The sequence below is a fragment of the Trematomus bernacchii genome, unplaced genomic scaffold (genome assembly GCF_902827165.1).
Source record: "Trematomus bernacchii unplaced genomic scaffold, fTreBer1.1, whole genome shotgun sequence".
Lineage (NCBI taxonomy): Eukaryota > Metazoa > Chordata > Actinopteri > Perciformes > Nototheniidae > Trematomus > Trematomus bernacchii.
This window is the reverse complement of record NW_022987705.1, coordinates 6,200,538-6,320,220: the sequence shown is the minus strand read 5'-3', so window position 1 is coordinate 6,320,220 and position 119,683 is coordinate 6,200,538. Positions and strand designations below refer to the sequence as shown.

The following is a 119,683-nucleotide window of genomic DNA, read 5'->3' as shown; positions in this document are numbered from 1 at the left end:
TTGTATGACCTGCCCATGTGATTGTTTTACTTGCTTGACTCTTTCATGTCGTTGTGTATTATTGCCTAATTATGCTAAAAATATCAATTTAGGCTTTTTAAAAATACATTGCCTACTTTGGCAATATGATACATTTTCTGCAGATTGAAAACCAACACAGAGGGGCATTGAATCTATGTTTTTCTGACTAAGTTCATCCTGGTTTCATCTTAACTGTTGATCAGTAAAAGTGTGCTCATTGTTTGTTTAGGTAAACATTTTTAGGTAAACGTTTTTATTAAATTAAACAATTGTTCAGTTCTCTTTCAGTAACTTGTGGCACGCTGAGTGGCGTGCACCATTCACCCCAAAAAAGAAATGAACCCAAAATCTCCCTTTCCTCCTTTTCACAACTTTCTACGATTGGTCGTCAAATTTAAATGTATGTGTTCATGATTTTGAACACATGCCATTGCCTTAGGTGCTTGCTGAGTGGTGCTTGGTTTATCGCATTTTCCAGCAACCGGCATGGCCTCTGATACTAACTGCACACACACTCACCTGCGCTCCAACAGCTTCATTTCCTGAACATCAGAGGCAGAGTTTGGGTGGGTTAGACAACAAAGACTGGAAAGAGTTTGAAAAACTGACGGCTTTGATATTATGAGCTTATTGTGCTACTCTAAGCACTCTTTCTGTGTGTGTATGAGTGTGTGTGAAGGGAAATATGGGCGCCATGTGGGGTTTAAGGTGTGAGAGGAAGCCCAACAGGCGGTCTCATTTGTGATCCAATGCCACACGGCACACACTGAAAACACTTTGATGATTGTTCGCGCACCTCGCAACAGGCTCCAGGTGTTCAGTGTGACCATAAAAGTAATTCTTGACACTGAACACAAGCGTTCTTGTTTATACAAAAAAGAAAATGGAATCATATTTTCCTTTGCATTATGTTCATGGGTTTTAATAATATAAAACACTTGCCTGAAAGCAACAGATTCCCTGTAAAGATTTGCCAGGAATCATGCTTATTTTATTCAGTTGATGTGATGATTGCGGCCCAATAAAGATGGCAGGGGGCTATGATTTTAACGAGACCCTTCGGATGGCTTGTGGCTACTCTTGTTCTTTCTTTCATTTTGTCCATCTGTCACACTGCTGAACATGCCAGCGTTGCTCTGCTGTGGCTAATGCTAAAGGTCTGTCGCACTCTGATGTGGTGGTTTCTCTGAGGGGCATTGGAACTGTGGTGCAGTGGTAGATTGAAGGGATTTGATAGTACTTGACAGTATAGTCAAGTGAAGAGTGAGTCCAAAAGACCTCAAGGGATATGATCAGAAATGTGCTTTCTGTGTTGTTGTGTTCTGTGTGTGTGCGTGTGAATGTTAATATATGGCAGTTTTATTTGGATGCAGTCTCTTATTTCTGTTTGTGTGAGAGAGTCTCATTTGGAGCTAATTCAGCAGAGCAAATATAACCTCCCCAAGGACACTGTGATCAGTCCCAGCCGACAGGGAAGATTTGGGTTTCTTTAGTGATTTTATAAAACAGGTGGTTTTCATTTCAGTGACAGTATCATCTTCAGATATTTGTCCTCTTCAACTGTCTGGCTTCTGCACCCCGACCCACCCTCTTTTTCTATGTTACCGAACTCCTGCGTCCCCACTTGCCCCCTCCAAACCTTTTTTCTCAACTTCTTAGCTTTTTCTCTGTCTCTTCCTAAGTCTCTCCATTTAAATATGAAGGCACTGTTTAGCAGGCAGCCATGAATCATTTAAAATATGAAACATTTAAGAGCTTTGTCACCCAGTTGATGCCAAATGCAGTATATTACCATCAGGAAGTCATTATGCGGTTATATTTACAATATTTCAGCCGGTTAGGCTCAGAGAAAATTGCTTATGTTTGCTTAAATTAAATGGGAATAACTTTTCATTTCACCACCTTTAATATAGAAAGTCCAACCGGTGAGACATTTGCAGTCAAAACTCTCCAGAAGTCTTTGAAATGTTGTGCCTTCAGCTCTATATTCACTGAAAACGTTCTGAATCGTTCTGAAAGAAAACGGCTCCGCTCTCAAATAGAGCAATAGTTTCTTACCCTGGCAGAAGGCAGAATTTTTAAGACCCTCAGCAAATTCTCTATGTTTATCTTATTCACTAAAGCAAATATGAAAGCTCTTAACCAGAAGAAATAAAGATGTTCTTTGCAAAAGGAAGCAGTTCATGGAAAATGTGGTCCTAATTTTAAGAAACACTTACAGTAAACGGCCACTTGTGTTGGTTAGAAGCTGCTAATCATCTTTACTCTGGCCCCATTTTGTTGAGAATAATTACACAAAAATGAAGACAAACTATTATAATGACAATGACATATTGGTGTTAAAACGTTTGGCATGAGTCACCTGCAAGGCAGCATTTTTCAGAGCGATTATGTCTGTCATCTCTGACATCCTAGACCCAAAACTGTCAGAATACACACGACAAATCCTCCCGTCTTCTCATCCGCAGACATTGATAAAGTTTAGCTTGCTAAGCCTCTGCATATTGTTGGTAGATGGCAAAGTGCAGGTCTGCTAAAAATGAACTCAAGAAAGTTGGAACACTTAAAGGTGGGGTAGGTAAGTTTGAGAAACCGGCTCAAGATACACTTTTTGTTATATTCCATGGAATGCTCTTAACATGCCGATAGCAATGAATATCTTAAGTGCTTTGACAAAAAATCCATAACAAAATTTCATCTGTGGAAGACGTAGCGCTGTAAAAAGCACGACCAATTATTTTAGCCGGCCCGGCTAAAGTAACTGGATGGCCTACCTGCCTGTCAGCCTTCCATCTGTGCACAAACTTATCTTGTGCCCTCATTGGTCATGTGCGTGTTCGTGTGTGTTGGAGGAGGGGCTCTGTAAGGAAGTGGCAGATTTATTCCGGTTGTGTATTTTCAAATTCTAGCGCACTCGAGCTGGTTTCTCCAAAATTACCTACCCCACCTTTAAAAGCATTGTTCTTAATGTGCCTATAATAACAGCGTTTCGGTATACTGATATAAAGAGTAGTTAGAGTTGCATGTTGAACTAACCCTCTTTTTTCTTCCTCCACCTTAAAGGTAGGGTAGGTAAGTTTGAGAAACCGGCTCGAGATCGCTAGAATTTGAAAATACACGACCGGAGAAAATCTGCCACTTCCTTACAGAGCCCCTCCTCCAACACACACGAATGAACCAATGAGGGCACGAGATAAGTTTGTGCACAGATGGAAGGCTGACAGGCAGGTAGGCCATCCAGTTATTTTAGCCGGGCCGGCTAAAATGATTGGTCGTGCTTTTTACAGTATTACGGCTTCCACAGATGACATTTTTTTATGGATTTTTTGTCAAAGCACTTAAGATATTCATTGCTATCGGGATGTTAAGAGCATTCCATGGAATATAACAAAAAGTGTATCTCGAGCCGGTTTCTCAAACTTACCTACCCCACCTTTAATGTAGCATTTCCTTTTTTTATGGAGAACCAGAAAGGCCTGGAAGGACTCATATTGTGAATTCCTTGTCCGCATGCAATCCCCATATGAAGATAGCAGGATTGTTCACAATATAAATGATTCCAAAACACATCCTCTGACATATTATCATCACAATTAAAAACATATGATCATAAAAGCACACATTGTGTTATTGTCTGATATATCAGACTAAGCAAGAACATTATTTGAGTAATTGAGGTGCTTTTGAAGCCAGACAGTTAATGTTTCTTGGTCAGTGGTTCAAGGACTTCTTATCTCAAGTTTGATTATGATTTTTCTTTTTTGGCAACGATACTGATTATAGACACATCTTATCTTGACTTGTCTTTTATTAATACAGCATTCAGGGTTTGCAATAAACTGTAATATGTAAGGCAGCACACTGAAGAGACATTTGTGAGCGCTAACTTTAGGGTTGCCAGGGGTTTCCAGCAAACACATCAGGATCAAAATGGCACTCTCAGCGAATCCAGCTGTTTCTCCCCATCCTCATCCTTTGGGTGACACCAACAGGATATCCTCTACGAACACATGCTCACCTTGGAAGAACTCCCACATACGCACTACTAGAGTATGCGTTCTGCCATGTGGCCTGCTTTCCATATTTGATATTATCACAATATTCAATGATTGCCTTTAACTCAGAGATTACAATGAGTTTAATACGCAATAGTTTTTTTATATAAAGTACCAAAGTAACGACTTATCAACCAAGTTTAAATTAATATGAGCTGCTTTGCTTACAGATGACTAAATTACAAAGGAAACATGTTTATAGTATTGTCTCTACAAGAAAATATGTTGTGTTTTTCCATCTAGATAACTGCAAGAAAGTGTTGAATTAGAAAGCCTCTATTCGTTCCACATTGAGGAATTGATTTTAGTGCAGTGCAGATAAAATGCAAACAAATGCAGGCTATCATATTAAATAAACAGACAAGCACCAATTATTACATTCAAATGAGTACACATGGTGAAAATACAAAGTAGCAGCATCATAAAAGTAAATTGACATAGAAAGTAAAAGAAGAAGGCAATATAACAATATAAATTATAAAAATGTGTTTTAAAGAGCTCTTAACACAGTCTGTAAATTGCTTAATTTTGTTACCGGCTGCCTTTTTCCCCCCCTAAAACACAGTAGCAGACCTCATCAAATCTCGACTTCTGTTTAAAGCTCTTGCTGCATATTAAATGTACTCTCTTGAGTATTTCAAAGGTCATGTCCACTCAGAAAACCTTCTCTTTAAACACACACATACATATGTTCCATGCACACACAGTATGAATGAATCCACAGGATCGTTCGTAAATGGAAATGTGGGTTGTTTCTTTAAAACATCCATTTGCTTATTATAGTATTAGAGGTTTAGTATTGATTAGTTTATGCCTGTTGAGCCCTGTGAGAGGTCACCCAGGCAGTCACTACTGTATGTTAAGGAAATATTTCAGCATGGCTGTCGATGACATATTGTCCATAAATCTCAGGGAACAATAGCGTCGTGGTCCCTTCCTAAAATGTGTCTTGGAGACGTATTTTCCTACAAAGATTTCACAGGTCTTTTTTTTTAAAGATTGGAAATGTTGACTTTAGGAAACTATAACCATTGTGAAGCAGAGGGAATGGAAAAACCAATGGTATAAATGTTTCTATCCCGCATTAACTGACCTTCCCTTATAAAGAGTTTGGCACGATAAAAAGATCTAATGATTTAAAGTGCTGGTCAGGAATTCACATCGTTTCCCCTCTTCAATGTGCTGCGTGTCTTGCTGAGATGTCACCATTTGACAGCGCATCTCTGTTTCATGTTTTACTACAAAGCAACAGTAAGCTGATAAAGGGATAATCAATAAGGTCAAATGAGGGTTAACCACCCCTCTCTGCATGACTGTTAAACATCAGAGTCAGCAGCATGCAAGCTGTATCACAAAACCTACATCTGGTAAGAGTCCCAAGCCAGATCATTTGGGTCACATAAGTTCACTTTTTAAATGGCAACACATGTAAAATCCTAAATTGACAAGAAGCTAGATCTTTTTAGGCAAAACATTTCATTGTAATTAAAGGAAACACCAAACGATTTTTCAAAATAAAGACATTTACTCAAATAGGTTACATGCCATGCATTAATTGGGATTTCTTTTGTTAAGTTTATATTATTTTTAAGGTTTATTGGCTTTATTTATGGACGTAATTTACATTGTCTCAGTTGGAACAGTGGAACAAACGGTTCAAATTGTCCTGCTTAAAGCATCTGGTTTCACCCCCTGGTGTGGCAGTTAGCATGTAACAGATGAAATCCAGGAAACATCTTGGCAGAGTTTGTTCGTTTCCAGGTGCGGGGAAGTTTAAAGCACCCTCATCCATCTTTTTTTCTCTTATAGGTAAAGAAAAGGCTAAGAAACAGTTCACGTTGGAAGATAGACCTTTGAACAACACTTTTATTATTCCAAAAGGACTGAGAAATCAAGGACAAAGATGGTTTTCATTGCATTTTGTTTACTTGCCTTTGTAAATTATGTTTACAATTTACAAAGGCAGTAGTCTTCTTAGTAATGATATTTATTTTCAAGTTCACCATGTCAGTCAGTTTGTTTGTTTAGGCGATTTTCTATCTAAGAAAAGCCTGACATCACATCGTGTGGATCAGATTACCAACATTATTTATCATAACAGTAGTGTGTGAAAGGCTGTGAAGGGTTAGCTTATAATTACGTTACAGCAAGTCAAATAACTTTGAGGCAGATTTTGATTAAGTAATTTGAACACATTTATTCAAGGTTTGGGTAAGGTTACAACTTTATTAAAGGATAAAAAATCGTTTAGAATAATACAAAATGTCAGAGTCTTGGCTTTTCTTTTGGATCGAAGAAAAAAAAGCTAACAAAAAACACTTTGTCTGTCTCATAGTCTTTTTTACGCAATTTTAATGCACATACAGAAGTATTTTATTCACATTCTAGTGAATCTGGCATTTCATTTTGGAAATATGCCAACAATAGGGCTTAAACAGCAGAGGTGACAGCTCATAAAGCTATCATGTACACAAATCTGGTTGTCATTCTGCAGATGCATACTGTATGTTCATGTTCATAGGTTCATGTCAGTGATATTGCTGAATTCACTGACACGGCTGACATCAATCACTTGCAGACATGGGACATATGTTAGCAGTGTTCCAGTAGACACAAATAAGTCTCAACAGCTGGAAGAAGAAACCTCTGGAAGGAAGATAAGGTCAAAACAACCCTCCGGATATTATTTGTGTCCTTAGACTTTCCCTGCCGGTCGGAAGAGTATCTGCCTCTGAAAATGTCGCGGCTTCCAGGCTTTACAAACAACAGGAGGATCCTGTCTAAGTAATTCCCTGACAGTCAGAATAAAGACCCAAGGACAATGCAGTAGTCTAAATCTGGCTGCAAGTTCTTAAGAAATCTCTTGTTTTTGTAGGGAGGAAAGGAGAGAGGGAGGAATCCTTTGGGGCAGCATTGATTGGACAATAGATTCCCCATGATAATCTGCCCCACACTCAGCTGTACCCCATCATCTACTACTGTACCTAATGTGAAGGAGTCTTCCTCTCTCATGTGTGGGTTCATGACATCTGGCTTGATAGACAAAATACAATCCATCTGCCTTCATCAAAACGTGGTCCAGATGTATCATTTGACTCCAATGTTGAACATCGAGGGATTTGCTAATTCAGACCAATTAAAGCAAAACAATCATATTTAAAAGGGTCAGTGACAGGGTGGTTTCCAGAGAGAGATTGTTGGTTGTGGAATATTTGCCATAAAAGTTAGCTAACAAGTGGATAGAAATGCTGTCACCATGAATAACAGGGGGGGCTTTAATGAAGTTGTTCATCTTCAATGGTTACGATTGCTTACAGTCAACCAAAATCTAAATTGAACCACAACAATTGTATTGTATTGTCTGTTTAGCCAAATTCTGATGTAGTTTATTCATCTGCGACGTGAAGCTCAAATATGTACACAAACACTGATAAGCCTCAAGGTGCAGTGGGTAAAACAGTCCCTATATACATAGCCATTTCAGTTTATTTTGAGTCAATAATACTAACTTAACAAGCCTTAAAAAGGAAAAAAAGGAAACGTATTATATGTTACTGCTTTTTGTGACTGAGAGCCACACACAGCGTAGGGAAGTCTGGAAGTATCGAGAAACAGACTCTGTTGCTTTTGGTATTTTTATGTGATTTTCTAACAATTACAAATATATAAACCAAGACTGATGCATGTGTATTATGTCATTACAGAGGGTATTGGGCAATCGACTTTCTGGATAGCTGTAAGATAATAATTTTACATTTTAAACTTTTTTTGCAGACAATTTCCACTCCAAGGCCATAATTAGAAACCTGATGCTTGTGAGCGCTGCGGAAACTGTGCTAATGCAAACTGAATGAAAATGCCTATTAATAGGCCAGTGAAAACCACACATAGCCAAGTGCAGGCCGTAAAAATGAGCTCATTGGAGAGAACAGAGGCATGGGTTGGGTCAGAGAAAATCTGATAAATACAGATGTGACTGTGTGCTCACACATCAGTCCACAGCATGCTGGCTCACTGTTTGCCGGTGTGGCTAAACAGGGGGTTTACTAGCCCTGTGGTTCCCTTAAAGTAAGAGCTTCTGATTTGACCAGAGATACCTCTCTTTGTCAGTTTGTGTGTTTGGGTCTGTTTGTGTTTAGGTACACGCCCCGACCAAATGCAATTAGTGTGAACCCACTTAAGACACACGTTGCTGTATACCCAGAGGGAAAACAAAACATTCAAGGATAATTGAGACCAGAGAGAAGAGACCAAAAGAAAGACAAATCTGGATTGTGACGATGATTGCATATAAATCATGACAAGTATAATGACAATACGAGTCAGTTTAGGGATTAGTAATGCTCACTGTAATCCCTTAGAGGTACAGACATTGAATGTGGCCCAAATATCATTGTCTCCTTATTCCTCTCTGATTATAAGGTCCTGACGTTCCCTTCGTCCAGGCAACAGGCTGATTAGTCTGACGCACTGAAGCAGAACCGGGAAAATGGAGGGAATTGATTGTCACAATGACCTTTCATTTGCCACTGTTCCAATGTGGGGGGTAGCTATTATTTAAGACTCCGGCACACCATCAGCCGAGAGTGGCTAAAAACAGGAGCACGTCTTTGCATAAATGACATTCATTGCTTTCACACACTAAATTGTAATCATTGTGTTCTCTGGGGGGTGGCATCATCCTACAACAACCTTCAGCTGGGCCCTCCTAATAATGGTGGGGGACAATCAATGTAATTTGCCATGTTCAGAGAAATGACACAATACCAATGCTATGATTTTGGCCATTCAAATAATAATGTATACCTACCCCTTAAAAATGAATATCTGCGCTATACTTCAATTGTATTTATCCCTGGCAATACAGTGACCTTATCAATCAATAGTGTTTGTGTGTTTTGGTTTGATTGCATCTTTCTGAGACCTAGTCTCGTATAGAAACCACTTATCAAATCTGAATCTTTGAAGGTCTCCTAGGTGTAGTTTAGAATTGTAAAGACCTTATACAAAATAGCTTTTTTTTGTTCAGCCAAGTCACAATTGTGTTATTTAAATCAAGGATACCTATTATACCCATTCGTTTTCGCCATTGTTCCATGCTAATATAAATTAGAGCAATAGTACTCATTAATCCCAGTATATGATAATAAATGTATTACTGACATCTCAATGAATCCTGATATTTTGACAATTTGGAAAGAGATGTAAAATGAAGGCCCTGTGTGTATGACGTGTATGTGTATGTGTGTGTGTGTGTGTGTGTGTGTGTGTGTGTGTGTGTGTGCGCCCACCCTGGAAAGTGGTTCTGTGTTGCTGTGAAATGTGGTAGTACTTCTAAAAGCAATCAAGGAACTGAATGAAAATACTGGCACTTGGATGTGGCTGTAAGTGTGTCTGTGGATAGGCAGGAGACACATTACAGTAGATATGCAGGGGGGGGGGGGGGGGATGAAGAAGTGACTATAAAACCTCTTCTGGTTGGTATGATGGTTGGAGATTACACAGGAGAGAAGAGGGGTCTGTGGTCGGGGCGTGTGCCAATAACAGCAGTCAAAGATCTATATTTGAAACAGAACATAAAAAGCGAGGCAGTTCCCTTAAGTAAAGTAATTGAGAGAAAAGGAGGATGTGGAGGAGGGAGGTAGGACCGACAGGGGAATCAACATTATTGGCGGTTAGGACAGAGAAAAGACATCTGTGGAGGGAGTGGGTAACCACAAGAAGCCATGGGATCCAGATGGGACCGAAACAGGTAGAGAAATGTGCTCATAATGAAAAACAGATAAATAAATAAAAAAAGATCAAAGGACAACCGAGCAAAAGGGTTTATGGGAGAGTTGAAAATCCAATACGTAAAGATGACAAGTGATTTCAACCTTTCATAGTGAAAAGCATAGGAGGGAATGGCAGTAATTACAGGTCAGGGACAGAGCTCCTGGACCTCTGACACACTTCCAGCTAAGCACACACATAACTTATAACGCACACAAAGATAGCACGTGGGGAGCGTGAAATCATCATAACATCACTTTACCGACACATATTATCCGTTGCACTGCAAGGCAAGCCTGCCAGCAGGGGGAAACCAACACTGTGGCGTGACCTTTGTCCAGGGTAGAAGAGGTGTAGATAAATTAAAAGATCAATGAGCTCAAACCAATTGACAAGAATAGACTGTCTTTGCTTATTTTCTATTGCCAGTCCTGTAACTGTACAAGTACAAATAGATTAAAAAACATCAGGGCAAGGACTAGTACAATTGTGACTGTTGACTCTTTTAAAAGTCATTTACAGACATTCCTGTTTGAGCAGGCGTTCGGGTAACCTGTGTGCTTTTATTTGTATCCTATGTTTGTATTGTGTTTTTAGCACTTCTTAACACGTGGCTTGTGTGGTCATTTATTCTTTTATGATTCCTATGATGTTTTAATGTTTTGTCAAGCACTTTTTGACTATGTCTTTGAAAAGCGCTTTATAAATAAATGATGCTTACTTACTTAAAATTGTGATATGGTTTATTCAAACTATAGCCTTATTAAAGCGCATAGAAGCAGACATGAAACCCTAAAGCTCCTGAACTGCCTGGGAAAATACGCTGAATGTGTCAATAATATCTGCACAACTTCAACTGTCAAGCTGTATCTGAGGAAAGCATTCAGGCTGCATCTGCTCCTTGGAAGCTGTTCACTTACAAACTATTCAACACTTTTGTATTGAGCATTTTCTGTGTGTAGAAAATGGGTCAGAAGCAGCTTTTGTGGTCAGCAAAATCAACAAACATTCATATTAACTGTCAGTCTTATACTAAAGTTAATTATAGCTGAGCCTATCTGTATACAAAATGAGAATGAAAAGCAGTGAACGGTGGAATCAAATCTTCCTCCAATGATCAAATCGCTCCAGCCTGGGAAGCCCCTCTACTGCACCCTTGTAGCTTCAGTCACGCAAACCACCTCAAATGGTTTTTTATATTATAGTGAATTATCTCCTCCCAGGGAGCAGAAGGTTGAGATAAAGAGAGGGTCTGTTAGCAACTTACTGGATCAACATCAGAGATTCAGCTATTGGCGATGTGATGTGGTGTAGTGCAGATGATCGTATACTGCTGAGTCAGCTCGTTTGGAAACCAGAACCCAAAGAGACCCCCGATCCCCCTGCCTTCAAGATTTCCTTTAATCCTCAACGACCCCATGCATGCCAGACACATTCAAGGCTTTTTACCCCCCTGGGAAAACGGTCTCCTCGCCTGCAAACTATCATCACTCCTTACCACACCTTCATCTCGAATTTAACCAGAAACCTCATGTGTGGTGCCAAGCGAGTCCCGCATCAGATGATCCCTTATTTAACCTCCATGAATTCAAACTCAGTGTCAAAATTACCTTACAATCACGGTTCTGGAGACTTGAGGATGGAAATCAAATAAGTGCACATTAAAGGGCCCATGTCATGGCCATTTCCACTGATCATAATTACATTGTTGAGGTATACTAAAATAGATTTATACTGTGCAATTTTCCAAACTCACATTGGTTTCGCATACAGCATCTCTGTCAAGCATGTGTATTCAGCAGTATTCACTTTCTCCACTAAACGACTCGTTGGAGCTCTTGCCCCCCCCTCCCTGTGAGCCTAGTGTGCTCCGATTGGTCAGCTCGGCCACTCGTTCTGATTAGTCAACCACCAGAGAGGCTGCGCCCATGTCAGTGCTTTTCCCGGCTGCTCTCAGCGTAACATCAGTCTTATCATGGCGTCGGTACAGCGGTATATTTTATATACATATATATTTTTAACTGTTGTTATAGAAGAGTGTGACGGCCCCAGGGCCTTTGTCTTACGATGGGGTGGAGCTGAAGAGGCTAATCAGCACGATCACGGACACCTCCGGACACTACGGCCCCAGTCTCTCTCCAAAGCGGCTGCAGGAAGACTAACTCTGCGATCCTCTCAACCACCTATCTCTGCATTTATCACAATAAATGTGCCGTGGTTTTGTAAACTCGTGTATGTCTCCTTGTCTTTGTGGCCTACGAGCCGCTCATAACAAAGAGTAAGTTATTTTTACCCGTTATAAACTACTACTGTTTGATGAGAAATCAAATCATGGTTTGCTATATATGAATTCAGGGAAGAAAGGATAGGCCTACTAAGTATTTCCATTAAACTTTATTTTTAGAAATGTACAAAATGAACATAAATATACATATATACACGGTATATCATCCATTCCTCCTCCTCTTGCCTGCGCACAGCCGGTGCGGTGCGGTGCCTTTTAGCACCCTCAGTAGAATCCCTTCCCCGTCATGGATTGTCCGCCAGGATCTGGCTGGACGAAATCAAATGCAAATCACAAAATATTAGAGAAACTTAGTTGTTTTAGATTCGTTAGTAGTAGTTGTGTAATGAACAGCTTGCCTGCTAATATGCTAACCTAGCTTTGTTTACCTTGGTAGCTAACACGATATGAACGTTAGCTTGGAGGAAAGGCAACTATAATGCAGTGTAATAAAACTACTATGAACAAAAGCTAGTGGTTCATATTAGGCTAGCAATAACGTGTTTATAATTGCAATCGTATACGGGTATTCTGCTACCATACAATGTAACTTGCATGAATACATTGTTTTGCGCTAGCATACAGCTAGCCTCGTTAGCTACATGCAGTATATGTACGGTCACAATGTACGGTAAACCGGAGTATACTGTATGAGTATTCCGTGTGTGTGACTGCAGACATTCTCCTGCCATGACAAACATGTAAGGCCATCTGCTGACATTGTAGTTGATATATTTAAACGCTAGCAACGTAGCATCACAAAAATGTTTTTCTGACCAAAACTAGCTCAAGCTCCGTGTGTTAGATCGCTACGCCAGCTATAATGTAATTACGTTTCGCGACTGACCGGCAAATCACCCGCAGTATACTGTCAATAGGTATTTTGTGTGTGAATGCAGACATTCTCCTGCTATGAGATACATGTATGCAAGGCCATCTGCTGATATTAGAGTTGATATATGGAAACTCTAGCAACTTAGTTAGCACAGTTAGCACTGTGTCAATGGCTTAGCAGTCCAACACAGTTTACACATTTAAACAGTCTTGTTTGATAAATACACAAATAACAATGCAAACTTACAGGTTGTATACCCAGATCTTCCCCTGCTCCAAACGGTCCAAACAAGCTGTGCATATCCGGCCTCAAACTGGGCAATGTTTTGGAAGCTTTCGTCTGTGAAATGCCGGTTCTTCGAACCTCTGGAGGAGGAACACGCCGCTGCTGGTGTGGCCATAGCTCTTCGGGATTGGTCCATTTCGTTCCGGGTACCGCATGACATCAGGCGGTACCCGGAACTAAATGGAAGACTCAAATGGGCAGTGACGTATCTCCAACGAGGCGTTTTGGGGAGGTATTTTCTGTGTTAGAGTTTTACTCGCTACAGGGTGTACTTTGAGGGTTTTGACTCTGCACACCGTTTACATGCATAAAAACCTTCATAACACACAAGGGGACGGGTAATAACCGGAAAAGCATGACATGGGAGCTTTAACATCCAACATCAGACGTAATTTGGGTTTCCGTGAATGAAACCAATTCAAACTGACACACCAATTATCAATTTATAAAAAGGAAGCACACTTTCACTGGCATGTTTCTACTTCAACTATGTTCACTGAGTTTCCCCTTGGATATTAATAAAGTATAAGTCTTCTTCTTCTTGTTCTTCAGCAATAAGATTTCTCAGAGGGCAAAGAGGGCTGCTCCATGTTCTCCCACTGAACCAGCTTGGTGGTTATCCAATTGTGTTTGTCTTGCATTTTTTTACCTTTTTCACAGGAAGTATTTGTCCTTTCCATTCTCACGGGGGTTTCCCATCATCCCGTGCAAATCACATCTCTCAACTGAGTTTAACTGATAGAATCGTAATGTGCAGACAAAAACCCTTCAACAACCCAATTTAACACCCATGATGCACGTGTATACCTCTAATGTGATCTTGCGGTTTCAGTGCAGATGTATATAAGGGTATTGTATTACATTGCCATCATCTCTTTCATCGTTTGTGGGTGCAGACATTATTTACATGCCTGTTTCCACACTAACCCAATGGTCCAGTAACTAAGCATACAATCTGATAGGATCCGTGCCAGGATTGCTAATGCCCATTCATCATCCATAAAACACACACCGTTTGCATGCGACATGCTTTCTATTTAATTTCACATATCTCCAAGAGAAGGGGCAAATCTAAGAAAAATAAGGTTTACACACATGCACATACACACAATGACAACCTGTCTCAGTAAAAGACAAAGACAGGAGGTGGGAACTTTTGAAACTTCAGCACAGGAAAGTCAAATACAATTACCTTTTGGGGTGAGAGGAACAGTATCGAGCTGGACGTTTTTGGAGCATGCACTGGTGGAAAAAATGTCTGACCATTTCCTATAATCAAAAGGAATTGGTCACCAAGATAACGTATGGTATATTGTTGCTAAGAAAAGACAGTTTTCTTGTATTGGGGACCATGACATTTTGTGGAGACAGCTCTTAACTCCTCGTCAGACCATTACATTACGCCGTACGGCTGCACTGCCAACATAATCAAGTTTGTTGTGGTTAAACCTAGTCTTCAATAGTACCTTTGTAACACTAAATACGTGTAAAAAGGATTGGATAAATATAGTAGGTTTACTGCTACATTAATAAGATTTCAACAAATGTCATCATTCATTCCTTGTTAGACAACATTGAGGTTATGATTATTATTTCTCTTTATGTCCATGTCTACAACAGCTGGTATTTTATGTAGGGGTTTACATTTATATAGTGTTGGCTGATTATATTATAGGTGTAGCATGTCAGTGAGCCTGTAAGACTGGATCAAGAGTGACACCTAGTGGTCAATATGCAGAGGACAGAGTCACACATCAGTTGTTAACCTGCAAGGGATTATTAATGAGATACAGTATATTCAAAGTGCTAGTTGGAATGTGAAATACATCCTCCAAAATGAGCTCCCAGAAAGCTTTGCTTGAAGAGCCGGATGAAGAGTGAATGCATGGTTATGACTCTTTTAACTATACTAGATTTCATTTTAAATGTTGACGGTCTATGAGGCTGCGTCTGTTGTTTTGCACAAAGTCATTTCAGTTTCTTTTTTGGGAAGAAATCTAAAGATAAAATACAAATTCTGTATATATGATATGATCTGTTGTTCCTTTAAAAACAGAAAAGTTCCTTTAAAAACAGAAAAGTAAAAGTTACAGAAATGTATGGGTGTATGGCTCAAGAGTATGGCCTGCTATCAAAAGAATGCAAACCTGATAGGAGAACAAATAGTGTATTAAAACAAAAATCACAACATCCAAATAAATCAGACAGATTTCACATTTGATAATATTGCTTTACATCAAACAAAATGACAGAGAAAATCCTATTGACAGTCAATTCGAATTTACAATGTGTACTTTAATATGAATGAATGAGTTGTGAGGTTGTATTTAGGCAAAATGTTAACAGAGCAACTGGTCTTGTGTACATTTGTACAGTAAGCTGCTGGAAAGGAAAGACTGCATGGTTGGAGCAGCAGTCACACGTTTTCTATTGTTTACATTTTTGTTGAAACAATGTGGACAAAATAATTCAGGAGGCAATTTTTAACATACTGTTCATAGTGACTGTGAAGAGTTTAACGCACTTCAACAGAGAAAGGGTTAGACTGAACACAAGTCAAAATCCTTAAAAAAGAAAAAAGCAATGTTTCTGGCTTTGTGAGTATTATCCAAATTGTAATGATAATATACAATGTTACAAACACACTTGCGAGAGAACAAGTCAAATCATGTTGAACAACCAACCATCACTGTTTAGGTGCAGGAGGGGGGTCGGGGGCACATTTGGGTGAAGGTGCTGTCGTGACTACAACTGTGGAAACAGATTTCGGGGAGCCTGTTGCCATGCGCTGCTGGAGCTGCTGCGCTTGGACCGTCTGGATGCGAACCTAAAACAAAGAAAGAAAAACGATCAGGCTCTAGGCTTACTTTAGTGGACCATAAAGCAGCCTCAATGTGGTTTGATCAAGTCTTTTAAAAAGGTCCCCTGAATATATTATAGGTCTCAGATATATACAAAACATGTCTCTGAAGTGTTTGGCCTCGAAATACCAAACAGATCATTGTAGCATCCAGGCTTGGATTTTCGTCATTTTAGGGGCAAGGCCATTTGGCCTTTGGTGTCACACATCTTCTCAGGGCGGAAAGGCCACATGCCAGGGCACAAAGACCATTGAGGGAAAAATTAGGATTTGGAGCATACAAATAAATAACTTCACTTTCTGATAAGAAAAACACACGAATGACATGGAAAACAAATCACTTTTTGAATATCAAACATTATATCATCATATGCCTCCTTAGTATTACCGTATATAAAATGAAATACTTTACTTTGAATAATTAGTGTTTGGTATGTTTTCCATCTACTACTTCTCCCATTCACAAATCCAAAATCAAATTCTATTCATATGTAACAAATATATTCCATTTCAGAGCAGAAGAAACAGCCTTCAAGGGTCAAACTCTGCACATACATCATTCAGCAGTGCACAGTGAAGCTCCAACATTCAACTGTATGAACAAGCAATACTTTGAAATGCAAAAGTGTGTGTGTGTGTGTGTGTGTGTGTGTGTGTGTGTGTGTGTGTGTGTGTACAAGTCTCTTTAATCAACTCCTCACAGCTCCTCATATCTGTTCAGAAACTGGACAAAAGTTAAACAAGTACAAACCACAGACTGTCTGTGTCATGGCGAATACAGTCGCTGCTTTATTTATGTCTTTAGGACGTTGTTGTGAGTTTGGACGGAGCAGCTACAACGTTAGTTTAGCCTGGTCGACCCGAGGCCTGTACTACGAAGCTGGATTTTCGCTTAGCCGGCTAACTTCAGGGAAATCTCGGGCTTTCCGGTCCTACGACGCTGGTTCTCTTTTTAGCAGGCTAGATTTCCATGGTAACTTATGCTGAGCGGCAAACCTGCTCCGGAGCAGGTTAGGTGGCAGGCTAAGAGATCAACTCAGTGAAAGCACCGCCTGCTGACCAATCAGAGCTCCGTGTGCGGAGTTTAAAGCGATCAATTCATATTACAGGATAGAGGAAATACAGAAAAACTGCCGTTGCAGGAAAGACGGCCGGCAAAAATCAACTGACTATGTGAATGTGAAAATTAATAGAATGTCCCCTCCCATCTTCAGAGCAATCTGACTATTATAATATTAGCCTTAAGAAAGCTTACTTAAATATCTGCCACGACATAAGTAACCGGATCAGAGTAACATTAAGTACAGTCCGCGGCACTGTGAGTGCAGACGTCGATGTGTCCCATTATCATTCATATCATATCACATCATAATGTATCATATATTTCCTTATCTGAGTCAGCTTCTTGAGCCGTATCTGGCCGTGCAACACTCACAGTGTCACATACTGTATGCAGAAGTATTATTTTAAGCAACACATTAAGTTGACGAAACACTCGAGTCAAATTCTCCTAATTAAAGTCAGATCGTGTCTTGGACGGGGCAGTGATATCATAAACCTGTTAATGTACGCATTCAAACACTTTTTCTTTTACCAGCTGTATTCACCTTGCAGGTGCAGCTATGTGGCTTTTATCCTGGATAAAGTGTTTAAGTCATGGATGTTTAAAGTTTAACTTCTTCATATTTGACTAATATTAAAGTTCACTTTTCATTCAGGAAGTATGACGCTGCGCTGTCAGTACGCTTGTCCGTGTTTGAGATTGGTCGAATGCTCCAAATACCACCCCTTTCATGTGAACGCGCACCTAACTAGATAGGACACGGCTGGCTTAAGCGATCCACTTGATAACCAGCGTCGTAGTACAGTTTAGCCAGAGCGCGTATGTTTTGGATTGGGCCAACCGGCTAACTCCAACATATCCAGGTTAGGTTGAACCAGCTTCGTAGTACAGGCCTCAGATCTCCATTCAGAAAACACGTTTTTCGCCTGCCGTCTTGTCTGCACACTTGTCAAAGCATTAAAGAATGGTTTTTACTAACCGGTATCAGTATGTTGTTACTTCGGCATCATTTTGAAACGTGTATTACAATTATATCACGGTCAAATAGGTTAATTTTGTCGTAGTTGGTTTCCACCACAATATTTACATGGATATAAGCCCCGCCCCCTCTCCAGCGCATTCTGTTTGAATGACAGGAGTAAACACAGCTGACAGCCGCAGTGAAACTCCAGCGGTTAGAGCAATGCGAATATTCGCATCGCGTCCGTTGTGAACGCAGCATAATGCAGTTCAGAAACCACTGTTCTGACGCTTTTAAACTAACTTCGAGATTTTAACAATTATTTGTGGGGCATAACGGCCAGACCGAGGGGCTACCTTGGTTGGTTATTGGCTAATGGTTACACAAGCCAACATTTTTTTATGACATCATAAAAAAGTGAGCGAATCTTTTTTCCTGAAACTTTCAGAATGTCTTTACACAGAGGGGACACATGTTTATGTATAAAAGACATGAAAAAGTGGATTTTGCATAATAGGTGACCTTTAAATAATTTGACAACTGTGCGCTGTAATGTCACCTGTGTGGCCTGTCCCTGCTGCTGAAGCTGCTGGAACTGCTGCGCTGTGACGAAGCTGACCGGTTTGTTCCCTGCGATCAGCTTGGTGCCTGCAGGCATGGTGGTGAGGATGATGTTCCTGCCCAGACTGCTGAGACTGCAAAAAGAGGAGGGGTGATGGACAAAAACATTTCAATCCACCTGCCAAACTTACAGATGAAAAGGAGGATCAAGAGAGACAAAATGATTGTTTTATTGATAAATACATATAATAAAGAGGCTTCACAACTACAATACAAAATATACATACATTAGAAAGAACGCTGACAATTCCAAATTAAGGTTAAACGTCAAAGGATTGGATTTAACAGTACATGAAAATAAAAAGATATAGTGGAAATTCTCCAAATAATACCTTACTTACCAATAATTTTACTTTTTAGATTTAATTTAAGCAATTTTAGCAATTTATTAAAATAGATAATTACCAATCATTTTGTCTTGAAAAGGTTAAAACAAAATAAATTAATTAATGACAGTGCAGATAATGAGACTTACCTTGCGTTTAGACTTCCTTTCACCATCGGTGTGGTCACAACACTCTTGCTCTTCAGTGGTTGGCTCAGCACAGAGATGGGTACAGTTATCCGTGTTGGTAACTTCCCCTAAAGGGTTGTAAAAAAAAAAAAAGATTATTCCCCAGTCATGTGACTTAAAAATTATTAACTAGACTTTGTGGATTCCACATGAATGAATTCCCATTGTCTCTGAGAAAACTATTCAAATCAATAAATCACAACCTCAAACTCTAATTAAACAAAGCATTGTCTATGTTTTTAGGATTTCACTATAACATAGCTATCCAAAAAAAAGGATTTTCATTCCTTGTTTTGTCCTGAGAGAGCCTCGATCTTTTTCTTTGAAATCAAGAAATCAACTATTCAGAGCTGCATTTGTGTTCATCCAGAAGCATCTCAAATGCTGAACACATTACCTTTCTGTTTCTTGTTGGGAAACTGGGATGCATGTGAGGAGGAAGAAGGAATAGCAGATTTGTGCTTAGCCGTGTCCATCGGTTATCTCATATTTCACTCAGACATATCCGCGTTGTTTGGCATGGGCAAACGTGAGATGTTTGTCCGAGGTTGGCTTTATAAATCATTGCTGATTGTGGTTACATGCATACCCTTGCTGTAGAGCAGGGGTGTCAAACTCATTTTATGTGGCCCGCAAGAGCTTGAAAATAAAATAATATACAATACAATTGGTGTAATTGTTGAATATTTGCTTTCAATTATTTGCCCTCTGCTTTCAGACGTAGTTATTTCTGAAGTTATTACCAGAACTGATAATAATCCAATGCAGAGCCAATAATGTAATATAATACATTATTAAATAAATATTATTTATTTATATATGTATATTTATATAGTCTTAAAGTTACAGCCGGCCCTTTGAGTGCTACCATAATGCTAATGTGGCCTGCAATGACATTGAGTTTGACACCCCTGCTGTAGGGGCTTTGGACCGGAACAATTCAAGTGAAACAGTGACACCTAGGGGCCATCTGCTGTTATTCAATTACATGAAATACCTGGTGCGATCATGATGGCGCAAAATACACAAAAAAAAACTAGCATTTTCCTTAAAACATGAGCAGAATGAGACAAACTCTCTTACTGTTTGTGTGGTAACCACTGTAGCGGGGACCTGCCTCACGGTGGCAGTGGCTGTTCCTAGCGTCAGAGTGGAGCACGAGACCCCCGGAGTCACAGTCAGCCCCTTGGCCCCGGCCACAACACTGGCAGCCATGGTCACTACGTTAGCACATGTAGACGCTGTGAGGGTCTTACTGCCAGTGGTGGTTGTCATGGTGATGGTGTGACCCTGTTTCTGTGGGATCACACCGAGGCCTGGCATTATCCGAATGGTGGCCCCGCTCTTGTCGGCGGAGGAAACAGTGGAGAAGGTTCTTGTTTTTTGGTCCGCCATAGTGACAGCCAGAGTGGGCATCAGACGGATGTCGCCGGTGGCCTTCAACAAGGTGGAGGTAACAGAGCCTGCTTTAGAGGTCTGAAGATCCGAAGTGGAACCGGAGGCAGAGGAAGGTGAGGAGTGGGGGGTCATGTGCAGAGTAGCTGATATGCTTTTACTGCCTGAGGCTGAGCCCAGGAAGTCAGGGGTGAGTTTGACTGTCGCAACTGGGGATTTGGCGAGAGTGGCCATCATGTCTGGGGTGATCCGCAGCACCGTCTGGCCCTTAGAGTCTGTAGTGATGGAGGAGGGGGGGAGGCGGAGGACATCTTTACCCTGGATGCGCAGGTTGGTAGCTGTTATTGGGATTCCTGCTCCTCCTGCATGCTTCATTCCCAACTGGCCTGTGATAGACACCTTCAAAGGGAACATTCAAAGATATGTTTCAGGTTCATACTTGTATTTTCAGTTTCCATGTATACATGCTCTAATGGTTGAAAATCACATTATTTTTCTCATACTGCCTGAATATACCTGTATTGTATACCTTGAATGAAACACTCTTATTTAGTGGCCATATTTTGCTTTAACACTAGAATCGCCAATGGGTCAATTTTACCCGCAACTGTTTTTGATTGTATGTAACTCTTTTTCAATAAAATATTCAAGTCTCCCAGTCCGTGACTTTTCCTGAAAGTGTGTTATGTAGTACCCTCTGTTGTTAAAAATGGTCAATATGAAGTCAGATTGAAAAATTCGCCAAAAGAAATGCCATTTATACCTATGTCCGCCAGCGGGTAATATTTACCTCATAGAAAATGCAGCGTAAACATGACGTGTTGCTATAGCAACGCCTTTTGTCTACTGCGGTTCCTTATAGATAGAGAGAGAGATAGATTGAGAGATAGAGAGATAGAGAGATAGAGAGATAGAGAGATAGATAGATAGATAGATAGATAGATAGATAGATAGATAGATAGATAGATAGATAGATAGATAGATAGATAGATAGATAGATAGATAGATAGATAGATAGAGAGAGAGATTTGTACCTAAACAAAACACAAGTCTAACACCAAGCGTTTAAATCAGCACTGGTAGCGATATTTTATACTTCATGCTATCTGCACAAACTATATCACATGAAAAGCTGAGAGTCCACAGATTCTATTGGTATAAGTGTCATCCCTGTGCGATCAAAACTCACTGTTTTACATGATAAATAAAAGAACATTGTACCTTGAAAATCAATAGCGGGTAAATTTGACCCGTTGGCGGTTTTAGGTATACAGCGACCTCTGGCGGTTCTAGTGTTAACAGTATTTAAATAGCACCTGGACCTGGTTACTCATTAAAACATAAGTGAAATCTCACTTCTTACAATATGGAAGCTCTGAAGAAAAAGTCAGACAAAAAGTGTTACTTATTTAAGAATAGGGTATTTGTTTCAGTCTCAGCCAGCACCAAAAAGTGTAACTATATAACGTTATAATCAGAAGGGGAAGAAAAAAATTCTCCATGCCCGAAAAGAATGAACCAAAACTAAACTGAAAGACTGATTTCTACAATTAGGAATAAGAGTTTAAAACATTTTAATGAGTTTATCTACTTGTAAATACCTTATTGCAGTTTGAGGGATTAGCCCATTTACACATGTTAAACCTTTGCTTTAACGAAACATTATTGCAGCTAAAGACTGTTCAGGTTAATTTACTGGATAAACATCATAGTTTAAACAAACCTGTTTTATATTCTGGCTGGTGACTCCATGCAGCAGAGCAGGGGAAGAGGGGTGGTTGTGTGCCGGGCTTCCAGGGGACCGGGCTTGAGGTTTGGCCAAAGCTACAGCAGACACTGAGAGGGTGGTGGGCACGTGGACCGGACTACTGACAGACTGAGTCCTCAGAGGAAGAGAAACCACTGTCTGTTGACAAGCATAACAGACACAGCCATAAGTAATTATGTATTTTCAAGCTACAAAACAATAAACTCTGTTCTTTATCTGTCTACCTGGGAGATGCCCTTGGCTGTCATTGACATTGGCATCCTTATCTGGTGGGGGGTATGATGCAACATGGTAGCCTGTTGACCTCCTGCCGAGGGACCCAGACCCGAATGAGCGGACACCACCCGCACCTGAGGGAGGGAGCCTGCCGCCAGGTGGCTCACTATCCGAGCCGCGTGTTGGGACGTGACCGTATGTGAAACCTGCGGACAGGCCTGACTGCTGGGTAAGATCGTTCCCAGCTGGGGCAGCGAGGGGGGGGGACACGAGGAGAACTCTGGGATAGGGAGAAGAGGCAAGGAAACGATGAGTTAGTACACTTTTTTTTGTATTATTTACTTTTATGTATGCACCACGACATCAAGTCAAATTCCTACGTACGTGTCAACCTACCTGGTAATATACCTGTTTCTGATTCTAATTATGCAGAAGAAAATAGGTTGTATGTATTGTATTGTATAATAAGATAAGATCAATATGATAAGAAGTAATTTATTGATCCCAATTTGGGAAATCAGGGTTCATACACTTTTTTCACCAATGATTTTCAATGACTTTTCCATGACCTTTAGCTAATTTTCCATGACCTTTAGCTAATTTTCCATGACCAAAAAAAGTACTCTTTCTCAGCGGTACCACTGAAAATTGTTTATTTTAACATGGAACAGGAAAATAAGGTCTGCATATGAAACATGTTGTGCCTATCTAAATCAAATAGTAGGTTTACTAGCTTCTACACGCTAAAGCAACTAAAATCTCTCACCAGCAAAATACCTCGACAGTTAAATGCCATTTTATGTTTCATTACTATATGATACAGTATTTATTATCATTATAGTATTACTATTTCGGCGATTAGATAAAATATAAATTATATTTGATGCAACTTTAGTTACATTTCCATGACTTTTCCAAAACTTTGGGAAAAATATTGTTTTCCATAACTTTTCCAGGGCCTGGAATTTGCATTTTGAATTTCCATGACTTTTCCAGGTTTTTAATGACCGTAAGAACCCTGGGAAATGTTTGCGCTGCAGCAGCATAAAAAGACATGGCATTGTACAATACAAAATAAAATAAATAAACATTCCAAAATGTAAACATCTCAATAGAAATAAAATAGCATTAAAACAAGTTGAAAATATACATGTTGAATTACAAATGTACAGCAACAAAATATAAAGCAGGATATTATATATACATAAGTATGTGAGGAATGGAATATTAAATATTATAATATTAATAAGGACATAAAGACGTTGTGTATAAATGTGTCTTTTGATTGTGTGTGTATGTATGTATGTATATATATATATATATATATTTATATATATATGTAGTTTTTGTATTCGGGATTGTGGGAAACGGTATTTCGATCTCTCCGTCTGTACACACAAACTGAAAGATTGACAATAAAGTTGACTTTGACTTTTGCACACTGACCCTGTGCTGGTCTTGATTGTGTCCGGGCCCCCGGTCTTTGTTGGCATGCTGGCAGCGCAGGGTAAGGGGGATTTAGGGGTTCCTGGTGTGTTTAGAGTGGGTGTTGTAGGGGTTGGGGACATAGGAATGGAGCCCATATCCTGTCCTGCCTCCAGACACCCCGGGGTTTTACCGCCTCCTTCTTTACCAGACTTCTAAAAGATAACCAGGAGATTCATAACCAACACTTGACAACTTTTACACACTGATAAGCAACTTCAAACGTCCACAGTGTTTTCCATACAGCTAATAGTTTATGTGTGCAGGTAGATGTCCTTTTTTTTGTTGCAGTTAAATGAAGACGATGGACTCACAGGCTTTGACGGAGGTTTAGGTTTCTGCTGTAGGGCTTTTCTTGCTTTTGCAGCAGCAGCTTGAGCCTGGTGGATCCTCTCTGGAGAAAAGATAGAAAGATATGAAAAAACATTTAAATAACTGAAAGCATTTACTACAAGAAAACATGTTTCTTCCTCTCAATTCAATCAGAGTATGGTGAACACAGGACCAGGGCAATAGAAAGTTAAAGGAATGAAAGCTATCAAAGTTCAACATCTTCTACAAATCCACGATACAAAAAAACCTTTTTGAATTCTGTGTCAGGCAGATCTAATGGGGTTATGGGAAATAAAATGAATCTTATTGTCAAAATAAGACAAATGAAAAAGAACACAGACTTAAGAGATCTTTACACTTTAAAAGGTGGATAGCTGAGAGCTAAAAATCGAGCACATGCTATCTTACCAAACTCCTCTTGGCTGCGACTGCGGTGCAGGTAAATCCAGAGCTTACGACCAATGTCATACTTCACACAGGGGTCTTTCTCATAGTGAAGTCTATCCAGAGCCCCACTGACCACCGTGTTCACCTAGATAGCAAAGAAGAAAATTACTTAAAAGGCTTCATGCCACTCTAAAGTTGAATGACTAAAAGAAAAATAATATCTTACCTGTGCACTGGTTACATCTGGAGCAAGAAATTGTGAGTCTTTCAACAGTTCACAGATCTCTGCCCTTGTTCCTTCTCCGTTGGGTAACCTGGCCGCTGCATCTCGCACTACGGAAGAAATAAGGTCAAAATTGTGGCACACAAAAGGTCCCCTATTATACTGTTTTGCATCAATATATTATAGGTCTCAGATATATACAAAACATGTCTCTGAAGTGTTTGGATCTTAATACCAAACAGATCATTGTAGCATCCCATAATCCCCTCTGTTTCAGCCCTGTTTCAAAAAGTGCTGATTCTCTGTCTGTTACTTTAGATGAAAATAAGGAGCCACGCCCCACGCCCCTCTGAGAGAGATTTGGTTAAAAAGAACACAATGGTGCTCTAGGAGGAGATTCAGGTGATAAGGTGGGGGGGGGGTTACCTTGGTTGGTGATTGGCTAATGGTTACACAAGCCAACAAATCGTTATGACATCATAAAGTGTCCAAAATCTGATCAGCTCATTTTCAGACAGGTTTTTATATAAATGGGTCAGGACAAAAAGAGAGGGGGTCTTTGTTACTGAGACTTTCAGAATCTCTTTACACAGAGGGGACACATGTTTATGTATAAAAGACATGAAAAAGTGGATTTTGCCTTACAATGGTTTTAGAGTAAAAGAGAGGGCCTACCCAGAGAAAGAATGGTGACATATGGTGGTCGGTCTGAGCGCAGCAGCGTGTGCTCCCTGGCTTTGTTGAGGGACATCTCCTTATCGAACACGCCTTTAACCGGCCCCACCACAGATTCAAAGCCGTGCATCCTAAAGGTGAAGGCCTTATGCGGCTGGTTGTATCGCTGCTGCTCCTAAAAAAAAAAAAGAGAAGATGTTGGGTTAGAAAGATTGTGCAGGAAAAAGTGGAAACATGCTTTAATAAGACATAAGATTCCACAAACCTGGATTTGAAATACTTGTCTCTCATCCCCAGTGCTGGGCCGTACCACATAGTCAGTTGAGCTGTTTGGGAAGAGACATTACACCGTTAACTTCAAAGAACATATTGTAACTTTAACTACTTTGGTATGTTAATGTCCTGCTAAAGATACCTCTAATATTTATTTAAAATAGAGCTATGGTTACTTTTTGATTGGGCAACAAACTATTAAATACACATACTTAAATGAATTGTAAAAAGCTAAGTACTACCAGGAACCCATAAAAAAAGTGTTTCAATTTAGCTATGGTTAATCAATTAATTCATAATTTCTTCAGCAAGTATATTGTGTTTGCAATGCTTCTAAGTCGCTGAATCTTACACTCTTGCAGTAGGAGAAGTCATCTCTAGCATTTCTTCATTTTCGGTCTGTTTAAAACACAAAGAAAATAGTGGTGAACATTAACATCGTAGTATAGCACAGTACAAACAGTCATTGCTGAACAGATTTGATATAACAATGGTACTACCTTGATGACTAAATCTTTGGAGTCCAGCCACAGCTGACAGAGTGCGCTGAGATCCTTCTCTGTATCGTGCGTGGGGCCTGAAACAAATGATCCACTTTAACCCTCAAGTATAAAATAAGGAATTCATCGATATGGGATTTCAAAAGCTGACCCTCCTTACCGATCCACCTCCACTGCTGAGATTCATCAGCAAATTCCACAAATGGAGAAAAGCCACTGGGGAGTGCCATCATGCCATCTGATAACAAACATAGCAAATGTAAGTAACATGGAGTTGAGAAAAGGCATCACTATGTCAGTGTGAGTGATCACTACTTAGGCAAGGCAAGTTTATCTATATATCACCTTTCAACACAAGGCAATTCAAAGTGCTTTACAAAAATGAAAAACATTAAGAGCATTAAGAAATAGTGCAGTGGAAACACATTATAAACATTAAAAAGCAAAGATAATCAAACATGAATAAGACAGGTACATGAATAAAAGTTACAGTGCAGTGTAAGATGTGAATAGTTAAATTAAAAGCAGCAGCAAAAACAAAAGTCTTCAGCCTGGATTTAAAAGTAGTAAGAGTTGCAGCGGACCTGCATGTTTCTTGTAGTTTGTTCCAGATATTTGGCAGTATCCCTAATTGAGTTCAATTAAAAGCAGCGGCAAAAACAAAAGTCTTCCTTACCTTTAGTCTCTCCTGCAAGAAACTGCAGGGCTTGAAGCACCAAGTCAGACCAGCACGGGACAGATGAGAACCAGACGTTGAGGGAGCTGGCTGGAGAGGACTGCCACATTTGAACTTTTTCCTCCAACTGAGAGATCACAATGTATGTGTTATAAAGTGAAGTCAATTGTATAATATGTATGTGAGACTCTGTGGTGCTGAGTGCATACCAATGAAGTGCTGGTAAGGCTTTCTGTCGCTAAAATGCTCTCCAACAAGCTGAAGAAACTGATAGCTATTTCCTCAACTGGAGCCGGACTGCTCTGACACTCCTCCACAATTCTGTAAAGAAGTTTTTTATATTAGTCTTTGATGACAGGTGAATATAGACGTATACAATTCATAATATTCTTAATGCCAGCAGAGGACTAGACTTACTCCTCTTTGATGTTGGCCAGGGGAGTGGACGGCGTGTCCGGCAAGGAGTTGATGATGCTCGCTGGTGGAGCTGATGCGTTTTCTGAAGGTGAGAGAATTTCACAGGGATCCTCAGATTCCACTTTTATTGTCCTCATTTTCTTCTTTCTTCTCTCATCTTTAATCTTCTTCTTAGGCAGTGACAGATCAAAAAGTGCTGCAAGGAAAAAAACAGAAAATAATAAATAGTTTGTCATGACAGCAGATAAAGCTATTTTTTTTTTTTTTTTTTTTTTTTTTAAATAGTTTTACTCACGCAGTGTCCCCTTCCGACCGATATTTGTTCTTGAAAGTATGTCCCCAAGGTGGAGATCAGAGGTCATCAAGTCTGGATGATCCTGAGTAAACAACCAAATGATCAAGTACAAAATAGGACAAATTGTATCTCTGGTTTTTTTCTACTGACACCACTTACTGGCTGTCGCTTCCTCTTATCCCGATGGTTTTGCAGCATGGCCTTTAGATCTCTCTCCCCTAGTTCTATTTTTTCTGTGGAAACATTTAAATATTTGTCATAATTTTATTTGCTGTAGTGTTGTTAGGAACATCATCTTGATATTGCAGAAACCACTGACCAGTAATCTTCATGTCTTGGGTGGAGAGGCTGGGGAGAACTCTGAGTGAGACAGTGGGCGTCGGAGAGGAAGGCGAATGGGGTGCTGGGGTCCATAATGATATATCTACAAGCATATGCAATAATACTCTTATTAGTGTTCATCACATTTTTATCAGAAAAGGCTTTAGGAGTATAACGCTATTGTTATTTGCAGTGATACAAATGAAAGAACAGACTGACCGTCATCATCAGAGGAAGCGTTGCTGTCTCCGCACTCAGTTTTGACCTCCTTTAATATGCGGCTCAATCTTCTTCTCACCCTTGGTTCTCGCATTTCAGCATGAGTCTTGGTCTGCAACTTTCTTTTTGGTGGAAAGTCCTGACCATTTTGAACTGCAAACTCTAGCAACTCCTAAAACAAAAAAACACAATTAGACTGATTGCGAGACGCCATGTGCCTTGTATTTCAAACTTTTATAAAAATACCTTTCTGGAGACGAGGATGTGCTTCAACAATTTGTGGTAATACTGCTGAAGGGCGTGTAACTGTCGCTTCTTCTGGGACTTGGCACACAATTGTCTGTACTTGACCACTTCAGGATTGAAGTAACCATCTGGGATAAGATCATGAGAATCATGTTCAGAAAAAGTGCATCACAAATGTATTCAGCATGATATTGTTGTTTGTTGGTGGGTGAATTAGTATCTAGGTAAGCACCTCTGAACTGTTTTTGTGCAAGATGGAGGGGATTTCCAAAATGAAAGTTTGTGTTGTTGAATAGGTCACCGATGGTTTCATCCTGTTCTGCAACATTGTTGTCTGGAAACTTTGGCAAAAACTGACGAAGGTGCTGTCTCTGGGAATCTGACAGTACTTCACTCCAGGTGCTTTCACTCAGCACAGAGAAGAAAATGTCAGACTAATAAAAACAAAAAGGTAAACAACAATATTGAATGCATGTCTTACACTTGTGAACAGTTGTTTAAAGCAGGAAAGAGCAACATTTAATCACTGAGCGACAGATAACTCACGTCCTCGAGTAGGTCCTCTGGTAGGTTTAATCTACAGTTCCCCAGCATGCACTCCTCTGTGATTTGGCCATTGTCTTCTTCTTTTGGATCAAGGGGGTCTGTAAGCATGTGAGTGAGGGCATCCATTCTCCCTCTGCACCAAGCTTAAAGCCTTTCACACAGAAAAAAACATATGACTTTTAAATATCTCAACATCTGTGGACGGACTCTGAACGATCCGTTTGATACAATTCATTCAACTTTCCAAATGTTGTTGTGAATACATTCAAGGTAGAATCTGATAGTTCAGTGCGACAAACGGTTTGAACATTAGAAAGCATTCACCAATGTCAAAACATTAGCAACTCTAACGCAGCGCTACTTAGCAAGCTAGGCTACCAGCTGGACTAGCAGTAGAGACAGGTATAACATGTTGATTCCTGTTCCAAAGCAAACATACTATTAATGTGTGAATTGGCAAATGTGCATATTTTGACTAAGTTGATACCGATAGTTAAAAAATGCTGCTAGCTTTTACCTGAAACTGCTCTGTGTTTTGGAAATAAAGGGGGAACTGTTTTACCGACGTACCGTTTTCTTCTTCTACTGAGAATGTTTGACAACCGGCCGTCCGTCGCTCTGCTGCCCTCTACAGGAATAACGTTACTAGGTCATTCAAGTTATAAACTGTAAACATATATACAAAGACATATTAATTATATATTTTTCTATAACAGCGTGCTTTGTATTATTCATACATTTGTGTTCCGCAGAAAAGCACCATAATAATGTCAAATGTTCAATCTCATATTTTAGCTAAATGCGACAAAACAGTCACCTGGCTAACGTTAGGCTACATTTAACCGTAGCATTTTCAATTAAGATGTATATTCTGTTGTTTTTGTCGCTATACGTCTCTGAATTGTTTTATCTTATTTTCCTGTTATCTATATTCTCAACAGAAAGTGCAGGATATAGCAGTTTCGGCAGCTGACCCTACAGGTGAGATGTAATTCCCAGGGATGTAACGTAAACATGAATGTAACGTTAATAAGAGCTAGCGTTAAGCTAACTACTCTTAGCTAATTAGCATAGCCTTAACATGTTATATTTTTAAATAGCATTATACACATTCATTTTATGATGAAAAGGCTTGTAGGGGCTTAATTTGTAGGGCAGTACATATAAACTATACGCTAACATAATATTATTCTTTTAATTTATTTGTCAATGCAATGTATTATATATTGTATGCATATTGCATAAACAACTGCAACACTTAGTAATAATGGATACAGCATGAGAAACTAAGGTTAAATGTTCACACTGTCTTTTTAACAAACACAAAAAACACATATTTACTTCAATTGTTGTTGTTATCATAATGAAAGTTCTAACTTCAGGTTAATAACTTTTTTTAATGCAATAATTTAGATGACACAACATAGTGCAAAAACAATGGTCATGACAGAAACATTTGAAATGCTGATTCAGCTTTGTCAGCAGCAGCTTGCTCCACCTCTTTATGATGCTGTGATGAACAGGAATGAACAGTCAATCCCCCTGCCCCATGCCACAACCACAGAGAGAAACAAGACCCACACTGCACTTCAGAAACCTTCAGAAACATTGTCTTGCTTTAAGTAGTGGGCAATCAGGCACCAGGAGTTAAAAGCTGAGACAACATTTTTCATCAAGGTTTTGCTTTTAATGCCTTGGGAGAATGGCAGAAGGTGCAGATGGAGAGGAAGAGATTCAGTTCCTGCGTACAGTAAGTGATGCTATACGCTTTGTGTCAAAAAGTATTACTAAACCTATTCACAATGTAAAATAATGAGTCTTTTGTGTAGTGAATTGTCACTTCACTATAGAGCAAAGGCATTTACTGTGTTGGTTGACTTTCCTTACATAGACTGATGGCACAGATTGCCATGGACAGGTGGCTGGTTTTGTCAGCATTGTCATCTATTTTTATCCCATTGGGTTCTTGATATATTACTGTTTTGTCTCAAAGAAGAAGACTTCTGGTGACAGGTGACAGTTGATACAAAGACACTGTGTAAAAAAATGTATAAGCATTTCGATGCAGTCAAATTAAAGTATTATGACAGTTAGACACAGACAACACCACATTTTCTTTAAAAGACAATAATGATTTCTTTTTTTAAAAGAAACTGGTTGAGTGGTTAAAAGGAAAGACAGAGTTCAGTTCAAATGTATTTGAGCAGGTTGTGTAACGAAGAGGCAGTTAGGACTAGATAGGTGAATTTGAACAAATCCTAAAGAAAAATTGTAGGATTCCAAACTCATCTGATGACAAGTGCTGAAACCAATAACTCTTAATAGTTGAACTGCTGGGCTCAGATGTACCATGCCAAATGTGTTATGGGATTGTGGATGTGTCAACTTGGCTTGTAGTTTCAAGATCTACATCCACATAATATATAACTATATCTAAATCTCTATATATATAGATATACTTATAGTTTTTTTTAAAGTTTCGGCAAATGGATAGATGTTATTCTAAATGACAAACATGTTCCTTTCCCCCCCGCTGTTAGAGAGAATACAAATAGGATACATTGAAGTATTCTGGACCATTTCTTTTTATTTGTATCAATACTCATTGTTATCTGGACAAGTCGTTATAAGTTATAGTAGGCCTACATTTCCATCACTTTTTTAAAGACAAAATGCCATACGATGGATTTGCTGTATCAAACCTAAGTTGTTTAATTTATGGTTTTGTAAGGATTAATTTGCCCAAACATCGTGTTTCGAGTTCGATTTGACTTTGTTGTTCTAAAATAATGTGCGGCACAGATGGTTGCAGTCTCCTCATCTCTGCTGTTTGAAAGACAGTTCTGTAAAACTATACAAATAGCTAGCTCTTTTTCTAAGGCAGTTAACATATATGTTATGATAGTAATATCTTGCTTAGGGATTTATTCATTTAGAAATGTTACCTCAAAGTTTTACATGTTTCGCTTAATTGATTTTGCACTACAGTAGCCTACATGTAGGTTAAATGTGTTTATTTTTGCTGCATTACTCACCGCTCAGCTATCAGATTTCCATTTTAGATCTCTGCGCCAAAGTCTACAGAAGGGCATTGTGGCCTTGCAAGCAGTCTTCCAAATGTAACACGCTCTATTTGTAAAGTCAGCGTTGATACTCCGCTATTGTGGATGTAGTGTCACTTGAGTTTCTCTACAGCCTGGTAACTCTAGCCCGTCGGTTAGTGTAAGCCAGGAACTCATTATCTATCTGCATTATAACCATCACTTAAAACTCAGATCCTTGTAGCCACTTGATCATAAGTTGTGTATCTTGAAGTGTGACGACAGTCTGTATTTGCATTGACTTTATATAATATTTTTAATTGGTCACTTTTAAATAAATGACTATTACATATTCATACAGAAGTAACGTAACTGAAAAAAAATCATGTTTGCAGTTGGCATTGCCTCATGGCTTGTAACACAGCACTAAAGTAAAATATGTTAACAATGTGTCATTAGGTTACTGTCAGTCTGTAGCTGTTCACCCTCAACCCAGAGTTCTATATTTACCGTGTGAGGATTAACAGGTTCGAAGCCCGGCCCACTGCAGCACCTGCTAACGTCAGTCCATGCAGGAACTTTACTACTATAGTAGAGCTAGAAAGGGTTGTTATCAGATGCTGTGCTGACATTTTGGTATTTCTCTGGTCGTTTTTTAAATGACAAACAACAACTTCTGGCAAACCAAAACGTTTAGAAAAAACACGTTAGAATTGTATGTGAACACACAGCTGCCAGCCCCATGCTGTCATGTTACATCTGTTTCTCAGTCCATCTGTCAGTCAGTCTGTCTGCCTGGGAGTATGTCAGTCTTTCTGCCTGTACACACATTCATGTCCGCACAGTAACTTAGGAACCGAACGTGTCAGAAACATGATATTTACTTCGGTAATATATGGTAGAAGTGTCAATTTGTCTATGGGTTTCTAATATTTTGCAGAATTAGTCCTCCACGTAGCAACATTTTCAGATGCATTTATTAAATCAGTATAATGCCTGTTGTAAATTATTAACAAACTATTGACTTCACAATAATGTGTGCGATAGACAGTTAATTGTCAGATATTTGAGCAGTCCATAGCAACTCTGCAAACTAGGCAAGGTTAATTTTGGCACAATACAAATTCTCTTATATGTGTTTCAAAAAACTACAATATGGCACAAAGTACATTAAATGACATAACAGTGTAACCCAAATACACAATGACAACTATTTTTAATGAAACCTTCATTAAGCGCGCAAATAACCAGAAGCATTTGGCAAAAAAGGTTTAACCTTTTGAAAAGGTTTGACCTGAGGTGAATTTTAAATATTCCTTTCCTGAGCTAGCTGGCTAATTGAAGCATCCAAACGTTCCAATGTGGGCCTTTTTTTCCCCCTGGCCGTCAAATCCTAAATATCTGTTGCTTTCCAGAAGGGGTTGTGTGGACAGCAGGTGCAGCGGCCTGAAATAGAGATCAAAGGGGGAGTGGCTGGTGTTTTGGAGCAAGAGAGGCGGGGTGATTAGAGCTGGGTGACAGGAACAGAGGACACCATTAGTAAGACAAAACATGTCAACAGTGGGGAAATATGTGTCAGGAAAAACAGCTGTTTCTGCAGTTTATTTTACTTTGTGTATTTTCCCAAGTTTGTTTTTTTATGTTGTCGTCAGTAAGGTTTTGGTGACCAAATCAAAAAACTTGTAAGATACAGTCAGACATATACACTGTCTGTGTTCCTTTGTTAACTGCTTCCTTGGTACGTTGACACCTCTAAATAAGTTTCACTTGTAATGTCAGCCCTCACAAATATAGTACAATTTGCGTCACAACAATTCGACCAATCACAGTCATGAATGGCAAGTTTAATATGAGAACCCATGAAATGTAAGAGCTATAATGTATTATAAGATTGGCAGAATGCATTAAAGGGGAACTTTATAGATTTTACAACTCCAAGTCCGTTAAAAAGTTCTGGAGTCTTTAACGCAGATTATGTGAAAAATAAGTTGTTGAGCATTTAGTCAGTGGCTCCAGAGGGAGCCGCACAAAGCCTGATAAATGTGTAATGGCACTTGCATTGTGGGTAATGTTAACGACTGAAAAAGCCATATAACATAACATCTCCCATGTTTCATATATGTTAACTCTCTTTGTCTCTGTTAAAAAACAACAAAACAAAACTAATATAACTAATATATATCTATATTTGTCTTGCTCTTGTGTCAAATTCTTGATAATGTGATAAATTGGTGAGTAATTCTTTAAAACTAAAGTAGTGTTGCATTAGAAGATATGCCGTTCTCCTTTTTAAAATCATAATATGCACAATCAGAGTTAGTATAGCAAATATTCTTATAATAAGTTTCACAGTTAGTAATTCAACGTTTTTATTAAATGTTTAGTTGGCATGAAATTGATCTAAAATCCAAAATAATAGGTTTACCTGAGACAGCTCTGACTTGGGACCTTTGTTGGGTCCCATTTCATATCTCTTGCTCAATCCCAATGTATTCCTGAAAAAAATCCCCTTGTAAAAAACTGTTCCTTAACTGTGGACTTGCTCTGTTGTTGTAGGATGATCAGGTGGTGCTTCAGTGCACTGCGTCTATTCTGAAGGAACAGATCAAGCTGTGTCTGTCTTGTGAAGGCTTCAGTAATCGTCTGTGTTTCCTGGAGACCACCTCAAACGCTCAGGTAGTGAAACACTGTTCATTATGTCTGTAATGTTATTTCTTAATGTCTGAACTTCTTAATCTAATCTGCTTTCCTCTGTTTCAGAATGTGCCTCCAGACCTTGCTATCTGCTGCTTCATATTGGAGCAGTCCCTGTCTGTGCGAGCGTTACAGGAGATGCTGTCCAACTCTTCAGTGGATGAGGCAAGATCATTATGTATACAGTCTATTGGCAACTTGGGCTGAATTATAACTGTTTGGTTACAACGATAAGGTTCAATGGATTGATTTAATGATCAACGATATAATCTAATTAATATGTATTTATCATTGATCCACTCACCTTTTCCCCAAACCTTCGAACTGTGCTCAAACATGAGGGATGTGGCACTTGATGTTAAAATAAAGAACATAGTTTTTTTTCATTTTATTAAGAATATTGATTTGTTTTTTTATGTCTGGCAGAGCACAAGTAAAACATTTGTAAAAATCATTTTTTCTTTTTTGCAGTATTTACCTGCAATGAATACACAGCTATAGCTTTGCTCGATTAGGATTGGTCCATTACGGCACTCAAAAATGTCCCTTTCCGTTGGATGTACCCATGATATAATAAACAAATGAAATGTATTGTTCATTCAAAATTGGAAACTTACCTTCTTTCTTTTTTGATTTGTCAACACATGCTCCTTCACTCTCCCACCTGCCAACGTTAGGCTGTGGATTTGGACAAATGGGTAAGTTCTCCTTTGCTGTCTGTCACTGAACGTTCATGTCATACATGTGTTACAGCTGCCTTTCACAACCACATTAGTGTTAAAGTTATATATACAGTGTTAGCATGCAATGTAGCTGTTGTTTCACCCGTTTGCCTCAGCTGTTCTGAGATGATTTAGTATATTTCCAGTAAGTTGTACTTTTGCTTGGTTTTTACAATTGTAAGATATGGCTGTATTTTTGTATTCCTTGTTACTGACTCTGTAAACCCTATGGTCATTTTGATATTAACAAGGCAAAGTTGTGTCAACGGGCTAACTGTTAATACAATAACCTCTTTCTGTCTCTGAATTTATTTCCTTCTTTTCCCAGTCTTCACAAGGTGGGGGTCACCGCACCCTGCTGTACGGACATGCCATCCTCCTGAAGCACACTCACTCCAGCATGGTAAGCACATTTACAATCGAGTCTGTAACTACTGCTGCTCGTTTTGAGGCCTCCTCTTAAGTTGTCTTCCCTCTGTTTATCTTGCAGTACCTGTGCTGTTTGACTACTTCCCGCTCACTGACAGACAAGTTGGCTTTTGATGTTGGCCTGCAGGAAGACTCCACAGGTTTCTATAGTTACCGTCCGTTGCCCCCCACAAACACAGTGTTTTTATATTTCTGTGTTCTAAATCTTTTTGTCTGTCACAGGGGAGGCCTGCTGGTGGACCATCCATCCAGCCTCCAAGCAGAGGTCTGAAGGAGAGAAGGTCAGGGTGGGAGATGACCTCATTCTTGTCAGTGTTTCTTCAGAGCGATACCTGGTAACCATGATTTTATTTACCTGCACTGTAACTAACAGCATGCTCTCAATAAATCCTACCAATATGAACTCCTGCCCTTTTTTTCAGCATCTGTCCTACGCCAGTGGTGACTTGATGGTAGATGCCTCTTTCATGCAAACGCTGTGGACCATGACTCCTGTGATGTCTGGATGTGAGCTAGCTGAAGGTCTGTACTTTTGTTGCTAAAAGAAAATGATAATTTGTCCATAAAACTGTCCACTCTTTCTAACCTGTATGACTCCTTTCCTCTAGGTTTTCTGACTGGAGGGTATGTGCTCAGGCTGTTCCATGGGCACATGGACGAGTGTTTGGCAATCCCAGGGGCCGACCAAGGGGACGACCAGCGCAGGTGACCATTACTCCAAAATGTGATAATTTGCTGCCCCAAATTTTTTAGTTTTTCGTTTGTTCTTAATGTTGTTCTCAGCCATTTTCAGAAGCATACCATACGTTTTTCAGCACTTTCTCTACATTATGAAAAAGTGCTTCTGGTGTTGTGTATTTGGTGTTAAAAGTCCTACGAACTGTCTTGACTGTCTCTGCGACCCTAGTTTGGATGTCGAACAGCCATATGGCAATGATTTCCATTATTAAGAAAGCCAGATTTGTTTTGGCAACATTTATTTAGAATGTTTCTCAACAGCAAGGAGTTCCCATATTGGTTTGTGCTTGCAAACTGCATTATCTGTTGTGTTTATTTTAATGTGCTACCACTCTGAAGACAATTTCAGGTGTCTGGAGGTGTTTTTAAACCTTAAATTAACTAATACCGGTTGTATGTCATCAATTTCAGAGTTGCTTATTATGAAGGAGGGGCTGTATGCAGCCATGCTCGTTCCTTATGGAGACTTGAGCCACTTCGTATCGCGTGAGTATCTTAATACAGTGCATTTTTATATGTGTATTACAATCATTCACTTGTATTGACATTAAATTGATTTATTTCTGTTGGTAGTTGGAGCGGAGGTCACATTAAATGGGGCCAGTTCTTCCGGATACGTCACATAACAACAGGAAGATATCTTTGTCTGGATGAAGAGAAAGGACTGCTGTTGGTGGACCCGGAAAAAGCAAATTCTAAGATGTCAGGCTTCTGCTTCAGAATTTCAAAGGTGATTGTCATGCAAAGTCACCGGCATCAGAAATCTCAAAACTGTCTTTCCTGCCTTGATGAATCAAACATATTTTTTATTTTAACTACAGGAAAAAATTGAAGTGATCAAGAAGCGAGATGTGGAAGGCATGGGCACGCCTGAGATAAAGTATGGAGAGTCCATGTGCTTCGTGCAGCATGCCTCAACTGGCCTCTGGCTCACATATGCTGCTGTCGATGCCAAATCTGCCCGCCTGGGTCCTCTAAAGAGAAAGGTAAAGCAGAATTATACGACAAGATAATTCTCTCACCAACAGAAATGACACAAAAGGCAACCAGCCATGCACTCAGCTAATTGAGGATATATTCCTCCCGTCAAACTTGTGTTTTAATAGCAACTGTGTTCAATTCTCAGGGCATACTCCATAAAGAAGGTCACATGGATGATGCTCTCACAGTGGCTCGATCTCAGATAGAAGAGTACCAAGCTGCCAGAATGATTTTCAGCACTACAGGCCTCTTCAACCAGTTCATCAAGTAACACTCAGTTTATTTAAATCTTGCTTTAAAGCCGTTTTTTCGAGTTACAGCATATTCATTGTTGTATTCCAATGTTCTCTTTCCGTATCTCCAGAGGTCTAGATGCTCTGAGTGGGAAAAACAAGTCTTCCAGCTCCGGATCTCTGCCTATGGACACGGTGGTGCTCTCCCTGCAGGACCTCATTTTCTACTTTCGCCCCCCCCGAGGAGGAGCTGGAGCATGAGGACAAACAGTTCAAGCTGCGTTCCCTCAAGAACAGACAGAACCTCTTCCAGGAGGAGGTTAGTCCATATACTGAGGAATACATATGAATTAAAATGTATAAAAGTGGCAAGTTTGGGTGTAAATTAAGTTTGGTTGATTTATTTATATTTAATATTTGTATTTGAGTTGTGTATAAAAGTGGCAAGTTTGGGTGTACTGTAAATTAAGTTTGGTTAATTTATTTATATTTAGTCAAAGTCAACTTTAATGTCAATTTTTCTGTGTGTTTGTACAGACAGAGAGATAGAAATAACGTTTCCCGAATACAAAATACAATAATACAAATATACAAATATGTATACAAATATGTATAAATATGTATATCCTCTATATATACAATCAAAAGACACATTTGCACATATCAGGGTTCTTACGGTCATTAAAAACCTGGAAAAGTCATGGAAATTCAAAATGCTAATTCCAGGCCCTGGAAAAGTTATGGAAAACAATATGTTTCCCAAAGTTTTGGAAAAGTCATGGAAATGTAACTAAAGTTGCATCAAATATAATTTATATTTGATCTAATCGCCGAAATAGTAATACTATAATGATAATAAATACTGTATGGTATAGTAATGCAACGTAAAATGGCATTTAACTGACGAGGTATTTTGCTGGTGAGAGATTTTAGTTGCTTTAGCGTGTAGAAGCTAGTAAGCCTACTATTTGATTTGTTTTAAATAGGCACAACATGTTTCATATGCAGACCTTATGTTCCTGTTCCATGTTAAAATAAACCATTTTCAGTGGTACGCTGAGAAAGAGTAATGTTTTTGGTCATGGAAAATTAGGTAAAGGTCATGGAGAAGTCATGGAAAAGTCATTGAAAATCATTGGTGAAAAAGTGTATGAACCCTGACATATGCACACATTAAGATAAAACACAACAATCATATATACAAAATAACAAAATAACAGTCACTTCAATATCTTAGGGAATGCACATAGTGTAAGATCGTTTAATATTTGTATTAGAGTTCTCTTCATGTTTTTCTTTATTTTTTAAACAGGGAATGATTACTCTGGTCCTGGAGTGTGTTGATCGTCTCAACGTCTACAACACAGCAGCCCACTTCTCAGAGTACGCTGGGGAAGAAGCCGCAGAGTCATGGAAGGAGATTGTGAATTTACTGTATGAATTACTAGGTAAGGTGATTTGTTCCATGCTCTCATTGCGATTCCAGATTTATTCCAGAGTATTATCTTTCCCAATATCTGACCAGCTTCCTTAGCTGTTAATGACATGTATTAACAATCTTTTTTTGCTTCTCTTCTTTTGTCTAGCTTCTTTGATCAGAGGAAATCGTGCCAACTGTGCCCTGTTCTGTGATAACCTCGACTGGCTGGTCAGTAAACTGGATCGTTTGGAGGCATCTTCAGGTATTAAGAAACATTTAACGTGAACGTTTTTGTTCTCTAATTTGTACATTCCTTAACCGTATTTGAATGATTAGATAAAGAATAGAATAAGTGAAAACCATGTGTATTGCCCTGTCATTTGAATTTACAACCAACATACAGATGGTGTCAATATAATAGGAACACCTTGAAATGTAATCAGAAGTTAACATATTATTCCTGCAACAAAAACGACCTTTTTGAAACTTGCAATTCTTTATGAATACAGTTGCCATTTCTTTGTTCTAAGCTTGATGTGTCCTGTTTGAAGACGTACATAATTGTATATAGCTTTTTTACTATATCAAATAAACATGTCTACGAGGGTTTGTTTACATATTTGTCCCATTTTATGACAGGAATCCTCGAGGTGTTGTATTGCGTTCTGATTGAGAGTCCAGAGGTGCTGAATATTATCCAGGAAAATCACATCAAATCAATCATCTCTCTGCTGGATAAGCATGGACGCAATCACAAGGTCAGGAACATTAAACACTGTTTGCTGAGAAAACCTGATCAATTGCAGTTCAGATAAGACACTGTAATACATCAAGTATGAAGCTACGAAGCAGCACCAGAATGATTTTCGTTTATTGAAAACAATCTCCCTTTTCTGCCAGGTCTTGGATGTGCTCTGCTCTCTGTGTGTGTGTAACGGGGTCGCTGTGAGGTCGAATCAGAACCTCATCACAGAGAATCTGCTTCCTGGTCGTGACTTCCTGCTACAAACCAACATTATCAACTATGTGACGAGGTGGGTTCATTAGCTTAAGCACACTTCAGATCATGCTCTTCATTCCACGCTACAGCCAATCTTCAAAACCTTTACACTGATTGTTTTGTTCCCCCTCCTTCAGCATGAGACCCAACATTTTCCTTGGGACTTGTGAAGGATCCACTCAGTACAAGAAGTGGTATTTTGAGGTGATGGTGGACCATGTGGAGCCGTTCCTTACAGCTCAGCCATACCACCTGCGGGTGGGCTGGGCTCTAACGGAGGGCTACAGTCCTTACCCTGGTGGGGGCGAAGGCTGGGGGGGGCAACGGTGTCGGAGATGACCTGTACTCCTACGGTTTCGACGGGATAAACCTCTGGTCAGGTAAAGTAAACATGGCATTAATTAAAAGTAGTGTTTTGCAGAAAGTGAATAGTTTATTTCCAAGAACAAAAACATGTTGTTAATAAATATGTGCTAATTACCCTCTGTGTCCACAGGACGTGTTCCGCGTCACGTTGCCACGCCCAATGAGCACCTCCTGGCCGCAGAAGACGTGGTCAGCTGCTGTTTGGATCTGAGCGTGCCCAGTATCTCCTTCCGCATCAATGGGCATCCTGTACAGGGCATGTTTGAGAACTTCAACCTGGACGGCCTGTTCTTCCCCGTTGTGAGCTTCTCTGCAGGCGTTAAGTAGGGCATTGTATTACGATTATTTTTCCTTTAATAAGTGCATTATAGATTTTACTTTATGAGACTAATTTCAATTTTTCCGCTCTAATTTCAAGGTTGCGATTTCTTCTCGGAGGGCGTCATGGGGATTTCAAGTTCCTCCCACCTCCAGGCTACGCTCCGTGCTACGAAGCAGTCCTGCCGAGGGACCGTCTGCGCATTGAGCCCATCAAGGAGTACAAGCACGATTTTGATGGCGTCCGTAACCTGTTGGGTCCGACTCAGTCTCTCTCACATACAGCCTTTACTCCTGGCCCTGTGGACACTATACAGGTACAATGCATACTAGGGCTGTGCAATTAATCGTATTTTAATCGCAATTACGATTTTGGCCTGCCACAATTACGAAAACAACATCATCGAAAAAAACGATTATTTTGCTTTGCTAGGTTGTGACAGTGCACTACAACATATTTGATCTAATTTATTTTAGTCTCATTTATTTGTATTCATCATATTTACATATGTTTAGTAGCTTGTTGAAGTGCGCTCCAAAATATTTGTTGATCTTGTTTATTGGTATTTATTATTTTTGATATTATTTATTTAAATGTTAATATAAATGTATCATTTATTTTATTTATTTTTGTATTGGTTTTTCAGTTGAATTATACGTTCAGGGTAATCAACAGTTAAAAAGATACTGTTCAAATTATTATTTGTATTTGTTTTAAAGTTCAATAAATGGATGTTTTCAAAGTCAATGAATAATCGTATTTAATAATCGTGATATCAATTACTGACCAAAATAATCGTGATTATGACTTTTGCCATAATCGCACAGCCCTAATTTATACCATACTATTTAGTTCTCATCATCATTTGCACTGTTTAGTTTAGTTTAGTTTATTTATTTATAGTGTCGTGGACAGTGGGGGCAGCTTTAGCCAACATTGCTAATTTCCAGCTGTTGTCCCCGGCCAGATGGACACCCTTAAAATCACGATACATCAACACTATTAGTTATAGTTAATATCATTTGCACTGTACTGATTGTATTATTCTTTCAGATTGTACTTCCTCCCCATTTGGAGCGCATTCGAGAGAAGCTTGCAGAAAACAGCCACGAGTTATGGGCTGTTACTCGCATTGAACAGGGGTGGACCTATGGACCAGTGAGTTCCTTCTCTTTTCTTTCCCAGTATACTAAAAGTTCCCCATAAAAACATTGTTTAACTCTCCTTTTTTAAAACCAATGTCAAGTTTCGCGATGACAACAAGAAGCTGCACCCCTGCCTGGTAGATTTCCAGAGTCTACCTGAACCAGAGAAGAACTACAATTTAGCAATGTCAGGAGAGACACTCAAGTAAGTCACTGACATTGGCTTATTTAACAGCATCTGCTTTGGTTTCTTCGTATGTCTAACTCTCAGTGTGATTCATTTCATAGGACTCTGCTGGCACTGGGCTGTCATGTAGGAATGGGAGATGAGAAAGCCGAAGAGAATCTGAAAAGGAACAAGCTCCCCAAAACGTGAGCTGCAAGGCATTTGTTTATTGGGATGCACTTCTAGCATTGGTTCTCTTCTATTATGTACTGTTAATGGCCCTGTAAAGGCTCTCTAGGACACATTCTGATCGCAAAGCATTGTTTGTTAGTTACATGCAGAGCAGTGGATACAAGCCAGCGCCTCTGGACCTCACCTATGTCAAGCTAACGCCTAATCAGAACACTCTGGTGGAGAGACTGGCAGAAAATGGACACAATGTGTGGGCAAGAGACCGGGTTCGCCAGGGTTGGACATACAGTATTGTTCAGGTACAGCCATTCTTTTTATAGAGACGTCCCTATAAGTATTTGTAGATAATATGCTGGTTACATATTGTAGAAAGTTAATTTGCACTTACTTGCCCTTGTTACATGTTTGATCTTGTTTTTTTGTACAGGATATAATGAACAAGCGTAATCCCCGCCTGGTTCCTTACAACCTATTGGATGAAAAGACTAAAAAGACCAACAGAGACACAGTTTCTGCAGCTGTTCGCACTCTCATCGGATATGGCTACAACATAGAGCCACCTGATCAGGAGAGCAGTAAGTTTGCCCTGCTGTCTAAAATGTATCTGTCCTATTTTTGCAGTCCTACAAGTATCATTATCATTACTACAAGCTCTCTCTAAGTGTTTGTTCCTTTGTTTGTGTTAATGCAGGCGGGCATGGACCAGACACTGGTGATAAGGTCAGAGTGTTCAGAGCCGAGAAGTCTTATGTTGTCACTCAGGGGAAGTGGTACTTTGAGTTTGAGGCGGTGACAGTCGGGGAGATGCGAGTGGGCTGGGCCAGGCCTAATGTTCGCGCAGACACTGAACTCGGTGCAGATGAGTTTGCGTATGTCTTCAATGGCTTCAAGGTGGGAACAAGACCTAGTTACATAATTGTAAAACATCCAAAAGCCCCTGTTATACTAAACTTACATATTTCAAATTCAGGCCCAACGTTGGCATGTGGGAAACGAGCCATTTGGTCGTCAGTGGCTATCTGGTGATGTGGTGGGCTGTATGATCGACCTCACAGAGATGAACATCATGTTCACACTCAACGGAGAAATGTTGATCAGTGACTCAGGCTCCGAGATGGCCTTCAAGGATATAGAGATAGGAGAAGGTAAGTAACACAGAACAGATCATCTCAGGTAGCGACGATGGATATTAGCACCTGTGTATTTCTGATGCTAATGATAATTTATGTTTCAATCATCCCTAGGCTTCATACCTGTGTGCAGTCTGGGCCTGTCCCAGGTCGGCCGGATCAACTTGGGTCAGAACGTCAGCAGTCTTCGTTTTTTTACGATCTGTGGGCTGCAGGAGGGATTCGAACCGTTTGCTATCAACATGAAAAGAGACATTACTATGTGGTTCAGCAAAAGCCTTCCCCAGTACATCAATGCACCTACTGATCATCCTCACATAGAGGTATTGTGCCTTATTTCTTGTAATGTTTTAATACATTAATTGTTTGTTATCATTATGAACAAGTTACTAGATCACAGCCTACCTCCCTTTCATTTATGCTCTAGGTGTCGCGTGTTGATGGGACTGTGGAATCTGCCCCTTGTATCAAAGTGACCCACAAGACACACGGGTCTCAGAACGCAAACACAGATCTGCTTTTCTTCAGACTCAGCATGCCAGTTGAGTTTCATGAGACTTTTAAAGTCCCAGCGGGAACCACACTTCTTACACGTGCACTTACCATACCCGAGGACGATGTGTTAGAGGTGGACCCAGACTCTGACTTTGAAATACTCAAGAAGTCAGCTTCTCGCAAAGAGCAGGAAGAGGAGAAGAAAGAATCGTCCGTGCCGAAAGAGACCCCTGCCATCAAAAATGGAGAGAATGAGAAGGATTCCTCAACGGAGAAAAGCAAGAAGAAAGGGTGTGTACAAATCAATGTAGAGTGACTTGAGAAGGGCACATGCATGGGGGAGAAGGCTGGTATACTTAGTTTACATTTATTTTGTACATATAGTGAGTGATTGCTGCTGTTATCTACAGATTCCTATTCAAGGCTAAGAAGGCTGCATTGATCAATCCTCCACCTATTGTTCCTGCAATGCCTCGCTTAATGGAAGATGTGGTGCCAGATGACAGGGATGACGTCGACATCATCCTCAACACCACTACAGTATGTCAAGAGCTTACATTTAAATGATTATCATATTCACAAATATAAAATCCATTCACGTTCTGCTCGTTCTGCTTGTACTGTTATCTATAGGTAGAATAATAAACAAAATAAATAAACAATGTTGCCTTCATTGCAGTATTTTGTCTAATAAACTTCTGGCTGTACTGTTATTACGCCATCTTGACCTGAAACTCTACTTGTGTGTATTTCCCACCCACCTCTTTCTTCCCTTTACTAGTACTATTATTCTGTGCGAGTGTTTGCGGGGCAGGAGCCCAGTGGAGTGTGGGTGGGCTGGATCACGCCAGACTATCACCAGTACGACCAACATTTTGACATCAGCCATGTGAGAAATGTGACGGTCACTGTGGGCGACGATAAAGGAAACATTCATGACAGGTATGAAACCTTTTTCTAGGCAGTGTTTTTATTTGTATTTAAAGGTCCCATGTCATGCTTTTCCGGTTATTACCCGTCCCCTTGTGTGTTATGTAGCTTTGTAAACGGTCTGCAAAGTCACAAACCCTCAAAGTACACCCTGTAGTGATTAAAACTCTAACACAGAAAATACCTGTCTATGCTGCCCCAGAACACCTCGTTGGAGATTTTTTTCGTCCTGGGTATGGTGACGTAACCATACCCAAATGGACCAATTGGTCCAAATGGACCAATCCGCGGAGCCGTTACATTACGTCCGCGGAGCCGTTACGTCAAGTCCGCGGATTGGTCCATCTTTTCTCAGCTGCAGCTCCTCGGATTTCTCAGCCTGAGACGGCGGGACACGGCGAGGCTGTGAGTCTGTGTGTGTGAGCACACACACAGAATCACAGCCAGGCTGCGGGTGTGTGTGTGTGCTCGGGCTGGTTTCGGGCTGGGTTTCGCTGTGTCTCGCTGTCTCGCCGACCCCACGCAGCAACTAGGAAACCACACCAGTAAGCCAGCTCACACTGTCCGCTCCTCACAGCAGCGAGCCTCACAACGTCCCGCCAACACGGCACCCAGACCCCACGCAGCATTCTCATCTGTTTGTCATTACTGGCGTCATTTTCTGGTTGCTAACAAACGCCATTGTAACACATAATCACTGATGTTCCGCTGTAACGGTGGTGGACTCATCAGAGCACAGTGGGCTCACAGGGAGGGGGGGGGGCAGGAGCTCCAACAAGCCGTTTAGGACAGAGAGTGAATAAACATACTATACAGAGATGCTGTATGAGAAACCAATGTGAGTTTGGAAAATTGCGCAATGTAAATCTATTTTAGTATACCTCAACAATGGAATTATGATCAGTAGAAATGGCCATGTCATGGGACCTTTAAAGGTGGCGAGAATTTCAGTTTAAAACAGAAAAAACTGAACTAACTTTACCAACAAAAATGTTTTTTAACAGATGGCTAACGCACTGCGTGTAGATTATAAGAAAGCATGGTCTCAGAATTTCTGCAGTTTGCTCGAATATTGCACCCTCCCTTCAGTCTTGATAACTTTAATATCATTTGTTTGAACCAAGAAGTAGAGGGGAAATGATGCGCCTTTGGAGTGCGTGAGCAGGGAATATACTATGCACCTTTTAAAATGACAAAATGCATGATTTTATGTTGTGTCTTCCTCAGTATAAAACGCAGTAACTGCTACATGGTGTGGGGAGGGGAGTTCAGCAGCTCCCAGCAAACCCGAGTCAGTCAAGAGGATTTTATGATTGGCTGTCTGATTGATTTGGACACAGGACTCATGACTTTCACTGCCAATGGAAAAGAGATCAACACTTTTTACCAGGTCAGAAAAGCTTCAACAAAGTATTAAAACAGAGCCTTTATAAAGTCTTAACTTAATAACGTAATGCAACCATGTTATGTTCCTTTCTTGCAGGTGGAGCCACACACAAAACTGTTCCCGGCTGTCTTTGTTCTTCCTTCCAGTCAGAATATGATTCAGTTCGAACTAGGCAAGCTCAAGGTCAGTCACAAGGAATCACTCCACTCAAGTCAGCGCCAATCTGCAAAATCAAGGCTACAGTTACATCTATTATGTATCTGTCTTCTTCTCTAATACATCATGTGTCTCCCTTTTCTTATCTTGCTAGAACATCATGCCGATCTCAGCCGCCATGTTCCGTAGTGAACGCAAGAACCCCGTCCCCCAGTGCCCTCCTCGACTGGACGTCCAGATGTTGACCCCCGTCATCTGGAGCCGCATGCCCAACAACTTCCTGGCTCCAGAGACAGGGCGTGTTAGTGAGAGACTGGGCTGGGTGGTGCAGTGTCAGGAGCCCCTCACCATGATGGCCCTACACATCCCAGAGGAGAACAGGTCAGAATTGTGTCCCTCTTTAAAAAAAAATGTTTGACTAATTGACCCAGCTAAAATATATATTTTTTCAAAGGGAGCCCTTGCCAAGACAGCAGCAATAGAGCGTACAATTTAAAATGTTAAACACATTTATCAAACTTACAGTATTACAGATAACATACACAAAACAGAATACATAACATTTAAAACACATCAAACAAACACACAGTAACCACTCACACACATGTTAAACTATGACTATGCATTTATTGTAAGGAGTGGTAAAAGAAAATGTCAGCAAAATGAACCTCTTAAATTCCTCTAGGTGTATCGATATCCTGGAGCTTTCTGAACGTATGGACCTGCTGAAGTTCCACTATCACACTCTGAAGCTGTACGGCTTGGTGTGTGCTTTGGGAAACAACCGTGTGGCTCACGCTCTGTGCAGCCATGTGGACGAGTCCCAGCTCTTCTACGCCATCGAGAACACCTACCTGCCCGGACCGATGAGGAGCGGCTTCTACGACCTGCTCATCAGCATGCACCTGGAGTCTGCCAAGAGGAACCGGCTGGGAACCAACAAGGAGTTCATCGTTCCCATGACAGACCAAACACGCAGTATCACACTGTACTCGGACAAATCTGACGCTTTACCTGGGGTCGGACTCACGACATGTCTGCGCCCAAAACTGCATTTTTCTTCTGTCGGGTTTATTGGAACAGATCAAAGCATCTACACACTGAGCCCAAGCATCCCCTTACAGGTGAGTTTGAACAGATTCAGCACTTAAAGGGGCCCTTTTGGGGGTTTTCCCTTTCCTGTAGTGTGTAATATGACAATGTAAATGGTCTACAAAGGCTAAAATCTTAAAGTTCGGTCCAGAGGGAGTTTCTCTCCCACACAGCCTGAAAAGCCTCCATTGGATTCCTTTGTTTATTTCCATAACATAGTGACATATAACACTTGTGCTTCTACTGTATTGACTATCGCTCCAACACATTGTACGTGATTGGCTAAGGGGCGGGACATCACAGCAGAGCCAAACGTGTCACAGTAGTGGCCCAAAATACAAATATGACCTGAAAATGAGCATAATAGGGCCCCTAAAGAAACTTGCATTTTTATCCACAGTACTGCATTTTTTTCATAACGTAATCTTTTTGTAGCCTCTTTCTCCTGCAATGTTGTCCGACTGAAAAAATGGCCTCACTTACTGGTTACCTTGATAATTGCTTAACGATTGTGGATGATAACAAGCATTCTTTGATGTAAACCTGGCCAGCAGTATTGACAAGTTTGCTTATATTTCCAGATGCTAAAGACCAAAGCCTTACAAATGCTGACTGAGGCCGTGCAAGATGGAGTTCAAGCCATGAGAGACCCTGTGGGCGGTAGTGTTGAGTTTCATTTTGTTCCAATCCTGAAGCTCATCAGTACCCTCCTCATCATGGGTGTGTTTGACGATGAAGATGTCACACACATCCTGAAGATGCTTGAGCCCGTAGTGTTCAGTGGTAAGAAAGCAGAGGAGCCGGCTGAGGAGATTGCCAATTTGAAGGAAGAAAAGGAACAAAAAGCACCCCCAAAAGTAGGAGCGATAAAGCAAGTGGAGCATGAAGAGGAAGAAGAAGAGGAATATGAAGATGATGGCTTGGGTGAAGAGGAGGAGGAGGAAGACATGGAGGAAGAATTAGAGAAAGCTGTCGTGCCACATGGAGAAATGCAAGTGGAGACTGCGCCAGTAAATGGTGAGAAAGGCGCTGAGGAAACAGAGAAAGAAATCAAAGAGGAGAACAAAGAAGAACAGCTGGAGCAGGGACTCTTTCAGATGAAGCTACCAGAGTCTGTCAAGTTGCAGGTATGACTTTTTGAAAGATACAAAAAATCGGTTCCTCCCAGTGATACTGTGTAACTGATTCACCCTTTTTCATTTATTTCCTTCAGATGTGTACTCTGCTGCAGTATTTCTGTGACTGCGAGCTACGTCACAGAGTGGAGGCCATCACTGCTTTTTCAGACCAGTTTGTCAGCCAGATACAGTCCAACCAAAGACACCGCTACAACGAGCTGATGCTGGCCTTCACCATGAGCGCAGCCGAGACCGCCCGCAAGACCCGGGAGTTCCGCTCCCCGCCACAGGAGCAGGTACACACACACACACACACACACACACACACACACACACACACACACACACACACACACACACACACACACACACACCTACACACACACCTACACACACACACACACACACACGCACGCACGCATGCACGCACGCACGCACGCACGCACGCACGCACACACGCACACCTACACACACACCTACACACACACCTACACACACACACACACACACACACACACACACACACACACACACACACACACACACACACACACACACACACACAAAGGCATACCAAGAAAGCATAGTACATTTGTTAAATTTCATTTTATTACGATTTGTTCAGTTAAGGAAAATCTCCATCCTTATAACACAGTTAGTAAATTAACTTGGAATCTACCTTTGCTTTCTGACTTACATTCTCTGGTCATTGATGTATTTTAGATAGATAGATAGATAGATAGATAGATAGATAGATAGACAGACAGACAGACAGACAGATAGATAGATAGATAGATAGATAGATAGATAGATAGACAGACAGACAGACAGATAGATAGATAGATAGATAGATAGACAGACAGACAGACAGACAGACAGACAGATAGATAGATAGATAGATAGATAGATAGATAGATAGTACTTTATTGATCCCAAATTGGGAAATTGTTGTTGTTACAGCAGCATAAAAGGCATTTTACAATAAAACAAAACTACAAAATATACAAGAATAGAAATAAAAATAAAATAAAATATAAAATATACATGTCGAAATAGAAAATATACATGCAGATATCATATATATATATACAAATATATATATATATATTCAAAATATATGGAATATGGAGTATAAATATTGAACAGATTATAGAGTAAAATGTACAACGTGGTTTTATTTCAAGAGAAACTATGGAGCAGAGAGTTCTCTTCCAGCCAGAGGTGATTTAAGAGAACTCTCTGCTCCATAGTTTCTCTTGAAATAAAACCACGTTGTACATTTTACAACGTGGTTTTATTTAATTATGTTAGAAAACCTGGCAAATGCGGATGAAATGATGTCAAACTGATCACTTTTCAGTGCAGCTGGTTTAAAAATGTCCTCGCTGGAAGAGAACTTACCCGAGAAATTCTCCAAAGAGCCAATCTTTTGAGAAAAGTACCATAACAATGGAATTGTTTTTTTGCTGTGGTCTAGGTCAATATGCTCATGAACTTTAAGAACTGTTCTGAGGACGATCAGTGCCCCGTTCCTGATGAAGTCCGCGATGCTCTGCTGATTTTCCACAATTTCCTGCTGGCTCACTGTGGTCAGTGTTTATCTATACAGTATAATCAAGTCTACCAACATCTGCATCTTAGGTAAACACTGCAGATGGAGCGTTTGAATAGAAGTTACACTATCTGATTTAAAACTTCCCTCGCAGGTGTTCATATTGAAGAACAAGAAGAGGAGGAAGAGGTGGATAATTCCCTCCGTGGCCGACTGGTCCGTTTGTTGGCAAAGGTGAAAAAAGTCCGTGAGAAGAAAGTGGAGGTGGAGCCTGAGCCGCAGGACGATAAAAAACCAAGTGAGTCTCTCTTCTTCTACATGTCACATACATCTGGAATAAGACTGCATTGTTTCACTGTTTGTCTGGAGATAATAGAAATATTCCTTTTTTCTTTCTAAAGCACTTTGAATTGCCTTGTGTTGAAAGGTGCTATATAAATAAACATGCCTTGCCTTGCCTTACTTAAAGTGGACCTATCATGCTATATTTGAATAATATAGTGTAGGACCATACCTATATAAGGCATATTTATACTTTTTTTTTTTCAAAATACCAAACATCATGCATTTTAGCCATGCCTCATTTCGCTCAATTTGAAAAATGTTAGCTCTGTTTTTGCAAGGGTTGATTCTGTGAGCAACAGCACCATCTAGAGGCCTGGCATATGTACTACAGCGTCTCCAGCGCTTTCGAACGGCAATGGCCGTGGCTGTCTCCTCCTGATTGGTGGAGTTGGCCCAATAGCCGTAGCGCCACCGTCCTGACGTCAGGACAGTGTTCAAATCTGGATCAGTTTTTATCAGATCCGTTGCAGCCCCTTTTTTAGAGATTTGGGTATGGAGGGAAATAGAGAGGGTTGTGTTTTCTGACACTTGGTGAGTTCCCTGGAACACCGGGGACACATATTCATGTATAAAAGACGCACAAAAGTGCATTTTGCATGATAGGTCCCCTTTAATGGAGCAGCTAATTGAGTTTTTTTTACCACCCCGTAAAAACGTTTCCACAGTCACTTCAATATAGTGTCTTCAGTATGATTGCTTAACTCTATGTTCTTTTGTATCCCAGGCACATTGCAGGAGCTGATTTCTCATACAATGATCCATTGGGCCCAGGAGTCTTTCATCCAGAACCCAGAGCTCGTGCGCATGATGTTTAGCCTGCTTCACAGACAGTATGATGGGCTGGGTGAGCTCATGCGTGCCCTTCCCAAGGCCTACACCATCAACGGCGTGTCAATTCACGACACCATGGACCTGCTAGAGTGCTTGGGTCAGATCCGCTCACTGCTTATTGTCCAGATGGGTCCCGAAGAGGAGAGGCTAATGATTCAAAGCATCGGGTCATTATAACATTTTAATCAATTCTGAATATCTTGCCTTGAAGAGAATTCCTAGATAACTACATGTGACAGAAACTGAACTTCATTTTTGTCTTCCTTAGGAACATCATGAGTAATAAAGTTTTCTATCAACACCCCAATTTGATGCGAGCTCTGGGCATGCATGAAACTGTCATGGAGGTCATGGTTAATGTCCTTGGCGGCGGGGACTCCAAGGTATGTTTTTTCATCTGCTTAACTTGGTTTTAAATATCCTCAATACACAGACAGACTTTGCTTAGTATTCCCACAAAGTGAAAGACGGAGTAATACAATGAGATAGATAGATGTTACGCTACTTAACCTTACATGTATAACATTCTTCCTCCAACAGGAGATCAGATTCCCTCGAGTGGTGACAAACTGCTGCCGCTTTCTCTGCTACTTCTGTCGCATCAGTCGTCAAAATCAGCGCTCTATGTTCGACCACCTCAGCTACCTTCTACAGAACAGTGGCATCGGCCTTGGTGATTGTCTTTGTAAACATTATTATTGAAGCCCTTAAAGTGTGAGCTGTTATTAAGCTGGACATTTTCTGCTGTTCTTTAGGAATGCGAGGCTCCACCCCCTTAGACGTAGCTGCAGCCTCTTGTATCGACAACAACGAGCTAGCATTGGCTCTCCAAGAGCAAGACCTAGAAATGGTAAAAACCGTCAACATGTACAAAACAAGCATTGTTCAAACTTCTTCAATGCTTAAATACACTGTTATATTTCCAGGTGGTGAAATATTTAGCAGGATGTGGACTTCAGAGCTGTCCAATGCTGCTGTCTAAAGGTTACCCTGACATTGGCTGGAACCCTTGTGGTGGAGAGAAATACCTCGACTTTCTCCGTTTTGCTGTGTTTGTCAATGGTCAGATTTTTTTTTAAATGGCTAAATGATGCAATATTCCAATTTCTATTACCCTGATTTCAAATAAATACATATTTTCTTCGCCCTTTATAACAGTTAATACGTTGTTCTTCCCTCTATAGGAGAGAGCGTAGAAGAGAATGCCAACGTGGTGGTACGTCTCCTCATTCGCAGGCCTGAGTGCTTCGGTCCAGCTCTGAGAGGCGAGGGTGGTAATGGTCTGCTGGCTGCGATAGAGGAGGCCATCAAAATATCTGAGGACCCTGCAAGGGATGGCCCTAGTGTTAAGAAGGACAGACGCTTTCCCATGTAAGAGTTATTAGCTTTGGCTTAACGGCCTTCTGATCGTATTTAATGAGGTGCCAAAGTGTGCATTACCTCCCCCCGGTGTTTGATAAAGAGCCAACATCTTTTTTCTTTCTGGTAGGTTTGGAGGAGAGGAGCAGCATGAGGAGAACAAGGTGCACCTAGGAAATGCCATCATGTCCTTCTACTCTGCCCTTATTGATCTGCTAGGACGCTGTGCTCCAGAGATGCATGTAAGAGAACACTTGGATTTTCAAAAAGGTTGAAGAAAGATGCAGGAATAGGGCAACTAGATTAAAATGTTTATTTGTGTCTCTGCAGTTGATCCAGGCTGGTAAGGGTGAGGCTCTGAGGATCAGGGCCATTCTGAGGTCTCTGGTCCCTATTGAGGATCTGGTGGGAGTCATCAGCCTTCCTGTTCAGATTCCTTCGTTTGGAAAAGGTAAACACTTGGGAAAACATTTTACATTTATACATTTCAATTGTTACATTTTAACATTTGATCACTTCTATCCGACTTTTCACATTCACAATGATTTATCTTAAATGTTTTTTTGTATCGTGCTTAGACAACAGCATCATTGAACCAAAGATGTCAGCCAGCTTCGTGCCGGATCACAAGGCTCCCATGGTTCTGTTCCTGGACAGAGTGTACGGTATTGAAAACCAGGATTTCCTGCTCCATGTGCTGGAGGTGGGCTTTCTGCCTGACATGAGGGCTGCTGCCTCTCTGGACACGGTGAGCATCACAACATTTACAAACATACGTATATGGGCTTTCGGAAGAAGAATATTCATATTACTGTCGGACTTAACTCACCAATTTCTGTCCATCAGGCTGCTTTCTGCACCAGAGAGATGGCCCTGGCTTTGAACCGCTACCTGTGTTCTGCTGTGTTGCCACTCATCACTAAGTGTGCACCGCTCTTTGCTGGCAGTGACCACAGAGCCATAATGATTGACTCCATGTTGCACACGATCTACCGGCTGTCTCGTGGTCGAGCCTTCACAAAGGCGCAAAGAGACATCATTGAAGAGTGCCTCATGGCTCTGTGCAAGTGAGTTTAACCTCCTGGCAAATGTTGTTATGTAATCAAACATATCCAAGGTTATATTGAATGTTTTCTGTGTTTTTTTTTTCGTCAGACATCTACGTCCATCCATGCTTCAGCACCTGCTGAGACGGCTAGTGTTTGATGTGCCCATTCTCAATGAGTACGCCAAAATGCCACTGAAGGTATGAGCACTTTAAAACATGTTAAAACGATAAAAACACGACACTTCTTGTATTAATGTTTACTTTCCATTTTTTTTACATCATGCAGCTTTTGACCAATCACTATGAGCGTTGTTGGAAGTATTATTGCCTCCCTAATGGTTGGGCCAACTTTGGACTGGCATCAGAAGAGGAGCTGCATCTGACCCGCAAACTGTTCTGGGGCATCTTTGAATCGCTAGCACACAAGGTGAAGCAATAGCTATATGAGTGTCTCTTTTTCAGTTTATCAGAATCAGAATCAGAATCAGAATCAGAATACCTTTTTTAGTCCCACAGAGGGGAAATGTGCGTAGTTACAGCAGGAAAAAGAGCCACAGACAGCTTAATGTTACATATGTTAAATATGTGACATGCATTTAAAAAAAAGTACTAAGTTATGATAATAAAAAGTTACATAATTTAAAAAAATGCACATCCTGTAACAGTTCTTAGGATTTAGCAGCCAGGTATATATTACACAGTTATTAACGGCATCTATAAATATTGCACATCTAGCACATATTGCACATAGGTGGTTGGTATTTAACAGCAGCAAGTTACACAATTTACAAAATACAAAATACACACCTTGTAACAGTTCTAAGGATTTGGCAGCCAGGTATATATTACAGTTATTAACGGCATTTATATATTGCACATAGTTTGTTGGTATTTAGCAGCAAGGGGTGATATAGTCTGTGTTTTGGTGTGTGTGGGGGGGTCAACTTATTATGGTATGAGCATATTTTAATTCATTCATTTACATTTTGATTTCAGAAATTTGATGCTGAGATTTTCAAGATTTCAATGCCGTGCATTTGCGCCATTGCTGGAGCCATTCCTCCCGACTATGTGGACGCCAGCTTCTCCTCCAAAACGGAGAAAAAGGCATCAGTCGATGCAGAGGGAAACTTTGATCCTAAACCAGTAGAGACCACAAAGTGAGAGGATCCTAAGACATCAACATCTCAAATAATAATAATATGTCTCATAATTATGAAAGCTAAATTCACTGATTCTCTCTCCAATCACAGCACCATCATCCCTGAAAGGCTGGATCCCTTTATCAACAAATATGCTGAATATACACATGATAGATGGGCCTTTGAGAAGGTAGAACAGGATTTTTTAATAACTTCCTATTATTCTTCAGCTATTTCAGGATCAACATTTGTGTTTAGTTTCAACAGCTAAGAATGCATTATATTTGTAAGCATAAATGACAGCTGTAACACCATTTTAAACTTGTTTCTATGATTTAGATCCAGAATAACTGGTCATACGGTGAGGTGCTGGATGAAAATGCAAAAACTCATCCCATGCTCAGACCCTACAAAACCTTCTCAGAAAAGGTAGGTTTACAGTTCGGCGTTAACGCATATAAAGCGTCCCTGGTCATGATCTCACTGACTTTTTCTTCTGGCAGGACAAAGAGATCTACCGTTGGCCGATCAAAGAGTCGGTCAAAGCCATGCTTGCGTGGGAGTGGAACCTAGATAAAGCTAGAGAGGACGAAGAGTCGGATAAGAAGAAGACAGTGTCTCGAAAAATCTCACAGACAGCTCAGGTATGAAGCAGTTGTATAAATGTACTTATATACTTAATATCTCAGCCATTGTTGTTTATTGTACAGTATGTAATGATAGGTATTTTTGTTGTAGGCAACCTATGACCCAAGCCAGGGCTACAGTCCACAGCCCATTGATGTCACACACATGGCTCTTTCAAGAGACCTACAGGTAAATATTGAACCTTCTGTGCTGTTATCTTAGTTTCTGATCCTTATTCATAGTTTATATTTGTTCACAGTCTATGGCAGAGCAACTGGCAGAAAACTACCACAACACCTGGGGGCGTAAGAAAAAGTTGGAAATACAGTCCAAAGGTAAGATATATTTGTCTGGAGAAGGGGACCTAGACGTATAGAAACTGAGAGATTTGGCTTTCTGGATGAGTTTAGATTGTGCCTCTGTTTGTTGTAGGCGGTGGGACACATCCTCTGCTGGTGCCCTATGACACTCTCACGGCCAAAGAAAAGGCACGAGACAGAGAGAAGGCGTATGAGCTGCTCAAGTTCCTGCAGCTCAATGGTTATGCTTGCACAAGGTAATAATGCAGAAGAACAATTATCAGGGAACTGTATTTTTGTGTCTATTCTAATTGATTAACTCTGATTACATGTTTTCCATTTAATATGTTAATTGTGTGGCCACAGCGGATAATACCCCCAGAGTACCTGGCCCTTTAAATGACACACATTTAATTAGAGTATTAATACAGATGAAAAAGTGAAAGCAGTCAAAAGTGGATGATACAAAACGGAAAGACTGGATGCATGAAGCCGTGAACATTTGAAGCCGTTTCAAGGCATACAATTGCCAAAGTATATTTTCTATAAAGTGCTTTATTTACTATATTTTAAAAACACTTACAGAACAACAAATCATTAAAAGATATTCTAAGTTTTCGGTATATCCTTCTGTTTATGATCCTACATTTTTGACTGTATGTGGGACATCTTTCATTAAATTCAAGCACAAAGCGTTAAACTGTGTTTCACTTCAGGGGCCTGAAAGATATGGAGTCTGACATCTCATCCATCGAGAAGAGATTCGCTTACGGTTTCCTGCAGAAGCTGCTGAAATGGATGGAAATTGCCCAGGAGTTCATCGCTCATCTTGGTACTGTGGAGCATGAATGAAGAGCATATCCTGTCACATAATGATAGTATCCCAATAGTTACACTAATAATATTATATCGTATTTTGCAAATGTGTTTTACACAGAGGCTGTGGTAAGCAGTGGACGAGTGGAAAAGTCTCCTCATGAGCAGGAAATCAAATTCTTTGCCAAGGTGAGTGTATTTAACAAAGCTCGTGTTGCCACAGTTTTTAAGGACCAACTTGTCCTCATCTCTGTACTAAGTGTGAAAACTCCCTATTTTCAGATCTTGATGCCTCTTATCAACCAATATTTCAAAAACCACTGCCTCTACTTCTTGTCGACACCTGCAAAAGTTCTGGGTAGTGGTGGACATTCTTCCAACAAGGAGAAGGAGATGATTGCGAGGTGATATCTCTTTTTTATATTAATTTACTGCAGATGTCACCTAAACCCTAAACATGATATGTCATGTTTTCATTTCATTTATTACTTTCCCTATTTCATCAAAATCTCTTTTTTCTTGTATTTCCCTTTCCTTCCTTTTCTTCCCTTCCCTTTATAGTATCTTCTGTAAAATGTCCGCTCTGGTGAGGCACAGAGTTTCTCTCTTTGGTAAGATGTTTGTCTCTCAACATCAATCTTTCTGAATCTTTTCAATCTTTTCTGTGTTTCTCATGTGTGGCTGTAATGTATTTTTCCACCACTCAGATGAAAGCAAGTGGCGTGACAGTATGTGATGATCTGAATGTTTTGTTAACAGCATAAGTGTATTTGCATGTGCAGGAACGGACGCTTCGGCTATTGTTAACTGTCTTCACATTCTGGCTCGGTCATTGGATGCAAGGTTTAGTATTTTTGTATTTCCTCACAAGATACATAAAGCCATTTGGATAAAAGTGTTTTTGTTTTTCATTATATTCTTTGTTATTTGCCTTATTAGGACAGTAATGAAGTCAGGGCCTGAGATTGTGAAAGCGGGGCTGCGGTCATTCTTTGAGAGTGCTGCTGATGACATAGAGAAGATGGTAGAGAATCTCAAACTGGGCAAAGTATCCAAAGGCAATCAGGTAATAGAAGAGCAAAATGTTTGAAATGGTCTTGCACATATTCCTACCCCCAACTTCTGCAAATTATGTTCTAATCATTATACCTTAAAGGTAGGGTAGGTAAGTTTGAGAAACCGGCTCGAGATCGCTAGAATTTGAAAATACACAACCGGAGAAAATCTGCCACTTCCTTATAGAGCCCCTCCTCCAACACACACGAACGCGCACATGACCAATGAGGGCACGAGATAAGTTTGTGCACAGACGGAAGGCTGACAGGCAGGTAGGCCATCCAGTTATTTTAGCCGGGCCGGCTAAAATGATTGGTCGTGCTTTTTACAGTATTACAGCTTCCACAGATGACATTTTTTTATGGATTTTTTGTCAAAGCACTTAAGATATTCATTGCTATCGGGATGTTAAGAGCATTCCATGGAATATAACAAAAAGTGTATCTCGAGCCGGTTTCTCAAACTTACCTACCCCACCTTTAACTATCCTAAGACCATGTTCATATATTCTCTTTTATAGCAAGTGAAAGGTGTGTCCCAGAACATCAACTACACAACCATTGCCCTGCTGCCGGTGCTCACCTCCCTGTTCGATCACGTCGCTCAGCACCAGTTTGGAGATGATGTCATGCGTGAGTGCTTTCACATAAGCACATTTCTGCTCTGTTTATTTGTATGTATCCTGACTGCTTTACATATCTCTGTTTCTATCATACAGTGGATGATCTTCAGATGTCATGCTATCGAATCATGTGTAGCATCTACTCTCTTGGGACTGTCAAGAATCCACATGTTGAGAGGTAATTCCATATCTTCATACATTGAAATCTGTAACGTTATTTAAAAGGAATCCTCAGGAGCATTTTGTTGAACACTCGTGTTTGCATTTACAGGCAGAGGCCAGCTCTAGGGGAGTGTTTGGCTCACCTTGCAGCAGCGATGCCAGTGGCCTACCTAGAGCCCAAGCTAAATGAATTCAATGCTTTCTCTGTTTACACCACAAAGACACCGAGGGAGAGAGCCAGTGAGTGCTTTGCCCTTCCCTCAGCATCATTTACTGACAACGTCTTGTATCTGAATTGAATTAATGTATCTTCCTGTTTGTGAATACCAAAGTCTTGGGCCTTCCCAATGAGGTCCATGAGCTATGTCCAGACATTCCTGAGCTGGACGCTCTACTCAAGGAGATCGGGGACCTGGCAGAGTCAGGGGCCCGGTACACGGAGATGCCTCATGTGATTGAAATCACTCTGCCCATGCTGTGTAACTACCTGCCTCGCTGGTGGGAGAAAGGACTGGAAAACTTCCCTGAGATGGAGTGCCAGATCTGCACAGATGTCACATCCGAACATCTCAATCAGCTGCTTGGCAGCATCATGAAAATTGTTGTCAACAACTTGGGTATCGATGAAGCCTCTTGGATGAAGAGGTTGGCTGGTGAGTTTCTTGTTATCCTCTATTAAGTAAAAACACTGTATACATCACAGTGTACGCCTGAGTGAGTTTTGGGGCAAGTTAGATAACGCCATTTTCTTTCTCTTTTAGTGTTTTCACAGCCCATTGTCAGCAGAGCAAAGCCAGAAATGCTTAAGTCCCACTTCATCCCTACAATGGAGAAGCTGAAAAAACGCACTTCAAAGGTGGTGGCTGAGGAAGACCATTTGCGGATGGAGGGGAAATCAGAGGGAGATGAGGAAGACGGCACTATACGTGATGAGTTTGCTGTCCTCTGCCGAGACTTGTATGCGCTCTACCCTCTGCTTATTCGCTACGTGGACAACAACAGGTACATTACAATCAGCAACATATCACACATTTTGAACTGTGAATCCTGCCTGCTAGTGACAGAAATAAAACACAATGCACATATCCTTTCAATCAAGCCACACTTGTTGCGACTCTGGGGAGCCTTAAAGTTATTTGTTCTGCAGGGCAAGATGGCTGACATGCCCAGACCCAGATGCAGAGGAGCTCTTCCGAATGGTTGGAGAGGTCTTTATTTTCTGGTCCAAATCTCATGTGAGTATGTCCCCTTGCCTTTAAATTCAGCCATATGCTGCAACTTGCACCCTTTACTGTGTTATTTCCATTTCTCTCTCCATTGTAGAACTTCAAACGAGAGGAACAGAACTTCGTGGTGATGAATGAGATCAATAACATGTCATTCCTCACCGCTGACAGCAAGAGTAAAATGAGCATGGTGAGTTAAAGAAAGGCAGAACCAGCGCTGCTGTGAAGCTGCTATAGTGTCAGATCTTAAATCAGGTATATTGCCTTACAACTAGTTTTTATGTGTTTTTTTACTCTTGTTTTTTTATCATCATTTCAAGATTTTGTTACAACCATTTTCAGCCAGGTGTAATGGCCATTAATTAAACTATTATAACCCATAGTATGGCTGTAATAATATTGTATCACAGACTATAATCAAATAAATACATCTTAAAAAGAAAGGCACAGAAATCTTAACCAGGTACAGGATTTCCATACCTAGGTGTCTGTTTTTTTGTTGTTATATTCTTTAATATCCTTTTTATTGAACTTGGTTAACAAAGCAAAGCCTCCTACAACTTATGGAGGTTGATTGTAAGTCGCATTTTTTAGAACAATAGCAGTTGTGTTAACAATATTCTCTCTTTGGCTGTCCTTTGTCCTCTTCTTTTGGGTTGCGGCTGGGTTTCCAGGGCGGGGACTCAGAGGTTAGACTTTGTTCCTGCACGACCGCTGTGCTGACCGCATGGCACCTCACTTTGGGGGAGCTTTTCATCAACCTCTCCAGCACACTGGCACATCTGATCCACATATAGCGCATCCACAAACACAAAAAGTACACTGTCACTCAGACACACACAAAGATATCCACATTCCCTACAGGGAAACATGATCTGAGACAACTAATTCAAATGCTTTTTCTGTACACGCAGCGGTATCTGCTTAGTCATGAATACCTTGCAGTCTATTCAGAGTGTAACAGTTGAGAATTTGTCATTGCTATAAATACAAAGGTATACATATTAATAGAATATGAAAATCCTTGCTAGAAGTCTCTTCAAAGGAGCAACAGATGGAGTTTGGATCCACTTACACTGTCATTAGTTTTGTTATACCCCAGTGTACCAACACACAGTCCTAGAATGGATCACTCCATGTCATACACAAAACTGATGTATGTCTGCTTGATATATCATATACAAGATTTATTTTATAGAAAAATGTATGATTGTGCAAAAAGGACGAATCACACATTATTCTGATAAAGGATCACTGGACAAATGGGCAGGCCCCATCTGTGGGCCATCCCCAGTCCTGCCAGTGTGTGAGGGGGGGAGTCTAGAGGCGCTTGATGAAAGTACTCAGCTGTAGATTTGGGCTCATGGCACTGGGCTTTACACCGAGCCCGAGGCGGCAGTGAAAGCTCAGTGCCATCATCCTGTCACTGAGTTTGCTCTTTTCTGATCGTAGTTGAGGTGGAATCTTCTAGTATGTCTTTTGTTTCTTTTTCGTTGAAGGATAGTTGACCTGTAGCGTCTGTAATGCAGCTTTTTGCCACTAGGGGATGATGTTAGTCTTCTCTGTGCTCTTTCTTCTCTCCTCCCTGGAAATGCCATGGCACATCATGGCTTAGTTTCCTTTTACACTCCCTAGTATCCACACTAACACATGACTTGATGCTTAATTTCACTGAAGCAGATTTTTCATGAAACTATTTGTTGGGTTCCCTCTTTAGAATGTGCTCAAAATCACCATGAACCTAACCAATACATTAATTCACTCTTATTTTCTATATTATTCCCCAAAATGCTTTGCACCCTGTTTCCTCTAAACTAGTCTTCCATAACACACTTGTGTCTGGCACTGAATAAAAGCAGGAGCAGTGGATGATGCACATCTGGCACTGATAGTGTTTGTTTTAACTTGGATAGGGGGGCATAGGGCCTCAGGGATTGACTCGATAAGACATGTCTTACAACGAGAACCCAACAAACACCTCCAATGAAGATATTGCCAATAGAAAGCCTGTAACCGGGCTCTTCTGTACACTTTTACATTTTCGCCTTAATGTACAGTATGAGTCTGAATTTTGATTTCAATTCATCAAAGGACTATATTCTAGCCATTATTCATACACGGCTAGCTAAGGGAATACATACTCGAGTCGCTATAAACAACACCATAATAGCCAACATGGGATTTTGTGGATAATTAGCTGCTTTTAGTTCTTTCTAGCAGCAATATATGAGTATCAATATCTCATTAATACAGTTGCTAAGTCCCCAAGTCAGTTTGACTTCTTAATTTCTCCTGTAACTTTACAATCTATACTTTTCTGTGTGGTTGCTGATGAGAAATACCAAGTAATAATACATTTGAACTGGTCTGATATAAACACGGTTCATAGTGTATTTAAAATATTGCCTTTTTGAGAATTGGGGGAAATGAATTCCTAATACCTGAATTTTGACCCCTACAATTCTATGGCTCGAATAGAAATACCATGTGACTTATTCACGGAACATGCATTTAATAGATTAAACATTCATATTTTACGAAATGCATTTATACATTGCATGCTCTCACATACATTTGCACATCTTGGAGGACTCCAGAAAGAGCAGATAACAGAAGGACTGAACTGTCACAGAAACAGAGTAGGAGCACAGGATGCAAGCAGGTGTGTGTTATTAACAGCCTGAACACTAATAGGTCTAACTCTAATTTCAAGAATTGTGTACTGTAACTTCATCTAATATTTTAATCTTTGAACAAGGGCTGCTGTTTAATTTCACAACTAAAGAAAAACCCAGGAGTTTGTTGTCGATATTTATCATGTTCATGGAATGCTGAATGGATTGTCACTTGAATGAAATCTGTTTTCTGTTGCATGTTGTTTCAATGTAATTTCACTGTTTCTTATAAGACCCATTCCCTTTCCCAAAGCCAGCTATTTTCCCACGTTGCCCACACATTTTCACAAAACCCTCTACTTACCAGTCTGAGCTCAGAGAAACAACTACTTAAATATTTGGGGAATTAAAAATGCAACTTTTCTGTTGACAGTAACATGTTTTAAAAGCCAAGTGAATTTAGCTGGGTATTTCTACGCGGGGAGATCTACTGTTTGCATACTTTCCTATTGAAGAGCTTGCAGAACTGTATAGTCATCACTAAAAGGTAGGAGGATGTTCATTGTGTTAAAACAGTCACCTAGCTTTGTCAATAATAATGTCATTGTCATACATCATACTGTATGTGATGTACAGTAGCATATACTGTACAAGGAATCAGCTGCATATTTTCTCTTGTGGTGTTGCAGTCGTTTCTAGGTTAAACTGGCGAGGGCTTATATCCATTTAATGACTGCCTGGCATTGAATCAATGGTGTAATGTCTTTCGATTCAAAGCAGTGGTAACTGTCGTTTCATACCTCTGGCATTTTATCAGATGCTGTGAATGCTTTCTGGTTATCGTCCCTTTTCTCAGGGTGGAGGCTCAGATACGGAGCGTACCAAGAAGAAGAGACGTGGAGACCGTTACTCAGTGCAGACTTCACTTATTGTGGCTGCCTTGAAAAAGATGCTCCCCATAGGCCTCAACATGTGCTCTCCCGCCGATCAGGAGCTTATCAACTTGGCCAAGATCCGATACTCCTTGGTAGTTTTATATTACTTTAAATGAACTTGATTAGTGTAAGCTTCTGTTGTCTGACTTTTAACCCTGTTGTAGCCTTAGCAAAGTAACCATTCCACTTTTAACAGTTTTACCTCCCAAACCATTTTTTAGGAGGACAATGGTTGATAAACGTTTTACTTTTCAGAGAGACACTGATGAAGAAGTTAGAGAGTTCCTGCAGAACAACCTTCATCTTCAGGGCAAGGTATAGCTCCTGTACTGTAAGCTCTTTAGTGTTGGAATCTCATTTGTGATACATAAGCAGAATACATATCAGGAAGCTCTGTATCCCTTTGTTTGGGAAAGGTGGACAACCCGTCGATGCGCTGGCAGATGGCTCTCTACAAGGTGATGGCAGGGAAGGCTGAAGATGCTGACGCTCCGATGAAAGTTGTCAAAAGAGTGCAGGAGGTTTCTGCTGTCCTCTATCACCTTGAAGTGGTGAGTTATTCTCAACCATACCTGTCTTTACTTAAAATGCATACAGTCTCTCCATCATTTGGAGTACACAGTCAATTTCTCTGAGTAAAATTGACTCAAATTGAAGAAAATTTTACTCTAAAGATATTACATTCGGTCCCAACCTATATATAATATATATAACCTATAAATGTACTCTTTGTTCAGAGTTGTATTTTTAGAGTTCATTTTACTCTATTATGTGCTTAGATTTGACTCTGCTTAATGGTTATTTACTCTATGTAGTGTATATTAAAAACAACTCTACTGCCATTTTACTCATAATAGAAGTTCATTTTACTCCCAATCGAACGTCATTTCACTCCCAATAGAATAAATGAACCATAATGATCTTTACAATAAATAAATGGGCGTGTGTGAAGCTGACCATTGAGCGGCCCGACCAAGCAAGGAGGCAGAGGCAGAGAGTTCAAATACAACCCGGTGTTGGCATTTATTCCTCTTTGTGGTACAGGATACACAGCCTCAATATGACTGTCTCACGTGAACACAGTCACCAGCAACAGACAAGACGGGAGGGGGAACACTTTTCAAACTACAACAGGAAACAGAGACAGACAAACTAAAACATAGACAGATCGTGACAAATATATGCATAAATTACATATAATCACATGCTTCCTGTGCAATGTTTTAGCATGGAACAAATGAATATACTTCACCAATAATGAAGCTATATAATCCGTAACGGAGACCGAGATCTATGGCCCCAGAGATCACCTCCGTTACAGCGTGGTCATGGTTTAACTCCAATAGAATTGAGTCTGCATTTTTGATCCCACTCTAGAAGCTATGAGTAATAAATACACTCCAAAATGATTAAATATCACTATTTCAGAGCAAAATAGTAATTACTCTGGAAAAAATACTCACCAATATTTCCTGTGATAGATAAGAGCATTCCCAAAATGCTACTTGTTGTTTTTCCATAAATTGATGGCAATCCGGATGTTCAATCATCCCTTGGGAGGGTCAGGCATGGCAAAGGGATGTTGTCAATATGATTGACTTCTTATATATTTCATTCTTTTATTGCACATTTTTCTTTATTTATTGTGTTTATATATGTTATTTGATCTTTTATTTATTCTTTTTATCTTTTTTATTTATATATATTTATTTATTTTCTTATATTTTATTTCATTTTAAAATGGAACAACTGTCATGAAAACCTATTTCCCTATGGGATTATTTAAGTATTTCTGATTATGATAACTTTTCACTGGAATCATATCTTAAAGTGGACCTATCATGCTATATTATAATAATATAGTGTAGGACCATACCTATATAAGGCATATTTATACTTTTTTTTTTTCTAAATACCAAACAGGTCATGCATTTTAGCCATGCCTCATTTCGCTCAATTTGAAAAATGTTAGCTCTGTTTTTGCAAGGGTTGATTCTGTGAGAACAGCACCATCTAGAGGCCTGGCATATGTACTACAGCGTCTCCAGCGCTTTCGAACGGCAATGCCGTGGTTGTCTCCTCCTGATTGGTGGAGTTGGCCCAATAGCCGTAGCGCCACCGTCCTGACGTCAGGACAGTGTTCAAATCTGGATCAGTTTTTATCAGATCCGTTGCAGCCCCTTTTTTAGAGATTTGGGTATGGAGGAAAATAGAGAGGGTTGTGTTTTCTGACACTTGGTGAGTTCCCTGGAACTCCGGGGACACATATTCATGTATAAAAGACGTACAAAAGTGCATTTTGCATGATAGGTCCCCTTTAAGTATTTCTGATTATGATAACTTTTCACTGGAATCATATCTTAAATGATAACATGTGAAAACTATAATAATTAGTGTTGAGGGGGAAATCTGTCAAAAATGACTTCACACTTTTCCTGCAGTACATTAAAAGTATCCATAGGAATTGTTTGGCCACTCTGCCAATGACTCCCTCCTCTGTGACAGACGGAGCACCCGTTTAAATCCAAGAAGATGGTGTGGCACAAACTGTTGTCTAAGCAGAGGCGCAGGGCGGTGGTCGCTTGCTTTAGGATGACACCTCTATACAACATTCCCAGGTTAGTGAAGCATATCAAGGTCACAAATGGGGTGTTAAAAAAAACTGTTTCAGATGTTTAAAAGTGCAAATACAAGTTGTTTATGGTTTTGTTTTTTTGCATTGCAGGCACAGAGCTTCAAACATGTTCCTCGAGGGATACAAACGCAACTGGCTTCACTCGGAGGGTTACTCGTTTGAAGACAGGATGATAGATGACTTATCTGTGAGTGTTATCTAACATCTGTTTGATCTTGAATAGTGTTTTTTTTCCTCTGACATTACTTGCTCTTCCTCTCCTTTTGCATCCCAGAAAGCGATGAAGCAAGAAGAAGGAGATGAAGAGGAAGAAAGAGAAATGAAGCCAGATCCCCTCCACCAGCTTATTCTGCATTTCAGTCGTACTGCTCTTACAGAAAAGAGGTTGGATAGATCATCGCTTTTACTAAACTGAAATGCTGGAATGTGGTTTAAACACAGGGTGGTAGGTTGTTGACCATTTGTCTTCTCTTGTCTTCATTTCAGCAAACTTGATACAGATCATCTGTATATGGCATATGCAGATATTATGGCAAAGGTGAGTGACAAAGGGTTTTGACCATAGAACTAAAACGATTAGTTGACTTATCACTTAGTTGTTCAAGAGTGAATCAATGTCAGACTATTTTGGATAATCGATTAACCATAAGAGTAATTATTCATGAACAAATAGCAAAAAATGCTGTTTTCAGCCTCTCAAGAGATTTCCTTTTTCTTTGTTCTCTCACAAAACAAGACATTAACTTCATTTACAAATACTTCCCTTGATCTTTGAGAAACTAGAATGACATTTTTTTATTTCTGACATTTTACGAACCAAATTCTAAATAATAATTGACAGATTAATCAATAAGGAAAGTCATTGTTGGTTGCAGCTCTATTTGACTATGCTCTAAGATAGTTGTTCTTGTCTCCATCTATGTAGAGTTGCCATATTGGTGAGGAAGAAGAAGGAGGAGAGGAAGTGGTGGAAAATGCGGAGGATGAGCTGCCATTTGAGGTGCGACAAACAGAACTGGTAATGGGCGGCGAGGGGGGCAAGGGACCAGGAACACAGAGGAGCGGTAGCTCTCAACGCATTGAGTGACCTCATCATCAGAACATTACTCCACAAGCACATCTCTCTCTCTGTCTGTCTCTCTTTTATTTATGTTGTCTGTTCTGTCTGCTCGTCATCTCTTCTGTTAGTTCTGCTTCATTCATTGTGATTTTATTCAGCTCCAAACTTGAAGCTCCAATCCAGATTTTTTATTACTGCATCAAATACCATTTGTACCCTAATCTCTTTAAATCACACTACTTTCGGGACAAAATCATAACACTCACTAGAAATGTGTACATTTAAGATTAAAAGTTTCAGAAGACCCATTGGTCCTGTTTGCCTCAAATCTGGATTGGGTCTAATAAGATTAAATTAAATTAATGTTCTAACATCAACAAAATTAACTATTAACTAATGATAATCACACTAATAATCATCACACTAATAATAATTCACTTCGAAATCAGTTATCAACTTGATGGACATGTAAACCACTTTGGAAAACGTTATGAAAAATGAAGCAATGTGTAAGAAAAAGAAGCTCAAATGTTTCTGTCACACCATGGCCTAACACACTGTCCCTTCCTCGAGTTTTATACTTTACAGCTCATAGAATTTCAGTGGACTGGCAGGGCTTTTTAACTTTGAAGGAAACGCCAGCTGCTACATTCCTTGTGACAAGTTTATGAGTCGCAGACACCTTCTCAGACACCCAGTGCTGACTTCACTCTCTAATGCAGCTGAAATATTAAAACAGATTTCTGTTTGTTTGACCATAAGCTATTTTCATGCTTTGTCAACGCATATTGTTTCTTTAAAACACTAAAACAATATTTGTATATTTAAAAAACCCTTAAAAAAAAGTGTGTGGGCTGATATCAAACTGGGGAGTTAGACATGCTAAAATAAAAAGGCTTGAGATGATATTAGATGTTTTTAGAGGCCTTTCAAATTCAAATCTTTACTGAGAGTGATTTTGAATGTGATCTAACGCAAACTCACTGACTAGTGATGTCATTCCTCCCAGTTTATATAGCTGTCTTGTCTTTGTCTTTCTCTCTGTCTCTTTCCCCATTGCTCCATGTAACCCCTCTCACCTTCATAACACTTGTCTTCACTAACTGAATGCTACTGATCAATGTTCCCTTCCCCCACTCACATAGCATACTGACAGACTACAGTGAAAGCCAGTGTAGAACACGCAACGTTGAAAGGTAAATATTCACATACATCATACAGTGCATAGTTTATCACCAGATGTCATCAGATACTCAATAGGTATTATATTTCGAGGTCCAACTGCACTACACATTGTGGGTAGAGCACGGACAGGCATACGTGGGTGGTTGGGTGGGGGGTGGACTTGGGAGGGGGGTGGTTTAGGTTCATAATGTGGGATGTTACAAGTTGATTGTGATGTTGCTGAAAAGAGGAATATTCATTTGTCCTCTGAATTCAGAGATATTTGTTTGATTGCCATTTTCTTTTTAAAATGGCCTTTCATACACAGTCTGCTCAATACAATAAATAAAGAGTAATGCATAAACAGATGTAAAGATTGAAGGCCATTCAGAGCCAGGGCTGTCATGGTCTTGGGGTTTATTTTTGTAAGTCCTTCTCCTCACGTATCATTTCTTGTTTTAGTTCCTGCCTTTTTCTTTTCCACATCTGTGTGATGGTTTGCCCCGCCCCAATGAATTTCACTTGATTCTTCTCTGCCCTGCTGTCATCTGTCTCACGTTATCACCCTTATTCCTTCATTCATGCTGCGTCTCAATTTGCGTTCCACTGTACCACCATTTGCTGTTTTAAATGTACTAGTATGTCAAAATACAGTGCGCTATGTGTATCCAGATGGGACCAGCCTTGTTGCAGTTTGTCCGGTGAACACAGTACTTTTTTAATAAACACGCCTTAATACTGGCGCTGAAAGAAGCCACCATTCAATTTTTGGATACATTAAGCGGTCTGTAATGATTTGCTACTACGAATGAAGCTATACTAACAGCTGCAATCGTAACTCATGGTTGGAGGAAGGACTTCGGCCTTGTGTGATTTGAGACAGCACTACAAGGTCACATTTCACAAAAGTGTTCACAGTGTAGGCCTGGCAGGGTACTAAGAGAGAAATCAAAATTGAGACACAGCATAATTTTCTGTGCTCGCCTTGTCTTATCTCTGGTGAAATGGTAGACCACCCAGTATTACAGGTAGCAATAAACACGAACTGACAAAAGACAATGGGAGTACAGAAACACAATGTAAGGGGGATGAAATTGAAGGACAGGCGACTGCTGACTGATGAGAATCGAGTAAAACACTTTAGAGCGGGGCATATCTGGGGGAAAAGACAAAGGCAGTTCACACAAGAAAAACAAGAGGAAATTCAAAGGAAACAAACTTCAAATAAAAAAACTGAGGAACTAGACACAAAACACGTTTTTTGTGTTTTACGTTAATATTTTAAACAATTTGCTTAAGAAAGACCCTCTGCTATGAAATGCCAAAGAAATATCTCTGATACAGAGGGATTACAGCTCTTGCTCAAAGTGTCTTTTGTGCAGAGCTTCTGCAGTTAATACACTTTGGTAAACTATATGGCTGAAATGCTAAGCCAATCAGGTTGTTTCCTGTAGTCTAACGCTTGCTCTAGCTAGCAAACGTGAAGAAGTAGAGTAACAACTCCATGACTAATAAAGTGAGGTGATAGAATGTATGCAAGAGACAGATTTTGTATAGTAAAACAGTACTGACAGTAAAACAAAAATATAAAAAGACAATAGTGTTGCACATAGAAGAGAAAAGAAACTGCAATAATTGTCCAAATATTTTTGATAAACCAAAAATAAAAGCATGAGATGTACATTTATTTATTAATAGTTAATCGACAGAACTTACGAATGAATAGATGCCTTTTCTTTTAAAATCACTTTATGTATAGCCGGTATCTGAAGTGGAAAGACGGTAAGTTGATAACACAATGATAAGATGAAAAGTTAGGTACTTGAGAGAGAGGAGAATGAATGTGAATTGAAATCGGGAATATGAATTGATAGAATGGACACTTTTCTTAATAAATATTTAAACACCTTGAGCCTCTCCCACCAGCTCTTAGTATGTTCAGACTTAGACTTATAAGTGTTAGGTTGAGTAAAAAGGGGTGCTACCCGATTGACTAAATCCCCCGTTTGATTCTAGTACTTGGAACTTAGGACGGACTTCATGTCCAAACCTGGACATGGGTTTAAGAAAAGCTGGTGCAACCCAAACCTAGTGTATTTATAACTACTATTAAATATTTAATCAAATATCTGACCTTGAAGAGTCTATTCTATCCATTCAAATTCTCTGTGTGAAGTGAAACCGTACCAAATGCTCATAGTGTTTGCATCCACCTCAGGAAAAAGAAATGGAGAAACAAAGGCTTCTGTACCAGCAGTCACGACTTCACAATCGTGGCGCTGCAGAAATGGTTCTGCAAATGATCAGTGCTTGCAAAGGTAGGCTTGTTTACACTGTTTGTCTGGAAGTTTCCTGCACTGTGAATACGTTTATGCTAAGTTTACGTTTTGTACATGTAGGTGAGACCGGCCCTATGGTGACTACCACCCTTAAGTTAGGCAACTCCATCCTTAATGGTGGAAACTGTGAGGTGCAACGGGTATGTATTCTGAAAACAGTTAAGTCTTTCTTTAAATTAGAATTTTTCTTTAATAATCTTTTTCTTTTTCAGAAAATGCTGGAGTACTTGAGGGACAAGAAGGATGTTGGATTCTTTTTGAGTATCCAGGCATTGATGCAGACATGCAGGTCAGTTTTCTTTTTAAATGACACCATTTTCAACTAGGAATAGTTATGTGCATTAATTCGAAGAGTTGGGAGTGCAGATCTAATTTTATGTTTATGAATTTTGCAGCGTCCTGGATCTCAACGCCTTTGAGAGGCAGAACAAAGCAGAGGGGCTGGGCATGGTCTCAGAGGAGGGCTCTAGTACGTTGTTAACACTCATCCATCACTTAGATCCAGCAGACATTACACCACAGATACTGTTTGAATATACAGTGGGTAAAAAGCTTCATTTTTTATCATTTGGGCTGCTCTAAACTATTATAAATGATAATATAAAGAGGATTTTCAGTCCTGTGAGAGCCACAGATACCAGATGGTTTGCTTTTTATTGTAAGAGCTTATGATTTATTGATTGCTGTTGGGTTGTAAAATCAATTTGAACAAATAAAATGTTTCTAAAATACTTTACCCACTCTAGTTTTAATACTATCATGTAATAAATTGGAACATTTTGTATAAATTACATCTCAAATGTGTACACTGTAGACCACATCAACAGGGTAAACACAATCAAAGTATCTGAAAAGTCTATAAAAACTATTTTACAACCTAAAAATATGTAAGAACTAAATTATACCGTTATTATATTTATCACAACTTTTCAAATACGGAAGGCAAACCCTGTTCATATACGCAGAATTGACTATTAATTCATTTATACATTATACGGTAATTTGCAAATTTCTGAAGAGAAAACAAGAACCAAAAGCAAGTGATGTTATCGTTATGTGCCTCATTAACAAAAGAATACATGAATCAACATAAGACATGAATTAATAAATCAACATTCTGAGAAAGTATTAATTCATCTTCCTCTAACATGAAATATTAACACTTAAATAACGGTTAGAGGGATTTAAGGATTGAACTTGTTCTATGTCTAGTTGTATAACTTGTTGATTGTTTTTCCGACCTTTTGTGCTCTAATTCTGGAGGTTTTGAAATCTCCCCTGAATGAACATGCCATGGAACATTGTTAATCTCCCCCTCCTCATCTCTTAGTCCTCAACTGTCAACACACTGATCCTCTCTCCCTTCCCCTCGATCACTGCCACCTCTCCCTTGCCCCTCCTTTCATGGCCCTCAGACATGAACCCAAATCGGGGTAAATCATCATTTCTGTCCATCTCTTATTTAGCTTTCTCTCCCTCCTCTGTCCCTCCTGCTCCCTTTTTCTAACGCTGAGAGTCCAACAAGAGAGGATTGGATGTGTCTGTCCATCTTTCCTTTTCAAAGCTCATGCCCCTTACTTGCATCCATTTTGAAAGGCAAAGAATGGAATCTGGTTTTATCCGCTAATAGAAAAAGACTAATAGTCATTATCTGAACTCTCAGACTCACACTGTACAAACTGACTGAGGTTCAGCAGTCCCATTCCTGGACATAATGGGCTGGATTCCATTCAACATTTTGATGGACAATGCCCTAACCTCTCTGACAATTAACCCTGCTGTATTGGAGCTAAGCTGGTGTGTGTTGCATGGTTGTGTGTCTGTGTGTGTGTTCATTAGTGGTGGACTGGGATTTATTATTATTTTTGAGTTACACAGAATGTTGGAACTCTCATATGATCACATTATATGGGATATTTTGGGAAGAAATGCTAAAAAAAATAAAAAATTGGAAGCTATTGACAAAAGATAAGGCTTTTCAACTCCAATAAAAACAGCTGTGTCCTATTGGTCATATCGCCCACCTTCAAGGCCATGATATATTCAGTATGCAGCCCTTTTTCACGATATATTTCTAAATGGTACAGTGATTTTATATAAACGATGATACTGATTTAGATTAGATTTGTCATTATCAACCCAATTTAAAAAATGTTTACATGCAGTATAACAATAAATGTACAGGTTGATGTTGCTGCCTACAAGTAAAACTAGACCAGTTTACCCCTGACCACTGCAATGTTTTATGAAAAAACTAACTGTCTGTCTCTCTGTACAGCAACCAATATTACTGTCTGTATGTTTATACATGTTGTTCAAGGGATAGTTTAGATGTTTGGACGTGAGATTGTATGATTTACTATAAATAAATGTCAACCTAAGTGTACGCTATATTTAGACATTTTTCACTTTCAACTTACCTTGAGACAATCCTTCTGACGGAGAACTGAAGGTGTCATATCCATTTATGCTTCTTTCAAAACCACCACACTGCCTTCAAATAAACCTTCACTAAACTCAAATAACTTTATACAACATCACATAAAGACTTCCAATCTTTAATATCCCTTTAAATGCATTGTGTGTGTCATTCGTTGTTGTCTTAATTATTTTGACTGCACTTTGTTTCTACAGTATGTATGCTGATGTCTCCTGTATGTTATTATTACAACATCTCATTACAACTCATTCTTTGATTTATTGGGGGTGGGGATTAAAATGTGGTATAAGGTGGTCACTGCTGTGTCCTATACTAAACTCCATTGAGAGTTGATGGTAAGTTGAGTAATCACTTCAGTTTACTAACCCTTACACTGCTTTTACTCAGGCAAACTGTTTAAGTAACCAACAGTAAGACCTGTTACCCTTGTATGTTGTCTTATCTTAATGTGATCTTAGGATGTCATTTAACCATTTATTCTTTTCATTTTCTTTTAGATGAGAAAGTGATGTCGGACGATGAGTTCACCTGTGACCTTTTCCGGTTCCTGCAGTTGCTTTGTGAGGGCCACAACAACGGTGAGGATGAGTCATGTTTCAAATGAGAGGAATATGAAACTCAAACCAAGTTGAACATTTCATTACAGCCAACATTGTCAAGCCTTACTGCCTTTCAAAATAATGTGTCCTTTGCTGCAGATTTCCAGAACTACCTGCGAACACAGACAGGAAGCACAACCACCATCAACATCATCATCTGTACCGTAGATTACCTCCTCCGACTCCAGGTGCAACTTTTCATTTAGCTTCAAGTTAGTGCAATAAGTAAAGAGTAAAATCCAAAGTTTTAAAGGTTGTCACTAAAACTAGTATGTGTTGATTAATGTGTGGCTGATCTAGACATTGTAAGTACTTTGTAAATATTGAAATAGATACAAAAAATTGATAGACCTTTGTCCCTATAAGAAATAATGTTTCAAAGTATTTGTATGACTTACCTCTCATTTTGTTATAATCCAGGAGTCTATCAGTGATTTCTACTGGTATTACTCTGGCAAGGACATCATTGATGATCCCGGCAAAAAGAATTTCTCCAAAGCTATTATGGTGGCGAAACAGATTTTCAACAGCCTGACTGAATATATTCAGGTAAAATCTGAAAGAAATCTGACATTTGCTCTGTGCTTTTATGCATGTAACACATGGTTTCTCTCTCCAGGGCCCGTGCACCGGCAACCAGCAGTCGCTCAACCACAGCAGGCTGTGGGACGCTATTGTCGGGTTCCTTCATGTCTTTGCCCACATGATGATGAAGCTGGCACAGGTACACATATATTCAATATATTATACTTTACAAGTGAGAATTAGTTGCTAAACTTCCTTCCCCGGCCCCAATTTACATGGATTTGATCAAAATTGACAGAATACAACTTTGATCTCATGACACTTAGTTTTCTGTAAAAATGACAGAAATCACTGAAAAAGATTATGCTCCTTAGGACTAGCTCCAAGTGTTGCAGTGATGCCCATTTTTAAATCTAGCTCTGTGATGTTATCATGAGTCTTAAAAGACAGGGTCAACTTATTGTGCATCATGCTAGTGAAGTTTACTAAAATACTCCATCATTACTTCAGCAATGTCTCTCTGGAGGCATATAGTAGTTTAAACCATATGACTCTTTATATATGCATGAAAAACACTAAGTGGTTACAGGACCTACTGTATAGTAAAATGTTTGTAAACCTTTGTTCAATAGGTTCCTGGGTACCACTTTACAATAAGACTACCCTTATAAAGGGTTTACGAATAGTTTGTAATTCATTTATTAATTAGGTTGTGAACACTTTATAAATCATTAATAAGCTTTTATAAGACATGAGATAAACAGGGCGACTGTGACCGGTTGCTTGCCAAATAGTGAGCCCACATGTATCTGTACTGCTAAGTCTTATATTGGCTACCTAGCTTACTTCGTCTCCTTCATCAGCCAGCATCCTTGGTATCTGTTGCTCACTGAGTTGATTCTCGCTAAGTAGCCAATATAAGGCTTAGTCATCTCGCAAAATAGTGAGCCTGTGTTGATGTATGAACACTATGTTAGAACTGGTTTATAAATGGCTCTTAATGATTAATAAAGTGTTTACAACCTAATTCATAACCTAATTATGAACCCTTTATGAATCCTTTATAAGGGTAGTCTTATTGTAAAGTGGTACCGGTTCCTGTATACACTGCATACAAAATTACAATGAGAGAGCAAAGCCACTTTAGATTTCTTGAAGTATTTCAACCATTTTGTTGTGCCTGTATAGGCTGGTTTCAAAGGATTTTTTTTATTTTTTTTATCCCTATATATATTGAAATAAATTTTAATGGATGACTTTTTTTTAACAAAAGACATTTTGATCTGTCACAGCAGGAACATCACAAGTGTACATCTTAAAATGACGGATGGCTGTTTTGGTTTCAGGGTCCTGGTGTTTGCATGCTGGCTCTCGGTCAAACTGTCATGGCTTACCGGGACCCTTGTATAGTCCATAGTCATTTTTAATGTGCTTTTCCGTCCATGACAAGTCAAAATGTCTGTAGTGAAAAAAGAAGAGAAATATATGCATTGAATGTATTAGACATTATATATATATTTTCAGACCACTCTTTTACTTTTAGATTATACAATGCACTCAATCTTTAAAATATTAGACAAACCAACATGACCAAAAGTGAGGAATCAAACTGATTTCATATTAATGTTACTCAATTTCTACAAATAAAAGGTCCAAATACTTGAAGGGAAATCCCAGGGCTTTTCCACTTTATACAGTGCCGTCATCGAATGAGGCTAAGGCCTTTAATATTAGCACAATATCCTGCATGTATAACCCTTTAATCGTACATTCAAGCCGTTGTTCATCAGTTTTCAGATCAGCATTCTCCTAACACACGACTCACACAGAATTACTTTCCCATGCGCTGTCCTCCTTGACCTGATAGTATCAGCTGTTCTACCTTGCAGTCATCATATTTAAATACTATGATAAACAAGTAAATATGCAACATTTTAAATGTGTAAAAAAGTTAAATAATCATAGTAAAGGTTGTAAAAGATAAATGTGTATGATGATATAAATGCATTTTTTAGTGTGTAGATCTATTAGAGTCCAAATGTTGTTTGATTGTCAAACTAAAGCAAATGTGTCGTGCACAACAGCATTTGAAATGTTTTAATTGTGTAACAACTGAATATTTATCTATTATTTAAACTGTCTTCCACATGGTCAATGCAGGGTAAAGTATGTATCTATTTTATTTATCTATTGATGTGATATTGTCTATAATCTTTTCAATGTTGGTTTCCCTTATCAGGTTGTTTTGTACCCACCTGCTTTTAAATATCAAATACAGACCATTTTTAATACTTTAACTTGTGCATTGTATTATGACATTGATCAATGTCATCAATGCAACAATGTTTTTGTATTCAACTGTATTTATTTGTTGTTGATTTAATTTAATTTAATGTGTTTTTTAGTTACACTTATTTATTTTTGATTGCTTTGTTTTAATGTTATTAGCATTTTATTGCACGGCTTAATTTAATACACAATTCTTATTAGTCAATTTGGACATTTCAGAGGTTGTAAGGGATCATGTTCAGCAAGGTGTTCATGGAGCCCTGTCGGTACTATTTGTAGGTACTTAAATACAATATTTAACACCTACTCATCGATACTGTACCACATTAGGCAACATGGAGAGCATACTAAATATAAATTCTCCGCCCAGTAATATTTTCCTTACTACACATTGTTTTGCCTTGTTAAGCATTCATTAAATGTACAGCAGAGAGAAGTGTAAAACCATCATTATTGTAAGTAACAACACACATTACTTTTGCTGAATCAAATATCTTTAGAAAAAAGCAGGTGATTACAAACTTCCTGTGAGAGGGGCTGACTTTTAACCTCCACTGTTGGAGTATACACTTTAATATGGGATTATTTGGTGTTGAAATATACATTTTGATGTGAAATCCACTTTGTGTGCACACATTTAACACGGTTTACTGTAATGCTGCCGTTTCCTTTTACTAATGATTAACCTGAAGCGATATGCTTTTTATTTGGCTTGTGTTGATTTGTGGCTTCTTGTGGCTTGACACTATTTTAACCATAACATAACATTAGTATATACAGTATATTATACTGCATATACATATTTAAACATATATATATATATTTATATATATGTATATATACATGGATGTCATGGATTTAAACTGAAATTGTGTTTTGGTTCATAGCAATCCATGGCATATTTAGGTTGAGAATACTATTGGACATTATATCCTGAGACTATATCCAATGAGTTTGCATTTCTCTGGATAAAGAAACAATGAATTAACAGGTGGTATAATGTTTGTTTACAATACAAACCTGCAGACCTTTTTAGACAACATGTTTGCAGATGTAACCTTTTCTTAGTAGCCAGCAGGTGCAAATGCACGACAATGGCCTTGAACACTTCCATTCGGAGAAAACGCGCTGCACTTCCAAAAATGACATAGAAATATACAAAAACAGTCAACAAGTGCTCCGGTCCCAGCTGTTTGTTTCACTTTGTAGTGTCCCCGCTTCATTAGCATGTGATTTCGCACATTTGTGTTCTTATATTTGCATCGTTGCTTCAGCTGCAGTGCGTTGCTCATATATTGGAATTGTTTTGGGCCATTGTAGCGCGTTTGCACCTGGTGGTGCTTTCCTGAAAGGTTCTTACATGCCATGATGTTCTGTCTGTGTCACAAAAGATTTAGCTAATAAATCTACCGTCGTGAATATTTCATTCTGACATTTAAGTTTTCCTAAACCACATTGACACTTTTATCCCAGCGTGAGGGTTTGGTGGATGAACTACCTTTTCCAGCACCTTATTTGTTGTGAATGGGACTTTAAGCAAAACACAGTATCATGAATGTACATCTCACATCATCACATGAATTTTAGTTACTACAGTATATGATAAAAACATTCTGTGTGACTGCTGCTGAACCTTTTGAATGTTTTCTCCCTACCAATGACTATTACATTTCTATAAGTCCATGTACATTGAAATTATATAATGTTTGCTGTCATTACTGTAAGACCTTTTGCATTTCTTTATGGTCACAGGACTCAAGCCAGATTGGTCTGCTGAAGGAGCTTCTTGACCTCCAGAAAGACATGGTGGTTATGTTGCTTTCACTGTTGGAGGGTAAAATAGTTTTTTAACTCATGTTTAGCAGTTTTCATCTCTCCTTGTCTTTTCCTTTGCAAATCAATATTTGAACTATCACTCTGTGTTATTCAGGAAACGTGGTGAATGGTACAATTGCCCGCCAGATGGTAGACATGTTGGTAGAGTCCTCAAGCAACGTGGAGATGATCCTGAAGTTCTTTGACATGTTCCTCAAACTGAAAGACATAGTGGCTTCGGATGCTTTCAAGGATTATGTCACAGACCCTCGAGGGCTGATTTCCAAGAAGGACTTCCACAAGGCCATGGACAGTCAGAAACAGTACTCTTCTTCTGAGATCCAGTTTCTTTTGTCCTGCTCCGAAGCAGATGAAAATGACATGATCCACTATGAGGAGTTTGCTAATCGCTTTCAGGAGCCTGCCAAGGACATCGGATTCAACATCGCGGTGCTCCTCACAAACCTGTCTGAGCACGTCCCCCATGACGTCAGGCTGCAGAACTTCCTAGCACAAGCGGAAAGTGTGCTGAACTACTTCCGCCCCTTCTTGGGCCGCATTGAAATAATGGGCGCCAGCAGAAAGATTGAGCGCATATACTTTGAAATTACTGAAGTTAACCGCAAACAGTGGGAGATGCCCCAGGTCCGAGAGTCCAAGCAACAGTTCATATTTAATGTCGTCAATGAGGGCGGTGAATCAGAGAAGATGGAAATGTTTGTCAACTTCTGCGAGGACACCATCTTTGAGATGAATATAGCTTCACAGATTTCAGAGCAGGAAGAGGAGGGAAAGGGGGAAGAAGATGACGAAATGGACGAAGTCGCGGTTGAGGGAGGACCAGGAGGGGGAGACAATGGAGGAGGGGATGAGGAGAGTAACGGCGATGAAGGGCAGCCTGAGTCGAGCTCTGCCTTTGCAGATTTCATAAACAGCCTGCTAAGCTTCTTCAGCATCTTCACCTTCCGTAACCTTCGCAGACAATATCGCAGAGTGAGAAAGATGTCCTTCAAGGAGATTGTGGTTGCTCTGTCCACGTTTTTCTGGACCATCCTCATGAGTATACTACACTTCATTTACAGTGTGTGCAAAGGCTTCTTTATGATCATCTGGCAAACACTGTTTGGAGGTGGCTTAGTCGAGGGGGCTAAAAATATCACTGTGACGGAGATTCTGGCGAGCATGCCAGATCCCACGCAGGACGATGTGCATGGAGACGGACCAGGAGAGATGAGGACAGGGGAGGAACAAGACACTGGGGGGGTTACGGACACTGGGGACGCGGGGAGTGGAGAGGAGGAAGAGGAGGATACCCAGGACAAAGAGGGTGGGAGGATACCAGGTATGGATGCTCCAGGTGGACTTGGAGACATGGGGGTAGAATCACCTGTTGAACCTCCAACCCCTGAAGGAACTCCCATAACAAAGAGAAAAGTGGTAAGATTTAGAAGATAACTAAGTTGAATACAAATATGTAAATATTAACTAATTCACTGGGTAGTCATCAATCCAGCTTCAAGTGTATTCTTTTTTTTTTTATCAATATGTTTATTGATTTTTAGCATACAAAAAAATCCCATACATAGGACGAAGACATAGAGCCCAAAGCAATACCTACATATACACAGGACAACTACATTACTTTACATTAAAGTTGATATCATGCTATATTTGAATAATATAGTGTAGGACCATACCTATATAAGGCATATTTATACTTTTTTTTTTTCAAAATACCAAACAGATCATGCATTTTAGCCATGCGTCATTTCGCTCAATTTGCACTTTTTTAGCTCTGTTTTAGCAAGGGCAGATTCAGTGAGAACAGCACCACCTACAGGTCTGGCATATGTACTACAGCGTCTCCAGCGCTTTCGAACGGCAATGGCCGTGGCTGTCTCCTCCTGATTGGTGGAGTTGGCCCAATAGCCGTAGCGCCACCGTCCTGACGTCAGAAAAGTGTTCAAATCTGGATCAGTCTGTATCAGATCCGTTGCAGCCCCTTTTTTAGAGATTTGGGTATGGAGGAAAATAGAGAGGGTTGTGTTTTCTGACACTTGGTGAGTTCCCTGGAACACCGGGGACACATATTCATGTATAAAAGACGTACAAAAGTGCATTTTGCATGATAGGTCCCCTTTAAAGAAAAATAACAACACTAAATTAAATTGGTACATACATACAAGGGCACTTTAATACATCGGCAACCATCTAGTTTTCCAGCAATAGGACCGTATTTCTGCAGAGGCTATCACAGTAATACAAATATGTAAATATTAACTAATTCACTGGGTAGTCATCAATCCAGCTTCAAGTGTATTCTACTCTTTTTATTGACACACATCTTCCTAACATTAAGACACAAGGTTCAAGGTTTTTATTTGTCATACGTACATAGCTACAGTGTAGTTATGTCGATGAAAATCTTAGGTCACAGGCTCCACCAACAGTGCAACACAATAACACTGAAAAAAACAGAAAAAGTAGTGCAAGTAATACTTGATTGGAATATGATATATTAGATAAATAATGTGTAAATTGCAGCCAGATTAATGTTATGGATGTTCACAAAAAAAGGATCAAGTCAAGTTTAAAAGATAACTCTATTTGTAAAATAGAAAGGCTAAATTGTTAGTGGCTATGTAATGTTTTGTTTTTTACAGGCACCACAAGAGGCTGAAGCCAGCCAGAAACCCCCTGAACCGGTTCCTGTAGCAGAACCCGAAAAGGCTGAGTAAGAGTTTTGAGTTGTTTTTCTCATTTACGTTAGTTTGCTCTGAATATATAATCTCACTTCAATAGTTCGAGATAACAGGCTAGACCTTTTGCTAGGATATAAAATGTATTTGGCATGTAAAGTTTATTTTCATTACACTTGTTAAATTACAGAAAATAGGGGCTTCTTTGTGGGGGTTGTTGAGACTCATGGCAAATTCAGAGTCGCACATCTGCCACAGTGACAGCCTTGATTTGTATGTTGACGAAAACCAGAAATAAAACAATAACTCCACTGTGTTTTGGTTGTCAGTGCTGAAGCAGCAGAGAAAGCAGAGAGAGAATCCCAGAGCAAGGAGGAAGCACGGCCAGAAGCCCCAAAGAAATCTGCCAAGAAAAAAGAAAAGAGGCCGAAGAGGGAAGGAGGCTTTCAAATCTGGACTGAGCTGGAAAACCAAAGAATTAAATTTATGGTGACACATTTGCTAGTTTTTTCCCAGAATTATTTGCTAGCATAATTTCAAAATCTCTGAAATTACCTTCTCACTAATCAGTTGAAATAATTTGAATCTCTCTCTCTTGTAGAACTACCTCTCCAGAAACTTCTACAACCTGCGGTTTTTGGCTCTGTTCCTCGCATTTGCCCTGAACTTCATTCTGCTGTTCTACAAGGTAAAAAGATAATATTGTCTTTATATGATTATGTTGGAATTGATAACTAAATAATACTTTCTTCAGGTGTCTGACAGCCCGCGTGACGGTGAGGAGACGGAGGGATCTGGAGCGTCGGAGGGAAGCGGGTTCTTCGAGGGCTCTGGGTTCTTTGAAGGTTCAGGGGAAGAGGCTGAGGGATCGGGAATGAATGAGGGAGAAGAGGATGAGGAAGATGTACCAATATATTTCTATTTAGAGGAGAGTACTGGCTATATGCAGCCTACTTTGACCTTTATTGCTGCCCTACACACAGTCATCTCATTCATCTGTATCATTGGCTACAATTGCCTCAAGGTATGATTGGCGCACAGTAAACAAAAACAGTTAATTCGATGTGTAAAATGTGACTTTTGACCACAAATTTGACTCCAAAAACGTGCATTCTGTGATTGTTCTGCCAGATTCCACTGGTGATATTTAAAAGGGAGAAAGAACTTGCTAGAAAACTGGAGTTTGACGGCCTCTTCATCACCGAGCAGCCTGAGGACGATGACATTAAAGGCCAATGGGACAGACTGGTCTTGAACACACCGTATGTAGATAAATATAAATAATTTGTCTCTAAAAACTGTCAAGATTTAGTACACACACAATTCATCTTTTCAAAATAACAACCAAAATGAATGTCCCTTTTTTCACAGCTCTTTCCCAAACAACTACTGGGATAAATTTGTCAAAAGAAAGGTGAGTTGTGTTTGATTTCCGTGGTTTTGAAATGGCTGTGTTGAACAACTGTTACATGATGTGTAATCTAATGTCTGTGTCCAGGTTCTGGATAAGTACGGAGACATTTATGGCAGAGAAAGAATAGCTGAGCTCTTGGGTGTCGATTTAGCCTCCCTGGATGTGAGTCAACAACATGAGAAGAAACAGGAGGAACCCGACATCTCTGTGTTTGCATGGTAAATAGTTTCAATAATTCAGGACCTCTTTTAATAACACTTCGTCTGCCATATTCATCACATCACATACATATTGTTCTCTATGTGTGGAACATGTTGTTTGAATTCATCTTCAACTGCACCAGAAGCCTTTCGATATACTGCCCAAATATTCCACAGGTTTGACTTAAAACTAAATCGACTTTAGGTTAAGTTTACTGCAGATCAAACAGAGTACAATACACCGAGATGCGGAACAACTTACTTACAACATCAAAATAATTGAACTGCTATTTATAACTCCTCCTAATATAATGCCTGCTGGCCCTTACTTTATTTATTTACCATGCTGTTTACTTTCTTCTTCTCAACGACTCATATGTCAATACAGACGAGTGTGGTTTTTCTCAAACCATAGGCTGCATAATTACCTGCTTTTTCATTTCCTCATTTAGTCTTACCCAAAATATATTTGACTATATTGTTTTGTATAGTTAAAACATTTATAACAGAAATAAATTGGGATTTTAGCCTTTGAGAAAAACACATGACAAAGAGAAAACCCTCAAAAGCAAAAGAATATCAAGCAGAGGTGATCAGAAAGTAAGTATACAAATGAAGGTAGAACGATCAGCATGAAATGTGCTATGAATCTTGAAGGAAGACGTCCCGTTAGTGAAGGAACTTCCCAAAGGGTGCTCAGAGAAAATAACAATGATCGTTTTCTGGGAAAATAAAATGCAGGAGAGGCCCATTGTGAAAAAAAGTGTAGCATAACAAAGAGATATCTGTGTAGAATATAATTGGTAGGTGCAGCTGGCAGGCGAAGGTTAAGAGAAGGTAAAAAAATGACCTTGGGTGAAAGCGTGGGAGCGCTGTCTTCAACTACCGTGCATTTTTCTCAAAGTTTCCTTGTGTAATGACAAACACGCCTTCATGTTGCACAAACAAGCAGCACGCCTGCACAGGCCAGAGACTGATGATGTGTTTTAATTCAAGGTTATTGTGAAATTGTGTGTGTGTGTGTGTGTTCGGGAAGAAGTAAACATACAACTGGATTAATGAAACTTGGATTATTCAGCACCAGTTGTGTGAAAGTTTTTAAAGGGGCACTATTATGTTTTTAGGGTTAATTTAGAGTCCCTTTAACTAACTTGACTTTTTTTCTTACATTTCAAACAAATCATTTAAAATAAAAACCAACCAATAATGTATCTCTGTAGGACGACCACCGTTGACATCAAGTACCAGATCTGGAAATTTGGCGTTATTTTCACAGACGGTGTAAGTAAATCTTTACTCACATGTATATTGCACTATATACTGTGGTATACTTACAATTTAAATGCGAGCTGACCTTTGACAACTGAAAAAACCTTCCCCGTTATCTCTTTGCAGACCTTCCTGTATCTCTGTTGGTACACCATCATGTCTCTGCTTGGGCATTACAACAACTTCTTCTACGCCTGCCACTTGCTGGATATTGCAATGGGCGTGAAGACTCTGCGCACCATCCTGTCCTCCGTCACACACAACGGCAAACAGGCAAGTGCAGACAAAAGCTTAAAATTACTCATATTCAGTATTATTGTACTTACTCTGTTCCCTTCTTGTCTGCACTAGCTCATGATGACAGTGGGCTTGCTGGCCGTGGTGGTGTACCTTTACACTGTGATCGCCTTCAATTTCTTCCGCAAGTTCTACAACAAGAGCGAAGATGAAGGCGAACCAGATATGAAATGCGATGATATGATGACCGTAAGCCGCTTATGATGCAAACAAATGCACTTTGGTACATTTGTGACAACTCCACTTCTTAAGCGATGTGTATTTACTCAACTTTGCAGTGTTACCTGTTCCACATGTACGTGGGCGTGCGTGCTGGCGGAGGCATCGGAGACGAGATAGAAGATCCTGCTGGAGATGAATACGAGCTTTATCGCGTGGTCTTTGATATCACTTTCTTCTTCTTCGTCATTGTCATTCTACTGGCCATTATTCAGGGTAAAGACACTCTTAAATGTCATGTGATTGGTTAAGAGGAAAGCACGGAAAGAGGCACATGTAAAGAGCCTTTTCAGACTTGCTTGTAACTGGATATAGGAAAAGGATTCAAAGTTATGTTGGGAACCTGACATATCTTGCAATGACTCCCCGTATGATTACTTTAGGTTTGATCATTGATGCCTTCGGAGAACTCAGAGACCAACAAGAGCAGGTCAAGGAAGACATGGAGGTATGACCCTTTCATTCATTGTTCATTCATTCAACATTAAGCTGTCTTTGGCTCTTTGTCTGCTGTAACAACGTAAATGTCCCCTCTGTGGGACTAATAAAGGTATTCTGAATCTGATTCATTTGACCCTTGTATACTATGTATTCACCAAGTGGCTCTAACCCTCATGACGGATTTTTGTGCAGACGAAGTGTTTCATATGCGGCATTGGAAGCGACTACTTTGATACAACACCGCATGGCTTTGAGACCCACACTTTGGATGAACACAACCTGGCCAATTACATGTGAGTGTACCTCCTCTGCGTTCAGTGATATGATGTATCAATGAGGAAAATATTAACATGTGGGTTCTTTTCAGGTTCTTCTTAATGTACCTTATCAACAAAGATGAGACGGAGCACACTGGTCAGGTTAGTCTGAACAGTTTTATTGCCTTTTTCTTATTGGTGTTTTGATGTATTAGTCAGATTAAAACTGACTGATAACCAGGGGCAGCGGGTATTGGAGACTAGAGAAGACTTCCCTCAATTATTGGTCCCTTTACTGTTGTGCACACACCATTGTTGCCTAAAAGTAGCATCATATACAGGATACTGCTAGGGTATATCACAGAGGTGTGGACTCGAGTCACATGACTTGGACTCGAGTCAGACTCGAGTTACCAATTTGATGACTTTGGACTCGACTTGACAAAATCACAAAACACTTGCAACTCGACTTGGACTTGAACACCAATGACTCAGGACTTGACTTGGACTTGAGCCTTCTGACTTGAGGTGACTTGATAATTTAATTCAGGGGTCTCCAACACGCCGATCGCGAGATGCCGCTTGAAGAGCAGACTCCCGTCGGGGACACACTAGGATCATACCATTATGTGAAAGAAGGGTGGGGGACAGACGCTCCAAAGACAGCAGGTGTAGTGGTACAGGCCAGATACACAGAGCGACGGGGAGACGGATTTAAATGCAAGCGCGTCGGAAGAAGTCAAGAAATTTGCGAAAACCGAAAAAAGGAGCAGCTTCTGGCTGCATTTCAATGATATTGGAGAAAGCAAAGCTGAGTGCAGGATTTGTAAAATGAAAATAACCTTCAGAGCAGGGTTTTTTTTTTTGGTAACCACTCAGGATTTATTGCCAGAGGTGGGAGAAGTTCAGATCTTGTACTTGAGTAAAAGTACCAGAGTGTAGGAATACTCGGTTACAATAAAAGATCCTGCATTCAAAATGTTACAAGTAAAAGTACAAAAGTATTAGCATCAAAATACAGTTAAAGTACCACCTGCAGAGGGATCTAGATTCAGGTGTTCTTTTCCCCATAGAGACGCCTCGCTGCACATTATCCCTTGCATAAAGATAGGTTGTGGGTCCCTTATAACATGTTGTACACAGTGGAAATAAACATTCTGGTTACCTTAACATCAGGGATCTTATACATTAAACTCCTTCTGAATCAAACCGTCACGGTAGCCTTACCTTACTGATCCCTCTTACAATAGAAGAAAAACATGTTACTTTACCAGCAGAGAGAAAATGGATTATTAAATTATTAATGTGACTAATAAAGAGCAGTTTGATTATTAAGTATTATTCTGTTGATCGATGTCATTACATTTGTTGAAAAGCACATAAGGACTTGTTTAAGACTCGTTTTGTCAAAGTTTAGGACTTGGACTTGACTTGAACTTTCCCATCCTGACTTGAGACTTGACTCGGACTTGAGCGCAAAGACTTGAGACTTGAATCGGACTTGCAAAACAATGACTTGGTCCCACCTCTGGTATATCATGTTCATCATCTACAAATATCAGCCTGTAGTACAAGGCTACATTTTATATAGACATAGACAAACACATTTAATTATCAAATAACTATTAAGAACTAACAGTGTTGGAGGAAGGACTTAGATCCTGTACTTAGAGGTAAAAGTATGAATACTACAGTCTTAAAATATTCCTGATTTCAGTAAAAGTCCTGATTTCAAAATGTTTGTAAAAGTACAAAAGTATTAGAATCAAAATGTATTTAAAGTACAAAAAGTAAAAGTATTCGTTCTGCACAATGGCCCATTTCAGAATAATATAGAGTACAGAAATCTTATATCACCTAAATGTACTTCAAATACTTACAGTAAAAGTACTCGTTATGCAGAATGGACCTTTTCACAGTATTTTATTATTATGGTTATAATATTATCCTGTTTTTATAGAGGTAAGAGCCTTTAAGTATTCTAGATATGTGAAATACTCTGGAGAGTAGTAGCACAGTACTGTATTATACCATATTTGTAATATATGTGTTTTTATATGTACCAAATACCTAGTAACTGTGAGTGTTAACACGAATGAAGTGGAGTAAAAGGTACTGTATTTGCTTCTGAAATTTAGCGGAGTGGAATTATAAAGAAGCAATATATGGAAACACTCAAGTAAAGTAGAAATATGTTTAAAAGTATTTAAGTACAATACTTGAGTATGTGTTCTGCAAACTCAACGTATACTTCTAGCAGGATGTATGTGTGTACATAGACTGTTTACATGTTTGGTGTCTGCATTACCGTCGTTTGAGCTTACAGCAACAGTATTTTGATTAGCACCTGCTAAAAGCCTCATGCCTCCTGTTCTCTGTATTATTGTTGTTCAGTAGGTGCATATCATTCCTGTTATAAACATAATAACGTGTTCTGTGTTGCTTAAAACATGTCTGATAGTTGGTCAAATATTAGCCTTCCTTATCCTGAGCCTGTGCTGATAACACAGTTTGCTTTCTTTTTGTTTATTGTCTCACGCTCTTTTAGGAGTCGTACGTGTGGAAGATGTACCAGGAGCGTTGCTGGGACTTCTATCCTGCTGGAGACTGTTTCAGAAAGCAATATGAGGATCAACTTTCCTAGCCTACAAGTACTTGACACAAATGCAGGGAGAATAACAACTGCTAAATACATGTGTTTTTTGTCACTGGCAAAGTGGATGTTTAAAATGTTACCAGCCAATCAATAGAGTACTTTTCTTTTGGCTGGTGACAGATGCAAATCTACTAGCTATTTGCATATGTTTTGCATATTTCACTAGTAAATGGGGGGTTCATTTTGTGTCTTATGTACTGTTGTACATCATTCCTGACAAAACTCACATCAAATGGATTTTGTCATGAAAATGCTAAATAAGTTTCATCAACATACTGTAACTCCAAACGTTGGTGACTTCAGCGTCCTTGAGATGGCTAAGATACTTTTTATATGTGAAACGCATTCACACCAAGTTTTTTTAAGATTCATCATGTTATTTCATCATTTATCAAAATGCGTGAAAATGTTTTACTAGTTTTAGTTGAATGTGTTGGCTGTTGAGGAGGAAAAGTGCCTAAACTACCACATTTATAAAAGCATGTAGTTGCTAGCAGCTTAACACTTTGCCTTTCTGTCTTTATATGTAGTTAATTGTTTTTTCTTTGATTACTGTTACTTTCACTTAAACATATTCATTTTTTTTTCTCTCTGTTGAGATTTCTTTAGATACTGTAGCTTTTATTTGATTTTAAATTATTTTATTTATTGTTTCTCAAGACAACTATAAGTCTACAATGATTAATACATTCTGTATACAGTAAGAATAAGCTTCATTGTAATCTGACACTTATTTGACCTTTTACTCCTCAGCATAATAATGTGCGTATTATGTATGTAGATAGTACTTTCCAGTATCAGAATCCTTAAAATGTGGCTCCTAATTTGCAACATTTACAGAATGGATTCAGTTATTTTTCCGTGAAAAGAGGTAAACTAAATGACATGATATGTGGTGATCAGAAGGAAATATATTTTATGTCGATTGTCAAATGAAAATCCACAGAAGGTTATCTAAAGTAAGGCTACATTGGCAACCATAACAACAGTTTGAACAAATCAAATTATTTTAAACTTAATTTATTTTCCCCTCAAATCAAGTATGTACCAAAACCTGTTTGTGGTAAAAGTGAGAGATTCTGGAGTTAGACTGTTGACATTTCAACAACCATAATAAAAAAAAGAATGTCTGACTACATTTGTTTTTCTTTGTACCAGAGATGGAGTACTCGAGTCCTGGACTCGGACTCGAGTCGGACTCCAGTGTCGATTTTCGGGACTCGTGACTTGACTCGGACTCGCGCACTGATTGACGCGACTCGGACTCGGACTCGTGAATTCTCGCGCACGATGACTTGGACTCGGACTCGGACTCGTGAATTCTGGCGTACGATGACTTGGACTCGGACTCGTGAATTTTTCCCCCCACGATGACTCGGACTCGACTTGTACATTGACGCTCCGACTTGGACTCGGACTCGAGCAAGTTTTCTCTGGAGTCTGATGTCCTCTATCCTGGCGTGTGCACCTGCGAGGCGAGTTCACGTACTGGGCCCCGCTATTCCAGTCTAAAGATGTCTAGAGACACACCCCGCATCGTGCTGTATGCTTTCACACATTCTGCTTCCACATTGGAAAAGAGCAGCGCAAAATGCTCGTTATGTGGAAAAAATATTGAAGAGAAGGCTCCGTAACACATTACTCTAAGGATCGAGTTCAGACATATAGGCTGTCTTGAACACTATCATCAGAGTAACGTGATCTAATCAATAAATAAAGATTCAGCCGATAACACGAAAGCACATGGCTACTTAACATGCAGAATGACGTCATTTTGCATGCTAAGTAGCCAGGTGCTTTCTGGGGCTTAATCTTCATCAGTAAACCGATTTAACCGGTAAATGTTCTTTCAAAATAAGAGTCCCGATCTTATTACTATCAAAATAAAAGTGCAAAACGAAAACTTTACCATAGGAAAATATTGGCATACAAATATAATCACTTCTCTAAAAGGTAACTAATTTTAAATATAGTTAGACATATTATAGGTCATTTACAATAATAATAATAATATTAGTAATAAGCTTTATATTTGTATAGCACCTATTACAAGAATTGTAGGCAAACTGGCTTCACAGCAGTTCAATAGACTGATTAGTATAACATGACAGGATAAAAGCAATGTAGAGGAGCAGCTACATTACAACACATATATCCACGAAGATTAATACATGAAGACTTGTGACTCGGACTTAACTTGGACTCTTCTTAGGGGACTCGGACTTGGACTCGGACTCGAACACAGGTAATGATGACTCGGACTCGACTCGGACACTCCTGGGTGACTCGGACTTGGACTCGAACTCGAACACAGGTAATGATGACTCGGACTCGGACTCGACTCGGACACTCCTTGGGTGACTCGGACTTGGACTCGGACTCGACTACGACTCTCCCTTGGTGACTCGGACTTGGACTCGGACTCGAAGAGTGGTGACTCGAGAGTGACTTGGACTCGTGAATTGGTGACTTGACTACAACACTGCTTTGTACATCCATGGCCTGTTTCCTGTCCCGTACAGGAGCATGTATGCCCCTGTGGCTGATTGGCTGGAATAGTGCCCCTTTAATTAACATTGTGCTTATATTAGCCTAACGTTCACAGTGATTTATACTGTATTGATACTGATTCAAAATGACTAAATAAGAGACAATATCAAAAGAAAATGTAATGCTGTTGAGTCATTTAACACGGTAACTCTGAACACACTGGTGCAGTTTTTTTGTAACATCTCATCATCACAGCCCATTTTCATCCCGAGCTGTTGAACTGTGTCCCTGTGGAACATCCTTTATAAACTGGGATTAAGGCTGAGCATAAAAACTCACATTGAGCCCATTCTGTCCTCCAACATTTCTCTCTGAGCCTGAGATACAGCGACTGTCAACATGAATGCCTTGGGGATGAACGGTGAGTCAATCTCTTCACTGAGCAATCATCATTACAGCTGTGTGACATTTTATATGCAAAACCACCAATAGGGTGATTTATAGACTGCACCAACAGCAGTACAAAGATGCCCTCAACAGTGCACGCTCCTTCCACTACTCCTCTGTAATACAATCTGGCAGCAATAACCCAAAGACCCTTTTTTCTACTATTAACAAGCTCCTCAACCCCATGGATAATATCTCCAACTCCTTCACCACCTCAAAGTGTGAATCCTTACTCTCATTCCTCCAAAGCTAAGTCTAAATAATACACAGCAACATAGCCAACTCCTCCGTCTCGGCCACCACCCATCTTTTCCGGAACCTGCCTACCCTCATCCTTCCAGGCACCCTTTTACAGCCTTCAGACAAATTAGTCACCGGCATGAATACCTCAACTTCCATCCTGGACCCCATGCCCTCCACCCTTGTCAAGGCCTGCCTCCCCCAACTCACTCATCTGATCACCACACTCATTAACTTCTCTCTGTCCACTGGACTTGTCCCCCCTGCTCTGAAACTCGCTGCTGTCCCTCCCATACTCAAAAAACCTGGTCTCAACCCTGATTCCCTCAATAACTACCGGCCCATTTCTAACCTCCCATTCCTGTCAAAAATTCTGGAGCGAACTGTTGCCTCCCAACTCAAATCCCATCTGGACTGCAATGACCTTCATGAACCTTTTCAATCTGGTTTCCGTACTCGCCACAGCACAGAATCTGCCTTACTCAAGGTCACCAACAACCTTCTCCTCTCTGCTGACTCTGGTTCCCTCTCAATTCTCATTCTCCTTGACCTAACAGCCGCATTTGACACGATCAACCATTCCATCCTCATCAATCGCCTCCAGTCTTCCATTGGCATAACCGGTACTGCCCTCTCCTGGTTTAAATCCTATCTCTCTGACAGACATCAATTCATCTCCATTAACAACTCCAAATCCCCCACAGCCCCCGTCAATCATGGCGTCCCTCAGGGTTCTGTACTTGGTCCCCTTCTGTTCATCATCTACATCCTCCTAATTGGACAAATCCTCCGTCAACACCAACTCCAGTTCCACTGTTATGCTGATGACACACAGCTCTACCTCTCAACAAAATATATTTCTCCAACCACACACTCCCAGCTCAGCACCTGCCTCACTGACATTACAATTTGGATGCAAAACAATTTTCTAAAACTTAACTGTGACCAATCGGAAACTTACTGTATAATCATCGGCCCAAACTCACTTGCCCGCTCAACCCAAGATTTTTCACTTACCATCGACGGCTCCATTGTCAACCCCGCTGCTCACATTCGTAACCTTGGCATCGTCCTCGACCCCACCCTCACTTTCCTCCCTCAAGTCAACCAGGTCACAAAAAAACGCTTTCTTCCATTTAAAGAACATCGCCCGCATCAGACCCTCCCTCTCATCGACCGCTGCTGAAACTCTGATCCATGCCTTTATAACATCCCGACTGGATTACTGCAACAGCATACTTTTTGGATCACCTGCAGTCATACAAAAAAAACTTCAATATGTCCAAAACTCAGCTGCCCGCTTGCTCACCTCCACCCGACTCTCCGACCACATCACCCCTATCCTCCATGACCTCCACTGGCTCCCCATCAAACACCGCGTTGACTTTAAAATCTTACTTTTCACTTTCAAAGCCCTCAACAACCTTGCCCCGCCCCTACCTCTGTGACCTCATCCAACGACACACCCCCACCCGTCGCCTCAGGTGTGCTGAAGCTAACCTACTGCAGCCCATCAGGACAAAGCTCCGGACCTGGGGTGACAGGGCCTTCGCTGCAGCCTCCCCCTCACTCTGGAACTCCCTCCCCAGCCACGTCAGATCTGCCAACACTCTCACATCATTCAAACAATCCCTCAAAACTCACCTTTTCACTCTTGCCTTCAACTCCTAATCCACTAACCCCTCGCCCTTAAAAGTTTAGCACTTTTTACTTTTATTGTTATTTTGTTTGTAAGCGCTTTGAGCACCAGGAAAAGCGCTTTATAAATGTAATGTATTATTATTATTATAACCATCAAGCATGAATGAATGGAAGTCTTGTTAGAGGAAGAATGTTGTAGAAGTTTAACTGGAATCTGCATAAATAAGGTGTGATGAATAGTTGTTAAGGATGATGTGCTCAGTTTCTGTATACATTATTAGAGCTTTTTGTTAATGACACATTTCAACATGTTATATTGTTAAAAGTGTACAATGCCTTTCAATACAGGTTTTGATTTTTGAGAAGTAAATCTTAATCATTTTCCTCTCTCCTTTTAAAAAATGTAATAAGAGAAAAAGTAATGCATTTCCTATTTGTTTGTGATAAACATATAAAAACAATCTCAGGATAAAGCTGGAAATACTAAACAATATTACAACTTTTGTGAAATAGCTCTTCATATTATTTTAATCGCTTTAATAAAATGTGCCCATGTGTTATTTACTGTATGTTTATAGATTAGATCCAGATGTATGTGTGATGATGATAGCTGATATTTTGATTGGTCGTGTCCCACATGCAGACCCCTTGATCCACCAACCATCTGACCGCCTCTTATCTGTGGACATGATTTAATAATTGGGCGATCATGCTCCCACTGCACCAAGATCACTGACCATGTGTTATACTATCAATACACTCTGGGTGTTAAGTGGTTATAGTTAGAATTGTTCAGCCGGTTAGCTTTGCTTCGTTTAGTTTAAAGACCTGAAACTAGGAACCAGCTATCGTGGCTACACTGAAGAGTAAAAACAACAAGACGACAGTCCAGGAAGTACATTTTCCCAGTTGAAAAGTATTTCTAAGTAGGACATATCACACAGTTAACAACAATACCAGGAAGTAGCAGGAAGTTTGCTAGACTGACAGGTGCCAATGCTCATTCCTGCAACCAACCAGTTAATTGTTTTATTGGTAGCCTGTGCTCTTGAATTGATGATGATGAATTTGTCTTACTTTTTAGTCAATGGCTGAATATGCTGAAAAAGGTGAGTTAATAAGACATAAATGTAATTGTCTTGAAAAATGTGCTAACTTAAAAAGGGTATACTTTATTTACACTTGGAGACTCGGTAAAGTTACACTTAGCGCCCATATTTTTCCTTAACAGTATTATTATTATTTTACCTCTTATACCTCTTTCGTCAACTATTAGTCCTTGTACAGTAAGCGACATACTGTACGGTGCCACCACCACCACACATTTCTCTCCAAGATCTTGTGTGTGAGCATATCAATGACAAAGATCCACCAACTCCACCTGTCGCCCCAAGGCCTGTGACCTGTGTGTCCCAGAGGAGAAAGGTGAGTTCAGTGTGTCGGCTTGTTCTCTTTTAACAGTTGCTGATAAATTAAACTGAACTGTTTACTCAAACAAATGTGTTATTTTAAACCACTTAATCCCAACAGGAAGGAATTCTCCCCTTTCAATAAACTACAAAGGAGGTGCAAATTCAGCAGGGTGTCTGCGCCATGGCAGTTTCAGTAACGACGAGCAGTAAGGGAGATTTATCTGCTGATGGGAGGTGCTGCTGCTTCCTCTGCTATGGGTTAGCTAGGCGCATGCTCGCCCCCCAATCTTGACGCCAAAGCTACTGACCTGCCATCCAACACAAATGTCTCTGGCATGGGACAAGTACTGTAGGAGCATACACCAACAGCGATAAAGATAGTTTAAAAGGAGCAATGTGTAATACCTAGCCACTATTGAACAAATACAAATGGGGCAGAATTACTCCAACTGTATTTCCCTGATCAATGCGTGGCTGTTTCCTTCTGCAGCGTGTAAAATATCCAATATAATTGAAATAATATCAATGAGATTTGGGAGATTTTTGCAACATGAGATACTTTTTTCTTCATAATGTTGTGAGTCTTCTGCTCATGGATAGATGAAAAAAGATTTGCAACAAATGTTCATTTTAGCTAGCTTCTGATTGTGGACAAATTTCTCCATTTGAGCCTATTTCATTCCTATTAAAAAAAACTTGACAGTGACTTTAGCAAGGTGAATGCAATCTTGATAGCTTGCCAACAATATACCACACATCTACTGTGTCATCTGCAGCAGTAAACATTTGTAATGCTGATGATTGAGCTCAGTCAACAGTGAACTGTAATAGTAGTGTGCGGCTTAGCACTTCCTCAAATCCGACTAATATAAACTTTCATTTAATATATGTTTTAATTGAGGGTTTTCCCCAATTGCAAAAACATGTAAACACATGTGTTCCTGATGCACCCATCCTCCTGTCCCTCAAGGCTAAAAGGTGTGTTCACCTGAAAGCTGTGTTATTATCCCTTTCCCACTCTTTTTTTGTACAACACAGACATTTGCCCTATTATTTGGAAGGTGATGCGTCCACCCGAGGAGTCTGGTGTTCATAATTGAGAAACTGAAGCAACCATTTGAACAAAATAAATAAAAAAATATCAAGGATCTATTGTCAAAAAACTGCTGTTGCCAAACATGGTCCTCTAGTTTTGGATCAAATGTACCAAGATGAAAAGTGAAAGTCTCTATTATATTCAATTTTATTTTATTGTACTATTTTATCTGTTTTATTGTGTTGCACTGTTGGAGGGAGCCTGTGACCTGAGATTTTCATTGTCATAACTACACTGTAGCTATGCACACATGACAATAAAAGCCTTGAAACTTGAAAGCAATAAAAACACGTGCTCACTTTCAAAATGTTTCTGAACTGTATTTAAAAAAAAATACCAATCATGACTGGCTCTTGGTTCCCTTTATTTAAGTGATATTAAATAAGTTCATGTTAAACCGTGGATATAAATAATGATAAAAGAGAGATAGCTTTCACTTGTTTTCACTTTGTGCGCCAGTCCAAACACACCGGCGGAGGATTTCTCTCTTGTGGCTTCCTGACTCTTTGCTCTCGCCGCATCGCCCGCAGGCTGTGCAGTGGGCAGTGATAGCAGCAGCAGCGGTAGCAGGGCCCTCCCTCTGTCTCTGCAGATAAATACTCGCCGCCTGTCTATTCCCAGGCATGGATGACGGTTGCACTCAGACATGGCTCTGCGACATTATACCCTCGACTTCAAGCTCTCTACGCCAGGTAAAACGAGTGCGATTAGCGGCTTAATGCAGTCAATTCATTCTGGTTACATTCAGTGCATCAGGGCTGCATGCTAGCTCGCTGGCTACCATGCTAATACCTGCTAGTCTGTCACTGCCCTTCAAAACAGAAACGCGGTATTGATTTTGATGAAACGAGGCTGATACTGGCATATACATAAACACTATTTGACAAGTGGGGGTTAAAGCTTAACGTTATTATAGGCTAAACATTGAATTGTAATGTCATATGCATGGTGGTGTGTTAGACGTTATTTTTTATTCAGTCTTTGAATAGAAGCCCCTCTGGCTAACAGTATGAATAAAGTATGCTGCTCAAGCCAGCTCTGTCGCACAGGAAGTGGCGCATTTTCACCCATTTTTGTAGTTGATTTATGTGTTGATCTAAAACTATGTAAAGGTGAGCAGTGTGCTAATACCGAACAGGAGAGGTGTGCCGAGCTCTTAAACCGCAGTCAAACGAGCATTAACCTACTTGTCTTTAAATAGCACTTCCAGGGAAAGTTACCTATGTCCTAGGTCACCAATAATAATGTGTGGGACTCTATGGAAATACACATGTTTTTCTATAATTGGGTTTCGAATCACGTGATGGCACATTGCAAAAATATTAATAATTATTTAAAAATAAAAGCAGTATTTTTAAATGTCTTCGTAAATCAAATATACAAAACTGTTAGAACAAACTAATCTAACTGCTTCATCTATAACAATATAAATGTAATTATTTTAGTAGTTCTTGATTTGAAAATTAAGTAGACTTTCCATCTGATGTTTTTTACTTTGCACTGCTCTGTTTTTACAATGTGTTAATACATAAGGGATTATCCAGCAATGTTAAGTATTATAGAACACTGTCATTGCTATTCTTACCAGATAAGTTGTACTTTTAGTTGACCCATAGAAGTATTTTGTTAATAATACTTTTACTTGAGCAATACTTTTACTTGAGTATTACTATGAATGGCATTGTTATAGAGCATTTAATAAAGGATCTCGGTACTTCTTTTACCACTGATTCACAGAATGTTTAAAGCGAGTCAATTATTATTTTTTTTTTTATTGTTCTTCATCTCTTTTCCCAGTTGACTCTGCTACGACAGTCCCTCACCTACTGTCCATATTTCATGAGCAGGAAATGACAGAGACTGTCCATGAAACAAATGGACATGGATACCTCGGTACTTTTGTAGGCAAGAATGGCCGGTAAGGAACAGCGTTTTCTGCCAAACAAAAGCTTTGTGTTTTCCTTGTGTCTGCGGCATAAATGCAGGAGTTTTCAGAAACATCTCAGAGTTGTCATTACAAAATATTAGATTTTATTACTACCTCCATGTGGTAGTAATAAAATGAAACTACAGGTTCCATGATGGAACCTGTAGTTTCATTTTATTACTACCTCCATGTGGTAGTAATAAAATGAAACTACAGGTTCCATGATGGAACCTGTAGTTTCATTGTAAATATCATCCGGGGATGCTTATATTTAGCTTACCATTTGGAAATGAATAAGTGGAATTATTGGGCTAGGCTTTGTTTGTTTTGTAAGTCTATCCTACATATATAGAGATATTTAGTTTTCCCAGTTTTTCTATTTGGCATGCTGAGCCCACTGATGGTCAGCAGATCTGGTTAAGTGGATGTATTGATGCTTCCACTGTGAAAACGTGTCCTCATTCAATGTCCTTTGCAAAAGAGGAAACGAAAAACCTTTCAACACACCAGGGTGTGGGTTTGTTCAAATATAGATTTTGGTTAGGGATGACCCTGAATTGTTGCAGTGGCTTAGAAATGTGATCATGTAGCAAAGGGTCCTTAATTTATGATTTGATATAGAATAGCTTTAAATAAATCATGATATAGTTAGCCTGTTTAATTACAAATAACAATTGTAATAAAGTCTACACAGTCAAAGTCAAAGAAAACATTTATTAATCAGTACATTCTCATCATAGCGCTGAATATAATTTCAATTTATGAACGATTCTGTTTAAAATGAACTTGGGGAGGCAACAGAAGCAGCTGGTCGTGGCTCGCTGCTCTCTTTATGTAAATGCTCAGTCCGGGACAGCCCTGATTTAGTAATCAATTTAGCTAAATGTAATGTTCTTCTCACTTAACCACTTTGTTCTAACTTTATTCTGTTACTTCTCAGGCTTGCTATTCTGCGTGTGCACTCCCACGGGCTGGTCACCGTTGATCTTCAGTGTTATGAAGAGGATAACATTGCACAACTAGACAATGTAGGTGGAAAAAATGAAAAAAAACATTACGTAATACTTCAAAACACGCAAGAAGTCCCACAATGCAGCATGTCATGTGAGGTTTGCAACTTTTGAGCTAGGGAATGTAATAACGTTATCACTCATACAACGTGCATTCACATCTTAATAGCTATGCAGAAAAGCAAGTTTATACTATAAACCTTTTCTTTTGTTTCCAGGAAATACTATTAACTGTGTTTTGGTGTTAGAGTGCTGCCCATAAATTATCCTAAAAGTTGACATTTTCTTTTTCTCCATAGCTTTTAAATGCACTGGAAACAAAGCTAAAGATGATCCTAAATGTCAATATTACACGGATAAAAAGGTAAGGATATGCCCCTTTGCTAATTTTGTTAAAAAGCAATAGCATATATTCATGGTGAAGTAGTGTTGGTTATTTCACCGCTCACCCTTCTTCCCAAGGCTCCCGGCCCTCGTACGAGGAGCAGAGGTGGACCGATACTGGCCCACGACTGACGACAGACTGTTGGAGTACGACATGGACCAGCTGGTGTATGAAGAAGATTCTCCATACCAAAACATTAAGATATTGCACTCACAGCAGTATGGGAATGTCCTGATACTTGATGATGACATAAGTAAGTGTATACAGTAGGGCTGAACGATATATCGTGTCATGGCGATAACCGCGATATGCGCATGCGCGATATTCACATCGCAGGGACGTGCGATTTTCTTCTTTTTTTTTAATATATATTTTTTTTTTTTTTTTTTTTTTTTTCATTTTTTTTTTTTAGGACGTGCGATATTAAGTAGGTAAATTAACTCAAACACGTCATGTTACAATAATTTTGCTGCTTGCTACAAAAGGAAAACTTGCGTGGCTCTCATGTCAGGGGTACTTGAGTGAGTGACATGCAGTCTCTGCATGCACAGCAAACCACCAATCACAATCATTCTTGATCTCGATCAGATCACAGCAGGCCCCGCCCCGCTAGTTTGCAGACCATCAAAACACCGGTAACAAATGAGCGAGGCACAGGAGGACAATACCGGCGAGAATGAAGATTTACTTCCAAAAAGAAAAGCAACATCTGCCATCTGGAACTATTTTGGATACAAAAAGGTTCTTCTCTTCTTCATTCACAGATGAACCCCCTTATTTGAGGGTAAGCAACATGCATTATCATGACATGTTAGATCATGACTTAAGGTATGATGAGTCAACCAGTTAAGATCCAGACGTCCGTGACTAAAATCCTTCATCCGGTTAAATATGGTTTAAAAAAACCGCAATATATATCGCAGGGGAAAAAAAAAAATATCGCAATGTCAGTTTTTTTCAATATGGTGCAGCCCTAGTATACAGTGCCTGGCATGTCTGTCACTCTCGAAAAAACAGATCCAGTTCGACTCCTTTAACTTATTGTAATTTAAATGTTATTTTAAGTACACCATTAGTGTCAATTGATTCAAATGTACCAGGTCATATTTGCATCAGTGTAAATAATCTGTGTTCCTTGCAGACTTGGCAGAGAGCGATTTGACTTACACCCAGGCCATCATGGGTAATGGAAGAGAGAGCTATGCTGGAAAAGAGGTGCTGATATTAGGTGGAGGTGATGGAGGCATCCTTTTTGAGATGGTCAAACAGAAGCCAAAGATGATCACCATGTTGGATATATCCTTTTTGTATTATTGTGTTGTGACTCTGTTTCTCTCACAGCGACTTTAATCAGTCTCTAAGCTCGATCACGTAAAAAGCCAGTTTTCTATTTTGTGTTGTATTTTGTATTGTTCATCTACACTTGAATGATATTTCCTTTACAAAGTGTGCACATTGACCAGAAGGTGATAGACGCGTGCAAAAAGTACATGAGACGAACTTGTGGCAATATCCTCGACAGCCTGGAGGGAGACTGTTACCAAGTGAGTGCTGAGAGAATATTTATATTTGACTGCCATCTGATGTTTGCCTCTCACTCAGCTGAAAGAGGACATGTTATGCTCATTTTCAGGTTTTGGCTTTAAGGTTCAAAAAGGTCATTTTTCTCATACTGCCTGTGCTGCAGCACCTCTTTTCACCCTCTGTCTGAAACCAGAGCCCAGTCTGCTCTGATTGGAGAGCTGGCTGGCTCTGTTGTGATTGGTGAAATGATTAGTGATGCCCCGCCCCTTTAGCATATCACATGCAATGTGTTGGAGCGGTTGGAGCGCTAGCCAATATAAGTGCAAGTGTTCCATAGTGATGCCATTATGTTACTGAAGTAAACAAAGTGTGTGGGAGAGAAACTCTCTGGAGCAAACTTTAGGATTTTAGCCGTTGCAGACCATTTACATCCACAAAAACCTAACACAATACAAGAAAGGGAAAAACACAATACGGCCTCTTTAACATCGGTGCACCTAATATATCATCCGACTGTAAACAATTTTGATAGCAGATTGAGTGTTTTAAACACAGCATTGTTTCCATCCATGTTTACTTATTTGCATTGTTCTTCTAACCTGTCTTCCACCATCCTTGGTAAAACTGCATCATGTTATCAGGGTTAGGGTTAGACAAACAGAATAAGGAGAACCTGAGATTGCACTGAACTCGTGCATGTTATGTATCAAGCATATTTGTCTAATGAAGTAAAGTGTGCTCTCGGTGTCTCCTGTTTGACAGATACTAGTTCAGGACTGTGTCCCTGTGCTGAGGAAGTATGTGCAGGAAGGAAAGACGTTTGATTACGTTATTAATGACCTGACTGCAATACCGATATCCACGGAGCCAGAAGAAGGTTTCTGTATTTTTTTTATAATATATATTTTCTGTACTTATATTTTTAAAAAGGTTTATTTAAAAAAAAAAAAAAATCCACATTTCCACCAGGCACTTTCTCTTTATTTGCATTAGTTACATTTCTGAAACATAATATTAATAATTAGGCTGTATTTGTATAGCACTCTTCATACACTAGGTGCAGCATATATTGCTTTCACAACATTATACATTTCAACAGAAATTAAATTTAGGTTAAAAGAAGTGCTGGGCAACAATTACAATGTTTCTCAACTCAAACATTAATTAATTTAATTCAATCAAATATCAAACCAAAGCTATTTGCACACATGCAGCATAAAAACATAATATAACAGCTCAAGGAATATAAGGGGGTAAAAAAGCTATGATAATAAAAAAATGTTGAATAAGTAATGATTCAAAAGTTGACAGTAATATCTGGAAGTAGAAATGTGGAATATATAAACCCTGACTATTTTTAACTAAGGAATAGTAGTTTGTTTAAAAAAGAATGTTTGTTTATAAAAGGAAGACCTGTCTAACATAATGATGTTCTACCAGTTAGTCAACCTTTACGCTGTGGTTTTGCCTGCTGTGAAGGCTATTTTCATTCCTTTGCTGTTACATAAATGATCTGAGCTTGTTGAACTGGTGTCTGAGCCGGTCTTATCTGCTTGTTGCAGACTCTACATGGGAGTTCCTGCGTCTCATCTTAGATCTTTCAATAAAAGTCTTGCATCCCTCGGGGAAATATTTCACACAGGTGAGTCGCTTTTTTAATCAACTGCTGATAATGTTGTGTAATTATTTCTTCTGAAAACTTGTATAGCACCTAGAGTAATATTTCAATCTGAAGTGATTGCATTTTCTTATTCCATGTTTTATTTTATTGTTGATTAAACAGTCTGATATCATATTTAGAGAATGGTATGCTCCGTATCTCACAATATAATGTAGTTTCACACAAGTAATATTTCATCACATTGGACATATGTCAACAAGTGGCAAATGCATCTTATTATTTTATTGCAGCCAAGCATCGTAACCCACCACTCCCACTTAACACCCTCCATTTGTGTTTAGGAAGAATCCATATCTACAGTACGTGTGTCCCGTGACATTTATTTTTTCTTGTGCCACCTGTCACCAGGGTAACGCACAGACCATGACGGAGGCACTGCGTCTGTATGAAGAACAGCTGAAGAAGCTCTCGTGTCCTGTGGGGTTCTCTAAAGAGGTGGTGTGTGTGCCCTCCTACTTGGAGCAGTATCCTTTCATCAGTATTTGGACATTTTAATGTTTTTAATTATGCTCATGATAAATGTGGTGTTCATATCCCATTACAACAACACTCAAATATTTTGTATTATACCTTATTTCTGTCTTAATACCTATATTTGTGTAGCTTTGGACCTTATTTGTATTGGTAATAATGATATACTAGTTATTTGCAGTGATCTGATGGCTTTTTTTAGTGTCTGTTCGATCTTATGATGAGCCAAGTTGAGTTAACAATTGTTTATATATTTGTGAATGGGCAAAAAAGATTCCATGCTGTCCTATTTTGTTGTGTACAATCCTTAATTCCATTGTGTCAGATGGGTTTTCTACTCTGTATGGAAGAAGTAACGACCAACAAGTTTCTCTGCTTGAATCCCCATCAGCTGGAATGTGAACGCTCCTCCCATTTCTGCTGTAGCCTTAAAGATGTGTTCAGACTGAACGTGACATTAAAAATTAGAGGCAAGTAAGCGTTTGGGTAAGCGCAGTGTTAGCTGGGCTTTAAAAGAGTCGATCTGCAGAAATATAACGTAAATAACTGGAGCTCCACACACAAGTGGCAGTGTATGCCTGATGTGTGTGTGTGTGCCTCTCCTAACTGACTACAGCTAACATATGTACTGTAATCTGCTGTTTTTTTTTCTTCAAAACGCTCCATCATTTTAGTCAATGTGCATTACACAAGATAACATTCAGTCTGAGCACATCTCAAGGGGTACAATGACGGTTTTATTTTCCCGCTCTTATTGACCCCATTCTGCCCTGATCATCATTCAATTTCTTCCTGTTTTAGTTGTCTTACCATTTTTTGCTACAACCTCTCAGTTGTATTTCGTTTGTGTTACTTGGAATGTCCATTTGCATGTTCTCTGAAGGAAACAGTTAGATGTGTAAACATTGATTTGATACACACAACTCATCGTACGACAGGCGCGTGTTCTCTTGTTTTCAGACGTCTCTACACTTGAGTTATAGGCTCATGTCGTGATGTTTAGGCTCAGCACAGCTAAACTGAGATGCTTTTAAGCGCTGTGTTTTTTTTGTTACTGCCTCTTAAATGTGATTTGATTCTTTCAGATTGTATCAAAGCAATGTGATCATGCCCAGTAAGACTGACGTGTTTAAGTCCAAATGTGTTTTAAAAGGGAAACTATTCCACCACTTTAATGCCACCTTTGTGCTTGTGCTGTTTTTATGTCATGTTCTGTTAGCACCTTTTGGGTTCCTACAATATATATTACGTTTTTTTTTTTTAATACTGTATTAGGTGCATGTAAAGGACAGTGAATGTAGCTTGCATATACAGTACACAGCACGTTTACACGTGATCAACCCTGTGGGACTCGGTTACATTTATTTATTCAATATAATTTCACCAAATGCTGTTCCACTTGAGTTATTTTCTGTGACCTCTACAATTAAATGTGTTTTAGGGGGAAATGTGTGATTTGTTATTTTCTCCAAAATAAATGTAATTGAGAACATGCCAATACAAACAGTGGGTAGTAAAATAATAAGAATAATTCAGTTTCAGTGCGAGCCATTGATAAAGGTTGGCACTGTTGTATTGAAAACCAGTATGTTCTGCAACTATATATAATGGAATATGAATTGGCTATAATTGTCTTATTCAAGCAAAAATGGCCCGGAGAAAAAGGTACTGGCTCCAGCTAGATGTATGAAGGTTTCCACCTGATATTGCCAAAACTACTGAACCTGCTGACACAAGTGTGAACATGCTTCATTTATTTCCACACTCAAAAAGCAAGGTGCTAATATTGAATAGTTTACAATGAGTCAACATCAGTGTGTGCAATGTACCATTTTTATTCAGCAACTTCTCTCAATAACATCCCTATACAAAGGAATAAAGGTTCTCCAGGTTCCTTCCAGATACAATAGATTTTAATTTAAATATAGCGTGTTAAAATCAAGTGCTATAATGTAGGATTGCTCATTACAAGTCATATAATACAAGTGACAGGAAGATGGACAGTATATAAATTAGTCTTTATTAACATTATATACAAGTATTTCAAAAATAAGAGCCTTTCAATATTCAGTTCTGGGCTGCCCAAAACGAACCCGGTAGAGATTTAGCTGAGCGCTCCCTGCAGGGGTTCGACTCCGACCTGCGGACCTTTGCTGCATGTCTCCCCCCTCTCTCCCCCTTTCCAATCCATCTGTATCAATAAAGGCAAAAATTGCCCTAAGAAACCCATGAAAAACAGTCAAGTCCTTTCTGGATCAGGGCGTTTGTTGGTTTCTGTACTGCATGTTGATCTCGTTGAGGACGACATCCGTACTGTAGTCTTCTTCTGCTGTGATCACATTGTCTTCAAATTGGCTACCTGTAACACAGCACTACTGCATTATTTCTGTTTTTTCAAAAGGACTTAAATGAACCACTCATTTAGTCAATATACTGTAAATATTTGTTGTGTTGTACACTGGTATGACAAGTCTGTAGGAGAATAAAACATAGGTAAAAGTGTTGGGCTTCTGTTCTGGCCACTTTGCTCAAGAGCCTGCAGTATTTGGTATGTAACAATATATGACGACTATATTATTGTATTATAATATTGCAGTGCACAGCCTTGTTTAATATTTGTATCCAGTAAACCGCAGCAATAATTAAAACCTGTTTTACATGTGTTGAGTCTTGCTTAAGGCAAAGCTAAGGATTATGTGTGTGTCAGTGTATGAATCGGTAGTATAACAGTCAACATTTCCCATGAGTGTCTCCCATAATCCGGATGGCAGGCAGTCTTCACTTACTGATGCCATTAGTGAGCTCTGAGGAGTCGCTGACCAGGAAACAGGAAGAGCTGGATGAGTTATTGAACTGGGACGAGTTTGAGGAATGAAGAGATGTGACTCTGTTCACTGATGACTTCGTTGCGGTCTTCTGTGTCGCAGTGCGGCTCCATTCTGTTAAAAACATAAATTCCACAGGATAAAAGGTGAAATGTTACATAATAATTGATGAGTAATTATTACCATAGATGTCCAGCATGGTTATGAAATGTAAAAACCTGAGTTCTCTGCCAGCCTCATTCTGCCGCAGCACAGGAAGGTCCTCCACTGCTTCCTCACATTCTCCTTCCCCACACAATAGAAGATAAATATAAAGAAACCTAAAAAACAGAAACAGGGTTTATAGGTTCAGTATATCACCTGCAAAGTACACTTGTTTAGGTTTTGGGCTTACTTTTTACACATTGTGTGTGAGTGGTGAGCACTATAAGATAAAAAGCTTTAGAAAAGTGGATTAAACTCTTTTTAATGTCCTCATACATAGGATTCAACAATCCCTTTAGATTTTGTTCCCCATTCTATCCTTGTATACAGGCTCATTAAAATACACCGCCCATTATCTGAGTATCCCCTCCTACCGCCTGAGAACTACCTCAACTACCACAACTTTTCTCAGAAGCCAATCAGAGCAGACTGGGCTTCTTCAGGAGAGAGTCTTAAAGAGACAGGTGCCAAAAATAAGCATTTTTCGACAGAGGGTGAATACAGGTACATTCAAACTAAGATTATGAGAACAATTAAGTGTTTTGTAACATTCAAGCATGAAAACATGAACCTGAAGATGTGTATTACACTATATCTCCTTTCTCTGCTTATTTAGTTCACTATTATGTCAATTTACTCAACCCTGTATGAGTCAACTCACCTTGGAAGGAGTTAAAGATGGCAAACAGGTACATGAATGGCAGGTTAAGGGGCCCCCAGGCAAAAAAAGCGAAGCCCCATGTAAGTCCCAGGAGGATGGTGATCCCCGACACGCTGCGCATGTCCTGCAGTATGCTGCGGTGCTGCAAATTGTGAGGGTTCTGCCTCTTTATCCGACACAGCTGGACCAGCACCACCACGAACATGACGAAGTTGAACACAAATATGAGGCAGAAATAGGCCACCACTGACACGTAGAAAGCAATGTCATTTTTCAGCCAGCAGCTGTGGGAGAGAATGAAAGGGTTAGCTTATTGTTTTGTGCAGAATTTGTTTTTCATGTGTCTGGATATTTGTTGGTATCGTATCAGAAGACTCACAATCCATCACTAGTGCCATCGGAAAACCTTCCATAGGAGACAAGGCCGTAGTTATCCTTGTCAACCGCGATGACAATAATGACCACAATCATCGGGATGCCCCAGCCGACGAGCGAGAACTTCACCATGTAGTGGGAAATGTAGCTATTGAAGACTTTCACCAGGGCCAGGTACATGTGGACGGCCTCTAGTCCCATCCAGGTGAAGGTCACCAGCAGGAAGTAGTGCAGGAACCAGGCGGTGGAGATGCAGAGGCCCACAGCCTCCGGGTAGAGAGCCAGCCAGGCGTCCACCAGGAAGACCAAGTTGAGCAGAAGCAGAGCCAGGCACAGCTGGATCAGGATCTTAGAGGGAATGTCCTTACGCAACTTCCTGCAATGTTCAAACAAAAATCATCAGTGAACTTTTCTTAATCAGCTGTTTGTAAAGAGTGATCTGAAAAAATATCAGTTTCATTTTTTATTCGTAACTACAAGCCCACGATCCATTAGGAAGTCAATACAAAGTAATACAGATGTGTTTCCAATCACTATCTAATTTATTGGTTGTTCAAGATCATTTAGATTGCAGAAGTAGTACAAAACTGTTACTCATGTGTTAGCAATGTCTAGTTTACAAACAACGTCAGATATTGATTTGAGTATATTAAAGGTCCCATGTCTTGGCCATTTCTTCTGATCATAATTCCATTGTTGAGGTCTACTAGAATAGATAACATTGTTCAATGTTCCAAAATCACATTGGTTTTCTCATACAGCATCTCTGTATAGTATGTGTATTCACTCTCTGTCCTAAACGGCTTGTTGGAGCTCCTGCCCCCCCTCCCTATGAGCCCACTGTGCTCTGATTGGTCAGCTCGCCCACTCTGTTCTGTCAACCACCGTTACAGCTGAACATCAGTGTTTGTTTTACTATGGCGTTTGTTAGCAACCAGAAAATGACACCAGTAATGACAAACAGATGAGAATGCTGCGTGGGGTCTGGGTGCCGTGTTGGCGGGACGTTGCAGGGCTCGCTGCTCCGCCCTGTGAGGCTCGAGGAGCGGACAGTGTGAGCTGGATTACTGGTGTCGTTTCCTGGTTCCTGCGTGGGGTCTGAGCTCGAGTGTGTGTGCGGAGCTCAGGCTGAGTGAGTGTTTGTGTGTGTGTGTGCGGATTGGTCCATTTGGACCAATTGGTCCATTTGGACTTAGTGACGTCAACCTGCCCCGGAAGAAGAAAATGGAAAAAGAAAAATCTCCAACGAGGCGTTCTGGGGCAGCATAGACACGTCTTTTCTGTGTTAGAGTTTTACTCGCTACAGGGTGTACTTTGAGGGTTTGTGACTTTGCAGACCGTTTACATAGCTAAAAAAAAGCTACATAACACACAAGGGGATGGTAATAACCCGAAAAGCATATGATGGGACCTTTAAGGACCCAAGACCTAATGAAATATATATATAATATATGCTACTTCAATGGTTATTATAACAGTTTTCACTTCATGCAATGTATCCTAAAACTCACCCAAAGGCCAAGTAGGTGAGGAGGGTGATAGAGAGGAAGATGGCCGACACTCCACAGCCAATATATGTGATAAACGTTAGGATGGTGGCCTGCGTACGGCTGGTTAGAGGCTGTCTGGCGAGGTCCTGTAGGCAAAAGAGAAATAAAGACAAGTTACAGTTAGCAGAGTGGAAAAGTGTTCACCAGATAAAAGGATGCAAATTCTCATTTTCTCACCAGCAGGATAGCAAAACTTGTCAAATGGTTGCAGCCACAAACCGTCTCGTTGTCTGTGCTTTTTCGGACAGAGCAGCCTCTTGGATTCCAGCCCCCTGAGTCGTCTGCAGGTATAATACACATATTAATCATATTTTCATCTTTGTTTATATTTATTTAATTCTGATTGAGATAGTCGGAAAACTTACTATTGAATGTGAAGTCCCAGAAAACGCAGATAGCCACAAAATTAGCCTGCAGTTTCAGAAAAAGCAAAATAAGCTAGTATTTGTTGACAATCTCCAATTGTACAACTTTACATTTTAATGTAATATGCAGCTGCTATAACGTATAACACATTGTTTGAAAAAAGGAAGTTCAGATATTCTCTTGTGATCTTATTTGCTGTAGTTGCTGGTTTACCTTTGTCTAATATTTAAAGATGAAAAGACAATACGGCTATGAAAATAAAAAACAGTAAAGCAAACATACTTTTCCTAAAAAAAATTAAATAATCATTCAGTCTTGCTTACTGGAACAGGCTCTGTGTTCTTCAGCTGAATTACAACATCATCTTGGAGTTCCTCTATTGTCAGGTTGGCCGCACTCGCTCCCAGGATCCCACTGTTGAGTTTGCGTTTGCCTCTCAAAGAGCTGTCCTAAATATTTAGAGACAACACAACACAACACAACACAACACAACACACAAAAGGGGTCAGTTTGTGAAGACAATGTTATAATATTTAAATTAAACGGTTTCCTTATCAACTTAAAACCAGGGATATTAAATCCAAAACAGATCTGATGCACAAGTCTGCATTGTAATGAGTTATATTTCTTGCTTGGAATGTGATGTTCTGTTGATAGTATTGACCTGGTAAACTGTGTCCTTCTGATAGAAATTGAACTGGACTCTGGAGACCAGCTGCTGCTCCTGGCTGGTCAGGTCCTCAGTGAGGGAGGGGGGCAGCTTGATTGAGCCCTGCGGGAGGGGGGGGTCTGCTCTCACCTTCCTGCTGGGCCTGCTGGGAGCCCCACGGACCTGAACAGAGAGACACTGGCTTAACAACTAGATTGTATCATCAGACTGTAAATCCAACTTCTATTTGATTTGGGGTAATTGATGTCAATCTGTCCAAGCTCAACCTATTTCTTCTTGTGTGCAAAAACAACTGTAATCCAGGGATTTACCATGACATATAATTGTAAGTAATGTCCTTGTTATTAAAGGAAGAAGGTGACCTAGTTTACTGCAACAACCTTTTCTAAATGTGTGGAATCAACTGAATCTAGCTCTAACAACCAGTGTATGTGTAATGCAGGGTCTTGTTTACAGATATACATTCTTTTGTAATTGTTTAAAATTGAATTGATGGACAGTTTTTCCATGCTGTGGCATGTCAGTGTTTCTGTTTTGTAATGGGTCTCAAGCTGAAAAAAACTGCTTAAATGTGATCTAACAAAGTGTTGTATTTCGCTCTGGAATTAAATGGATTTGAAGCATCGAGTAATGGAAATATTGAGGTCAAGTACAGAACCTAAACAAGTTATGTATGTTGTTCAGGCTAAAAACCTCTAAAACATCCAACATCTGCTGTAAAATATCTATAAATTCAATCAATATCATTCTGGCAACAAACAGCATGTTATATAGACAATGCTTCATACAGGTATAATCAAATGGACTATTCATGTCATACCTGTACAGTCTTAGGGTCTGAGATGGAGAAAACTGTTTCCTGGAAGTTGCTGCCATCTGCTGGTTTCACAGACAGAGCCACAGCGGAGGACAGGAGGTACTCAACCTTTCCATCAAGGACCAGCTTCAACCCCACGGTATCAACAACCCCTATAATGCTGATTAAAAAAAGGAAATGTAATTGGTATTACGCAAATCATAAATTATTATTATATTAGAGCGAATTCAGTTACACCAGTGGTTCCTAATCTCTGGGCCATAGAAACAGGCCTTTGTTACCAGCTACCAGGTTAGAACTATATGATTACATTCATTTATAAAACGGACAAGTCAAATCAAGCAATCTGATTGGTTCTTAGCCGTGATATACTGAGCGTATACCACGGGTAGAATTGTAGTTACTTTTCACAACAAGTCAGTATCCCTCCGCGTCTGAGAAAAACTGTATACAGTTGGGCTGAAAAGCAAACTGCTTCGCGTCGGGCCGAACCACGCCCCTTAGCTGTGATATAATGAGCATATACTGTACCACGGCCTGTCGTGAGCTATTGCTTAAATATACTATAGGATACTATGGATTTTTTTGTAGGCAAAAACAGGACATTTGGTGCTGTCGGTGCTGCGTTTTGTTTTCACCCTCACTGCCTTTCACACTCCAACAACAAACCGACTTTGAATTGAAATAGGATCTCAGAGTACAAAACAAAAATCCATTATCTATTTGGATATTAAATACATTCTCATGCATGTGATGTAAAGATAAAAGCCTCTTTTAGGAGAGGATGTATTTTTGCTACCAGTGGAGTCGCCCCTTGCTGGATATTAGAGAGAGTGCAAGTTTGAGGAGCCTTTCCATTGCCTTCATTTATTCAGACCTTGAAGTGAACTGCTTCCCAGGGGGCAACTTGCAACTGAATTGTCAAAATAAAGTTCTCAAAAAGGTCTTGAGTTATACCATCTAATTTCTGTAGACAACAAAATAAATGAAATGTGAAACCTGTTGGAGGAGTCGGACAGCACCTCAGGAGTGGCACCGAGCAGATTGCTGACAATGTGGACGGAGATGTTTCCGAGAGCAAAGCTGACCGTTGGGCCCGACAAAAGTCTCTCCAGCTTTGACACCAGCTGACGCACCTGGCTGGAGTTCAGCTTGGACATGTCTTTGGTCAACTCAAGCAGTGCATTGGCTTGGCTTTCAGCTGCAGTCAACAACATTTGAAGAGTACACTTTAATGATGCTATAATGATGTCAATGTTGGGAACAGAGTTGTACACAGTGCTGAGGTGAAAACAAACCTGACTCGGGGACATTAGCAGTAGTGAGGGTTGCATTCACAGATGAGGTGGAGGTGCTTGGTTGTGAGGTTGTCACATTCGGGCTGGGTGTACACGACTCCACATCGCACGAGTCTTTAAGCTCCACAAGCATATTTTTCCCGCCATGACTGTTAAGAAAAAAGGGAGAAATTAGAATCCTGGGTGCAAGTATTTGTTAAGATTTTAAATCAGGTTTTTGTTGTAATAGTGCAGATCATACAAACCAAGTCAGGATGTTAGACTCTACTATTGTTTGGCAAAAGTTAACATGAGGTATGTTCAATTGGGTCCACATGGTGATAGAATTCAATGGATTGTCACTGAAGGAATTTCCACAAATGGCTGTGGGACACAAAAGAAAAAACACAAATGAGTAGTTTTACAGCATAGACTTGCAGGTATTTTCTTGACGGCATGAATTGCTGTTGAATTGACTTGTTTTCCCTGTATTAAGTTCACACACCAGCTCGAGTCACGTGTCCATTGTAACTTATTCCTGGCTCAGATTCAAACAAATGAATCACAGCTTTCGACAAATGACAGAAAGGAACCTCATGGCCAAAGCGTAAAGTCACTCTGCATATTTGAAGACTTAAAGTAAAAAATCAGAAGTGTACAGATTTCAGTCACTGTTCAAATGCATCAATGCAAAGAAATGGTCCAGCAAAGCTATGAGTAGGATTAGACTCACTTTGTTGATGTGCTTCCACATGTCACATTGGCATTCTAGGAAGAAATGTTCATTGTTAAAAAGCATAATATCCACAGTGTCAATCCAGAGCAAAACATTTGTATTTCATGGACATCTGACCAAAAAGAAAAAGTGCAATATAGATGCACATTTGCAGTGGCCAATTGCCTCAATGACATGCATCACATTGGTAAAATCAAATGCAAAAAAAGATTTTTCACTTAATATTCGAATTTGATCTTTCTTGTAATTGCCTATTTAAACTAAAATGTGAAGTTCAGGCACAATTATTACAGTTTGGTCGTCGGTTACCCTGTATTCTGATGCAATGACGGACAATGGACATGAATCGCTGCAAAGGAACATTACAAAGATTGTGATTTATTTTAATTTTAACAAATGGTATTTATTGATGTCAAATTTGATTTGATTTGATGAATGCAAATACTTACTCTTCCCTTGAAGGGCAATCTGGTTTAACCAGGTTATGAATCTGGAAAAATTCAAGAGATTAGAGTTAGATAATTCATTAATGTATAATTTGAGACATTTAAGAAAATAATTGAACATACTCTACACGTGCATGTTGATTTACCATGGACAAAACGTACGAAAAGTTCATCATGGAATCTTGTACCGAAAATCGAAAAGTGTAGAATGCCTCTGAAAACAAAAAGATAACACTTGACAAATGTCTTATTTTATCAGGTGGTTTTGTTGTTAATAAAACACTCACCAACTCCATTGCAGTAGACAGAGCAGTTGCAGGGGTTATGAACTGGAAGTCAAAGCATATTGGTTTTCTTTATTTAAATGATAGTATGAAAACAACCACTTAAATATTAAATTACAGTATTCAACCTGCCTTTGTCTCATTTTTGGCCACTGTGCCATTATTTCACCTATTATTTACACACGAAATAATAAACTATAGCATATAAATGTGTAGGTTATATAAAGGGTCAGTTTTAAAGAGTGATTTGTGCAGGACTATATAACTCGGCCGGCTGGGCACATTGACTTCCTGGAGGTTCCGCTGGTTGCTGTTTCTCCATGGTAACAAAACTAACCTGACGCGCCAGGTGATCTTGTGATCGCGCGATTCTTGCGTGATATCGCGAGATGCATTGAAAGGTAAACAAAACACTGCACGCGGCCAATAAATGAACTTATACATACAAAATAAAACGTGTTAATTAGTGACCATCAGTGGTCTTGCCAGGGTTTGTTACCTACCGACAAAGCCGGACTAGTTTCTGCACGTTTCTAGCCTTTATGCTAAGCTAAGCTAAGCTAAGCTAACTGGCTGTAACTGTATATTAACGGTACATATATCAGATGGGTATTGTTCTTCTTAAAACATTATAGCCTAAGCAAGAAAGCGAACAAATCTGCTTCACACATTTTTTTTAAATACAAACCTTGGAATAAATGTTTAGCCTCACAACGGCTCTTCCAATTAACTGTCCAAGTTAAGTCAACATTACTTACTTACTTACTTACTTACTTACTTACTTACTTACTTACTTACTTACTTACTACATGTAGGCTAACCTAGGCCTATGCCACATGTCTACATTTAAATTGTTGGTTAATGAATGTAGCCTAGATCAGAAGAATTTTCTTTACTTTCAGTTTTTTGAAGATTTTCAAAGGAAATGTTGAAAGCTCACCTGCCCCACAGTGTGCTGAGTTGCCTAGAGGAGCCACAGTCCCAGTGTCTTCACTGTGGAAAGATAGGCGAATTTGATTAATAAAAACAAGACAACCTCATAAAATCTTATAAAAAGGCAGCACATAACATGGCCATACTGTATATATTTACCCTAAAGATTAACCCATAAATACCCCTTAAAAAAACCTTTTAAAATATACAACAAATACAAAAAAGATTTTAAATACCAAACACCTTACCATAATTCAACGTCTTGATCAGTATTATTGGAACTGCAGTCCTTTGGTATACCTGTTCAATGACACAGAAGGTTGCTTGCATTATGAGAATTTGTTAGGTAGGTTATTATCTATTTTCAGACTGTGCAAACACTCACCGGTTTTATTTGCTCCCACCACATGGATGTCAGAGGAGGATTGACTGGCCTCATAGAGCGTACGGAAGATACAACACAAAGGGACCTGCTGCTTCAGCCTCAGCAACACAGAACAGTTGGTCTCTCTGAAGTATAAGGTCAGTGTTAACAACAAAACAAATCTTTACACACATTTTAGTCATTTGAAAATGTATACTTCACCTACTTTATTGCAGTCTTGTTGATGCATGAAACACAAAGATCCTGTTAAAAAACAAATTAATTCACATGATCGTTCTTTTCACACACACTGTTAACCACAGATACATCTTAGTGTTGACTTACTTGAAATAGATCAGATGTTATGCCACTGATGGTCGCACTGAAAATCAAATTGACATAACAAGATTGATTTAAAGTTGCTATAAAAGTCTGTATAACTTTTGGTAGATGAGATATCACATTTTCCTCTTACAAAGTTGAACTCATAAACAATTAAAAACAAGCCCTTGCTTAATTGATTTCACATTGATTATGATGACATCATGAAGACAGCACAATTACAACATTCTCCTCCTACTGAGAGAAAAAGCAGTATTTTTGTACTCAATCATGAATAATATCAACAAAACCTTGGTATGACTATTGTTGTCTATCACCTACACTGAACCCTTTCAATCATTAGTCTGTTTAATCAAAAATTGTCGTGAGATACCTGTTTTTTGTCACACTGGCCCGAATTTCCCGAACTAGGCTCTTGTTGTTTCCGTTATCTGGTTTTGGCTTCTTTGTTTTGCGGTTCCCAGTGGCTTTTGTTACCAATGTTGTTTTAAAAAAAAGTGTGCTTCCAGGTTCGTTTGTAGTGAGGCCTTTTAACAAAGTTGCTCCAACTGTAGTTTTGGTGATGCTTTTAAACGCTGTGGTTGATGCAGCTGGTCTTCTGGTGATACTTTTTAACTCCGTAGTTGATTCAGTTGGAGTTCTGGTGATGCTTTTTAACGCTGTAGTTGATGCAGCTGGAGTTCTGGTGATGCTTTTAAATACTGTAACTGTTGCAGCTGCAGTAGTGTTGTCCCTTTTTAACGTTGTAGTTGTAGCATTTGTAGTATGGTTGTTGCTCTTTAGCCTAGTGATTGCCAGAGCTGTAGTTGAATTATAGCTTTGTAATGTTGATGTTGCTGTCTTCACGAGTGTTGTTTCATATGAAGTGTATGGAGAGGTAGTTTGTGGGGAGGTAGGTGCGACAGTGGTTTCTTCAATGTTTGGAGACAGACAGGTGTGCAGCTTGTTTGCAAACACCTGTTTAAGCTGGGGAAAGGAACACAATGCTAATTATATTTATTTACAGGGTATACATATCATATATCCGATATATTAGTTAGCAACAAGTCCGGAACCTATTCCTAAACATACCCAGGCAACGATCTCCGCTTCATCTTTCTCTTCCTTGACATCCACAGTGACAACAAAAAAGGAGTATACTGTGAAAGGAGGAAAGACAGAATGCAGTTGAGTAAACAGATTGAAAAAATAATAAATAACCTTGGATAACACAGATGATATCAGCCATATCCCCGATCCACAAAGTTCATTATAAAGCTGTTTTCACAGGCAGAGTTGTACTTGCCCTATTTAGTAAACTGATCTTGAAGAGGACATATTATGCTCTTTTTCAGGTTCATATTTGTATTGTGTGCCTCTTCTGTGACTTGTTTACAGGATTTAATGTTCAAAAAGGTCTTTATTTTTCTCATACTGCCTGTGCTGCAGCACCTCTTTTCACCCTCTGTCTGAAACCAGAGCCCAGTCTGCTCTGATTGGTTAGCTAACTGGCTCCGTTGTGATTGGTGAAAAACGTAGAGATGTCACGCCCCTTATCCGGTCACGTATAATGTGTGCCAATAGAAGCCAAGTTTTTCTTGATGTCCTTATGTTATGAAAGTAAACAAAGGAGTACAATCGTGGTGTTTCAGGCTGGGGGGAGTGTGTGGTAGAGAAACCTCCTCTCGCGTGAAATTTAGGATTTTAGACTTTGCAGACCATTTACACCTATATAACACACTACACCCCCAAAAGCATAATAGTATGTAACATATTGTATTTCCTGTCATCAGTCTTCAATGGTTACTGAGATCAGAGTGGATGAGCGAAGTATAAAGTTGGGTTTGACCCAGTATAACATAATGCCCGTGCATGTTTACCTGAAGGCTGTGTGTTTGTTGGAGGAACAGTGGGGAGAGCTTCATCGGTCTCAACACAGGAAGCCTGACCTGTCGGCGTAAAAGACAGAATAACTGTTTTTAGTTCGCACAGAATGAACGACTAAGAGGAACATTTTAAATGTACACTTAGAGTCATTTCTTTTTGAAACCTTTGTATTTTACACTACGCTAAAATAGTCATTATTACTGAATGTGTAAAGTCAAGTTTAAAGTGATGCATCTATAATACTGCAGACTTCATCAATATGTTTCATTTTTTTCACAAGTGATTATTTACTATGTTATTATGTGTTACAAAATACCAATAATGGTCCATAGGACACTTGTAATTCATTCTAAATCACATCTAAATATGTTACACTTAGATTTAAACTGCCATGTACATCGGAACGTTTGTTCAAGTATATATGGTAGTTTCCCAAAGTAGTTGAATTACAACACATCTTTTAAGTTTTTTCCTATTACTTGGTCATGTTGTCTGCCTTCCTCTACAAAGAAGTTACAGTAGGAAACAGACAGATATTAGAAAAACCCATTGGTGTGTGTGTGTGTGTGTGTGTGTGTGTGTGTGTGTGTGTGTGTGTGTGTGTGTGTGTGTGTGTGTGTGTGTGTGTGTGTGTGTGTGTGTGTGTGTGTGTGTGTGTGTGTGTGTGTGTGTGTGTGTGTGTGTGTGTGTGTGTGTGTGTGTGTGTGTGTGTGTGTGTGTGTGTGTGTGTGTGTGTGTGTGTGTGCATTTGTGCGCTGAATGACTGGCATTTTAGACATGGGAGACATATATAAATAGAAGTGCGAAGTTGTCAGTCCAGTTGAGATGACGGATGCTGACGCTCCATTGTCTGCTCTAAGATGTCATAGCTCATGTCAGAACATACCTGCCAATAGGACGGCCAGCAGAAGTATGTGCAGACAGTGGTAATGTTTCACACCAGAGCCTGCCTTCTCCAGTCTGTAAGATAACACATACAATCATTTAAACACTTTGTCAAATGTCTATATGGAATTAAATAGTCTAGTTCAAACGCCATTGTAGTGACATTCAATTGAGTACCTATTGTTGAACAGCAGATCACACGGGTGAAAGAGTGAGTCATGTAAAACATATTCTCAGACTAATCTTGAGCACCTATCTCCTTCCCTCTCACGCTGATAATTGCTAAAGCCTTTCCTGTATTAATTTTTTAAGAGCTTTTCTCTTTGGTTTCGGATCATTCAGTAATTTACCGTATCTTATAATGTGCCTAAGAAATGGATAATGCCAAATCAAACACTATTATAACACATATTGCTGTTAAGCATCACCTTTAATCAGAGTCCACTACAACAGAGCAAACACATTAACTTTATCACAGCTTAAGGAAAAGTGCAAACAGTAACACATCGAGAGAAGTACATATCGCACTGTCTAGAAACACATGTTGGGTTTTATGAATAAATGAGGAATGTTTGCTCATGTCGCAGTTTTCCACAAGTGTTTACATCTATTATGAAACTGTGCTTATACCATGCAGTGTATTAAGAAGTTATGTGGTAGCAGAAGAGTTTTATTTTACATTTAAAGCTCTCTAAACTTTGGTACCTGCTTTAATATATGTTTTTTTAACAAAATAACCTATGAACGTTATGTAATATATGTAATATTCAACTACGAATACGACCCATATGATCGGTTGTTTGTTCACACTAGTAGGAAATCAAAACATCCTCACAGCTATACTTTATGTAATTGTTATCAGAATGGATGAGTGAGGTTTGAAATTGTAGTTTCAAACAAGTGGTTAACGTTGTGAAATGATTTTTAGGCAACAAAACGACTTGCTTTGGTTCATCACAAGATCATGGTTTACATTTGTTAAGTAATTAGAAGGACAACAGATGAGGTGTAAAGGATAAGCCTTAGAGATACTAAATAACAACATCATAAAGCTGATGTTTGAAATCCAAGAATACATTTATTTATCAGAACATAACAATGTAGCACTAAATACATTTGTTGTTTCTCATTATCTTTCTTTCCATTTCTCTGTGGATTGCTACAATGTTGAAGATGGAAATTATGCCAAAGGTTTTGTATACAACTACCAAACCAGACAAAGTAATTCGTTTTTTATGTCTATTAATCTGCCATTGCTTTGCTCTGGTCAGCACTCTACCTAACACGCACACCTAGGGCCACAACACAGCGAGACATATATACTGTAGATACATGAAGCTTCAACTGAGAGGGCAACAAATATAACTTAGTCAGCTAAGCCCTTTCGAGGCAGTGGGCTCGACTGAAATGTAATTTAACCCTTTTCACATCCTGTACGTAATGTAGTTAACGTTAGTACATTGACTTGAGGAAGAATAGAGTATATTAGAATTAGAGAAAAGGAAAATGAGAGAAGAAACATCTAAGCAATAGCTGTGACAGGTGAGAACACGATGATTAGAGTAGAGGACCGATGTTGCTCAACAAATCAAAATCTTTTGTTTCAGTATGTAGATGATGAAGAAGAATTTTACATCAACAGTACAAATCCACAGACCCATTCATCTTGGGAATGTTTTCTTTTGCCCCTTAACGTTATCTGAACTGCCATTATGTCTGGAAATATTATCCTGAACTTCACTTAATATACCCAAGCTAAATATGAAATAGTATATTCACAATCAAAGCCAAAAAGTAAAAGACGACAACATACACTTTCTTTAAATGAAGACAAATATGGTGTAAATAATAAATATGTAAATAGAAGAGCTTGGTGGGTAATCCAGTTTCAAACCAGCTGTGGGCACTATTAAAGGAAAAGCAGACACACCAAAACCAGCCGCACCTCTTTACCTGACAGAGGGGCCAAACGTGTGTCGACTTGAAGATCCATAAGAACAAAAGCCAGCAGATGTCCTCTTCATTTTAGCCTCATTTCCTTGGGACATCACTTCTCGAGGGTGAATACTAGCCTTGAAAACAAAGCCAAAACACAAACTTTATGTGTGCATTTTCTTCTCCCTGCCGACACAAACTCGTTGTTGCTTGCGTTGTTGACAGACTGCTGAGTGAGTTCACTGTGACTTTCCCATGCAGGATCAAAAGCTGACACATATGGCACGCCCCTGGAACGTCAACCTGAACAGGTGCAAACATTCACTTTACCTGCTCAACAATGTCTACCTCCCAAAACTGGAAATGATTTGAGTTTAGACCAGTTCAAAGAAGGCTCATTGCTGTACAATCCTCCAAAAATGATTAGCCTAAATGTCCACCGCTAATGTCTGTGTAGGTTTATGCAAGGGGTTTTCTATCTAAAGGTATTCTGATTCTGATTCTGATTCTGATTTGTTTGTCAGTAAAGGTGCGCCTAAGGGTGTGTCCTAGCCTTGTTAATGTAACTAGTGACGACATGACTTGAACTAATTGTAGAAAGGGCATACAAATATTTACTGTTGCGTAATACAAAATCACATACCAGCATTATGTGTATGTCCTGTTATGCACCTGCTTTTCATGACTCTTAATAGGAGGGGTTTTTATGTGACGCACCTGAACTCACTTACTTACTTACTGTGGCATTTTAAATTATATTTACACAGGCAAACCTCTATATTTATTTTAATACAGACGCAGCTCCACTCATTGAATCACGCATAATAATTTAATCAATTATTGTAGCAGTTTAAATTATATTTACGTAGG

General features: G+C 39.6%; 4 protein-coding genes across 5 annotated transcripts; 2 read left to right on the top strand and 2 right to left on the bottom strand.

Annotated features, from left to right (window-relative positions):
- Positions 1-15,403: 15,403 nt before the first annotated feature.
- Positions 15,404-29,828, bottom strand: nfrkb (nuclear factor related to kappaB binding protein). The gene is given in 27 exon segments (XM_034139846.1): positions 15,404-16,079; positions 18,696-18,831; positions 19,233-19,339; positions 20,355-21,065; positions 22,390-22,572; positions 22,659-22,913; positions 22,915-22,930; positions 24,097-24,290; positions 24,450-24,529; positions 24,877-25,000; positions 25,082-25,188; positions 25,754-25,928; positions 26,019-26,079; positions 26,379-26,425; positions 26,527-26,603; positions 26,687-26,764; positions 27,203-27,329; positions 27,412-27,523; positions 27,620-27,815; positions 27,915-27,996; positions 28,074-28,147; positions 28,234-28,338; positions 28,455-28,626; positions 28,701-28,828; positions 28,933-29,134; positions 29,247-29,397; positions 29,764-29,828. Coding segments are annotated over 26 exon segments (3,816 nt in total). The 5' UTR covers positions 29,373-29,397; positions 29,764-29,828; the 3' UTR covers positions 15,404-15,938.
- A 1,120-nt stretch (positions 29,829-30,948) lies between these two features.
- On the top strand, positions 30,949-89,079 carry LOC117490221 (ryanodine receptor 1-like). Its single transcript, XM_034139845.1, is given in 110 exon segments — positions 30,949-30,996; positions 34,844-34,963; positions 35,048-35,137; positions 36,032-36,106; positions 36,194-36,272; positions 36,355-36,467; positions 36,555-36,654; positions 36,741-36,837; positions 37,282-37,356; positions 37,444-37,600; positions 37,692-37,856; positions 37,997-38,118; positions 38,216-38,318; positions 38,320-38,403; positions 39,397-39,532; positions 39,671-39,766; positions 40,144-40,262; positions 40,405-40,538; positions 40,642-40,819; positions 40,821-40,884; positions 41,001-41,193; positions 41,289-41,505; positions 42,243-42,347; positions 42,436-42,539; positions 42,623-42,706; positions 42,832-42,991; positions 43,120-43,267; positions 43,384-43,583; positions 43,663-43,837; positions 43,937-44,145; positions 44,250-44,608; positions 44,728-44,857; positions 45,099-45,259; positions 46,475-46,637; positions 46,731-46,817; positions 46,945-47,171; positions 47,476-47,914; positions 48,464-48,662; positions 48,759-48,853; positions 48,905-49,009; positions 49,096-49,296; positions 50,478-50,589; positions 50,707-50,850; positions 51,622-51,895; positions 51,997-52,111; positions 52,269-52,401; positions 52,484-52,578; positions 52,655-52,790; positions 52,913-53,099; positions 53,218-53,329; positions 53,418-53,538; positions 53,666-53,835; positions 53,934-54,154; positions 54,243-54,333; positions 54,422-54,562; positions 55,132-55,295; positions 55,389-55,467; positions 55,617-55,706; positions 55,781-55,921; positions 56,016-56,093; positions 56,164-56,239; positions 56,337-56,460; positions 56,920-57,035; positions 57,141-57,208; positions 57,302-57,423; positions 57,581-57,630; positions 57,802-57,862; positions 57,959-58,085; positions 58,596-58,707; positions 58,794-58,875; positions 58,969-59,099; positions 59,192-59,512; positions 59,621-59,861; positions 60,007-60,094; positions 60,183-60,275; positions 60,760-60,774; positions 63,557-63,727; positions 63,891-63,950; positions 64,052-64,186; positions 66,141-66,253; positions 66,361-66,457; positions 66,545-66,654; positions 66,757-66,808; positions 67,196-67,270; positions 70,713-70,812; positions 70,894-70,973; positions 71,046-71,122; positions 71,229-71,302; positions 72,348-72,376; positions 73,776-73,851; positions 73,972-74,060; positions 74,293-74,421; positions 74,492-74,596; positions 78,439-78,520; positions 78,617-79,938; positions 81,165-81,235; positions 81,530-81,689; positions 81,802-81,888; positions 81,955-82,224; positions 82,332-82,462; positions 82,572-82,614; positions 82,699-82,832; positions 84,035-84,095; positions 84,210-84,356; positions 84,435-84,569; positions 84,659-84,815; positions 84,983-85,047; positions 85,233-85,333; positions 85,408-85,459; positions 87,846-89,079. Coding segments are annotated over 110 exon segments (15,033 nt in total). The 3' UTR covers positions 87,942-89,079.
- A 6,665-nt stretch (positions 89,080-95,744) lies between these two features.
- sms (spermine synthase) lies at positions 95,745-103,725 on the top strand. Its single transcript, XM_034139844.1, has 11 exons — positions 95,745-95,971; positions 97,077-97,197; positions 98,147-98,234; positions 98,516-98,580; positions 98,679-98,854; positions 99,743-99,897; positions 100,056-100,145; positions 100,888-101,002; positions 101,688-101,767; positions 102,155-102,270; positions 102,603-103,725. The coding sequence occupies exons 1-11, from the start codon at positions 95,926-95,928 to the stop codon at positions 102,631-102,633; spliced, it is 1,083 nt and encodes a 360-aa protein (XP_033995735.1). The 5' UTR covers positions 95,745-95,925; the 3' UTR covers positions 102,634-103,725.
- On the bottom strand, positions 103,528-119,234 carry LOC117490219 (adhesion G-protein coupled receptor G2). 2 transcript variants are annotated; one of them, XM_034139843.1, is made up of 31 exons: positions 119,144-119,234; positions 118,832-118,950; positions 116,880-116,953; positions 115,987-116,055; positions 115,199-115,266; positions 114,501-115,093; positions 114,131-114,167; positions 114,012-114,049; positions 113,807-113,931; positions 113,670-113,721; positions 113,429-113,481; positions 112,492-112,533; positions 112,351-112,418; positions 112,208-112,248; positions 112,068-112,107; positions 111,756-111,790; positions 111,528-111,655; positions 111,289-111,406; positions 111,044-111,192; positions 110,745-110,946; positions 109,749-109,905; positions 108,923-109,090; positions 108,582-108,707; positions 108,258-108,303; positions 108,070-108,173; positions 107,854-107,978; positions 106,347-106,718; positions 105,968-106,251; positions 105,321-105,422; positions 105,064-105,216; positions 103,528-104,636 (listed from the first exon to the last, which is right to left on the bottom strand). In XM_034139843.1, exons 2-31 carry the CDS (start codon positions 118,924-118,926, stop codon positions 104,533-104,535), a joined length of 3,768 nt encoding a protein of 1,255 aa, XP_033995734.1. In that variant the 5' UTR covers positions 118,927-118,950; positions 119,144-119,234; the 3' UTR covers positions 103,528-104,532. The 2 variants fall into 2 exon arrangements, with proteins under 2 accessions (XP_033995734.1, XP_033995732.1); XM_034139841.1 differs by lacking the exon at positions 119,144-119,234 and having other exon boundaries at positions 118,832-119,050.
- Positions 119,235-119,683: the final 449 nt, after the last annotated feature.

Bases quoted from the DNA above. Each gene is read 5' to 3' on its own strand.
- sms (XM_034139844.1), top strand. From the start codon at position 95,926: ATGGCTCTGCGACATTATACCCTCGACTTCAAGCTCTCTACGCCAG. The intron at 97,198-98,146 runs GTAAGGAACAGC...GTTACTTCTCAG, and splicing joins TTTGTAGGCAAGAATGGCCG to GCTTGCTATTCTGCGTGTGC. The intron at 98,235-98,515 runs GTAGGTGGAAAA...TTTTCTCCATAG, and splicing joins ACATTGCACAACTAGACAAT to CTTTTAAATGCACTGGAAAC.
- LOC117490219 (XM_034139843.1), bottom strand. From the start codon at position 118,926: ATGTCCCAAGGAAATGAGGCTAAAATGAAGAGGACATCTGCTGGCTTT. The intron at 112,534-113,428 runs GTGAGCTTTCAA...TTTGACTTCCAG, and splicing joins CTCAGCACACTGTGGGGCAG to TTCATAACCCCTGCAACTGC. The intron at 105,217-105,320 runs GTTTTTACATTT...TGTTTTTAACAG, and splicing joins GAGGCTGGCAGAGAACTCAG to AATGGAGCCGCACTGCGACA.